This window comes from Oncorhynchus clarkii, chromosome 15, assembly GCF_045791955.1.
Source record: "Oncorhynchus clarkii lewisi isolate Uvic-CL-2024 chromosome 15, UVic_Ocla_1.0, whole genome shotgun sequence".
NCBI classification, from domain to species: Eukaryota; Metazoa; Chordata; class Actinopteri; order Salmoniformes; family Salmonidae; genus Oncorhynchus; species Oncorhynchus clarkii.
The window spans coordinates 23,746,361-23,890,539 of NC_092161.1; the positions used below are offsets into that span (position 1 = coordinate 23,746,361).

Genomic DNA, 144,179 nt, shown 5'->3' on the forward strand with positions numbered 1-144,179 from the left:
GAAATTGATCTACAGCTGGGGTAAGGTTCTTCCATCATTCACACACAGTAGACAGCGTGAACCACCATGTTGTCAACAAAATGTTGTCCTCAAGGATGAAGTTGTACTGTGTATGGCTCAATCTGTGGAAATGCTGTGATCATTCATCGTCTTTAATGTCGTGATTCACCAGAAACACGATGACCATGATTTGAATGCTGAGACGGAATGACATCAAGGGACACACACTGAGACCCAGAGTATGACTGGACATGGGCCGGATATTTATGACAACGACCTAAAATGGGTGCAGAAGCACACCAGCACCCCATTTTATATTTATTCCATGGCCATCCATCCCTCTAGCTACCTAACCCTTATTTCACACAATGATTTAATAACATTTAGACTCAGTAACAAGAGTTGTGTACTGTTTGTGCTATGTTTTTTTCAGCTGTGTAATGCTGTCCTCCTGTTTATTCTGGGGTTCGGACTGAAAGCAGTATTAAATGTGCTGCTCACAATTGACAGCAGCGACATGGACCAACAATTGACAAGGGTGTTGATATAGCTGTATTTAGGCATGTCTTCCTTGTATTGAGTCTGTATATTCATCATTCTACTGGAGATAACCTAGTATTTTATATTAAACCTACCTTACACATCCAGTTGTTTCTCTATTTGTAACTCAACCACCCAAAATGTTTTACATTTTGTGTTATTTTTGTTGGTTTAATTCCTAAAATGGAAAAGCAGAAGAATCTGTGCTCTTTCGGATAGTAACAATAGTTCACACTGTGCTCGTCGATGTCCCAGGTTTGTGGCATTGATGAATCAATCATTTAAGAAAATTATATATAGATTAAATATAGACCTCCACTGGCTGAAAGAGAAAAGGATCTGGTAAAATGTTGCTAATATCATCTAGGTAGGTAGCTTTGCAAAGAACTAACCTAGTATTCATGGCACATTGTAAAGTATTCTATTTATACTATATATTTTTGCTTTTTTATATATATATTTCCCCGTTTTCTGCCCAATTTCGTGGTATCCAAATGGTAGTTACAGTCTTGTCTCATCACTGCAACTCCTGAACGGACTCAGCAGAGGCGAAGGTCGAGAGCCGTGCGTCCTCCGAAACACAACCCAACCAAGCCGCACTGCTTCTTGACACCATGTCCACTTAACCCGGAAGCCAACCGCAGCAATGTGTGGGAGGAAACACAGTGCACTGTGCCCCGGACTGCCACAGGAGTCGCCAGTGCGTGATGGGACAAGGACATCCCTGTCGGCCAAACCCTCCCCTAACCTGGATGACTCCGGGCCAATTGTGCGCTGCCCCATGGCCGGTCACGGCCGGCTGCAACAGAGCCTGGACTCGAACCCAGAATCTCTAGTAGCACAGCGATGCAGTGCCTCCGACCACTGTGCCACTTGGGAGGCCCTTAAAGTATTCTGTACAAGACAAGACCAACTGCACAAATAAGCCAACAAATATTAGTAAGATAAAATATGGAACAGTAAATGACAATGTTCAATAGATCTTCTGTTTTGGATCAAGGTAGACAGCAAAGGTGTCAGCTAGAGATGACTTGCAGAAGCTTGTTTACTTTGATGCTAATTAGCATTTCTGAATCTGAGAGTAAATAGAGCTGATTATATTGATAAAAGTTCCCTTGTCCGAGAGAGATTTACATGGTTATCAAAACGTCATGCCAGGGTACGCCTACACGAAACACATACCTTATTTGAAGTGGTTCTAAAATCCCATATGGGAAAAATGTATGGTTAAAAAAAGATTGGAACCATTTCCGTGTAAAACCGCTAGGTTTTATGGCTATTATGACGCATCAACTGTGGGGCTCTATAGATTAGGAGCCTAGTTATCAAGGTCTCAAACATTCCTCTACCTTATCAGGCTCTTTAACCCTGAAGCTACTACGGTAACATTTGTACCACTGGCATTTTGGTTTTAGTGGCTCTGCCAATATCCATCTATTTCACTACATTGAGGTCAAACATATTCAAAGGGACTAGAGACAAAGGATTAATTACAAAGTGATTGTTTATTGACATTCGTGTACAGTGATATGAGTACATGGAGCGAAAGCACAGCCTGAGAATTTAGTGACCTGTCATCAAACCAAATTTGATCATGAAACATGTCTTTCAAAATGTCACAATTCTGAAAGACAAAGTCCTACAGGACAAGGAAAGTTAAAAAGGAGAGGACAAAGTACCAATTTCCATAAGAGGGAGCCTTTTATCAAGTCATATCAACAAGGTATAGATGCTAATGCTAATCAATATCACAACCTTTCTGCCAGTTTTTGACTGATGATTGGAAGATCTACTGTTACCTTGCTGTTCCCAAGGGGATATAACATGAAAAATAAATAGGCAAATAAAACGATTAGATTTGTAAAAAATCACAAAAATAAGGTACTCAAACTGTAGTACAGTTAGATTGAATTATCGGTGCATTATTTATTTGAATGCTCTGATCAAGCTCTGATCTTAAATATTTGAATAGTTAATGCACTTAAACAACGTACATAGATCATTTAGAATAATTTAAGGGTAATATTGAATAATTTAAGAGCAATATTAATTTAATAAATATTCTCATATTATAGGATCGATCATACCAAGTGATGACCAGGATATTCTATGGATAAAATTCTTCATAAAGCCAGTAAAAATAGACTACTGAATTACATATTTTTTAAAAATACAATGCTAGACAATTCAAACAAAATGACTTATTCTCTACATGACACATTTGTATGTCCCAAATGGCTGCCCAACCCCTATATAGTGCACTACTTTTGAGAGGGCCTAGTCAAAAGTAGTGCACTACATAGGGAAAAGGGTACCATTTGGTATGCAGATATTCTCTGTGTCTTCGACCATTAAGGATGCAATTCCTACATCAACAACTTGAATAAACAACAACAATTTTCACCAGTCAATACCAACATAGAAGATGGATAGATTGGGTTCCCACTAGTTGGCCAAACTGCAAAATTGTCTATATCATAAAAATGTATGAAACAAAACATTTTTAAGGTTAGGGTTAGGCATAAGGTTAGCAGTGTGGATAAGGTTAGAGTCACGGTTAGGTTTAAAATCAGATTTTAAGAATAGAACAGAAAATAGAGACAGGGCTCCTGACTTTGCAACTTGGCCAGATAGTGACGAAATAGAACGAGGAAGAGAAAGTGGTCAAGGTTACATTTACAGTGCAAAGGGAAGGAAGACAACACCAACATTTCCCCACAAATTCTAAATGAACAAAGCCATTTTGAAATACAATTCAAAATCATGAAAAATGTAAAAAAGGTACTAAATGAAGGCATAAGTAACAAAAAACTATGTACACATGGGGGGCGGCACATAAAAGTCCTGTTTTTGAAAGCATTTCAATTCCTATGCCATCATTATAAAAACACCTAAACAATACTGGACAATGTTTACCAAACAAAACATTCAAATTAGTTTTCCACCTTATGGTCCTAAAGAGAAACCAAAATATTACATCACCCGCTTTGACAAAAAAATAATCAAAAAAACATGATAGAAAAAAAACAACAGTACTTATGAAACAAAACTAACAAGAATCTTCTATGCTCCCTGAACATTTTTTTGTTTTTGTAGTAGCCCTGGTTCTTTCCATACAAATATTATACTATGATCATAGTACACCAGCTGTAGCTTCAATCATGGACAATCTACAGTATTTTACAGTATAACTAGGGGCCATTTAGGGCTGGTTTTCCTGAAACCGATTAATACTGGTTCAGGACTAAAAAGCACAGTCAATTGAGAATCTTCATTGAAATAGCTTTTTAGTCTAGACCGTGGTATTCAAACTTTTTCAGCGGGGACCCCTTTTTTCTTTCGTCAGAATTTCTGGCGACTCCCCCCCACCCTAAATCTAATGACGCAACCTGAAAATCTGTCAATTTCGATATTTACATAAACAAATAACCTTCAATTGATTATATTTTAATATTTTATCAAAATAATAAATTTACTTATTACTTATTACTTACTTTACTTTATTATTTTTCTAATTATGTTTCTCAAAAAAACGTTTACATGTTATTGTATGGGACAATATACAATCCTCATTTTCTTTCTTCCCCAAAAAACACGACTGCAATTCCCTCCGACTTTGAATACCACTGGTATAGGACTATGCCTAATCTGTGTTCTGGAAACTGCCATTTAGTGTACATCCTTTCAATGAAAATGTTAAAAACAAAGGACGATACCCCAAGAATAATTGTCAACACTAGACCAGGACAGAAAGGGATGTTCAACATGATGTTACACTCCATCAAAGTTGCACAGTGCCTCACAGTACAGAATTTGCCTCTATGGTTGAGATCTCCCAGTCAGCGTTTGGGCTTAAATTGCAAAGCCCATGGTCCGAATGACAAGGGTATTATTTATGGTGTGAGCTCAATGATACTGCAAGGCTGACAAGAGAACTCTCAGAGCTTAGCCTTTCACATTCTAATCTTAGCCTTGTACAAGTTACATCATCACCTGGGTCTCTACAGTTCCTCTCACTGTACAGGAACTGTGACTCTAATAAGCCTCCTACTGCCATGATGCGGCAAAAACCATTGCACCACTGCATTGGCGTCTCCAATAGTATGTGTGATTCATTAACACATAGCTGGTGTCACTGAGGCAATAACTCATGGAGGCATAGTACAGTATCTTTCTTGGGCGGGAGATTCAGACAACTGTGTGCAGTAAGTACACCCAGGCTGGGCATGGACAGTGAAGGAATTCCTAAAAAAGCACCTGTTCATCCACTCTGAGGAAAACAGTGATGCCCTTATGATGATAAAGCAATTGGTGAAACATGCATGAAACATGCTTATTAAATGTAACAATGGAAATAAAAAATGTTTTGGTCTTGTCACTGAATGGTCGTCGGGAGTCAAGGTGATTTCAGGAAATGCTCTGCGATGATTGATAGGACAAGATTAAGGTCTGGAGAGACTTACAATTTTTAGGGGGTCACCGCTGATGTCACTTCCTCTAATGCCAGAGGTGGAGGGCTGTGGGTGGCAGCCGGTGGAGCAAGCCCCTCCCCTGCATAGTGTCAGCCTCAGTCTTTGGAGCTGGAATAGTCTTATGGGGAAGATTAAACTGATGAGACCATGAAGTGGACAAAGTGTGTGTGTGTGGGGGGGGGGGGGGGTCGTAGAACGGGCTGGAGCCAGGGTCTTCACTGTTGCATACATGTTGGTTTATGTACAATGTCTCAGATGAGTGATGCAGTGCATGCAAGTTTTAATACGTTTGATCCCTCTTTTTCAAACCCACTCCTCAGGTACGTATTGTAAGAAAACAACAACTGAGGATGCCATTTGTCCAGAGTTAATATTTTTACGTAAAAATAAAACAAGTTTGTTAGTAGGGTGCCAAAGGAAGTCAGTCAGTGGTCAGTGGTTAGTCTCACTCCAGGCCAAAGGTACTGGTCTCCTCCACAGCAATCAGCAGTTTCTCATACAGCATGGTGTAGGAGGGGTAAGGTGGAAGGTCCAGGCGGTTGAAGCACGTGTGAGCCCTGAAAGAGAGGAGAGGAGCGAGTCTGAATGAGACCCCAATATGATATGATTGGTCTATTAATAACGTCCCATATGATGTGTTCATACCGTAAGTCCAGGGTTGTGGGTTTGATTCTTGCATGGGCCACATACACTATATAGGTGGTTAACTGTAAATCTGACTCGTGGACATTGTTTCTCTCTTCCACCAATCATGAGAAAGCCCTAGGTTGAAATGTTATTCGCTAGCCATGCCATTTTCTTCTCCAACCTCAGCCTTATTTAGCTTCCTTACTGCTGACACTGTGCTTCCTACACAATGATAAACACTACCACTTCCTCTCCTCCACAGCGAAATGGGAGCCCTCTCCTTTCTGCTGACTTAGTTAGCTTTAAATGAGATCTTCTCCCGTTTGCCAAATAAATGTCCAATGCAGGTATAACAAGGTGAAAGGTATAAAGCAAATACTGTACAGGCATCAAATATAGCAGTGTTTGCAATGCAACCAATTCAGAGGGATCCATGAAAATTGGAATATGAAAATAGAAGTAGGCCTAGGGGGTGTGTAAGGATTCAGTACTATAGTCGGTACTCATTTCAGCAAATTGAACTTCATATCACGTCTGGCACTAGTGAGTGACCATAATCACGTGTGTGTTCCAAACTCGGCAGCTCGCCTGGCTTTAGACATCAGCAACACATAGTGTTGTAGAAGCAATGTATGCTGTGTGACCTGGGTGGTGTTCATTATAAGGCACTAGTAGCAAAACATTTTGCAATGGAAAATATACACACGGATTTGTCATCAGATAGTAGGCTACGTCCCTGTTTCCCTCTGTCTGGTACCTACTGAACATGACCCAGCCACTTCTCCATCAACAACTCTTTTCACACAAGCAAGAAACCGCATGCTAGTGGCGGTTATACGCTAGTAGAAAACACACTAATAGAAGTGACTTTTATGAACCTTTTGCTAGACCACGTACAATTTACACATTCGTGTTGAAATGACGAATAACGTTATCTGCTTCCAAAGCAATTGTCTCATACTCTAGAAGATTGTCTAAACCAAATATCTTCACCAAGTTTGAGAACAAGGTGGGGGTGTGAGAGTGAGAAGTATTTTTTCCGCTGGTTATACCTCTCTGTAAAGCTGGCTGGCACTAAGAGCTGATTACAAGGTAGATCTCTAAATGTAATGGTTGAGTAAACACCACACTCAACCAGCTGTCCATATGAAGAATATGTATAAAAAAAGAGAGGGAGAGAGATAGATAGAGAGCTGGTTACATCCGTCCTGTGGGTGAGAATAGAATGGTTGTACTATGGAAAATGTTGGATTACATGACAATATCATGTGGTCTGAATGACAGTGCCTCAGGTAAGGGAAGTAAAATCGGGAGATAGGGACTATGCCTGAAATGGGCAAATGTTTTTGTTTGAGTGACCACCTAATTTCCAATGACAGCTGACTGAGTGCATTTCTGTGGTGTTGATTTTGCGATTTGAGAATTGTCACTGGCAGATAAAACGGTATTAGTTTCAAAATAGATAATCTCTTTGATGGAATGGTAAAAGCCAGTTTCTTTGTGACTTTTCTTTGTGTCCAGGACAAAACATTTGCTGCTGTATGGGGTCTCATGCACACACTAACAAACAAAAAACAAAAGCTGCCTTTCAGCCAGGAAAATAAATTGACAAGGCCATTAACAATACCGAATAAGAAAGAACTGTCCCAAAGTTGGGATTGCAGTCTGTTCTATGTTCTCACGGAGGTCAAATTGGCTGTATTTACACAGGCAGCCCAATGCCGATCTTTTTCTACTAATTTGTCTTTTGACCAATCAGATTAGATCTGTGTAAACGTAGCCTTACTCTCTCGACACCATTCTGTATACTTCTGGCCCTTCTTTGGACACTGTTAACAACCCTCCAGGCAAGCTTCAATGCCATACAACACTCCTTCCGTGGCCTCCAATTGCTCTTAAATACAAGGAAAACTAAATGCATGCTCTTCAACCGATCGCTGTCCGCACCCGCCCGCCCGACTATCATCAATACTCTGGACGGCTCTGACTTAGAATACGTGGACAACTACAAATACCTAGGTGTCTGGTTAGACTGTAAACTCTCCTTCCAGACCCACATCAAACATCTCCAATCCAAAGTTAAACCTAGAATTGGCTTCCTATTTCGCAACAAAGCATTCTTCACTCATGCTGCCAAAATACCCTTGTAAAACTGACCATCCTACCAATCCTCGACTTCGGCGATGTCATTTACAAAATAGCCTCCAACACTCCACTCAACAAATTGGATGCAGTCTATCACAGTGTCATCCGTTTTGTCACCAAAGCCCCATATACTACCCACCATTGCGACCCGCACGCTCTCGTTGGCTGGCCCTCGCTTCATACTCGTCGCCAAACCCACTGGCTCCATGTCATCTACAAGACCCTGCAAGGTAAAGTCCCCCCTTATCTCAGCTCGCTGATCACCATAGCATCACCCACCTGTAGCACACACTCCAGCAGGTATATCTCTCTGGTCACCCCCAAAACCAATTATTTCTTTGGCCGCCTCTCCTTCCAGTTCTCTGCTGCCAATGACTGGAACGAACTACAAAAATCTCTGAAACTGGAAACACTTATCTCCCTCACTAGCTTTAAGCACCAGCTGTCAGAGCAGCTCACAGATTACTGCACCTGTACATAGCCCACCTATAATTTAGCCCAAACAACTACCTCTTTCCCTACTGTATTTATTTATTTAGCTCCTTTGCACCCCATTATTTTTATTTCTACTTTGCACATTATTCCACTGCAAATCTACCATTCCAGTGTTTTACTTGCTATATTGTATTTACTTTGCCACCATGGCCTTTTTTTTGCCTTTACCTCCCTTATCGCACCTCATTTGCTCACATCGTATATAGACTTGTTTCTACTGTATTATTGACTGTATGTTTGTTTTACTCCATGTGTAACACTGTGTCGTTATATGTGTCAAACTGCTTTGCTTTATCTTGGCCAGGTCGTAATTGTAAATGAGAACTTGTTCTCAACTTGCCTACCTGGTTAAATAAAGGTGAAATAAAATAAATAAATAAAAATAATAGCCCAGTCAGATAAGCTGCTGATATTATTTTTTTTTAAAGCAGACAGTTTTCTTTTAATTTCCTTAAAAAATATTCTCGCTAAAGTCCTTCCTATGAGGTGAAAGACTATTTATTTTGCTCAAATGTCTTTCCCTAAATAGGGCGTGGCTACCTGCTTTAATAATTCTAAATGGCCACATTTAGCATGCGTTTCCAATTGACCTTATAAGTGTGACAAGTTACAGTACATTTGACCCTTGAACTAGGTTTACTGTACTATTTCCCAGTGTGCACAGAAGTCAATTCAACATCTATTCCAAGTTGGTTCAATGTAATTTCATTCAAATGATGTGGAAGCAATGTTGATTCAACCAGTGTGTGGTTAGTGGAATGTCTTTCTGGATATTTTCATCTCCTTGTAGTGGAATAATTACATTAGTCAATGAAATTACCTCTTTATTCCAGAATAAAACACCCAAAACAGTGCACTCTGCCTCTAAGAATCATGAGTCTGCTTATGCCGTAGTGGTCAAAAAATACTTACAATGTAGTTTGCTTTTATTAAGAGTTGATACTAGTTGATTATAAGAATAAAACTTGTCCGGGAGAGATATGATTCTTATAAGAGGATTCAATTCCAAACTATATATTTATTAATATGTTGGTATATTTTCTATCCAGTACCTGGGTAGTGAGGTGACCTTGCCCCACTTCTCGATGCAGAAGCGTCGTAGGCCGTTGCTTCCCCGTAGGGCAGCGAAGCCTTCGTATGGAACGCTGGAGGTGCCCGTCACAAACTGCAGCAGCCGCAGTCTCTGCTCGTTGTTGAAGCGTTCCACCGCGCCCCAGAACCACCGCATCACTATGTGGCCGTCATGGTAACCTGGGGAAGGAGTCATTAGGGTTCATTGGTGAGGTCAGTGTAGGTGTAACTGACTGGTACACAACCCTGGTATCCTCACTGCTTTGTGTTCTGCATCAACCGTACACACATGTAGTTGCTACACACTGAGGGTGAAATGGATTGAGTCAACCCCTTACTTAGTGTTTGAGAAATGAGCTCATTAACTGCAAGTCATTGTCATCACTATTAATACTGTGGACCGAGAAGCTAGCTCCCATTCTGAGAGCAAATGTAATGTTCACCACTTTCTGTTCCATTTTGAAAGTTTTCACTTTAAATGACAAACTGCAATCTAAACAGGGCGCTGTTTGCTTTGGAGGCTGTGGTGAGAAGGGTCACTGCAGGCTTTCCAGTCCAGCTTGTGATCCAATCCATCCACAGCAAACTGACGTCTTTGCCAAACGAAAGAGCAAACGGCTCCAATTGTGCAGATGATGAGTTTGGCCAATTAAGAGCTTAGCCATAATGAGAACCAGATGAGCAGCCTGGCAGCTGGAGCACGGCCTTCTGGGTGATTAATGAGTTATGGACGTTTATGGGCATTTCGGGGCTTGCCGGACCCTCCGCCACATCTGTCTGTTCAAAGGAGGCAGAGAGAAATTGCAACGGCGCTCATGATGTGGCCGTAATCAGTTACAGATGCACACTCTCTTATGTCAGGTGACATGGTGCGTATGCGCTAATGAGGCCGTGAGACGGATGTTCCGGCATGTTCTACTTGGCGTTGACCGCTCTGTGTCATTACTGCACTGTACCAGGTCTGTCAGTTGGAACATAGACTCTAGTACTTTGTTATGCAGAAAGGGACACATTGGTTTATGCTTCCAAAAACGTAGGCTTTTACATTAAACAGCATGACTGTCAGTGACAGCTTTTCAACCATCACTTGGTCTTTGTCAGTCTTTTTACATTACTACTTTCTTTCCTCCCCTGTGTGGTCTGCAGCACTATCAGTTTCAGTTTGAACTCTTAGGGGAAAAAAGGTGCTATCAAGGTTCCAAATGAGTTCTTCGGCTGTGCCCATAGGAGAACCCTTTTTGTTTCCAGGTAGAAACCTTTTTGGGTTCCATGTAGAACCCTCTAGGAAAAGGGTTCTACATGGAACCCAATAGGGTTCTTCAAAATGTTTATCCCATGGGGACAGCTGAAGAACACTTTTAGGTTCTTGATAGCAGCTTTTTTTCTCAGAGTCAATAGTACATGTTTTACTTTCGGGAAACAAAACATTTTCCTTGGACACTTCACAAGATGACTATCCTAGAACAGAAATAGAAGTACTCAGATATCTGCATTGATTTTTACTTTCTCACCTCCTCTGTACTCTGTGTTGGTCCTCCAGTCGTTTAGGTCGATCTCAGCCGTCCCTGCAATGACCAGCTCCAGCTCTCTGGCATCAAACACCGACACCAGACGAGAGTCTACCACCTGGGGCCAGAGGAGGGTTGGAGAGGGGATTAGGGATGTCAATAGATTGCCTGCTGTTCCACAAATGAATGGAATTCACTTGGCAATGGTGAGATGGAATAATGTCTCTGACACTTCCTCTAGAGACCATACCTTCCTTTGGCATTTACAGATCGAGAGGGACTGGATAGGTGTAAGCATCATGATAATGGGGAGGTTCCGCCATATTGCTTATACCCATCCTATTCTTTCAGATCTGCAAACACTGAGGGGTTAATAGGGGTCAAAGGCCATGTGGGGTATTCTAGGTTTGTGCTGTACCTCATAGAAGCCTCGGACTAGGGCCTCAGTCTGCTGCACCACCCCGCGCTCTACCCTCCACTTGGCCATGCGCTCAATGTACTCCTTCTTGTTCTTCTCCGTCACCTGAAGGTTGGAGCCACCCGACTTTAGCTCCCGCTCCGTCACCTGACACAGGAAATGACAAACAGGAAATTATGTCAGAGAACTGTATTTATGAAGAGTGTGTGGTGTGGGGACCATTTTGGGCTAAAATAACTTTTGCTTCTTTGACCTCCCAACAAAAGATGTACTCTGGTGTGGTGGGCAGATGTTAACTTCAAAATTAAACTTTAAAGTGAAACTTACAACACATTTCATTCTGTCCTGGGCAGAAGAATATAATAATTTATTGATAAAGTACTCCATTTCCCCAAGTTACAACATACTACAAAGTGCCAAGTCAGGCTAAGCAGAGACAGTCAAAGCCCTAGTGCCTCGTGGCCTACCTCATCCCTGAGACTGATCCCTGAGACTGACCCCTAACAGACTGACTCCTAACTGAGACTGACCTGGCCAAAGACCTCCTCATTGACAGTGAAGGTGAGGTCCAGGATGTCAGTGATGTCATTTTCCTTCATCCACTGGAGACTCTGATGGAACTCCTCATCCAGATACTCCAGATCACTCAGGTCTGTGGATCTGTGAGAACATCACACATTGACTGGTTGACTGATTGATATGATGTTACAGTAGGATTCCATTTAGTTGATGTGTAGCATGATGCAATGTTAGTACAGATACATTGTACAGGGAGAGGAGTGTGTGAGGTAATTGTACAGGGAGAGTTGTGAGTCGGGTAGATTGTGGCACAAGACGTGTGTGTGTGTGTAGGGTGAAGAGAGGTAATTGAGGTACAGAAGTAAGAATGTGTAGGCTAGATTATGGTACAGGTGTGTGCGTGTGTGTGGGGTATATGGAAGCAAAAGGGTGGTCAATGCACTCACAGTCTGAGGAGGGCCTTGTAGAAGGGTCGTGTGAAGAAGGCATCCAGCAGATACTGGTGGATCAGGGCCAGGCCTAGAATACGCCCACTGAAGCGGAACCTAGGAAGGAAAGGAGACGAGGAGAGGAATCCACTTTTAGACTATTGAGAGGCAGACCATGGTCTTGGACAGGACAAGCTGCATAAACCTGTCTTCCAAAGGTAAAAACTGTGGAAAAGCGCTATCAACTGTTCAGGAAAGGGTATATTCTCAAGGAATGAAGGATGTTGTTGGTTAATGGTATAATTGACACTAATTTACTTTCAACGTGTGACTGGTAATTAATGACTCGGCAGAGTGCCATCTGCCAAGCTATAAACTTTACCCTCATTGGTTCAAGTCCAGCGTCCAATGACAGGCTAATTGGAATGCTATGGCAACCATTTTGTGTCCATGAAGTAGTTTAATTTCCGGTGACAATGAACGGAGCTCACAAGGCTGCATTTCCACTAAGAGTAAAACAGGGAATATTACAGGGTGTTGGCTACATTTCACAGCTTAAATTAGTTTCTCCTCTATAGGTTTGGTTTTTCAGTCTATGCTATTACACTAGTCATTTGCCTGAGTACACAAGTAATTTGCGCTGTTGAAAACCAACAATCCTTGTACTATTCCCCACTGCTTCAGGGTTGACACAGATGGTAAATACATCATACTGGTACATCATACCATGTTTACTAGAGTGTCATCATTATGTTTGTGTCAAGGGGAATATTAAACGATGCTTGGTTTTACATGACTCCCCTAGTCCCACCAATAAAATGCTAACGAGCGATATTAACCCTAGACAATTTGATGACCTACACCAGTTGCACGGTGATCATAAACTCCTTAGTGCTCCTTGGCTAAAGATGCACAGAAACCAACTGTAAAACATCTGGTTTTATTTGTATTTTTATTCATTAATAGTCTCTTGGCTAAGCCTCCCTTAAAGAAGAGATTCATATCTCATTGGCTGCATTTACTCAGACTCTGATATTTTTCCCAATTATTATAGGTCTCTCTTTAAGCAGTGTTATGGTGTCTCTCTTGTCATGATGTGTGTTTTGTCCTGTATTTTTCGTTTTAATCCCCCATCCCCACAGGAGGACATTTGCCTTTTGGTAAAACAAATAAGAATTTGTTCTTAACTGACTTGCCTAGTTAAATAAAGGTTAAATTAATCTGATTGGTCAATAACCAATTAGTGGTAAAATATCAGATTTGGGCTGCCTGTGTAAACACAGACAATAGATCACCTGGTTAAATACCTGTATAAAAAAGTAAAAATTATGATAATATGCTCTCTCAGGGTATCAGTCCTCACCATTCCAGATGGTTCTCAACGAAGGCAGACATGGGGCTGATCTGGACGGTGTAAGTGTCGTTGGCTGAGTACTCAAACAGGCCGTAGTAAGGGTTGAATAGCTCTTGGGACAACAGGAAGAAGAACTCCCTGGAGGGGCCGCTGTAGTCCAGCCTAGAGACGAGGGACATGGGGGATGTAGTTTTAAAAATACGGCAATGGGATCAATCCCACATGCACATGCTTCCATGCACATACATGCACACACAAACACAAACACACACACGCTTACCCCTCCTCTCCCAGGAAGGTGATGTAGAGCTTGTTCCTCTGCAGCTCCTTGCGGGAGTAGGCCATCACCTGGTTGAAGGTGCCCTCCAACAGGTGGTCTCTTCTGATGATCAGTCTGGGACAATAATTAAATGATTAGCAAACTACAGTTCCTGTACAGACATGCTTATCTCCTCTCATCACATCATCTTACTGGGTCTTATAGAGCTATTCAGAACATTTAAGATAGAAATTCAGACATAATCCACAATGCTACATGGTAGAGAATCATCTACTGTTTCTATCTCTAGCTGTAGTTTCTGCTTGCAACATCTTGCAATTTCCTTGACATATAATTACCACAAGGGGGTGGGTATCAGCATATACACTCAAGTATGTGTCACACACACACACACACACACACACACACACACACACACACACACACACACACACACACACACACACACACACACACACACACACAAACAAACACACACACACACACACAAACACACAGACACAGAGAGACTTACTTGATCTTCCCTGGCCCCTGGCCATAGCCCTTAGCTTCCAGCTTCCTGTAAAAGTTACGCAGTTTGGCTTCAAAGTCTCTGCGGTATGGAGCCGGAGCTCGGGCCCTCTGTAAGCCTGCCAACACACACAAACACACAAGCACACACACAGAGTGAGCGATAGCCATAATTTACATCTAAGCTAATACAACTGCAATCAATACCTTATACATACATAATTCATGGACTTCAAGGCCCAGTGAAAAACACAGGCACTTATGGGCAGTTGTTAAGAGTTCAAAACCTTCCCCACTAGTGTAGCTGAGCCAATGATCATCCTTGTTGTATTTTTTTGGGGTCACGTTTTGATGCCTGAAGCACTTCCACATCCCTAAGTGACCGTATTCACCATCTAATGCACAGTATATATCCGACCAGCGGTGGAATATGCTGCCACAGTGTGGCATGCTGGGCTAACCAAGGGACAATCCGATACCATCGAGAGAGGACAGAGAAGAGCAGTTCTTATCATCATTGGCACATTTGTGATCCACCAGTCAACTCATTTTTTGACATGACTTGAAGCTAGCCTGAGTCAGGCCAGCCTCAGTTCAACAGAGCAAGGGAGGAGAAAAGTACTACTCAGATGCATGCACCAATCTGGGCCTACCATCACTTCACACGCACTCGCAGGGAAAGTCTCTTCACAAGATTACATTTTACATTTTTGACCCTTAGCGCCGTGTCCTCCCACTTCAACGATCGTCTGTGAGCCTACACCAGACCTGCTCCTCAACTAAAATGGAACTGATCCACTGCAGGACTGAGCGTTTCTGTTGCAGCGCCGTCCCAGCCATGGTCCGCCTGCTGAACAGTTGATTGTATTGCCAATTGTAATATTCAAATTTAAGTTGGGTTCACAATTAAGCATGTTGCTGACATTTGTACAATGTTCTGTTGAAAAAGCAGTCAAAAAAACTTCTCTCTCAACAAAGACCAAAGGGAGAGAAAATGCAGCATCATTCCAATCCAGGTTTGCCTCCCTCCCGCTGTGGCCCTGCTCCCATTCATCCATTAATAGCTCCTCTGCTCTCATCAAAAATAATAAGAACCCCTGACACCTCCTCATGGCCTCTTAACGACTCTATCAGCTCATTAACGCTGCATGGCCATGCTCTAATGTAGCACAGCAGGGCCTTTCATGGGGAGTGATGATCGTATTGTGAGGATGCTAGCTGTTAGCTGCTAGCCTAGCACCAAAGATATTAACAACTAACCCAAGATATACTGAACAAAAATAGAAACACAACATGCAACAATTTCAATGATTTTACTGCGTTGCAGTTCATGTAAGGAAATCAGTCCATTGAAATAAATTCATTAGGCCTTAATCTATGGATTTCACATGGGCAGGGGTGCAGCCATGGGTGCCCCTGGAAGGACATAGGACCACCTAATGGGGAGCCAGGCCCTGCCAATCAGAATGATTTTTTTCCCCCACAAAAGGGCTTTATTACAGAGAGAGATACTCCTCAGTTTCAACAGCTGTCCGGGTGGCTGGTCTCAGACAATCCTGCAGGTAAAGAAGCCGGATGTGGAGGTTCTGGGCTGGTGTGGTTACACGTGGTCTGCGGTTGTGAGACCGGTTGGATGTACTGCCAAATTCTCTAAAACAACTTTGAAGGTGACTTATGGCAGAGAACATACAATTCTATGGGAACACTTCTGGTGGACATTCCTGTAGTCACCATGCTATTTGCACTCATTCCTTAAAACTTGAGACATCTGTGGCATTATGTTGTGTGACATTTTATTGGCCTTTTATTGTCCCCAGCACAAGTGGCACCTGTGTAATGATCATGCTGTTTAATCAGCTTCTTGATATACCACACCTGTCAGTTGGCAAAGGAGAAACACTCACTAACAGGGATGTAAACAAATGTGTGCACAGACATTTCCGAGAAATAAGATTTTTATGAGGCGTATGGAACATTTCTGGGATCTTGAACATGAAACATGTGTCCAACACTTTACATGTTGCAATTATATTTTTGTTTAGTATACTGTAGTTCATCTGTGTCGTTTTCAGTGGGAGCAAATTAAGGATATTGGGCAAAGTCAAGGACGCGTAAGCGAGATCCTATTGGCGTGTTTTAGCATGTACAGTACAGTGGCAAGAAAAAGTATGTGAACCCTTTGGAATTATCTGGATTTCTGCATAAATTGGTCATCAAATTCGATCTGATCTTCATCTAAGTCACAACAATAGACAAACATAGTGTGCTTGAACTAATAACACACAAATGATAAAAAATGTCTTGTCTATATTGAATACATAATTTAAACAGGTTGGAAGGTTGGAAAAATGATGTGAATCCCTTGGCTAATTGGAGTCAGGAGTCAGCTAACCTGGAGTCCAATCAATGAGACTGGATTGGAGATGTTGGTTGGAGCTGCCTTGCCCTATAAAAAACACTCACAAAACTTGAGTTTGCTATTCACAAGAAGCATTGTCTGATGTGAACCATGCCTCGAACAAAAGAGATCTGAGAAAACCTAAGATTAGAAATGGTTGACTTGCATAAAGCTGGAAAGGGTCACAAAAGTATCTTTAATAGCCTTGATGTTCATCAGTCCACGGTAAAACAAATTGTTTATAAATGGAGAAAGTTCAGCACTGTTGCTATTCTCCTGCAAAGATGACTGCAAGAGCACAGTGCAGAATGCTTGATGAGGTTAAGAAGAATCCTAGAGTGTCAGCTAAAGACTTACTGAAATCTCTGGAAAATGCAAACATTTTTGTTGACGAGTCTACGATACGTAAAACACTAAACAAGAATGGTGTTCATGGGAGGACACCATCGAAGAAGCAGATGCTGTCCAAAACAAAATGTCTGCACGTCTGAAATTTGCAAAAGTGCACCTGGGTGCAAAATATTCTGTGGACAGATGACACTACAGTTGAGTAATTTGGAAGGAACACACAACACTATGTGTGGAGAAAAAAAGGCACAGCACACCAACATCAAAACCTCATCACAACTGTAAAGTATTGTGGAGGGAGCATCATGGTTTGGGGGCTGCTTTGCTGCTGCTATCATCAACGGAAAAATGAATTCCCAAGTTTATTAAGACATTTTGCAGGAGAATGTTAGGCTATATGTCCGCCAATTGAAGCAGAATATGGGTGATTCAACAGCACAACGACCCAAAACACAGAAGCTGTCATGTGTGCTCCCTCTCTGGCCTCTAGGTCACCAGGCTGCTCGTTATGGTGCACACCTGTCACCATCATTACGCACACCTGCGCGTCATCAGACTCACCTGAACTCCATCACTTCCCAGATGACCTTCTCTACATGTGTCACTCCCTTTGGTTCTTTCCCCAGGCATCATTGTTTCTGTTTCAGGTTCATGTCTGTGCGTTGTTCGTGTTTCGTTTATTGATTAACCCGATTGAGATGCTGTGGCATGACCTCAAGAGAACAGTTCACACCAGGCATCCCAAGAATATTGCTGAAATTAAACAGTTTTGTATAATGGAATGGTCCAAAATTCCTCCTGACCGTTGTGCAGGTCTGACTACAGAAAACTTTTGGTTGATGTCAACCAGTTACTAAACCCAAGGGTTCACATACCTTTTCTTTCCTGCACTGTGAATGTTTACACTGTGTGTTTAATAAAGACATGAAAACGTATAATTGTTTATGTGTTATTAGTTTAAGCAGACTGTGTTTGTCTATTGCTGTGACCTAGATGAAGATCAGATCAAATTTTATGACCAATTTATGCAGAAATCCAGGTATTTCCAAAGGGTTCACATATTTTTTCTGTATCCACTGTATCTGCACATTTCAAACAAGGAACACTCTCTGTGAAGCGTGTATGTGCAATAATTCAATTCGCCCTTGCACTACTTGTAATATATTTTTTTATTTAGCAAAGCTCCACGTCTACAAAACTTAGTGAACTCTGTTCGAAACAGATTCCAGCTTTGGGAACAGAGAACTGTATTGCGATCTGGCTTTTCTTCGATGAGAAAATCAGCAGAATGTCGGCCCAGTTCCACCTCGCTCCATACTCTCCCACTGCCGGCCACTGGGCTTCCTCTATTGCTCTATGGTGTGATATTTAAGCAATAAGGGCCAAGGGGTTGTGGTCAATATACCATGGCTAAGGGCTGTTCTTATGCATGATGCAAACCGGAGTGCCTAGATACCACAAACCCCCAAGGTGCCTTACTGCTATTATAAACTGGTTACCAACTTAATTAGAACAGTAAAAATACATGTTTTGTCATACCCGTGGTATACGGTCTGATATACTACGGCAGTCAGCCAATCAGCATTCATGGCTCGGATCACTCAGTTTATAATGGATTCTATTTCACAGTGTAATTATTCATTCATAACTGGCGCTAGGAGCCCACAGTATGGTCTGACTGATATTTCATAGCCAGTGTAATTATGGGTATGTTATCTTTGTAAAGGCTGAGGATAGAATGTTGACACCATCAACCCAATTGCTCATTTAAATCACTCATTGTGGTTTGCATTGAGTGGTGCTTGGGCTTCATAATAGCTACTGCTCAAGAGGTGACTGGTTGTTTCCCTTAATGGGACTAATTCATAAGTGGCACTTGTTATGACTTGATTTCATGTGGTTCTAAGGATCCTGATTGGCTTAGGTCCTTAGTGCAGTCCGAGTGGTTACCCTCACTTAAATAAATTATGCCTATTCAGACATGGTTTGGGTTATTAAGTTAGGAGGGATTGGTGGTGGCCCATGAGGCTAGAGCCCTGTACTTGGTTAGCATACATGAGAGCTGATTGGCTGGTCAGTGAAGTTAAAAGTAAGGGAAGACCCACCTGGGGAGTTTTGTGGCGAGGATCCGGGTGAGCAGCGAGGCGAGAAGCTGTACCCCGGGTGAAAGGAGTGGGGTGGAACATAGGACATGATTTCCTCCTCAAACAAGCTGCAGGGGAGAGAGATTGACAGGGAGGGAGGGAGATAGGGAGAGAGGGAAAGTGAGGAAGGGAAAGTGAGGGAGAGAGAGCGTTAAAGGGATAGTTTACAAATTCGAAATGGTCCAAATGTTATGGACACCTAGAAAGTACAAAGTATCAAGTCTTTATTCCATTCCATTTCGTGAAGGAAATTATCCCTGCATTCTATACAGAAACTGTCTGTCGATCATGTAGATTACAGGGTTTGCTCTCCTCACAAACATGGTAGACAGACTGTAACAAATACCAATTCTGTCAGGCTGGGTCTGTGAACTATAAACCAATCAAATTACGGCTGCTGGCTGGTCTGTGGACTATAAACCAATCACATTACGCCTGCTGGCTGCTGGTTTTGGGCATGGATATATAGGCCTAAAGTAATACAGTGTGCCCATGTGAAGGGTGTAATCGGATTGGCTGTGAGACAGACAGTGAATGAGCCGTGGGACAAGATGCTCTGGGTTTACTGTAATCTAGCCAGCGTCAGGCCAGCGGAGCCCCGCAGAACCAGCCAAAACAACCATCTAGTATCAACAACAACAGGGTAAACAAGACTACCTCAGTAGAATGACCAGGTCAGCATCACAAGACAGCTTCTCCACCCCCTGTGAACCTTCCGTCTTGATGTAGTGGATCTTCTCCCTGATTGGTTGACAGAGTGAGGGCAGTCAAACATCCAGCCAAATTGTGACCTTAGAATTCTAAGGTTCTATCGGCAACAAGAGGATTCTGAGACTGGCTTTAAACAAAAACTCACTGTACTGCCCTCCAATTATGAGAGCCTGCCTGTTCACACTGACTCTGTTAATACTAAGAAATTCACCCTTACACAGGAAACTGGATCCCAAGTAGTCACACTTACAAACTACAACATAAAAGCTTTGTAGGGCATTCATAAAATATTTTTAAAAAAGGAATATATATAGTTCACAAATAATTTATAAACCAAGTCATAGTACATAAAAAGTGATATAAAAGGTTATTACCGAACGTATTTGTTCACAACGTAAACACAAAAAGGTAAAAATACAAACTCATGAAACAATTCATAAAGCAACAATAAGTTTTGCAAAATATATAATATATAGAGGATCACCTTAGTACATGGTTCCTGGCCAGGCTCGGCTGGCGCTCTTGAAGCATCTCAAAGATGTTTGGCTGGCGAAGAAACGCCACTATCTTGTCATTGTAAGCTGTGTTGAGGGGGAGACAGAGGGGCATTTATTGAGATGACTCATGTATTGGAGGCAGCTCTGCAGACTGGTCACTAGCTGGTAAAGTCACAAAGTCACAAAGTCAGAAAATCTGATTTGAAACTTAACCCTGACCTTAACCCTAGCCTTAACCACACTGCTAACCCTAACCTTAAATGCTGGAAACCTGATCATATTTTTACGATATAGACCAAGGTTAACCTGGACAGAGGGCAGGAAAGTGATGCGCAACACTATCTCTATCTATGATGGTTAAAACAAAGTGACCTTTCTGTCAAATGGCACTCATCAGACAGAGAAACTGGGGAGACAGAAGACGTGATGAAGTTAGCTCTGGTCCAGGGTGTTATATGCAGCTTGCTGATGATGAGGTTCAGAATTAGCAAGCTGCATTTAAGTCCTTGGACCAGTGCAAGAGTATGAGGGATCGTGCTGAGATACTTCTTTTGGGTTATTGCTATTCACACAAATTGTGTTAGTACTCTGTGGTTCCGGATAACTTCAAAAGATAACAGTAACTTTATAGTGTGGCTAATTATTCAAAATCCACCAAACAGATGACAGAGTGCAGGCAAGACGACTGGTCGCACATCTTGTCCTCCATTCGAGAACATGTTCAGAGAAAATGTCACGCTGTCGTTGCTCAACACATATCTGGATAACTTACTGCATGTCTAAGTGAACACAACTACCCCACTGAACCCATTTCCGATGGAAGACGGCTATCCGGTTAAAACCGCCCATCACTCTGTCCTAGTCCTGACATGACTGAGGAGAGGAGAGGCATTCTGTGGCACTCTGGGCTTTGTAATCACAGCGAGCGCTGTGCAGCTCAACCGCACCAGTGGAGACGTTACAGATACGAGGAGGATGAGAGGGAACCATAGACCTACATGAGGGGAATGAGGAGGAATATAAATTCCTACGGCAAGCCAGCGTGTCTTTAAGTGCCACGCCAACTGTGGTGGCTAGGGCCGTGCCTGTGGCCTGGCTGATTCAGGAACCATTTTCAGGGTAATTTGGACAGAGAGAAAAAGGAGTGTCTCAGGGGACGTGATAGAGTCACACAATCATTGTCCTCAGCAAAGAGACTCTCCGTTGAGACAAGCTGTATGCTTCTGGTTTGGCCCTCACTAGAAACACTTGGGGTGGATCAGTTGGTAGGAGGGTTGGGCTCTTGCATAGATCACCGACACTGAATACCGGTACGCGTGTCGTCAAGACCATTTGTCAAGACCACAAGTCTGCTAAATGCCTAAACACAAACAGACAAAATATTTGTGACTATGATTGAGCACGAGGGTCCAAGTTCTGTAAAAGTTACCGCCACAGCCGAACAATATGGACTCTGCTGCAGCACTTACATGGTGCACCTAACGGTGTGGAGTCGGCGTTGTACTGGCTACGTATGGCGGCTACCAGGCTGTTCCCAGGTCTGTGAATCAGGGAAGCTACTCGACTCCGGGACACATCAGACGCCTGGGACAGACACCACAAAGATCATCATCACTGTGATCCTCGTCGTCATAATCTCAATCGTCAGCTCATAGAAGACATTAGATGAGTCTACTATTGACTCCATTGGTAATGACAAATAGACCATTCAATTCCATTCCAAGAGGATTCTCTCACCTCTCCAGCACTGTAGCTGCGCAGTCTCTGCAGGTGCTGCCTGTGGGTCAGATGGTTGGGCAGACGGCCGTTCTGTAAGGGGATCCTGGGGTCAATGAAGGTTGTCGCCCGGCTGTTGTGGTCCACGAAAAACGACTGGAAAGAAGAGGAAAACAGGTCAAGGTCAAACAGAGATTTACATGAACAGGACTTGAGACGAAGTATCCAGGGGAAACCCACAACCATGGTACCTACAGTTTCTTCACACTTCAGCATGGCTCAAGTCTCTTTCCACTGTGGCTAGACATTATGGGTGGAATCCTGACTTCAGATAACTCAAGCTTCTTATTGACATCAATTATGGAATCGGGGTACAATCAGAATCTCTGGGAATTCTTAGTTTCATCATTTATCATTTCAGGACTAAGCTCCATCGCTCCACACTAACGACAACCTAACTATAAGTGCATAGACGTATGTTGGATAAGTGAGCAGACCTTTACCTTGCCCTGTGGGTCTGTTTTGATCTCCCAGCCTCGGGGCAGCTCTAGTTGTGTGTCGGCAAACTTGTTGAGGAAAATCACCAGGTCTCTGTTGTGCTGGTAGCGCTCAAAGTTGCGGGCGTCCCGCCGTACCTTCAGGATCATGTGCTTCAGACAGGTACTGTTGGTGAATATCCGGTAGGCACCCTGGGATCGCCACACAGAGAACACATTACATTGCAGGACGTGGTGTGGTTATACTGTGACATTGGGGAAAAAGACCCAATTTACTGGCTTGCAATGCTACTGAACGCTATTGGAGTCATTGTGCACAGAAGGCGCAACCAACGCTCTCTCCACGCAAACATACCAGGCTTTGTTACATAAACACGTATGCTTTTAGACACCCCCCTGAACTGAAATAGAATGTCACAGAATCCGCAAACAAAGTTATCCGATCGAGTGTATTTAGTAGTAATACACATTATTTGACCTTTCCATCTGATCAACTATCTATAAACTCCTTTCAACCCAGGGGAAGAACTTCTCCCTCTCTGCCTCTCTCTGTCAGTTGACAGGTCACGTCCCCACCTCTGTAACGGCTTCCCTTGCTTTGGCAGGAAGTTGCAGCGAGCTCCGACTCCCAACGGTCGATGGATCAATAACCAGACTCTATTAATAGATCGGCCATCGGTATGGAACAACGCCGTGTCGACCCAACCGCAACCGCTGGGCTTAGTTTGATGAGGTCATGACCGTGAGAGGACCGTGAAGTCACTGTTGGTGGTAATAAGCACCGTTTACCAAGGCAACAGCAGGGTTGGAAATAGATCTGAAGTGCTCAGGGATATGACCTGTCCTGTCCTGTGCTGTGCTCTGAAGGAAGATGGTGAACGGGTGAACGGGGGAAACTCCACTGAACAAAACTATAAACGTAACCTGTAAAGTGTTGGTCCCATGTTTTACGAGCTGAAATAAAAGATCCCAGAAATGTTCCAAATGCACAAAAAGCTTATTTGTCTCAAATTTGCTGCACAAATTTGTTTACAACACTGTTAGTGAGCATTTCTCCTTAGCCAATGAAATCCATCCACCTGACAGGTGTGGCATATCAAGATGCTGATTAAACGTCATGATCATTACACAGCTGCACCTTGTGCTGGGGACAATAAAAGGACACTCTAAAATGTGCAGTTTTGTCACACAACACAATGCCACAGATGTCTCAATTTTTGAGTGAGCGTGCAATTGGCATGCTGACTGCTGGAATGTCCACCAGAGCTGTTGCCAGAGCATTTCATGTTACTTTCTCTACCATAAGCCGCCTCTAACATTGTTTTAGAGAATTTGGCAGTACGTCCAACCGGACTCACAACCTGTGACGTGTATGACGTTGTGTATGACGTTGTGTGGGTGAGTGGTTTGCTGATGTCAATGTTGTGAACAGAGTTCCCCATGGTGGGGTTATGGTATGGGCTGGCATAAGCTACGGACAATGAAGACAATTGCATTTTATCAATGCCAATTTGAATGCACAGAGATACCGTGAGGAGATCCTGAGGCCCATTATCGTGCCATTCACCTGCAGCCATCACCCCATGTTTCAGTATTATAATTCAGAGCCCCGTGTAAGGATCTGTACACAATTCTAAGAAGCTGAAAATGTACTAGTTCTTCTATGGCCTGCATACTCACCAGACATGTCAACCATTGAGCATGTTTGGGATGCTCTGGATCAACGTGCACGACAGTGTGTTCCAGTTCCTGCCAATATCCAGAAACTTCGCACAGCCACAGTCATCAACTCTATGCAAAAGAGATGTGTTGCACTGCATTTGGCAAATGGTGGATACGAAAACCAGATACGGACTGGTTTTCTAATCCACGTCACTTCCCTTTTTTTTAAGGGTATCTGTGACCAACAGATGCATATCTGTATTCCCAGTAGTAAAATCCATAGATTACGGCCTAATGAATGTATTTCAATTGACTGATTTACTTATATGAACTGTAACTCAGAATAGGTTCTTGTGATAGGGCAACAAGGTCCGTGTTAACATGTGCTGTGTCATCAGGTACAGTGGTAGGATCAGAGGTGAGACAGAGGTGAACTGTGTATTTCAACAGAGACCAACATACTGTAGGAATCCAGCGCCAGTTTACCAAGTGTTTACACACTGTAGCAAAGTTTGATTTATTCAGAAAGGAAATGAATCACTGGTAGGTTATCAAAGTCAAAACAGAGGGTAAATAAAAGTTCAACTGACAGTCAAACATTACATCCAAAGACCTAAACCATCAAAGGACTATTCCTATTTGAACAGCACTTACGTAGTTGGCGTGTAGGACCGTGAAGAACTCAGGGTGGGTGATGAACTTAACGGCGGGGCACTGGAGGAGCAGGGTGATCTTCTGGTTGCTGACAGGGGATGAGGGGCCCTCTCTCCTTGGCTCTGCACACAAAAGTAGGCAATGCATGTCTAAATATTGAATAATATATGTACAATATGCATGTATTACATTGATCATGTTAATACCATATTAACGCCATGGTGGTCGAGCATGAAGCTTGCAATGGGTCATGGGTCTGATTTGAATGGAGCCACTCATACGAAAAGGTATGCATACACTACTGTAAGCGTCAACTAAATGGCATATTCCATGATGGTTTAGGTAGAGGAGTGAGATACACACCAATGGCCTGTGGTGGAGAGTCTGTTTCCGTTTCCGTGCTGACACTTCTCTCCAACCTCCGTCCACCACACTCATCCTCCGTCGCCATGGTCCTCTGGATGTTCTGGTACCTGGAAAGGAACAGGGAGTGACATCACTGTACGTCAGTGCACCGACGAGGCGCCTTATTGCGTCGAGGCGCTTTCACGGTCAACTCTGTTGACTTGATCTGCTACTGTACACACTCGAGCAGTAAAAGTAGAAATTAATCTATACAGTACTGCAGCTTGGCACCTTTTTGTCACTGATAAACTAAACTGTATACTTTCAAGATGCAACCCAGGTCAAAGACGGCATCCACCATTCTTAAAGCTGTAATCCTTAGCAGTGGAACTGCCAGGTCCGTTTGCGATATAACTGGGTCATTTCTCATCTCTTATTCTTCATTTATTGGCCAGTGGGTGTCCCTTGTGGCATAAAATTAGGTCAGTGTGTGGAACCAGAAATGAGTTTATTTCTGAAGGTGTGTGTTCTGAATCTAATGTGGGCAAATCACTCTGGAGCATGAAAGACATGGGGGCCCTCAGCGACTGGGAGCCAAACGATGGCTTCATTGCATCTTTACAGATTTAAATATGTGTGTGTGTGTGTGTGTGGGGGGGGGGGGGGGTGATTGTGTTTGTGAGGTATAGAAAAACAGAGAATGAAAAAGAGCGATTGTCAAATGGGAATTTAGGATGCAAGCCCAGACATGTCCACTAGATGGAAGCACTGCACAAACATAAGAGTAAACTGACGGCTTACCACAGAGGGGATATCGCATGAAAAGTAGTTACAGAGCACATCACTGAGAATCCAACTGGTCATCACATCGTATGACTAAGGCAAGGCAGCCTAAGAGATATTCAATCATGCATGATTTTATGCACTGAAGTAGATCCCCCTCTCTGCTCTCGTCCTCTCATCCCCCCTTTTCTATCCCCCTTTCTTTATTACACTCCCTGTCTCCTCTCTCCATTCCCCTCATCCCCCCTTCTCCGGTGCTTCAGGATGCCCATGGCCAGGAAGAACGTGTACAAACACTAATCTGTTCCCTGTGCTGTGGGATTACTAAATAGAACATGAAATGTCTTGGCACTTATTTATTTACCTATTTTAACATTGCAGTTGGGGGAGCGGCCAGTTGTGAGTGAATGTATCGATGTCCTCCATGTGCTTGTGTATGCTGGACTGATGCTTTTCAATGTGCATGATGATGAATGCGCATGTGTACGGTGATGCCAAAGGGAAGGACATTAAAGTTCTATTCCGTTCTATTCTCTCAACCCCAGACAAGACCACGAACCACCCACACAACCCAGAAAGTGAGGCATCACAATATACCCTTCTCCCTCCTCCTCCTCTACCACCCTCTCTCAACCCCCTTCCCTCCTCCTCTCACCTCATCCCCTCTTTCTCCCAACCTCACCTCCTGTTGAGCTGCTCCATCTGCTGGGTGGAGCTGGAGCGCTGGATGCCGTTACACTTGGAGGCGGCGTGCGTGGGCCTCCGCCAGGTGGTGGTGCGGTTCACATGGTCCACGTAGAAGACGCGTCCGTGGCTGTCGATGCGCGCCTCCCAGTCTGCACACACACAGGAAGTACAGCGAGTGGGAGGGGGACACAGAGAGGGAGATGTGATTGTAATACGACACCCAATTAAGAATAACAGAAAAAGAAAGGAGAGGAATTGAAGGGAAAGGAAGTTGAAAGGGGTTTGATTAAGAGACTGAGTAGTAGCAAAAGGGAAAGCTGGAGACAGGAAAGAGGAGTAAGGATGGAATGGGAGGTTTGCTTTGGGAGATGATAGAAGCTGACAAGGGGTTATTGTCTGCTGTGGTCAGCTGGCTTTGGGATCAAAGTAATCTCATGGAGGTCGATATTGTATTAAGCAACTAGCTATATGCTTCACACCCCACGACATTCAGAAAGGTTGCTAACATCAGACAGGAGTTGGACGCCTAAAGGTGCACGCACAGTACATCCCCTGCATGAATGGACCCTCAGTAAATGGTAAACACATGAGCTTAAGTCATTAACTACGTCCCAAATTGCACCCTATTCCCTATATAGTGCACTACTTTTAACAAGAGTCCTATGGGCCCAGGTAAAAAGTAGTGCACTATATAGGGAATAGGGTTCCATTTGGAATGCAGACCTTGTCAGCTTTGGCAGTCCCTATAGGAATTACACATACATACTGTACATCCACAGCAACAGAGGACCCTTGCCCACAGATTTACACATTAATAGTGAAGGTGACCGAGAGCCAAAGTGACACTTCACCAGCGTGCCTGATGACACATACTGGCAACCATGAAGTGAAAATACAAGGGATCCTTCCTGACTTCTTAAAAATATGATTGAGATCCTGTGTTTAAAACTTGGAAGTGCTTCTAAATGGCATCTGTTGTTTGTGAGACAGGGCTGATGACTAGCTATGATGCCATTAATGAGGTCTACAGTTGTAGCCAAGGACCAGCACGTAAAGTAATCTCCCAAAACCACTTAAGCTTCCGTCCCAACACATCCATTTAGCTTGCTGTACATCTTTCTCCTTTCTGTCATTCCCTTTCCCTGTCTTTCCTCTCTCTCTTCTTGAAACCTTCAGGGTGTTCCGAAGCTGGGCCTCACCCCGGCCAAATCTCTTTCCCTTCTCCTCCCTCTGTTTAATCATCATCTGTCTCTCTGTAGCAGGGCACGGCAGTGGGCGGGGCACGGCAGTGGGCGGGGCACGGCAGTGGGCGGGGCACGGCAGTGGGCGGGGCACGGCAGTGGGCGGGGCACAGCAGTGGGCGGGGCACAGCAGTGGGCGGGGCACAGCAGTGGGCGGGGCACAGCAGTGTGTGGGGAATCATGGTGATGGGATTCACTCTGGGATTAGAAACCTGCTGGCTTTCACAACATATGGCACGGAGTGAGGGAGAGAGAGAGAGAGATCATCTCATCTGACACCCACCCACCCAGGAAGTGGATTATAACCCACTAAATGCACAGCAGTACAGCCTGCTAGTCGAAGCAGCAGAAAATATCCTCACCCCAAAATCAAGGCAAAGGTATTGAAATGGAACGTATCGCTCATGAGACGATGTTGCATCAGTTGTATACTACTGTATTCAGACTGGCAGAATCATGGGTAGTATAGTCAGTGGTGTGGCAAGCAGACAGGGAGACAAACAGAGAAACATGCATACAGGATATTATTACTGTGGAGGGAGTTACTTTGAGTCAGCGTGGAGAGATGTGGGTATTATCACTGCACTGCAGAGTAGAGCTGAATATTCAAGCCTATTCGGGGATGTGGATGTGTCTACTTGAGGCTGTAAGGTGCTTACGTTAGATATGAGGGCTTTGGGAGATGCACGATTGAGCGGCAGTTACTGTCAGAGATAGTCTGTAGTTTGGTACTGTTTTGAAGAATGTGTGTGTGTGTGTGTGTGTGTGTGTGTGCGCACATTCACGTGTCCTAAATACTAACACAGTATGTCTGTGAGCTGTGAGCATATAAACAATATCTCCTGATAGAAATATACCTCCTAGCAGCAGCTCCTCTCCATCCCTGCTCTGCTTATTCTAATGAGCTGGAATAGAGCCCCTCTTGGTGCAGCAGCACTATATTTGTGGCTGTCAGATCTCTCCCCGGTAACTCTCCACTGATTTGGTTTTTGGAGGCTATTTTTAGCCATTTCATAGTAAAAACCAAAGCTCAGCAGGGCTTCTGCTGGTGTGACATTGCACCAAATTCCAATATCAACACAGAGAAAGACCAACCGAAAAACAGGATGAATTCTCTGCTCACAGGGGAAGAGAAACTTGAGTAAACAAAATAAAAAATGAAAAGCAATGTAAAAAGAAAGAGTGAAATATTTCATCGTATTTTTTTCTATTGTGAATACTTTCCATTTTGCTGCAATTTAACTTACAGAAGAGTTCACAAGGAACCATCTATGTTAGACATTTTCCAGAGCCAGTCACATTCATCTCTTCTCTAGGGTTCATGGAACTTGTAGTCCAACAGACCTTAGCGTGAGGCGAACCCAACAGCCTCCACTAGTATCAGACGCCCTGCTGATATAAATATAGACTGCCTCTCCCGCTCTGCCTCTCTAGGGCCTGTCACTATAGAAACGGTGGTGGCGAGGGCTGTGGTGCCTGATGTGTGAGATGGTTAGATGTACAGCACCCCAGGATGCCACATAGTAGCATATACTGTAGTACCACCTAGAAACCCAATCTGGCAAAACCTTGGACATAAAACACGCCAGGTCTCATGACCTCAGTGGGACCAGGGCGACCAGAAATGACTGTTCTAGATAGTCAAATCACCATGGCGTGAATGGTCGTACAGAAAACATCAAGGATGGATCAATGTACTGATAGACAGAGAGATGGATAGGTACCACCAGAGTGGTGTGTCCCTCGCCATTGGAGAGATGGTAAGAGAAATGGCTACATGCACATCGATGAATGCGACACACATATCCAAGCCCCCGGGCGCGTGCACACACAGACACACGACTCCGGGGTAAGAGTAAGAGTGGTGAATGATGTTGGAAGTCTTACTTGGAGGCAACGGTTCATCAACAGTTGGGTAATGGTGGGTGTCAGGTCGCAAAGCAGGAGGATGACCGCATGGCAAGTAACTATCTCCTATATAGACATGGGAGGAGAAACACAGGGGAACCTGTGAGCTAACAGAGGTGGGAAATGGAGGTTGGTGAACGTAGACATGTATCCCATATATCAGCTCACATCGGATATATGTCAGGGGACGAGAAATTGGAGGAGAAAATGCAGTTTCAGTGTTATTGAGAGATTTTGTTGCCAGGTTGGAGACCTGCTATCGCCGGGTTGACCCCAGCTAAATAAATCAGGAGGTAGAAAAGTAAATACCCGTGCAGAATGGATGCCACTGAAACTTAATGATGGCGCATGGTATTTCTAGGGCACTCTACCCAGCCTAGAGGGACCACAAAGTAAACACCACCTTACAGTGACCAGAGAGAGTGAGCGAAAGAGAGAGAGAGTGAAGGATTGAGATAGAGAGACACATTGTGGGGGTGGTGTGGGCGTGACTTTTTTCAGTTCAGAAAGTGCAGTGTGTGTGGCTGCTACTGTATGGCCCTATAAAGTCTGTTTTATTTCTGGCCTGATTCCTGATTTATCTCCCTTTGGTTTTTCCAGGTTAAATATTTTACTCTCAAAATCATGCACATTTTTTTTTGTATTTTTATTTATTTTTATTTACCCCTTTTTTCTCCCCAATTTAGTGGGGAGAAAATTTGGTAGTAACAGTCTTGTCTCATCGCTACAACTCTCGTACGGACTCGGGAGAGGCGAAGGTCGAGAGCCGTGTGTCCTCCGAAACACGACCCAACCAAGCCACACTGCTTCTTGAAACAATGCCCGCTTAACCCGGAAGCCAGCCACACCAATGTGTCTGAGGAAACACCGTACACCTGGCAACCGTGTCACTGTGCATGCGCCCGGCCCGCCACAGGAGTCGCTAGAGACCACTGCACCACTTGGAGTCGCTAGAGACCACTGCACCACTTGGAGTCGCTAGAGACCACTGCACCACTTGGAGTCGCTAGAGACCACTGCACCACTTGGGAGGCCTCAAAATCATACGTTTTTAATAGAAAAACAACAACATTTTAGGTTCTAAGTTTACAACTATGTTTAAACCACATCAGGAGAACCTTTAACGGGTTATTCTTTAATGCAAGTGCGCACCAGGAAGAGACCGCTGTTTGGTTAAGCGGTGTTGCTGTAGTGCTCATGTGATTGCAGAGTTTGCAAAAGAAATGTCCACTGGATTGCTGCAAATAATCATGTTATCATTCGGCTAGGTAGGCATAGGATACTTTGTAGTTACTATTTAATTGAGAAGGCTTTTGGGAAAGCCTTTCCATCTTTACGAGAAGAAGGTTGTCATTAGCATCATACCGCTAACGGCTACACAAAGTGTCAAATCAAATCAAATCAAATGTATTTGTCACATACACATGGTTAGCAGATGTTAATGCGAGTGTAGCGAAATGCTTGTATTAACATCTGCTAACCATGTGTATGTGACAAATAAATGCACACAGACAGCTGCATTCCTGCGCCGTTTCAAAAAACTGCATAAAAATACGCATTTTGTTCCTGTCTTATGATTCACTTGGGCAAATGAATGCATTTTATATTACGTTGAAAAGAACTAGTTGATTTCATATTAAGTTCACAACATTTTTGAATATTCTTCAATTCCATTTTAATGTTTTGGATTCCGTGATTCTGTCCTCATTCTCTGCAACGGGGATTCTATAAGGCCCTGATACTGTTCCGTGTGTGTGTCTAGCTATTGTACTGTGTCTGTGTGTGTGTTATTGCACAGAGTGGGCGCTGCTATTTAGAATGTCAGGTAAATGGCAGCGGAAGCTCCCAGTGCTGTACACTAACAGGAGTGACTGTTAGCGTGGAGAATCAGTAGGGACTGACTTGGTTCTGCTTGGCCGGGTTAGTACAGTAGTGACTGTTAGCGTGGAGAATCAGTGGGGACTGACTTGGTTCTGCTTGGCCGGGTTAGTACAGTAGTGACTGTTAGCGTGGTGGATCAGTGGGGACTCTGCTTGGCCGGGTTAGTACAGTAGTGACTGTGAGCGTGGTGGATCAGTGGGGACTGACTTGGTTCTGCTTGGCCGGGTTAGTACAGTAGTGACTGTGAGCGTGGTGGATCAGTGGGGACTGACTTGGTTCTGCTTGGCCGGGTTAGTACAGTAGTGACTGTTAGCGTGGTGGATCAGTGGGGACTGATTTGGTTCTGCTTGGCCGGGTTAGTACAGTAGTGACTGTGAGCGTGGTGGATCAGTGGGGACTGACTTGGTTCTGCTTGGCCGGGTTAGTACAGTAGTGACTGTGAGCGTGGTGGATCAGTGGGGACTGACTTGGTTCTGCTTGGCCGGTTTAGTACAGGAGTGACTGTTAGCGTGGTGGATCAGTGGGGACTGACTTGGTTCTGCTTGGCCGGGTTAGTACAGGAGTGACTGTGAGCGTGGGGGATCAGTGGGGACTGACTTGGTTCTGCTTGGCCGGGTTTGTACTGAGTACATTGTAGCTGCAGGTACCTGCACGCCTTCCACCCACCCACCCCTTCTCTCAGTATTCAGCAGGGTGTGTGGTGAGCGTACTGTGTGTCTGTGTTTGTGTAGGATTTATCTCCCACCGTATAGTATCTCCGTCCATAAAGAGGTACTGTACTGTCAGCCCTCAGAGAGAGGGAGAGCAGAGAAAACGTCAAACAACCGCCAAGACAAATTACAGATATAAAACCGCCACATGCCCCCCCAACATTACCCATTTTCTCCAACAATGATAACAATAGCCAGTTACCTAGGTGACAGAAGTTCTGAACATTTTTCATTAGCAATTCTAATTAAGGAAGAATGACTTTGAAGTGTACGTGAGATGAAAGGAGAAAGGTATAAAACGCAGGCAGGAGTCTCGCCGTGTGCTGATCGAGCCATTAAATGGGGCCTTCATTTTTTAGCTCTGATTTGTGACCTACATTGCGTATCGTGTTTAATGAGAGTCAACGTGTAAAAAACAGGACCCTTATAGTAAAGCTTTGGAGAACACAGGAGTTCAAGTTGAAAGAAGACCATGCGTTTTCAGTGTATACCCTAAAAACAGCCAACAGACATAACGACCCCTTGAAGGTATGTTGCTCAGCAGCAGCAATGTCACCGTGAACAATGTAAATGAAGCTGAATTGTGGGCTCGCTTGAACAGAACTGTTTCAAATTCAAACGCAATCTGTAACCTGCACTTCCTTGGTCCTTATTCTATCACTATTCCCTCATTTTGTCCTTACTTCAAAACAACCCAGCCTCAAACGGTTGGGCATCCACTTTGTGTAGCAGTGTTTTCACCCAGTAACTGAACCGGTAACTGAACCGGTAACTGAACCGGTAACTTGACCGGTAACTGAACAGGTAACTGAACCAGTAGCTGAACCAGTAACTTGACCGGTAACTGAACCGGCAGCTGAACCGGTAACTTGACCGGTAACTTGACCGGTAACTGAACAGGTAACTGAACCGGTAACTGAACTGGTAACTGAACCGGTAACTTGACCGGTAGCTGAACCGGTAACTTGACCAACAACTGAACCGGTAACTGGACCGGTAACTGAACCGGTAACTTGACCGGTAACTTGACCGGTAACTGAACCGGTAACTGAACCGGTAACTTGACTGGTAGCTGAACCTGTAACTGGACCGGTAACTTGACCGGTAACTGAACCGGTAACTGAACCAGTAGCTGAATCAGTAACTTGACAAGTAACTTGACCGGTAACTGAACCGGTAGCTGAACCGGTAGCTGAACCGGTAACTTGACCGGTAACTTGACCGGTAACTGAACCGGTAACTGAACTGGTAACTTGACCGGTAACTGAACCGGTAACTGAACCAGTAACTTGACCAGTAACTTGACCAGTAACTGAACCAGTAGCTGAACCGGTAACTTGACCGGTAACTTGACCGGTAACTTGACCGGTAACTGAACCGGTAGCTGAACCAGTAACTGAACTAATAACTGAATCAGTAGCAGACCCACTAACTGAACCAGTAACTGACCCAGTAACTGAACCAGTAAATTAACCAGTAACTTAACCAGTAGCTGAACTAATAACTGAACCAGTAACTGAACCAGTAGCTGAACTAATAACTCAACCAGTAGCTGGACCACCATTTCAGTCAAAGCCATATCAAAAACAAACATAGAAACAAAGAACATAGATAACAAAACAACATGGCAGCGGCAAAGCAGCTTATGACCAAAAACAAAAGCCTGGTGCCATATGGCAGCCAGGAACCTAAACCCAATGCCAATGACCTAACCACCCCATGCTGACCCCTCTCCTCTGAGGCCACCGTCACCTTTGACCCCTGTCCAGGAGGCCTGATGTGTGTGTGTGATGTGTGATGTATGTGTGTGGGGAAGACACACACACAAGGGTCATCACAACAGACACAAAGAAATTGTTGTGAAATTGGGGGTAAAACGCACAACAGCGGGGGTATGTGTTTCCCATTGCCTCCTTTCTCGACCCACGGTGCACTGCCCTTTTAAAGGGCAAAACAATGATAATCACAATCATGGGTGATGGTTCGGTTGGCATTTACTCGATTCACGGCAGTGGGGGGTTGGGGGGAAGATTATTACAGCGACACTGACAGTGCTCATGCACCTGAATGTGGGGGAAGAAACAACAGGGCTCCCTGTGCAAGACACTAATGGGCAGCCAGGCCTGTCACAGCGGAGGCTATGGACTCGATAACAGACCTCTCCTGTGCTCTCTCTATCAATAGACTATGGTGAGGTGAGGAGGAGGCCTTGTTTCTTAAAATAAGGTTCTGTGTATAGTAAGCTATAATTATTGTGGTGGGCTGCGATGCTGTGCAGTTGTTGTACAGTGTAATCATCACAAGGCAAGAATGTAGAGTAGTCATGCAAAAATAGAAATGGCACCTTTTGAATGGAGAGGTTAAGAGGGTTGTTTTCATTTGTTATTCTGGGTATGTTTTTATCACGTTTGCTAAGGTTGACCTGGTCTCAGGTTCTGAACAGGGTAAATACACATTTACCAGGTGTATCAGTTAGCAAGTGACTATGAAGAGCATCTCACCTCCTACTGTCCTATCGCTAGGCCCGGCCACCGGCGACTCCCCGTTCTCCCCTCTCGTCCCCTCCTCCGTCTCCTGCCTCCATTCTGCTGTCGTCCCATCGCCGCCAGGCTCCCTGGTGTCGGGGCTCTGGATGGAGTCAGGCACCGACTCAAAGGCGCTGTTCTCCTCCTCTTCCTCCTCTTCGTCCTGCGAGGAGAAGACGGTGCTCTCTGAGAGGCGTGTGCTGTCCACCGACGACAGCCGTGTGTGGCTGCAGGGGCGGTTGCGCCCCTCGTAGCCAGAGTTGCTGTAGCAGGAGGTGCTGTAACAACTGGTGCTATAACAAGACGTGCTGTAGCAGGAGTTGTCGCACAACTCACACTCGCTCCCCCTCACTCCCCGGCCGCTTCCGCCCCCTTCTGCCTCTTCGTTCTCCAGGCGTGGGTGCAGCGTCCTCCCTCCCCTCTCCCCTCCATCCAGGAGCTGGTTGAGTTCTGACAGGCGCTCGATGGACAGACTGCGGGGGAGGGTCCTACTACGACAGCAGGGGGCTGTGCACTCACGCACCTGGGAGGGGGACGCCAGGGATTGGGACGCGTCTCCTTCCTCCTCCTCCTCCTCCTCCTCCCCTTCCCCTTCCTCCCCGTCCTTGGAGGTGGGTTTGATGGTCGGCTCCTCGGTAGAAGACCCTCCCTCCTCCTCCCCCTCTTCCTCCTCCCCGCTGCCCTGCCGTTGGTGTGCTGAAGGCAGGCTGTGGAGGAGGTGGTGGATGCGGATGTAGTGGGTGCGTGGTGTCTCGGGGTCGCCACACGATGAGGCGATCACTGTCTCCAGCTCCGAGACGGGCAGCGAGCAGGGCCTGTTCTTGCGCCGCAGGGCGCTCCGCATTGGAGGGGAGGCGCGGGCTGGGCAGCAACAGTCAACCCTCCTCGGTTTGGCTTCCACCACCACCTGCTGTCCCTCCTCCTCCACTACCTCCACTAACTCCTCAGCCGGCACAGGCCCCGTGGCTCCTTCCAACGGCTCCTCCATAGCAGTGGTAGGTTCCTCACTGTCCAACTCCATCTCCATACCCTCAGGTTTAGGCTGCACCTGGGCCTCCCCTTCCTCAGACAGGGCTTGAGCCTCCTGGGCTCCAGTCTCCTCCTCCTCTCTCTCCTCCACCAATTGTTCAGCTGAAACCTGCTCTTCTATCCCAGTCTGTGGCTCTGAAGAAGATACCTGCACCTCCCTAACTGTACTCTCCTCCATCTCAACCAGGGTGACCTGCTCCTCCACACCCTCCTCCTCCATGACATCGTCCCCAGGATGGGCCTCCTCTGTGAGGGAGACGTAAGCGAGAGTGGTGGAGGGCTCCGGGTCCTCCAAGTCTGGGGCTCCATCCAGGGGGAGTTCGGGTGTGTCGGGCCCCATGCTCAATGTGTCTTCGACAGGGATCTCTGCTGGGGTAACTGGGTCTACCTGGTTTACCTCCAACTGCTCAGGGTCAGGGACCACAGGGCACTCCATGACGAGGGAGATGTCCTCGTCATCTGAAATTAGAGAGAACAGTAAGTCACCTTACTGTCTTAGAATGGTGACTTGGGCACCCAATAAAATAAATAGCTGACAAAGAGAAATTGCACTGCGCATTTCCTTTATGTGTAATTGTTGAATAGTGGCATTGGCATAGTACAGGGATTGTTAACACAAATGTGTTGGACTTTTAATCAGGACAATAATAGTACATGGAATTAATCAACAGTAATATTGTTCACATTAATCTCCACTGTGATCAATGTTCTTGACTATATCATGTGGTGACTGGGTCTTATCGTGGTTATTTCAATTTGATCATTGAGTCAAAACGGACATAAATGTGATCTCAGTCCTGATGTAAAAGAAGGTAAGGGTTCAAAGAAGGAAGTACTTGTGACCTGGGTGAATTGAGGACATCATCTCAAATCTGAACTGCAACTGTCCACTAACATGATCCGTCGGCAGCCTGCGGCCAAGAGAGTAGCTCACCACACGGTCCCTATGAGTGAGTGAGTGAGTGAGAGAGTGAGTGAGTGACAGAGTGAGAGTGAGAGAGAGAGAGAGAGAGAGAGAGAGAGAGCAAAAAAAGATAAAAGGGGAGATAATACAAAAGTTAGAGAAAACGCAAGCGAAGTAGAAAGAGACATTTAAAAGGACAATACCAGTCAAGATTTGTACTATTTTAAGACCTCAAAACTATGAAATAACACATATGGAATCATGTAATAACCATAAAAGTGTTAAACAAATTCTTCTTGATGACAGCTTTGCACACTCTTGGCATTCTCTCAACCAGCTTCATGGGGTAGTCACCTGGAAGGCATTTCAATGAACAGGTGTGCCTTGTTAAAAGTTCATTTGTGGAATTTCTTTCCTTCTTAATGTGTTTGAGCCAATCAGTTGTGTTGGGACAAGGTAGGGGTGGTATACAGAAGATAGCTCTATTTGGTAAAAGACCAAGTCCATATTATAGCAAGAACAGCTTAAATAAACAAAGAGAAACGACAGTCCATCATTACTTTAAGCCATGAAGGTCAGTCAATACGAAACATTTCAAGAACTTTGACAGTTTCTTCAAGTGCTGTCGCAAAAACCATCAAGTGCTATGATGAAACTGGCTCTCATGAGGACTACCACAGAAAAGAAAGACCCAGAGTTACTTCTGCTGCAGAGTATAAGTTCATTAGAGTTAACTGTACCTCAGATTGCAGCCCAAATAAATGCTTCACAGAGTTCAAGTAACAGACATATCTCAACATCAACTGTTCAGTGGAGACTGCGTGAATCAGGCCTTCATGGTCGAATTGTTGCAAAAGAACCCAACTACTAAAGGACACCAATAATAAGAAGAAACTTGCTTGGGCCAAGAAACACGAGCAATGGACATTAGACTGGTGGAAATCTGTCCTTTGGTCTGATGAGTCTAAATTTGAGATTTTTAGTTCTAACCGCTGTGTCTTTGTGAGACACAATGTAGGTGAACAGATGATCTCCGCATGTGTGATTCCCACTGTGAAGAATGGAGGAGGAGGTGTGATGGTGTGGGGGGGCTTTGCTGGTGACACTGTCAGTGATTTATATAGAATTCAAGGCACACATTACCAGCATGGCTACCAAAGCATTCTGCAACGTTACGCCATCCCATCTGGTTTGTGCTTAGTGGGACTATCATTTTTTTTCGACAGGACAGTGACCCAAAACATACCTCCAGGCTGTGTAAGGGCTATTTGACCAAGAAGGAGAGTGATGAATAGCTGTGTCAGATGACCTGGCCTCCACAATCTTCCGACCTCAACCCAATTGAGATGGTTTGGGATGAGTCGGACCTCAGAGTGAAGGAAAAACAGCCAACAAGTGCTCAGCATATGTGGGAACTCCTTCAAGACTGTTGGAAAAGCATTCCTCATGAATCTGGTTGAGAGAATGTCAAGAGCGTGCAAAGCTGTCATCAAGGCAAAGGGTGGCTACTTTGAGGAATCAGAAATATTAAATATATTTTGATTTGTTTAACACTTTTTTTGGTTACTCCATGATTCCATACATTTTCTTTTTTTTTTTTACTCTTGAATGAGTAGGTGTGTCCAAAATTTTGACTGGTACTAATACAGTATATACATAACATTCCATACAACCAACGTGCAAACTGACATAAGGCTGTCCACACAGGGGACATGGATCCCTAGCAGGGTCTGATCGCTAAGGGCCCAGTAGGCCTGAGTGTGTGGAAGTGGCTGTGGTCAGGTCAGGTGACCTACCCGATGGCGTGTTTCTCCAGTAACCTCTGCACCGGCATGGACAGCTTGCCCAGGAAACGTTTGATGATGGGCCGGCTCTTAGCAAACTTGTCCTTCACCTCGATCTCCAGCACGTCCGTAGGCAGAGACACAAAGCTGAAGCGCTGCAGACAGAAATAGTGAGAGGAGAGGAGAGGAGAGGAGATGAGAGGAGAGGAGAGGAGAGGAGAGGAGAGGAGAGGAGAGTAGAGGAGAGGAGAAAGGTATATTATGTTAGTGCCCATGGGTTTACTGATATCATCACTTGATTGGTTACACTCTATTATACATTAATGCCATTTACTGGGTATTTATTCCAAGGAATTATATGGTAAATCAGGTACTGACATCATAACGACATGATAACTATGTGTGTTTCTGTCACGCCTGCTCCCGCACTTCCCCCCTGGTGCTCGAGGGCGCCAGGTGGTGGTGACGTCGGGTCCGTGGCCCGACACCGATGGAACCGGGGTTGCCTAAGCTGGCTCGTCGGGCTGTCATGCCCTAGCTGGCTCGAGGTTTCTTGCCCCGGTTGGCTCAGAAGGCGCCCATCCCACTTCAGGCCTCAGCCGGATCGTCAAGTTTTTACGCCCAGCCAACTCCTCAGGTTGCTATGCCTCCGCCAGCTCGCCAGGCGCTCACTGTTCGTCGGGGTTTCATGCCCAGCCGGCTTGTTCAGCGCCGTGCCTCAGCCCGCCCGTAGGGCTCGCCCACGTGGAACGCCGGGTGGTGCCCCTAGAGGGGGGGGGGGGGGGGGGGGTACTGTCACGCCTGCTCCCGCACTTCCCCCCTGGCACTCGAGGGCACCAGGCTCCCCAGCATTGCGCACTCCTGCCATCATTATAACGCACACCCTATATCTTTCTGGTTCCCAGCCCTGTTCCCTGCTTCTGCAATGATTGCCATATGTCCTTATATACCCATGTGCTGACGCTGGTCCTGTCTGGTTTTATGTCTGTTCCCAATTAAATGTTTGACTCCCCGTACCTGCTTCTCAACCCTGGCGGCGGTGCTTACAGGTCTCTTTATGATTCATTTATACACACAACTCTATGTACCATTAATATCATTCAGACTTGTTTTTCATGACCATTCATGGTGTTATTAATAGATCTATTAGGAATAGCAGGAGACAGTGCATCTTTGTTAGGCATGGCTTCTCATTGATGAAACCTTCAAAAACGCATTAGCTTTTAATTATTCTCTTGATGACAGCTATTTTACGCTGAAATAAAGAGCCTTTATCAAGGTCAAAATGGCAGCATTGCCTTCTCCGATTTAGCGAAAATCTCTATAGTTACTTAATTACACTGTTCCCTGATTACTAGACCTATTATGACCATACTCTAAATATATATATATATATATTTTTTTTTAATATTAAAGGACAATGGAACGTATAGAAATCTTCTTATGGAGTTTAGAGCTTGGATTAAGTAATCAATGTATGATAACATTGGATCTTGAAGGATAAGATCTTGAAATGGGCATTCCCTCTCTCTTTCCCTTACTGCCTTTATCTGTTTCTCTCCTTCCTTCACTCCCTTTTTCTATATTCCCCTCCTCCCTTCCTCTCCCAAACTCTCTCTCTCCCCCTCCTTCCCTCAATCCATTTCTATATCTCCTTCCTTGCCTTTCTCTCCTTCCCTCACGCTCTTTTTTCTTTGACTCTCTCTGTCGCTCAGTTCCTCTTCATGTCTGGGCTGCCTCTGCTGCTGTCCGTGGTGCTGAATGAACCAAGGCCAGCGGCAGCAGAAACTGAGCGCTGTCCAAGGTGCTTAAACGCCCTCTCCCTCAGCCAAGAATCAGAGAGAGAGAGTGCCTTGAACTCCATCCAAACGCTAGAGAGACCGGAGGAGCATCCTGCCCAGTGAACAAGCCAGATAAAAGGCACCAGCTCTGCAGCTGCAGTAACTAACTGGCGTTTCATTGTACAGCTTTGGTGGATTTTAAATGTACATAGGAGATGTAATGTGTGTGTGCAGTGTCCCAGAGCAAGGGTAACCATTGGGTATACTATAACAGGGTTTGTGATGTGTAGTCCTCTGTGAAAGTGGATTTGCTGTGGTGCGTTCAATCAGTTACAGGTCAGTAGAAGAAAAAATGGCCTTTGCGTGGAGGACGGTTGGATGGGAGCACCTTGCCTGACCGGTTCATGGTTCCAGGGCACTGTTCCACAACTAGCCTGCTATCAAATTTCAGCTGCAGCGCCAAAGTGGAATACGCTGCTTTGGTAGGTCTGCTTTCTGCCTAGCTTGAGTTGCCATTCGCACTAAAAACAACAACGAAGCCACTGATTCCTCCATGCACTGGCCTAGTTAATGTCCCTCATCCCCCCCCCTCTGCACCACCCCTTAAAATCCAATCTGTAGCAGCTGAATGTAATTTGCACCCAGCAGTGTCTCTCTCTTTCCCTCCGCCCCACGGCTTTGTCATCCTCAGCGCTCCGTTTTAATTGAATTGAAAAGTACAGCTCTTTCCTGTGTCGGAGAAGATAGAGACAGAAAGAAACATACACATAGTTCTACAAGCACACTATGCACTGAGCAAGAAGAGGCTTCAATGTTTTAGCCTGAGACTCCTTTCTCTGTGTGTTTGACCAATAACCACTACACAAACAAACAAGATAGCTGCAGGCCCACCAAAATAGATGCTGGGAGTATTACAGGAAAAACGAAGACAGACAAATTAAGGAAGGAATAGGATAGAAGCAAAACTCAACCCATGTTTGCCACAGTGTACTATCTATTTTTGTTTTCCCGATGATGGTAAATAAATCAATAAGAGAGCTATAGATTTAAATGACAGTAAAGTAGAGCGAATTGTGTGTCGTGACTCATGACGATGCCTGCATACATGCAAATCCATTTCCCATCCAGCTCTGCATTCCTCTGGCCTGCAGCCATCTGGGAGACTACTGCAGTGACTAAGCTAAGCACAGCACCTACTGTACAGTACAGTAAAGATGGTTGGCTGGCTATGTAATAGCCTCAGGCGCAAACAGTTCTGTAGTATTATCGAGCCATACTGCTGATCCAGAGATGCTAAGCTAAGCTAGCCTACCAGAAAACAAAAACATCCCTCTGTAGAGTAAGGTTCACAACATTGTTTGTTGTCACTTAAAGCCCGGCCAGGGTGGTTAACCATTAAGATGGATCCCCTCAAGTAAACCTCCCTTCCTAATTTACAAGGTGCTGTGGAGGAACTGAGGAGTAACGAAAACATGCTCCGTGCTAGCTATCATTAGCCCACAGCCTCGCACAAACACATAAAGGGTAAACAAACCAAGCCACTTGAGAGAATACAGAAGTGTTTGCTGTGTTTGAGTGCCAGGAGCGAGGGAAATGCTTTGGTGGGATGCACAGAGTGAGTCATTCTCCCAGTTCCAAGCCGTCATATCACTTCTCGACTTTAATAAAGCAAAGTGTTAGCATACTGAGTGTTCGTGTAGCTTCCCTGATTAGCCTGATTAGCGGGAGTGGCTGTCTCCCTCAGGTTCAGAGAGCAACACTGTCCCACAGTGGGGGGAAACGGAACACACTCAGTGGTCGCAGTGATAATCGTGTTAGCCAAATAGTAGCAGCACACTCCAGAAAATTCTAGGTCAGGGGCCGTTGCACTATTCTGAATGAATCCCAAATTAAAGCCAACTCCTAGAGCCAGCAGTTACATTATACATTGTATATACAAAAGTATGTGAACACCCCTTCAAATGAGTGGATTCGTCTATTTCAGCAACACCCATTGCTGACAGGTATGTAAAATCGAGCAAACAGCCATGCAATCTTCATAGACAAACATTGACAGTAGAATGGCCTTACTGAAGAGCTCAGTGACTTTCAACGTGGCACCATCATAGGATGCCACATTTCCAACAAGTGAGTTCCTCAAATTTCTGCCCTGCTAGAGCTGCTCCAGTGCAATAGATGTTCCCGAGTGGCGCAGCGGTCTAAGGCACTGCATCTCAGTGCAGGAGCTGTCACTACAGTCCCTGGTTTGAATCCAGGCTGTATCATATACGGCCATGATTGAGAGTCCCATAGGGCAGTGCACAATTGGCCCAGCGTCGTCCGGGGTAGGTCGTCATTGTAAATAACAATTTGTTCTTAACTGACTTGCCTAGTTAAATAAAGGTAACATTTTTAAAATGTAAGTCCTGTTATTGTGAAGTGGAAATGTCTAGGAGCAACAACGACTCAGGCGCAAAGTTATAGGTCACACAAGCTCACAGAACAGGACCGCTAAGTGCTGAGGGCATAGCGTGTAAACACTCACTACTGAGTTCCAAACTGCCTCTGGAAGCAAAGTCAGCACAATAACTGTTTGTCGGGGGCTTCATGAAATGGGCTTCCATAGCTGAGCAGCAGCACACAAGCCTGAGATCAACATGCGCAATGCCAAGTGTTGGCTGGAGTGTTGTAAAGCTCACCGCCATTGGACTCTGGAGCAGTGGAAATGTGTTCTCTGGTGATGCTTCACCATCTGGCAGTCCGATGGACGAATCTGAGAACGCTACCTGCCCCAATGCATAGTGCCAACTGTAAAGTTTGGTGAAGGAGGAATAATGGTCTGGGGCTGTTTTTCATGGTTCGGGCTAAGCCCCTTAGTGCCAGTGAAGAGATATATACTAACGCATTATAGATGATTCTGTGCTTCCAACTTTGTGGCAACAGTTTGGGGAAGGCCCTTTGCTATTTCAGCATGACAATGCCACCGTGCGCAAAGCCAAGCCCATACAGAAATGTTTTTTACGAGATTGGTGTGGAAGAAATTGACTGGCCTGCACAGAGCCCTGATCTCCACCCTATCGAACACCTAATGCTCGTGGCTCTGCAGCTATGTTCCAACATCTAGTGGAAATCCTTCCCAGAAGAATAGAGGCTGTTATAGCAGCAAAGGGAGGACCAACAACATATTAATGCCCGTGATTTTGGAATGAGATGTTTGACGAGCAGGTGTCCACATACTTTTGGTAACGTAGTGTACCTTACTCATAGATTAATGGAACAGAGTTAAACATGCAATACAGATACAGGTCCAAACCAGGAAGGACAACAAAAAAACAGCACACAATGGTGACATTTAGAAGTATTTCTGACCTTCTAACTTCTGTTAGCTGACAATATCACCAGACACTGACAGAACATTAGCTAAGATTCCCTTTTAAGTTCTAGTTAGGGATTTAACTAACAGTATTACGATAACATGCCAAAAACATTCAGTGAATGTTTTTGATAACCAAATCTTTATATACGTTAAAATATATATTTTTTTACTAAAATATCCTCAGAATGTTCTCCTAACATTCACTAAAATGTTGTGCACAACGTCTTTACTAACCACCACAGATAACACAATGTAGGTGATATAGAGACATGGCATTTTCATTGATTTAATAAGACTTAATTTAATTACACAAACACAACTGTATTTTTTTTTACACTTAATGTTAACAATCTGGGGTTTAAACCTGCAATGATTGGCTCCCAAGCCAGGTCTTTTATCCTCTGCGTCACCATGGAAGATCTCTTAAATCATATTTTTTCAGTATATAGCCATGGCAGTATGGTCAATCAGGAATTCCATGCTTCCTTTTTAGCCTTCTTAGACATAACCAACCCAGGGAAATACTGGTAACTGAGTTATTCACCGTCACCTCACCCATCCTCTTTACATGCTGCATACTTCTGGGTCCATAGTTACAAAGTATCTAAGACTATGAGCGCTGATCTAGGATCAAATCATGAAAAATAAGCCAAACCTTATCAAAAGTCAACACGTATGAATTATATCAGGTGTGTTTTTCAAAGTTGAACAGTCAACTTCTATACAATGTTTACTTTTTTACATTTGGTCTAAATTCTGCATTCGACTGGAATAATAAATCTGGACAAAATGAAGACATCCTCTCTTTTAGTAGAGTATACTGTTTCTAATCCTCAATTTCATTTTTTTTTAGGGGGGGGGGGGGGGGGGCGGACATGGTGAAAGAATAGTTGGGATTGAACCTGCAATCTCCAGATCTGTAGTGAGATTATTAGCCTTCTGTGCCGACAGGGGATAACTGTGGCGGGAACACCATTTTTGAGCTATTGAAATGCTCCCATTCTCTTCATATGCTGTCTACTTCTAACACTTTATGATTTTCCTTCTTCATCACGTGTTGAAAGTCTAAGAAGGTCAAAAAGGTGGCACGGATTTCCTGATTGACCATACTGGGCATGGCTACACACGGAGAGAAGAACATGTAAAGCCGAAACCACAGGTAACTGCGTAAAAATGAGAGAGTCGAGAGCTTCAATTCACAGACACTGTGCAGCATACACCTATTTAACTGTCACGAGTATCCATAGTAAACAATCGTGTTTGTTATGTTCACTATGTAGCCCTTGTGAATTATCGTTGTGTGTTCCTTTTGACTCACCTTTACGTGTCCTACGGGAGCCACCGTACCTGCCTCCTGTTATCTTGGCTCACGAAGAACGCGAGGAGAGTTTGCTCAGTACGTACTGAGCAACAATAGCAGAAATCATCAACCGAGTGCCTCCAAATGGATGAAACCTTTCTCCCGTCCAGCCATTAACATTCCTGTGGTGTTCGGTGAGTCAGTGTGTGGCAATACTCAGAAGGCATGAACGGCATGCAGGCATCAGGGGTTTGATGATGAAATGCCTTGTGCAGAGTCAGACAGGCCTGCTTAGTCAAGCGCTAAGGTAGCTACAGCTACAGTACGTGCCCAGTCCCGCCTCAGGAGGTACCAAATATGCCAGGCGGAATAGAGTGTGACAGGGGCTAAATACTCCGGCGCGGCCAGAGTGAGAAAGATTAGCCTGGGCCAGGGAGAGGTCACGGGCTTGATTCATGACTGGGCCATCAGGACTGCATCACATTTTAAGCACTTCCCAAAAGATACAAAATGGAGGGATGGTATAGGACATTGCTATAAGAGGGTGATATAGCCACACAGATTGAAATGTACTATATGTATATCCTATATGCTGTACATTAAATATACAGCACAGCAAACCAGTTTTATGGCATCATCAATGCCTACTGTTCCACTTCACAGGGCATAACATGCAACTTTTTCTCCTTCAATATGCACAAATGACTTCCTTAACACATTCACGGAAATGTGCCTGCTAAATCAATTATTCACACATTCACACACATGACCGAGAGGGAGAGAGAGGAGAATGACGGATCTCACATTACAACTGCATTGTTGGTGCATTAAACCTTGGAGGAAAGGACACCCATCTCCACCACAGCTTGTGAGAGGCTACTCTTCATAGCCTCACCAGCAACAACCCATGAAAGGGAATAGACCCTTGACTCATGTCAGGTTGCCCATTTGTGTCCTAAAATCCATTAACCTTAAAAGGGAGGTCATTGGTATGTAGCAGAGTTGGGTTTTGCTCCCTTCCACAGAAACTTGTACGACACCCTTAACCCTTCAAGTCCCTATCACCATGGAGACACCATGGAGACCACATGAGCTGCTGTAAAGCATCAGTGTTACTGCACAGTCTCTGTCTGTCTGTCTGTCTGTCTGTCTGTCTGTCTGTCTGTCTGTCTCTCTCTCTCTCTCTCTCTCTGTCTCTCTCTCTCTGTCTCTCTCTATCTCTCTCTCTCTGAGCGGGTGTGAGTTATGGCCACATGTATGACATGGCAGGCAGTATATTTCATTGGCGGCAGGGCTGTAAATCCTAAAGGACATTTATGGCTGTGGAGATGACCCCGACAGGAAGTGGGAGAGTGTGTAACAGTGATGACAGGATAGCTCCACTAGTCCAGGACAGTCTGCAGTGCAGAAAGACAAATTCGATATGAAATTGGTCCACAAAAGCAGGATCCAAATTAGTCTACTGGGGAAGGAGCTCCAAGGTATACAGATGACGATTCCAAATGAGTCCACTCACTGAGAATTTCATCTATGGTACAGAAGGAAGTGGGTCGTTGGTGTGCATATAGCCAGCATGGGAGCACTGTATTGATGTTATAGTTACAGTCTGTGGGGAGATAGCAGATGTCACTGACATGGCCCCCATGGAACCAATTCACTGAAGGGAATCAAAAAGGGATGGGGATATCTTTCCCATTCCTCTTGCACCGACCAGGGTTCCCGTATTTCCATCAGAGTTCATTTCTTCGCCTCTGCTCTCCGCCTCTTGAACACTCATTTGCTCCATCTCTCGCTCTCTCCCCCATCTCTCTCTCCCCATCCCTCTCTCCCCCATCTCTCTCTCCCCATCTCTCTCTCCATCTTTCTCCCCCCCATCTCTCTCTCCCCATCTCTCTCTCCATCTTTCTCCCCCCATCTCTCTCTCCCCATCTCTCTCTCCCCATCTCTCTCCCCCCATCTCTCTCTCCCCCATCTCTCTCTCCCCATCTCTCTCTCCCCCATCTCTCTCTCCCCATCTCTCTCTCCATCTTTCTCCCCCCATCTCTCTCTCCCCATCTCTCTCTCCCCATCTCTCTCTCCCCCATCTCTCTCTCCCCATCTCTCTCTCCCCATCTCTCTCTCCCCCATCTCTCTCTCCCCATCTCTCTCTCCCCATCTCTCTCTCCCCATCTCTCTCTCCCCCATCCCTCTCTCCCCCATCTCTCTCTCCCCATCTCTCTCTCTCCCCATCTCTCTCTCCATCTTTCTCCCCCCATCTCTCTCTCCCCCATCTCTCTCTCCCCATCTCTCTCTCCCCATCTCTCTCCCCCATCTCTCTCTCCCCATCTCTCTCTCCCCATCTCTCTCCCCCATCTCTCTCTCCCCATCTCGCTCTTCCCATCTCTCTCCCCCATCTCTCTCTCCCATCTCTCTCTCCCCATCTCTCTCTCCCCCATCTCTCTCTCCCCATCTCTCTCTCCCCATCTCTCTCTCCCCCATCTCTCTCTCCCCATCTCTCTCTCCCCATCTCTCTCTCCCCCATCCCTCTCTCCCCCATCTCTCTCTCCCCATCTCTCTCTCTCCCCATCTCTCTCTCCATCTTTCTCCCCCCATCTCTCTCTCCCCCATCTCTCTCTCCCCATCTCTCTCTCCCCATCTCACTCCCCCATCTCTCTCTCCCCATCTCTCTCTCCCCATCTCTCTCCCCCATCTCTCTCTCCCCATCTCGCTCTTCCCATCTCTCTCCCCCATCTCTCTCTCCCATCTCTCTCTCCCCATCTCTCTCCCCCATCTCTCTCTCCCCATCTCTCTCTCTCCATCTCTCTCTCCCCATCTCTCTCTCCCCATTTCTCTCTCCCCATCTCTCTCTCCCCCATCTCTCTCTCCCCATCTCTCTCTCCCCATCTCTCTCTCCCCCATCCCTCTCTCCCCCATCTCTCTCTCCCCATCTCTCTCTCCCCATCTCTCTCTCCATCTTTCTCCCCTCATCTCTCTCTCCCCCATCTCTCTCTCCCCCATCTCTCTCCCCCATCTCTCTCTCCCCCATCTCTCTCTCCCCATCTCTCTCCCCCATCTCTCTCTCCCCATCTCTCTCTCCCCATCTCTCTCTCCATCTTTCTCCCCCCATCTCTCTCTCCCCATCTCTCTCTCTCCATCTCTCTCTCCACATCTATCTCTCCCCCATCTCTATCTCCCCATCTCTCTCTCCATCTTTCTTCCCCCATCTCTCTCTCCCCATCTCTCTCCCCCATCTCTCCCTCCCCATCTCTCTCTCTCCATCTTTCTCCCCCCATCTCTCTCTCCCCATCTCTCTCTCCCCCATCTCTCTCCCCATCTCTCTCTCCCCCATCTCTCTCTCCCCATCTCTCTCTCTCCATCTTTCTCCCCCCATCTCTCTCTCCCCATCTCTCTCTCCCCATCTCTCTCTCCATATCTCTCTCCCCCATGTGTCTCTCCCCCATATCTCTCTCCCCCATCTCTCTCTCCCCATCTCTCTCTCCATCTCTCACTCCCCATCTCTCTCTCCCCCATATCTCTCTCCCCGATTTCTCTCTCCCCAATTTCTCTCTCCCCCATCTCTCTCCCCATCTCTCTCCCATTTCTCTCTCCCATATCTCTCTCTCTCCCATATCTCTCTCCCCAATCCCTCTCTCCCATCTTTCTCTCCCCATCTCTCCTTCTCCAGTCTCTCTCTCCCTCTGCTCCACCATAGATCTGTCTAACAGGGTTACATAGAGTCATATCAGGGTGCCACTCACGTTATCAATCCCTCATATCACATTCATGTGCAACAGTGACTTGATGGGACAGACACAGAATGCTAACACCATCTGTTCTGAGAGAGTCTAAAGACCCTTTCAAAACCAGTTGCAGTTGACACCAACCAAAAGGTTGCTGGTTAGAATCCCAGAGCTGATTAGGTGAAAAATCTGTCTGTGCCCTTGAGCAAGGCACTTAACCCCAATTGCTCTGTATAAGAGTGTCTGCTAAATGACAAAAACAAAAAATACTCCAGGGCCCTGAGTGTCACCCATTCGTTCTTTGTGGTACACCCATATTTCAAATCGGGTGGAGTTGGAGAATGTGGGTCGCCACCAAATGAACACCCCCGCATTTGTAATGAAGTCCAGACCAACTTAGCCAGTGGGATAAGGTGTGAATGCAATACATGTAGAAAATTAATGAAAAGGGTTGTCCTCCATAACATGAAGACGACAAGATATTACATACCAGGTCAGATTCTTTTTCATTGCAGTTCTATTTTGAAATAAATGATTTACTGAAAATGTAAAGGCATACAGTGCTTCTTCACACCGTCAAAGTCACCCAGTAAGTTCCACAGATGCTGTGTGTTCCAGCTATGTGGGGTTTGGCTCAGTGCCATGGTCCTCCCTTGCCTCAGTGCTGGGGGATACACGGGCGAACCCACAAGGACACTGTGACGTAGATACAGGAAGTCCGTTCACTCTGTCACACAAGAACCGCACTGTAGGTAGTGAGGAGACAGAGAGGAACTCCTTAGCGCACATGCGCACGCGTGTATGTGTACACACACGCACTTACACACATACACACCTACGCTGGCACACACATCTTTAGGCTCTTCTGTGAGCCGGCAAAAATCACCAGCCAGTGTAACTGTGACATAAAAGGTAACTTTGACAAATACACAATATTATAATCGATCCACCAATAAATTAGGCAATCAATGAATATCTAATGGCTTGTTTTCTGGAGTTGGCTCATTGATCACAAATTGCTAGAGTGTAAGCCTGAGACTTCTCTTGTACAGACTACAGACTTAACAAAGTGTTACGACAAAATGGAGGGAGCAGAGCGGTATGCGTTGAGAGCTGAAGTTTAACTGTTCAAAGGAAACTCAGCGGCAGCATCAAGGAACCCACAAAGACGTTGCTTCCCAGGGGCTCCCCTTTTCAAGTCTTTCTCTCTCGCTCTGCTCCGCGCGAAGAAGATAAATAATCTCAATGTCAGACACAAGTCCTCGACAAACACACAGCGACACTACAGCTTTCTCAATGAGCTGTGTTGCGTTAATAAAGCACAACAGGCCAATGAAATGTCTGACAGCAGTCCCAAACTTCTCCACCTTGATCCTGTTGTTTTCCCCTTCCGGGACTGCTGTTCAATGACAATTCCTTACTCTGGAAAAGTACCTTTGTTCTGGTGTGGACAAACATTTTGTTCCTAACCAAGTAGGTACACTGAGCATGCACAGTATACAAACTAAGGCAAAAAGATAGGTGGGGGAAATAACACTATCCCACAGGCATGCAGCTCACACCACAGTCTGAGTCTTCCCCTATCTAGAATCCTTACTTTGCACAGAGCTTTGAGGCCACTGTGTCAAATGCGTTTCCCCAGCCAGTGTCAACATTCTCAAGAACAATGTCTGCGAGATGAATTAGATGTCCTTGGCAAATACTCAGTGTAGCAGAGACAAACAGTCGAGGTTGGACACAAAATAGGGACACTTCCCAACCTGTCTGACTGCAAGCCTGTCACCAACTCTTCTCACAGTTCCTACACCTTTCATCACTTTCTTCACCCTATTCATGCCATGCATTTCTCAGATTTGGCTTTCAAAATGGCAGGTTCCCCCAAGCCCTGAGTTCAGACATGTTCACAAAAGACGTGTCAGGGTTGAATTATATCCCCAAACACACGACGCCATAGAGGATCCATCGACGCTGACCAAGATCCATTAAGGATGAACGCATTATCATTATCAAGTTTTCACATCTACCTCCATTCTGTATTGTATAGTGTGTGTATTGTTTTGTGACATACACTTATAATGCTTTTCCCTTGCTGACGTCTTGCCATACCTCCCTGGGTTCAAACCTGAAGACACTTGAATAAACTTGTGACACTGTCACAGAAACAAGGTACAGTTTCTAGAATACCCAGAGACCACTGTCAACCCTAGACCACTGTCAACCCTACCAACCCAGCAGTCAGACTCACCTCTCTCTGCCAAACAGGGTTGATGGTGTTGCAGACAATGCGGGAGCGTTTCTCCTGGCCGTGGTGGGGCAGCGCAGGGTAGAGGCTGTGCTTGCCGGGCTGGATGGCGATCTTCAGGTAGGGGTCAGGGTTGAAGAACATTCCCTTCTTCAGCCCCACCGCTTGGACATCTGAGAGAGGGAGAGAGAGAGAGAGAGCGAGAGGGAGCGAGAGAGTCATATAGACTGTATTCTGTAGTTTGAAGGGGTGTAACTATATTCTCTCTAAATATTCCCTCTCCAGGATGGCAGGTAGCCTAGCATTTAAGAGTGTTGGGCCAGTAACGGAAAGGTTGCTGATTCGAATCCCCGAGCTGACTAGGTGAAATATCTGTCTATGTTCCCTTGAGCAAGGCACTTAACTCTAATCGCCCCTGTAAGTCAGACACAGTAAGAGTGTCTGCTACATTACTCAAATGTAAAGAAAAAGTACGACAAAATGGGTGACGTACGGTAAAAGCTGGTGGTTGGGCGAGAGAAACAGGAAGATAAAAAAATGTGGAAACAAGAGCCTGATAACCTGTTCAAATATTCATCCCCTAACAGAGGGAGACTGAGCGATCAAACGCAGTGTGTGGATCTGGCTGTTAATGGTTCTGGGCCTTGTTTACAACTCGGCCTCTAGTCGTACCCCATTGATCAAAGCTTGTGGCGGTGTAGTTCTCTTTCTCCCTCTGCGTGTCCGCTGCCTATAGCTGCTCTGGGCCGCTCGATAAATCACAAACAATAGCCTGGGCCAGGAGATCCCCCCCTTTCAGACTGTAAGGGCTAGTTCCCTCTCCTCCACTCCAATCTGTCCGTCTGTCTGTCCGTCCCTCCCTCCCTCCCTCCCTCCCTCTAGGGGGTGACTGTGGTAGCAGACAAGGGGAAGGAGGGTTTGTGGATAACGGGAGACGGCGTACAGACAGCAGTCAACACTGGCCTGCTTGGTAGCTAAGTCGCTAATGCTCATATTTGTACCAGCATTTCTAAAGCAGTAGCAAGAGAGAAGTGGTTATGAATGAAATATATATGAGAAAACAACACTGTCAATGGCTAAAACCACACAGAGTGGCGGGGTTGAACGACGTATGTGCGTTAAAAGAGAGTGTGTGTAGCTTAACTGCGTGTGGTGAAATGTTAGTGCTCGTTTGGGGTATAGTTTCATTGTTTAAGGAAAGCTTGGATAGAGTGGCAACAGCTTTTCAGCTTTTACTCCAGGTAAGAGAGTAGTGGGCGGGAAAAAGGAAGGATACTTGAAAATACAGAATATGTTTCATCTTGTGGCGCCTCCCATTTCTCATAGTAACATCTATTAGCTGAACATTTACAGAAATAACAGTTCTGGACTACTCTTCACATTATGTTGCCTTCGCACCATATAGTTACTCTATAGGTCCTTCAAAAACCAGAATGTACATGGTGCAGAAAAATGGGTGAATTAAAACTGTGTTCAAATGAGTAGTTACTATGTAGATGTTTGTACTGTAACTACACCTTAATGCAAATTCCATGTAATAATATGCCGAAAGTGTGACCCCTTTATGTGCACATGAAAGAATAGCCTTGGTTTCAGCTCATCTTTAGAGAGCGACAAAAGGAAGGTCAATGTGGACCTGCAGCAGTCAAAGCCTTGAAAGAGGACTCCTGAAGGGTTCCTGAAGATGACAGCCTATATTGACCGAAGTCAGCGAATCAAATGGAACATTCCAACAGGCATCTGAAAAACAGCTACATTTGGAAGGTAGCTCCAGAGGCCCTAACCATAGCAATGTGAAAAATAGCTACAGTACAGATTGCCAGGGCATCAGTGACACTTGTGGGGGATGTTGAGCTGTGGAGGCATGGGCACAGTACAGTAGGGCCAGATACAACAAGCCCCAGGCACTGCATGGGCGATTGGCTCTTAACAGAGCAACAAACACTTCCAAAATATAGCTACACGTTTGCTTTTAAAGTGTATGTATAGCTAAGGACAAAGATGCAGTTTATCCACCTACCATGGAGAGAGAAAGAGAGAGAGAAACTGCATTGAAAGTTTTCGCCAATGCTCTTGCTCAAATAGATATAGACAAATTCCAAAGTTATAGATGCCTCCAAAATGTCAGTAGTGGTACCTTAACACTAGAACCGCCATAGGCCAAAGGTCACTAACGGTTGATTTTGTAAAGAAAAAATGAAAAAATGCACAAAAAATAAGCCATGTCCTGCTCCTTCCCTGACTTTTCCTAAATGTTTGTATTTTACACTGCTCATTTGTCAGAATTTTGAAATCGCAAAAAAAGCATTTAGAGCCTTTTTAACTGTTTTTTTCCACACCTATTCCCAACTTAACCTGCTAAGAAATGTGCTGTGGAACGTTGGTACCCAGCCAGGTGCTAAAGCTTCTCTCTCTCTCTCTCTACTCACTGAATGAATGACAAATGGATGAATGGGCGATAATTGTGCACCTTACTTCACAATTGAATTTAAATGAGGCCTAACTTAATGATAAGGAGGGTGAAGAGGTTGATTTAATTTAGTTTAGTGAAATGATGCGTTTGTTATGCCTATTTATCATACCACTGTCTTTTACATTTTTCTTTGTAAAAATAAGTTGTTATGGAACCGTTTTATTTACTATAACTCTGATACAAATCAAATCTATTGTATGGGTAACAAAAGCATGCTACGTGTTGCAGTAGGCCTTTAGAATAATGCAAAACATATCCTTGACTCTGTCCAACTTGATGAGCGGGAAACAAACGATGGCAGTCAGCCTGCACAGCCGGCCCATCAAATCTACACCTAAACTACACCTAAACTATGTGTGAAACTAATTTCACACCTAATAAAAGTTAGCCTGTAGACAAGTATCAGATAGAGAATATTCTGCAGTTTCTATTACACTTACCTTTGCCAAATAACTCTCATAGATCAAGAGGTGCAGCTCTGCTCCCCCTTTTTTTTTTAAAGAATATCCGTGCATTCAGCACATGCCCATTTGGCACATGCCCACATGCCCATTGCTCTGGCTACTAAGCAAAAACTAGTAACATAATACAATTACAATTACAATATATTTATTTATGCAATTCATCCTTTACAATTGTTCATGCACTGGTGCTTTGGTTCAGGAATGCAGCAAATCATTTCACCTGAGCACCTGGTTCTACTATTATCTTCTCAGTTTCTATTTGGCCAAAAGAAGCTGTAACTGGACGTTATTAATTACTATAACTATATTACTAATCAAATCTACAAATACATTTGATCAAATGGATTACACTGTCATTGTTTTTATTGTAAGGGTAACGAAAATAGTCTATAGGCCTATGTGTTTCCTAGGACTTGGTAGAATTATACAAAACATGTCCTTGACATGATCTAAACAAATAACCATTGACATAATTGTTTTAAAAGGCTATATTTATTCATGCAATTAATCCTTTATGATAGTTTATGCACTATTTATCAAGTGGTGGTGCTTATGTTTGCGCACCTTGCGGGTTGATATGCATCTGATGCATATGCTAAACGTGCGCCCGGCGGCGTTGTCTAGCGGGTACTTATAGGCTGAAAGGCCAGGAGGTTCTGGTGTTAAAAAGCAGAGCTTTATGCATGGTTGACCCTCTCCTGCTAAAATGAAACATTGACAATATCGACACAAAGCCTGATATAGAACCAAAAAAAGGGAGAGTCTCTCCTTGAAGTCTAAAATAGACCACATTTATAAATCAATTGACTGACATTGAGCCTGACCTTCTGAACTAAAATAGACCTGAAGAGAAAGAAAGAGGTATCAGTGGTGCCAAACAGAGCTCCTCCTGTCCCATGTGACACCCTGTGTTAAAAGAGGGACGGAGGGATGGAGGAAGAGTGACTCACCTGAGAGAGAGAAACTGATGAGCCTTCTGTTGCCAAGACTCTGTGTGACCTCCTGGCTAACCACTGGCTTCAGCACCTGTGAGGAAAGAAACAGAGAGAAAGAGAGAAAATGAGAAAGAACAATGAGAGATAGACAGGAACAGGGAGGAAGGAAGCAACATTACAGTAGGGAGTGAGTTACATGCACTACCTCCCCTTACCTTCCCTCCCCCTCTCTCCTCCTCCTCCTCCTTATCTGTCCTGTCCTGTCTGGGAAGTGAGATCCAGTATTTCAGGGCCATTACAATGGGCCTGGCTGAGGGCTGGGGGATCAATAGCCTTGCATTCATTAGGGCTCAATTGATCCGGTCTCCAGGAAGGAAGAGCAGGGAGAGGCCCCCAGGGAGAGGCCCCCAGGGAGAGGCCTTCTCAGAACATGGAAAACTGTAGCTGCATCAGCCCTCCCATCCAGGGCTCTCTGATGGAGGAAACACCAACACCCAGAACCCATCAGCTGTCTCTGACATAGTGGAGAAAATTGTGTGTGTGTGTGTCAACACTGTATTTGCTACACTAGAGATTCACAAATCTGTACCGTGCCCTCAAAACTCTTTTGATATCTCGGTGGGAAGTGACTTTGCCCACCATTTTCTAAATGTTTATTACAAAACAAAAGCCTTAAATGCCAGTAACAGAAACAATTGGCAAGTGAACAAAATAACCTTAAGAGCAGGTGTTTGGACCAGTTTTAGACAAAGAAATGCAAATCCTTTGGTCCTGAACATAAAACAGAGGCCAACAACAAGGTCTATTCATAGATTATACCGTAACACAGAGAGATTAACATAATCTGACTGCCAGATTAATCAAATTACAGCTGAACCATAGATTCAGTCACAAAATGAATTGGCACTAGTTTCACAATAACAAGATTATAAAAATGTGAAGAAAAAAAAATCCTGAATTAAAAGATGTCAAAGAGAACTGGATGAATCAAAGTTATTTCAACCCCCAAAATAAATGTGATGATGTTGAATCAACGTAGAAAGCTGATTGGATTAGCAAAAAGCAATCAACGTAAAGGCATTTCATATTTTTTTCACTTTTAACCTAAATCCAATGACATTTGTTGTTGAATTCACGTTAGTTGACAACTCAACCAAATGTAAATCAAAACTAAATCTTGATCTGAGCCCAGTTGGAGGGTGAGACATGATTGATGAGGAAACGCAGTAATCGATCGTCCTACTTCCTGCAAATAACGCATTCAGGTTGAGGAGGGGCCAAGTGGAGAAAACAAACACAAATACTTTGATAACTATCTGACCTGTAGGGGTTTTCATTTCTGCTCTTGAAAGATCCAATATTGTTTCTACCAAATGATGCACATATTTACAGGAATGTCTCAATATGGACTGTACCCATCAGTCTTCAACGGTGAGTTAAAAAAAGACATGTTTAAGCACTCTGTCCCCACTATTTGACTTAGCAGGCGATGCTCTTACTCAAGATCAAGCCGTACTACATCTGCAGAGTGGATATGAATTCAATTAAAGGGCAAAAGCCATAAATAGACACCGAGCGGATCTGTCGGACAGCTCCCCCATATCACCTTCCTTGTTCTATCATCTTCCGAGACAAAAGAGGAAGTGAGACATCCCACTCCCTCTGTTTTTTTCTGGTTCTTATACAGTTAATGAACTAAGCAGACCAGACCCAGCTGCTAATGCATGGGTGCCTATGGGAGAGCCACCCCGTTAAGCAGACCGGAACTGACCATTTTTTTTTCAATGGTAAATGGCCTGAGTGGGACATCTTCATTTGTCTACCATCTTTGTCATCTTCCAGTTCAGAGAACACAACCTCTAATTGAATCCAATGGTGGAGGAGTCATCACAATGAAAGAGAGAGAGAGAGAGAGAGAGAGAGAGAGAGAGAGAGAGAGAGAGAGAGAGAGAGAGAGAGAGAGAGAGAGAGAGAGAGAGAGAGAGAGAGAGAGAGAGAGAGAGAGAGAGAGAGAGAGAGAGAGAGAGATGCTAGATTAGTCATCACTTAGTGTATACAGACAGTGGGACAGAGAGTTTTGCTGACAAAAGGAGATTGCTATGGGAAGAAGTGTGTCTATAAAAGCCATGGGATGTGGTGGGATAGGACCTAGTACACATGTGCATTAATATTAAAGATGGCACCGATAGAGATGGCAGCTTCGCTTCTAGTCCTTAGGAAACTGTGCAGTATTTTGTTTTTTTTATGTATTATTTCTTACATTGTTAGCCCAGAAAACCTTAAGTGTTATTACATACAGCCGGGAAGAACTATTGGATATCAGAGAGATGCCAACTTACCAGCACAACCAGCATTACGACCAGGAATACGACTTTCTCAAAGTGGATCCTTTGTCTGCACCTCCCAGGGCATTTAAATTGATTCCAGAGGCCCAAAACAACGCCACCGGAGGAGAGGGTGCGGGAGCGGTCTTCTTCTGAGGCTTCGGATGCGCACACACCACCCACCGCTTCCGAGTATATCACTTGCTAATGTCCAGTCCCTAGTTATCAAAGTCAACGGAATCAGGGCAAGAGTTGCTTTCCAAAGAGATATCCGGGAATGTAACATAGTCTGTTTCACGGAAACATGGCTAGCTTGGGACATGCTGTCTGAGTCAGTAGCCAACAGGATTTTCAGTGCATCGCGCCGACAGGATTAAACATCTCTCCGGTAAGAAGAAGGGAGGGGTGTGTGTTTCATGATTAACAACTCATGGTGTAATTGTAACAACATACAGGAACTCAAGTCCTTTTGTTCACCTGACCTAGAATTCTTCACAATCAAATGCCAACCGTATTATCTCCCAAGTGAACACTCCTCGGTTATTGTCACAGCCGTGTATATCCCTCCGCAAGCAGATACCAAGACGCAATCAAGGAACTTCACTGCACTTCATGCAAACTGGAAACCATATATCCTGAGGCTGCATTTATTGTAGCTGGGGATTTTAACAAAGCTAATTTGAGAACAAGGCAACCTAAATTCTATCAACATATCGATTGCAGTACACGAGCGAGTAACACGCTCGACCATTGCTACTCTAACTTCCACAATGCACACAAGGCCCCCGCCCTCCTTTTGGCAAATCTGACCATGACTCCATCTTGTTGCTCTCCTCCTATAGGCAGAAACTAAAACAAGAAGCACCCGTGCTTAGGTCTATCCAACGCTGGTCTGACCAATCGGATTCCTCGCTTCGATTAGGTGGACTGGGATATGTTCCGGGTAGCCTCAGAGAACAACATTGGCGTATACGCTGACTCGGTGAGCGAGTTTATAAGAAAGTGTATAGGAGGTGCTGTACCCACTGTGCCTATTAAAACCTTCCCTAACCAGAAACCGTGGATTGATGGCAGAATTTGCGCAAAACTGAAAGCACGTACCACCGCATTTAATCATGGCAAGGCAACTGGGAATACGGCCGAATACAAACAGTGTAGTAACAAGCAAAGTGTCAGTTTAGAGACAAAGTGGAGTCGCAATTCAACGGCTCAAACACGAGACGCATGAGGCAGGATCTACAGAAAACCAGCCCCGTCGCAGATATCGACATCTTGCTTCCAGACATATTAAACACCTTCTTTGCGGGCTTTGAGGACAATACAGTGCCACCGACGCGGCCCACTACCAAAGACTGTAGGCCATCCTTCTCCGTGGCCGACGTGAGTAAACCATTTAAATGTGTTAACCCTCGCAAGGCTGCCGTCCCAGATGGCATCCCTAGTCGCGTCCTCAGAGCATGCGCAGACCAGCTGGCTGGTGTGTTTACGGACATATTCAATCAATCCCTATCCCAGTCTGCTCTCCCCACATTCTTGAAGATGGCCACCATTGTTCCTGTTCCCAAGAAAACCAAGGTAAATTAATTAAATGACTACTTCTGTCATCATGAAGTACTTTGTGAGACTAGTCAAGGATCATATCACCTCCACCCTACCTGTCATCCTAGACACACTTCAATTTTCTTACTTCCCCAATAGGTCCACAGATAATGCAATCGCCATCACACTGCACACTGCCCCATCCTATCTGGACAAGAGGAATACCTATGTAAGAATGCTGTTAATTTACTACAGCTCAGCATTCAACACCATAGCACCCTCCAAACTCATCATTAAGCTTGAGTCCCTGGGTCTTGACCCAGCCCTGTGCAACTGGGTCCTGAACTTCCTGACAGGCCGCCCCCAGGTGGTGAAGGTAGGAAACAACATCTCCACTCCGCTGATCTCAGCCCCCTCCTGTACTTCCTGTTCACCCACGACTGTGTGGCCATGCACACCTCCAACTCAATCATCAAGTTTGCAGACCACACAACAGTGTGGAAACAATGACGAGACAGCCTACAGGAGGTGAGGGCCCTCGGAGTGTGGTGTCAGGAAAATAACCTCTCACTCAATGTCAGCAAAACAAAAGACTTCAGGAAACAGCAAAGAGAGCACCCCCCTATCTATATTGAAGGGACAGCAGTGGAAAGTTTTAAGTTCCTCGGTGTACATATCACCGACAAACTGAAATGGTCCACACACACAGATATTGTGGTGTAGAAGGCGCAACAGCTCCTCTTCAAACCCTCACTAACTTTTACAGTTGCACAATCGAGAGCATCCTGTTGGGCTGTATCACTGCCTGGTACGGTAACTGCACCGCCCACAACCGCAGGACTCTCCAGTGGGTGGTGTGGTCTGCACAACATCACCGGGGGCAAACTACCTGCCCTCCAGGACACCTACAACACCCGATGTCACAGGAAGGTGAATTGAAAAATCAATAAAGACAATAACCACCCGAGCCAATGCCTGTTCACCCCGCTTCCATCCAGAAGGCGAGGTCAGGTGCTTCAAAGCTGGGACCGAGAGACTGAAAAACAACTTCTATCTCAAAGCCATCAGATTGTTAAACAGCCATCACTAGCACAGAGAGGCGGCTGCCTACAGACTTGATATCACTTTAATAAATGGAACACTAGTCACTTGAATAATGTCACTTTAAGAATGTTTACATATCTTGCATTACTTATCTCATATGTATATACTGTATACTGTATCCTACACTATTTATTCTATACTATCTATTGCATCTTAGCCGCTCTGTCACTGCTCATCCATATATTTTACATGTATATATTCTTATCCCACTCCTTTACTAGATTGTGTGTATTAGGTTTTGTTGTGGAATTTGTTAGATATTACGTTTTGTTGTGGAGTTGATAGATATTACCTGTTAGATACTGCTGCACTGTCGGCTCTAGAAGCATAAGCATTTCGCTACGCTCGCAATAACATCTACTAACCATGTGTATGTGACCAATACAATTTGATTTGATATGATATGTCCCTTTTCCACTGCAGGATTTTACACCGGTGCTTTGTCTTTCCACCCCTGAGGCCCCCCAAAAAGCCTTTGGCCATGGCCCAGGTGAACCTACTCTGACTTGAGGCCAGACTAGGGCCAGTGGGGTATTGATGGGAGTAACTGGTCGAGTCAGATTCAGAGAGGCAGCGTCAGATTCAAAGGCAGAGGGAGAGAGAGTGAGAAGAGGAGAGGGGGATTCTCCTCTGCAGTGCGGCTGCTCTGCTGACTGCTAAGGCTGGCGCCCCACTGAGTGAAAAGCTTACACAGCGGTCCTGTCAGCTCAGCGCACGGCAAGGCTTAGACTAAAGAGTCAGGACACAGTGAGGACAGAGACGCATACATACATATACTTTACGCCAACATAGATGCACTGCCCTGCACGCGCACACACACACACACACACACACACACACACACACACACACACACACACACACACACACACACACACACACACACACACACACACACACACACACACACACACACACACACTGTGTTATCTGTGTCCTGTGTTACTGGCTTGGCGATTCCTCTCTAGGGACTCTCCTTCCAAGAATGTGTACTAGATTACAAATGGCTTGACTGAGAAACCCACAGCCATAATAGTAAACAACACAATGTATGCTGACATCCACAGAGCTGGGATGTAAACCTGTGCCATCATGTGCTATCACACACACACACACACACACACACACACACACACACACACACACACACACACACACACACACACACACACACACACACACACACACACACACACACACACACACACACACAGAGCATAGAGACACAATCTCAGTTTCAAAGACACAAAGACACATCAAAATGGACAGAGCAGGCAACCACACACACTCCCACCGCCGATCACACGACAGAGGGAGAACCAAGCTTCTCAGCCTGCCTCTCCTGAATGAAGAGCTATACATACTACTGTACAGTAACTATTCAATGGAGGTAGACCTGAGCCAAACACTGTCATTTTTGTAAATAACTTTACCTCCTTTCTAATGTAATAGAGGGCTTTGAGAGTGATGAAAGAGTGGGAGCAAAGAGGTCCCAGTTCATCTGGAGAAGCGAGGCAAAGAGAGTCACACAGACGGCGATGGGCAGATAACACTGATGATAAATAAAGCTCTACCCCCCCCCCCCCCCCCCAAATTCACTGCAACAAATCTCCTCCCTGCAGATGCAGATGCCCACAACGGCGACCCAATATGTCTGGGACCTCCTGTGGGCTCTGGCATTATACCAGTATGGTTACACTGATGGATGGGGAGAACTGGTTATCAGGTTTACTACCCCGCTCTGTGGATGTCTGCATACTATTATGGCTGTGGGTTTCTCAGTCAAGCCATTTGTAATCTAGTACACATTCTTGGAAGGAGAGTCCCTAGAGAGGAATCGCCAAGCCAGTAACACAGGACACAGATAACACAGCGTGTGTGTGTGTGTGTGTGTGTGTGTGTGTGTGTGTGTGTGTCTGTGTGTGTGATCTGAGATGAAACACAAAAGAGGATAGGGACAGTTCCACACTGATTCTCTGATTTGACAGGCTCCTTATCTCAGTACACAGCCACCTCTCCTACAGCCTTAGGTTAGTATGCAAGCGACAACACATGACAGTTAAAGTGAAAACCACTTTGTACATTTTTGATACAGAAATACTATAATTTAACTACTAGATTGACACCTGCTACTTAGACGACGCCTACGCTGAATATAAATTATTTAATACACTAAGTGACAAGCGTCTTCAAACTTCAAGCGTTATGCCCTTTGGCAGAATAGAGCAGAACACACCCAGGAGTTAACAAAACAGATACTGTCACACATAGGAAGAGAGAGAGTGGGGGGAGAGAGTGAGAGAGAGAGAGAGAGAGAGAGAGAGAGAGAGAGAGAGAGAGAGAGAGAAAGTAAGAGGTCGAGAGTGAGAGTGAGAGGCAGAGAAAGTGAGAGGTAAAGGGTGAGAGTGAGCGGTAGAGAAAGAGAGGACAAGATAGTACAAGAAGCAGAGAGAAATGAACTGGCCATCTATTACCCAGGCCAGCCAGGTGAGTAGAGTCCTCCTCCTCCTCTCAGTGCGTCTCGGAGACACCATCAGTCACGGCTGTTGGCTGTCTCTCCATGAATCACACACCACACACACAGACACACACAAACACACTTCGCCTCATCGGTCCAAAGCGGCCGAGCATGTCCACTCCATCATCTATCTTCCTGACAGGCTTCAGTACTGTAGTGAAGCACTGAAGCTAGGGCCCCCTTCCTCTGCCCATGTCCGTTTGATGTGTACTCCAGCTCAACCACTCAAGCCTTCTCTCTCCCTCTGACAAGGTGAGGTTATTTTAAACCAGGAATACAGTAGTCAGATCAGGTTTAGAGGTGATCAGCATTTCTGGTGGCCACGCCAGCACAACGGCAGGCAGCCGCGGTAACACTATAGCTAGTCTAGCTTAGGTCAAACACTGCACTACCAGCCAGGACCAACGTTCAATGTTGAATTAAGAAGTATGCAACAACAGGCCTACGGGTTTATGTAATCAAAGCAAAAGGACAGGAGATGGTAGAAGCCAACGCAGTCAAAGTGACTCACACAATGACTGGCCAAAACACACAACACAACACTGTGTTGACATTAATGCAGGAAAACTTAAATCAGTTTTAACGAATTTGTATCAGGATGTTAAATGTGCAACCAGAGGGAAAAAAATAAATCTAGACCACCTTTACTCCACACACAGAGACGTATAGGGGCATACCGCCCCATAGGGGCATACCGCCCCAAGAGATCCACAGATGATGCGATCTCTATTGCACTTCACACTGCCCTTTCCCACCTGGACAAAAGGAACACCTATGTGAGAATGTACAAAGCTCTCCCTCGCCCTCCATTTGGCAAATCTGACCGTAACTCTATTCTCCTGATTCCTGCTTACAAGCAAAAATTAAAGCAGGAAGCACCAGTGACTCTGTCTATAAAAAAGTGGTCAGATGAAGCAGATACTAAACTACAGGACTGCTTTGCTAGCACAGACTGGAACATGTTCCAGAATTCTTCAGATGGCATTGAGGAGTACACCACATCAGTCACTGGCTTTATCAATAAGTGCATCGAGGACGTCGTCCCCACAGTGACTGTACGTACATACCCCAACCAGAAGCCATGGATTACAGACAACATTCGCACCGAGCTAAAGGGCACGAGCAGGACTCTAACCCAGAAGCTTATAATAAATCACGCTATGCCCTCCGACGAACCAACAAACAGGCAAAGCGTCAATACAGGACTAAGGTCGAGTCATACTACACCGGCTCCAACGCTCGTCGGATGTGGCAGGGCTTGCTAACTATTACAGACTACAAAGGGAAGCACAACCAAGAGCTGCCCAGTGACACGAGCCTACCAGACGAGCTAAATAACTTCTATGCTCGCTTCGAGGCAAGTAACACTGAAACATGCATGAGAGCATCAGCTGGTCCGGAAGACTGTGTGATCACGCTCTCCGCAGCCGATGTGAGTAAGACCTTTAAACAGGTCAACATTCACAAGGCCGCTGGGCCAGACGGATTACCAGGACGCGTACTCCTAGCATGCACTGACCAACTGGCAAGTGTCTTCACTGACATTTTCAACCTCTCCCTGTCTGAGTCTGTAATACCAACATGTTTCAAGCAGACAACCATAGTCACTGTGCCCAAGAACACTAAGGTAACCTGCCTAAATGACTACCGACCCGTAGCACTCACGTCTGTAGACATGACGTGCTTTGAAAGGCTGGTTATGGCCAACATCAACACCATTATCCCAGAAAACCTAGACCCACTCCAATTTGCATACCACCCCAAGTGATCCACAGATGATGCGATCTCTATTGCACTTCACACTGCCCTTTCCCACCTGGACAAAAGGAACACCTATGTGAGAATGCTATTCATTGACTACAGCTCAGCGTTCAACACCATAGTGCCCTCACAGCTCATCAATTAGCTAAGGACTCTGGGACTAAACACCTCCCTCTGCAACTGGATCCTAGACTTCCTGACGGGCCCTCCCTGATGGTAAGGGTAGGTAACAACACATCCGCCACGCTGATCCTCAACACGGGGGCCCCTCAGGGGTAAGTGCTCAGTCCCCTATTGTACTCCCTGTTCACTCATGACTGCACGGCCAGGCACAACTCCAACACCATCATTAAGTTTGCTGATGACACACCAGTGGTAGGCCTGATCACCGACAACAATTAGACAGCCTATAGGGAGGAGGTCAGAGACCTGACCGTGTGGTGCAATTACAACAACATCTCCCTCAACATGTTCAAGACAAAGGAGATGATTGTGGTCTACAGGAAAAGGAGGACCGAGCACGCCCCCATTCACATCGATGGGGCTGTAGTGGAGCAGGTTGAGAGCTTCAAGTTCCTTGGTGTCCACATCACCAACAAACTAACATGGTCTATGCACACCAAGACAGTCCTGAAGAGGGCATGAAAAAACCTATTCCCACTCAGGAGACTGAAAAGATTTGGCATGGGTCCTCAGATCCTCAAAAGGTTTTACAGCTGCACCATCGATAGCATCCTGACTTGTTGCATCACTGCCTGGTATGGCAACTCCTCGGCCTCTGACAGCAAGGCACTACAGGACTACAACAAGGCCCAATATATCACTGGGGCCAAGCTTCCTGCCATCCAGGACCTCTATACCAGGCAGTGTCAAAGGAAGGCCCTAAAAATTGTCAAAGACTCCAGCCACCCTAGTCATAGACTTTTCTCTCTGCTACCACACGGCAAGCAGTACTGGAGTGCCAAGTCTAGGTCCAAGAAGCTTCTAAACAGCTTCTACCCCCAAATCATAAGACTCCTGAACAGCTAATCAAATGGCTACCCAGACCTTTTGCACCACCCCCCCCTGCTGTTGCTACTCTCCGTTATTATCTATGCATAGCCACATTAATAACCCTACCTGCATGTATATAATTTCCTCAATTACCTCGACACTGGTGCCCCTGCACATTGACACATTGACTCTGAACCGGTACCCCCTGTATATAGCCCCGCTATTGTTATTTACTGCTGCTCCTTAATTATTTGCTTTTGTTATCTCTTACTTTTTTTTTTTGTATTTTCTTAAAACTGTATTATTGGTTAAGTAAGTAAGTAAGCATTTGACTGTCAGGTCTACACCTTTTGTATTCGGCGCATGTGACAAATACAATCTGATTTGATTTGATTATTTGATTAGATATTTGTATAAAAAAACACACAAACAGAGACATATCTCTTTACAGATTTGACCAGAAGCAGTGCACTTTATAGGGAATAGGGTGTGATTTGGGATTCGCCCCCATTGTTGTCATTATATTAATAAATAGGGAGTGCCTTTGCACTCAAAGCCCATCTTCAACACACTTCAACAGGGCACAATGCTGTAAGTGGTAGTTAACTGTGCTTCACAAACTCTCCACAGCCCAATAAAGGATAAAGGTGCCATGTAGTGAAAAGCTAATTAAGGTAACTCTCGCTCCAGCATTTAGGAAATGAGAAACTCCACCAATAAGAGCCAGGTCAATCTGGATCTGTCCATGATCATCTAATCCACAGACAGAAGGTAGAAAGAGCTCAACTCTCAAAAGACGACACAGTAAGACAGTCATTGCAATACTGTAGAATGACATAGAATCTATTAATGATATATCCTATGAATTATGGGACCTCTATGGTCATTACACTTTACAATTCCACTATGCATTCAATCGAAAAGTGGGTGGGGGCATCACAGCACGCAAAAGAATAGGGATGAATACAGCAAGGACAATCTTACAGTATGAAGTCCTCTAACCAAAACAACAGAAGGAGAGGATGAAAGAGGCTGGCCACCCACAGAGCTCTTGAACTTCCCATTCAGCCAAGGATAGGAGGATGAGAGATAGGGAGGTCTGCACGCAACCTCTCGCTCATTAAAGAGGACTTCTGCTCACTCTCTTCCCCCTGTTATTTCTAATCCCTCTGTTTGTGTGCAGTAATTCTCCTTTGTATGTCTGTGGCTGCATTCCGTGCCTCGATGAGGACATGACTACTGTAGAGTTAGCTACTGTGTAAACCAACTGCCATTATAGAAATTCAGTCTTATGTTGGGATGCTACATTGTTGGAATGTGCTCCCACAGACATTGATAGTAAATCAAATCAAATCCAAATGTATTTGTCACATGCGCCGAATACAACACCTTACAGTGAAATGATTACTTACGAGCCCCTAACCAACAATGCAGTAAAAAAAAATAAAACAAATACGGAGAATAATAAGAAATAAAAGTAATTAAAGAGCAGCACTAAAATAACAATAGTGAAACTATATACAGGGGGGTACCGGTACAGAGTCAATGTGCGGAGGCAACGGTTAGTTGAGGTAATATGTACATGTAGGTAGAGTTATTAAAGTGACGATGCATAGATGATAACAACAGAGAGTAGCAGTGGTGTAAAAGGGGGGGGGTCAATGAAAAAAGTCTGGGTAGCCATTTGATTAGGTGTTCATTAGTCTTATGGCTTGGGGGTAGAAGCTGGCAGTGATGCAACCCGTCAGGATGCTCTCGATGGTGCAGCTGTAAAACCTTTTGAGGATCTGAGGATCCATGCCAAATCTTTTCAGTCTCCTGTGGGGGAATAGGTTTTGTCGTGCCCTCTTCACAACTGTCTTGGTGTGTTTGGAACATGTTAGTTTGTTGGTGATGTGGACACCAAGGAACTTGAAGCTCTCAACCTGCTCCACTACAGCTCCGTCGATGAGAATGGGGGTGTGCTCTGTCATCTTTTTCCTGTAGTCCACAATCATCTCCTTTGTCTTGATCAGGTTGAGGGAGAGGTTGTTGTCCTGGCACCACACGGTCAGGTCTCTGACCTCCTCCCTATAGGCTGTCTCGTCGTTGTTGGTGATCAGGCCTACCACTGTTGTGTCATCTGCAAACTTAAAGATGGTGTTGGAGTACTGCCTGGCCGTGCAGTCATGAGTGAACAGGAAGTACAGGAGGGGACTGAGCACGCACCCCTGAGGGGCCCCTGTGTTGAGGTTCAGCATGGTGGATGTGTTGTTACCTACCCTTACCACCTGGGGGTGGCCCGTCAGGAAGTCCAGGATCCAGTTGCAGAGGTGTTTAGTCCCAGGGTCCTTAGCTTATCGATGAGCTGTGAGGGCACTAATGGTGTTGAACGCTGAGCTGTAGTCAATGAATAGCATTCTCACATAGGTGTTCCTTTTGTCCAGGTGGGAAAGGGCAGTGTTCACTGCAATAGAGATTGCATCATCTGTGGATCTGTTGGAGCGGTATGCAAATTGGAGTGGGTCTAGGGTTTCTGGGATAATGGTGTTGATGTGAGCCATGACCAGCCTTTCGAAGCACTTAATGGCTACAGACGTGAGTGCTACTGGTCGGTAGCAGCTACAGTAGGGTCTGTATAGGTTTGTCTCTTTTTTTTTAAACGCCAGCATAAGCTGATCCTAGATCTGTGCTAGACCTGTGCCTATAGGTTACAAAATATGTGGCTTTAGGTTACTCGATCTGTGCCTATTGGTTAACTTCTACACGGAGCATTAGGGAGGAGGACAGAGGGGAGGGGTTAAGACGAGGGTGTGACACTCACAGGGGCAGATGCATTCTTCACTGTCACACTGGGTGTGGTGGCTCGCAGGGCTCCGCTCACACCGTGGTAATACTTGAAGCATATCTTAGTCTCCGCTGCAGGAGAGAGGGAAAGAAACAGAGAGAGAAAGAGAGAGAGAGATTTTAACTTTAATTGCCCTTTTCTTGACACGTTTCAATGAATGGCAACCAATTGTACCGTCAGACGACACTTTTTACTGAAATAGTCACATCCAGTGAGCGTGTCAAAATCAAGAGAGAGAGACATACTGAGAGAGAGAGAAAGAAGGAGGGAGAATAAGGGATAACAAGACAGAGAGAGAGAGAGAGAGAGAGAGAGAGAGAGAGAGAGAGAGAGAGAGAGAGAGAGAGAGAGAGAAAGGAGGTGAGATTAAGGTCACGTCACCACAAAGTCGTTTTTTCCCCTTCCCGTGACCCACTGGATTAGATGGAGGGATGGATTGGACAGAGGGATGGGTGGATGGAGGGAATAGAGAATAGTAGTGACAGAGACAATGGCAGGCTTCCTGACAGGATGATCCAACCCTAATCCCTTTGTTGACATCATCATCAGGTTGGTGGAGGAGGAAGGCAGAGATGGAGCACTATAGTTCATCATTGTTGTGCGACAGACTATAATCCACTGTGTCCAATGAGGGAAGTCAATCACTTCAACATCATTGCATTTTTTTTAACTGTTCATTTTCCTCTAAATTGTACTGCTATCATTGCGATACAGCCAGTGTAGGTTAAAGAGGCGTCGGCTGACATGATAGGAGAATAAATAAATTTAGGATAGGCATGTGCATTCTTGTCTATTGTGTGTGTGAGAGAGAGAGAGAGAGAGAGAGAGAGAGAGAGAGCGACAGAGAGAGAGAGAGAGAGAAGAGGGAGAGACAGAGAGAGAGAGAGACAGACAGAGAGATAGAAACATGCTCTAGGGAGCACGCATTGTGATGACAAAGAGGTGTTCACGAGAGGAGAGTCCCAGGTGAATTTGTGCTGCCAAATCCATCTCCTTATGCAGTTATTACACATGTTCTAAAAACAGAAAATCAGAGCTGAGCAAAAAAAGATAGCCACCAGAAAATACCCACTTTCGGAACGCTCCACTTGACTTCCCCTGTGTGTGTGTGTGTGTGTGTGTGTGTGTGTCTCAGTCTGAAAACAGCTCACACCTGCTCCTCTGTCACCTAACTAATAGGGTACCATTTCACTCTGTAACACATTCCATTTGTATCCAAGGGAGGCTCTAACGAAAAATCACTATCTGCTTGTCACACAAAAATGAGCTCCCCTTATTTTAGCATTCCTTGCACAGTCATTGGGCTCTGCCACCACAGGGGAGTGCCAGGCTTTTCCACAGGGAACCTGAGGATATCTCTCTCTAGGCTTGGGCTTTCTGCAGCCTCGGCAGTAGATAAGGCGGTTTGTTTGGACTGATCCTGAGTCCCAGCCACAGATCAGGCAGGCTACCATGTGAGCAGTAGACATTAGTCCTGCTAGTTGTCATATCCCTGTCGGAGATGAATAGCAAGGGAGAGAGAAATCAATACATCCGTCCTGGTCGGCGGTGGCAGGTTTGAGAATGAGATATGGACAGAAATGTGGATAATGGGACATATTTTGCATAATCACATTTTTTTTATTTTTTTTTTTTTAACTCTACCTGGCTGAAAAATTGGTGGTGAAATTGTCAGAAAGTTCCAGACATCTGGAGGAGAGAGTGGGTTTTCGAGTCTGACTCACTGTGATTTCTGCAGCCCTCGGAAACATCAGTGCCTGCCTGTAGCCTGATGCACCATTTTAATTAGTATAAATAAAGTATCACCTCATGGTATAATTCTAACAGCTTGCGACATCCAAGAGATACATACTGACATTTTGCTTAGGCCAGTAAACATCCAATGTAGTCTAAATACTTATGACAAAACAACATAGAGGGGTTGAAATTCGCTATCAACTCTCTCTACAGATAAACAACATGCTCCACACACAGGACGTGCTACAATGCTGAACTTCAAATCTCCCACATAGTGATAAAACAACAGGAACAGTCTCAGAATATTTGCTACCAGTTGACCTGTCGACATTTAAAATGTGATTTTAAAGGAGATAGGTATACTTACAATCTGCAAAGTAGGAGCTGGTATCGATCTTCCACACTATCTGGCCTTTGTGGGAGCCGTTCACTCCCCGGTTCTTATAGTCCAGAAAGTTCTCCGACAGTCCCTCATCTAAATGAACAGGAACATCATACACAATGTAACAGTATATATTGTAGCTTCTATATTATTTTGCATGCTCACTGTAATCAAAGCCCACTGTGAACTTGACACATGTCAGTTGGGAAAAGGTATAAACCTCCCACTGGACACACACTGGTTGAATCAACGTTGTTTCCATGTCACTTCAACGAAATTACGTTGAACCAACGTGTACTAGACGTTGAACTGACGTCTGTGCCCACTGGGATTAGTCTAATGGGCAAAGTTTGGACAATCATTCTGATGTTTGGAACTGGTGTAGACTTGACTCTTGCCATTGACTCATCAGAAGCTCCACCCACCTATGAGGTACATGCCGATCCAGTCCCCGGCATCCACCTCCTCCTTGATGTCCCAGCAGATGAGCATGTCCTGGGACTGGCTGATGGCGTAGTGGGAGGTGCTGACGGTCAGCGTTGAGCGGCTGTCCGAGGTGACCAGGTCAGCATCGCTAGTAGAGCGGGGCTGCAGGGCCAGGGCGGTGGCGTGGTCGTGCCGGGGCCCACCGTTGGGGTACTGCTCGGGGCTGTAGCTGTAACGCGTCCCAGTGTCCTTGCAGCGCCGCCGACTCTGGGCGCTGCGCGACGGCGACGCCATGGCGGACAGGCCCAGGAACCTGTTCTGGTACAAGTTCTGGAGGGAGGTACAACACACACACTACAGGGTAATGTAATTACCGGAAGATGTGTTGGATGTTTCATGTACGAGATAATACAGCTACCCTGTCTGATGTAAGTCCAGCAACTTTAAATAGTGAAGTAAATTAGGGACATTGTTGCTGGACTACTTAGATTGCATTCTGACTGAGGTAAATTTTATGTTAGAAAAAAAGGAAGTAAAATGATCCATCATATTGGACCGATATACAGCGTCACTAATACCATCCCTTCACATCGTGACTACATAGAGTATACACAGTGAGAATATTTCTGCCAGTACCAGCTTTGAGATGGGTGTGTTGAGATTGTAGGGCACTTTGCACCACCCATTGCCAATCTGCTTAGACATCGAAGCTCTTTCGCGTGGCATTAAAATACAGATAAGAGCAAATGTAAACACAAGTGAATGCTCATTCGCTCAATCAGAGGATTCCGAGCCGTTCCACCCAGCGGCAGTTGCAGTCATTTGGCACTCCGTTCCACATCACCATAAACATGGAGGTTGTTAACTGTTAGCAGCAGGACAATCACAGTAATTCATAGGCGCTGGCAGAAACATTTGGGGAAACACACTCATTTGTAATGGACGCTAACGATGTGTGGGAAGAGTGTGGGGGAATGGGTTCCACTGATGGAAATGTTAATCTGATGGTAGAGCCATGAGGTGCAATCTGGGTCTTGTTCAGTAGGGAGTGAACATTATGAAATGTTTTTAAACTGGGAGGTGTTAGTAAAACTTGTCCCATGACAACACAGATGTTTTCCGTTACTGTTGCAAAACGTTTTGGTGCAGTTTGCCCCACTGAACACTGCCCTGGTGTTGTAGGTTGTTAGGGGTTGGTGGACACATTAGTAAGTGAACGGTCGGTTATCCAGCCCACCAAGGTCAAGGTGGGGAGGTGTACACACTGTATACTTTCCATTCTAACGAGCAACCATTACAACATTTCTTTTGCTGAAGGTTGTGACTGATTGCATGATGAATATGGATCCTAAAATGATGACCTTGGTTTGGTTAAGGTTTAGTTTAAATGGGTCTTTTCCCCATTGGATGTGGGTTTGGTGCATTATAGTGGTGAAGGCCTAAAATTGGAAGAAGATAGGGAAAACAATATAATCCAGTCTGATGTGTCTTCGCATCGTCAAAGCCAGCTCCTCCTAAGGAAGTGTTCACATCCTTGCACAGTGAGTGCAATGATGAACTAGGCTACGTTTGCTTGTGTGTGTTTTAATCACACAAACCCCCCACACTCCCCAGAGATCCTTATCTTTTACATACAGAACATCAATATAGGTTTCTGGCCTAAGGGTACCCACAGACACAATCCTCATCGTAAACAGCCTGGAGTGAACAATCCATGGTGTAGCCTACATGCAGTGACAAAATAAAAAGTCCTATATGTGTGTTGGAAAGCAGCCCTCCCACAGTAGAAGAGGTATTGACAGACAGCTCTGCCTCTAGAGACACCTGGCAGTCTAACTCCCACTGCGAAAGAACACCCTAACTTCTCAGTGAGATTACCATCACCTTATTCAGCTTTAGGCTGGTTTACTCCAACACATCTTCAGAGAAAAGGCCTGATCCTTGCTAACACTGAACAGCGTACCTGGTAGTCTAGTTTAATGTTTATTGTAGAGTCATTCAGAATGCAAGCAATGTGTAGGGCCAGTTAGGGCCAACTGTAGGCCAATTAGTCTATTTAATAGTGATACCAAAACATCACTGCACATCTCGTACTGTATGCTGTCATTCTTACATTTAGTGGGGGGATGTTTGTAGGTTAGTTAGTTGGTTTAGGTAATTGTCTGTCTATTTCAATTCTTGGAGTTGAGCACCTTTCCCATCTAAGCACAACCAAGGGTAAGGGCTAGACCCCAAGAAGAGGCATCAATTGGCATTGGACACTGGACCTGGGTACTTTAGTTGTAACACCATATGAGACACAGCTAGAAACACAAACACATTGAGTGAAGACACCACAGACGGACCACGATGCTGTTATGGAGCACAGCATGGTAGGTGTGATGGTTGATGGGTAATGGTGACGGCACAGAGCGAGGAGGACACTGACCTTAACACTACACAGGTTCAGCAGCATTATGTGTCGTCAACTCAAAGCACATCAAATCCTGAGGAAAAGGTCATGGGATTATTTAGCATGGAAAGCAACACAGCGCAATCACAGTTTATATGATTGACTATACTATTGATTACGTGATCATGTGGTATTTTCTGTAGCGTATCCCTAAATAACTGTGTTTCTATCACTGTAGGGTTACATAGTACATAGTAGCTGTGAACTGGTGGGTAGGGTCGCCACTTCTCTTTCAAAACATAAACATACAGTAAGTAGCCATTTAAAACTGGATTATACAGATCAGATGTGTGAAAACATGAACACTAATATACTGTATAACAGAGATTCAGGGGGAAATCGCTACAATATTGGGATATTATTTTTGACGATATAGGCTATCGTATCCTTTTTACAATATCGCAATATCATTTTTGTGCTAGTTGGATGTACCTGCACCGAAACTCCAGTATTTTTTCTTCATAGCCTGTTCTCCATCTTCTTTTTAAATAGGGGGCCAATTCGTTTTAAGCTGTTTTATTTCCATGACTGATCAAAACTCATTCTCATGGCTCTCTCTTGTCCCTCTGATAGCAGACTTATGGTGAGCAATACAGTCTGTTCGGAACATCGACTCGCAATAAAATCACAATATAGATATATAGAATCGTGAGAATTGCAAGACATATCGTATCGCCTCCTAAGTACCGTGATCATTTCGTATCATGAGGTCCCTGGCAATTCCCAGACCTATCATTAATGCGTAAAATACTGGAAATAGCATAAACTGGAGATGCTAGTGGCATGAGAAAGCAAATAGGAGCTCAGGAGTTTTCATACTTCATCTTCGTCAGACAAAATATGAATCATTGAGACACAGAGCATTACGACAGAGACAAAGACAAACACACACAGATCAAGGACATACTGACCATGTTAAAACAGACAGACAGAAAAGGACAGGAAGAACCAGAGACAGAAGCAGAGACGTAGACACAGATGGAAAGAAACAGATGCAATAAGAAACAGGACAACAAAAGAATAGATCCCTTTGCATAGAGCCTAGAATCTATACACACGGCAGCAAATGCATTGCTTAAAATACATCAAACAACAGACAACCCCATATGCATTTGCTGATGACCACACGACAGTTAAGTAGAAACTAAACCTGCAGAAGAAAGTTCGACAAAACAACCAGGGCTGTCGTTCTCTTTGTATCTCTTCCTTCTATCTCTCTGCCTCTTCCTACAGCGCTTAAGTGAATTAAACAGCATATGAGATGCACGGCTCATCGGGTTTCAAATGTTATTTGTGCTAAGTGGGAGCTAAGCACGCTTCTATTCTCTTCTGGAGGAGCCGGTGCGCTCTCGTCAGCATTGATCGTTCAGTAACAAGGCTAATGGAGTCGGACAACAGCCGAGAGAGAGAGGTAGAGAGAAATCCTTCCACCGTTGCTAGTGTGGGTCTACTGGTGGTGGATTCCCCTGATCTCCAGGAAACCACCTGATAGGCAGACAGAAACACTTCACTTAGCCTACATACAAGCATAAAACATGGTATTCTAGCTTCACCTACACATCAATGACATGCAGAAATCTCTTTTTATTTGTCACATGCTTCGTAAACAACAGGTGTAGACTAACAGTGAAATGCTTACTTACAGTTCCTTCCCAACAATGCAGAGAGAAAAATAGCACAAGGAATAAATACACAATGAGTACCAATAACTTGGCTATATACAACTGAGTCCATATACAGAGGTAATTGAGGTAGATATGTACATATAGGTAGAGGTAAAGTGACTAGGCAACAGGATAGATGATAAACAATATCAGCAGCGTACGCGGTGAGTTAAAAGTGTTAATGCAAAAGGGGTCAATGCAGATAGTCCGGGTACCTATTTGGTTAACTAATTAGCAGTCTTATGGCTTGGGGGTAGATGCTGTTCAGGGTCCTGTTGGTTCCATCGGTAATGCTTGCCATGCGGTGGCAGAGAAAACAGTCTATGACTCGGGTGGCTGGAGTCTTCGGTTCGAAACCCTGAGCCGACTAGGTGAAAAACTGTCCATGTGTCCTTGAGCAAGGCACTTCACCTTAATTGCTCCTTTAAGTCGCTCTGTATAAGAGCATCGGCTAAATGGCTTAAATGTAAAAAATACTGAATATAGGGTCTTGTCTTAGGACGTATACGGATAATGAGTGTGTAGAGGCTTTTCTGTATAGTGCAACAGTGCAGCAAGAACGTGATAGGCTGTAACCGGGCCAGAAGTCACAGATGAATTGTACTGTCGAAGGAGACACGGATCACATGAGCGCACCAGGGAACAGGGTTCCCCACTCACAGGCTGACACTTTAGGCGGGAATCCAATGAGACACTGCTGGGTGAATCTCAATAGTATTTCCTCTCTCCTTGACTCTTTCTCAAAATTGTCATAAGCAAGCGAGGAGAGCAATGGAGGTTCCTCTCCTCAGATGTTCTCCTCTAACGTTTTCCTCGCCTCCCTATGACAATTTTGAGGAGGTTGAGAGAGAGAAGGAAGAGAGGACTGCTGAAGAGGACTAGAGGAGCGACTCCACTCACTGCCTCCATCCTTTGAGACAGCACACAGAATCACAACAGTAGGTCGACACTTTCACATTCACACCCAGCACTGTGTGAGTATTAATCCCACTCTGACAATTCATTGGAGGCGGTTAATGCTAAACTCCATTACAGATTACACAACACACTGCCTGTGCATTCTCATCATGGGAGATCCATGCACACAGTGTTATTCCCATGCCGTGTCAGGTCTAAAGCCCTATGGACCTCATTAGATAGATAACACATCCAGCAGCGTGCTGTGTCTCGGTGGGTTTAACAGGGTACCACATCTCCAGAGGGAAGACATGGCTTTCATTTCTACCAGGGCTGCTTCCTGCCTGACACTGGCATAATTAGTCCATATAATTACATTTAAGAGAGAGCCATTTTGAATTCCGTTCACATACAGAAGGAATAGCTGTTGTTTTATGGGGCTGACACTTACTCTTTATCTATCTAGGTTCATCCTCGACAACACCTCGGTTAGCCTCGTGGTTAATTGCCCCCGACTTATCCACACAGATAATGATAATCTTCCCACGCTCTTCTTCAAATGTTAATAGAATGAAATGGGAAGCTACTGTAAGAGGCTTCGGTCTTTTTCCTGCTCAGCCATGAAAGTATAGTCTAGAACAGGGATGGGCAACTATGATGGGGGTTTGGCTCGTTGGTCTCTTCGTTTTGATTCAAATAAAGCGCTATGTTCATCTGTACAAGTACTTGTATTTGCACACATAGACAGTACAAGGCCTTATATGTGGATTTATGGACTTGAAGCATGCTACTATTTTATTGGACACCAGACATTGAATATCAATATCTGTCGGAGAAGGCATGCAACACTATCAGAGCAGGGAAACAGAGTAAATCTACTATTTCTGCTCTACCTCTTTTCACATAAGAGACAACTGGAAGTGTTCCTACGATAGCCATTTTTGTACGATATCTATTGCTAGACGGTTCTAACACACAATCCCAACCTGTATTAAATGCTACTGAGAAGTGACTCTCTCTATGCATGTCAGGTTGACTGTTCACATTCACCGTCCTCCTAACATTGTGATGACTCAAGGCAGCTCTACAAGTTGCTGCTGTCTTCCTGCCATGGTGTTAATAATCCCCAATATGGCTGCCCCATGCGGAGTCTCTTCCTCATTGAGGTAGGTACTGTAGGTCTGTGTGCTTTCATTGACTCATTGTCAAGGGTTTACGTCATTCTAACCTCACAGCAAAAAGATTGCAGTGTGATATTGTGCTATAGCCTATATTTTCCAATAAAGAGCTGACGAAATCTCATGTGAAAATGGTTTCACTCGAACCAACTTCCCTCTGACGTCAATCCAACATATTCCCATCTGCATGAAATACATCTGTTCTCAATTGAAGTGAAAAGTGTTTCCCCTGGGCTAATAAAGGATGGCATACTGTAGGTTGACTCTGACAGTTCTTCCCCAGTCATTTTCTGCGTTAAACATATTGAAGGCCCAGTGGGCAGCGGACCAAAAAACAAAAGTTCCTCGTCTGAATAGGCTTTTCAAGTCTCTGAAGGGTAGCATTGAAACTCGTTTCTATATGGGTCAGCTTTTGTCTAAGAGAGTATTTTATATATGGCCTCTGGCTTGTTCTATATTTCAACATCGTACACAAACAAGCAGATTTATTTTCATCTACACAGTATTTACATCTCAGACTGATGGCTCGACCAAACAACAACTGGATACAGCCTGTACACAGGCCCCATTGATTTACAGATGTCGGATTTGGATAAACAATTATACATTGGGCAGCAGCTTGATATAAACCAAATCAATGCCTCTAAATCATTGTACTAGCTAGAAAGAGTATGTTTTGTGACCTCAACAGGAATCACTCGGCGTTATTGGAAAGCCCAAAGATTATGGCCAGATTTCCAATGAAGTAGAGTCTGTTCTTTGGTTCTCTCTGGACAGAATTCAATCAGCAACCTACGCACCAATAAGACTGTTCTGAAACATTCATAAAGTGTCAAATCCATCCAAATGTGTTGGTCCCAGGCCTGTTCCTAACTAAACCAATCAGATTTGAAGTCAGGGTACAAGTTAGAGAAGGACAGGTCCTGTGGGTGATTATTAGATGTACTGTCTTTTCCTCAAAGCCACCTTCAGACATTTACTGACAGCCTTCTCCACACCAACAACCTCAAAACCTCATTTAGAAACCAAAGCCCCTTCACCACTTATTAGCTCATCATGTGGTCTATGTATTCAGAGCATTTATTGGCCACCACTGTATGTATGGACTAGTGGTTTGGCCTAGGCCATAAAAAGACTGAACACTCCTTGATGCTCTACACAGGCAGAACCGACCAGTGTCAAAATGTTCCCGTTCACTGCATTTCACATATTTTAGCACTAGCACTGTAACATGTACACTGAGCATACCAAACATTAAGAACACCTTCCTAATATTGAGTTGCAACCCCCCCTCCTTTTGCCCTCAGAACAGCCTCAATTCGTCGGGGCATGGACTCTACAAGGTGTCGAAAGCGTTCCACAGGGATGCTGGCCCATGTTGACTCCAATGCTTCCCACAGTTGTGTTAAGTTGGCTGGCTATTCTCTGGGTGGTGGACCATTCTTGATACACACGGGAAACTGCTGAGCATTAAAAACCCAGCAGTGTTGCAGTTCTTGACACAAACTGGTGCGCCTGGCACCCACTACCATACCCCGTTCAAAGGCACTTAAAGGACCTAGGTGTTAAATCTTTTGTCTTGCCCATTCACCCTCTGAATGGCACACATAAACACAATCCATGTCTCAATTGTCTCAAAGCTTAAAAATCCTTCTTTAACCAGTCTCCTCTCCTTCATCTACACTGATTGAATTGGATTTAACAAGTGACATCAATAAGGGATCATAGCTTTCCCCTAGATTGACCTGGTCAGTCTATGTCATGGAAAGAGCTGGTGTCCTTAATCTTTGTCTCATATTAGAAGGGTAATCCCTTCCCAGACTCTACCCTCAGAGAGACTTCTGAAGTAGTTAATGGTGAGTCAATACCAATTTGAACTCTCAGCTTGACTCAGGCTTCCTATGATATGAGGTTATGTGAAAGGGGGATAGTAAGTCAGTTGTACAACTGAATGCATTCAACTGAAATGTGTCTTCCGCATTTAACCCAACCCCTCTGAATCAGAGAGGTGAGGGGGGCTGCCTTAATCGACGTTCACGTCTTCAGCGCCCGGGGAACAGTGGGTTAACTGCCTTCCTCAGTCCCTGGTTCGAATCCAGGCTGTATCACATCCGGCCGTGAATGGGAGTCCCATAGGGCGGCGCACAATTGGCCCAGCGTCGTTTGGGTTTAGCCAGGATAGGCCATCATTGTAAATAAGAATTTGTTCTTAACTGACTTGCCTAGTTATAAAAAAGGTTTCTTTTCTTTTTAAGAAAAAATAATAATATTGTCACCGCATATTGGTTTTGCTTGAATTGCCCTGTCAATGCATTGTTGTTCAGATTATTTAAGAATGTATATATTTCACATTTTGAGGTAGGCTATATAATCACACCGGTAATAGATCAGTTGTATTACTTGCGAGACACAGCTGAGTGAGCAAACATTTACATAGTTTTACTTGTGTTTTACTGGGCTGATGGTGCCTGCATCTGATGGACAGTCTCAGCGGAAGGAGAGAGCAGCAGACTGAGGGTCTGCCTCTCAGGGTCTTCCAGCTGATAGCGAAACTCGAGTCGCACCGCATTCTTTCTTCCTTAATGCACAAATTCTTGTTGTTACTCCTATGAACAGAGAAAATGAAATATTTCTTGATATTAAAAAAGATCCTAGTCGCTAATAATAATGCAAGCCTTTGAAATCTCACAGTATCAACTTTTCTGTAGCTTTCTTTGAGGCCTGCTACATTACTGCAGACACGATCATCTGAGCCATCCCATTGGCCAGCAGGAGGCCTATAGTACACTTGATTTCCTCTCCGGGCCTGCAAGGGAAGGTAGAGTTTGTACCTTTAGACACATGAAATGGTTCAAAATCGGAACACTTCTCCTACCCGGCAAGCAGGTGTAGCTGAATTGAGTGCATCTATCACCAACAGTGCGAGACTAATAAAAAAAAAGGTGTTTTTTACAGATATATTTGGCGATTGACTAGAAATGCCTTTGAGATCGACCAGTCATGATCGACCGGTTGGTGACCACTGCTGTATAGTGTAGTGTCAGCTCAGCACATGAAGAGAAGGGTAAAAAAAAACTGTTTTGATTTATGCTGCTAATAATGTACTGTAACTGTAGGGTTTCTTGCTATTTTTTTAGCTTGGCAATGACTTTTGCTTGAGAGGGGCAACACCTAGGTCCTAGGGTCTGGTATGCTACAAGAATAAGTGAAAATCTATGTACACTTGACAGATTACTGATGTAACCCTAATAGAACCACGTATCCATCATTAAGTAATGCCTGATGAGAGAGGGCACTTCAAACAAGACCAAGCCCTAGTTGCCTGTCAAGGGAGCTTCACAGGTAGGCTAAACCTCTAATATGAGTTCCATTTCTGCGTGTCTGTCCGCATTACACTCAACCTGCTCTAGTCTATGAGCCAGGTCAGTTACAGCTGAGTCATCATTAGCCACATTAAAACCAGTTCAGCCACTATCTCTTGACAGGTCACATTTCATCAGTGTTAAGGTGCATCTAGTCCAGTCAGTGGAGTGAAGGAGGGAGGCTGGGGTTGGCGTGACATTGACAGTCACGTCTGACTGGTTCGGATCAACGGGAAGAGAAGGGACACTGGGAGAGTGGCACATCCCTATTGGGTCAGACACTGTCAGGTTGATTACACTGGGCTGTTCAGTCTGTGTATCCAAGTAAGCCAGAGAGCAAACCACCTTCCGGTGTGCTGTTGTCTAGTATTTACGATCTCTCTGTCTGTGAAAAGGAAGATGGAATCGAAGACAACACAGAAATTAGACATTTAGTGTTCCATCAGCTGTTGGCTCAAATTAATAACTCATGGGGGCTTAATTTACTGAAAAGTGAGCTTTTGTTTGTCAACACTTCTATCAACTAGAGCTACTGTATCTACTTTAGACTGCTCAATCAAATGCTAAGTGACTGACAGCTTTGATGAGTTTGGGATAAGGTTGTAACATGGTTACAGCAACAACAAGAGCAACAGTAAACAACATCTGCAGAGTATGTGTCAGCTACACAGACTCTAAATAGCCAATCCAGTAAATGAACACTGTGTAGTAACAGTGCCAATGTCAACTGGGCACTTCTGGCTAAATCCCACTTTCAGTAGCCTACAATGAATTCAGTAGCCTACAGTGAATGAATAATACAATATTTCAGAGCATGTTCCATCAAATTATATTTACCTTCAGTACTGTCGTGAAAGTGAGATCACAACTAGGCTCGGTTTGATTATTTCGTGGGGGCATATTATCCCCATTTGGTACAGGGGACAATAAACATGTTGTTGTTTGTCAACAAACTATACCTGTGAGTGTGGCCCAGTAAACGTGAATGACTGGGGTCTTTTTCAAAGAGAGGATTATGAGGGGAGTCCCACACAAAGGAATAGGGACCGCCTTGCGTGCTGCCAGAATAACACTCCGGCGGATGCTGTGACATCGAATGAGAAAGTGACATTGACTAAATCCAGATATGCACTGTTTTTGTCACACTGTCAGTAGACTGCCGCAACACATATTCTATCAGTATTATGAGCGAAGTACATCCCCATAAATTCGCCTGCTATGCAATGTATCCAGTCAGAGCGATGCATCAAAAAAAGAGCGACAACGCGACATACCTGGGATAAAATAACTTGTCGGTGAATCATACTCCAATTGCGAGCAATAAATCCCAAACGTGACTATCAAGTCGAGCGGGGGATTTCACAGAAATCCATGTTTAAAACGTAGAAATTGAAGCCCAAACGTCCCGGCTGATGTCGACGCATGAGTAGAGCATATTCCCATCCGATAGATTGTCTCTGGGTACCAAGCAGCAGTACCAATCACAAGCTGTCTCCCCACATGCGCTACTTTGCCTCCGCCTCTCTGCTGCCCCCCACCACTTCCACTTTACTACAGGACCAAACCGAAAGTGTCAGATGAGCTGATGCCATGCACAAATGTCGGGGATATTCGGAGGAAATGCCTGCTAAATCGAGGCACCAGCCTTTCCGAACCATCACACGTAATGCAATACTATTCCCTGGTAAGGTTGGCAACAGACATCAAATGTAGGCCTATAATATCACATCAACTACCCTAAATGCAAGGTTCAAATTCCACGTGAGTTTCATCTTATTGATCCTGGGTGACTACCTTTTCCTTGCATTAGATGTAATTGATGTGTAGCGTACATTTTATCAGGATAATACAGATTTGTTGTCTGCGTATATGCTAGTAAACAGTAGCTTATACAATGACGCCTAAAATCGGGAAATACTATTATAGCCATACTCATAACGTTACAAGGATGGACTATTTACAACACATGACATGGTGTTACAATGTTTCAAATATATATTATACTGAACAAAAATCTGGATTTGATGTTACTCTAGTTACAGTACATATAAGGAAATACGTCAATTGAAATAAATTCATTAGGCCCTAATCTATGGATTTCACATGACTGGGCCGAGGCTGTCACGCCCTGGCCATAGAGAGGCTTTTTATTCTCTATTTTGGTTAGGCCAGGGTGTGACTAGGGTGGGCATTCTATGTTCTTTTTTCTATGTTTTGTATTTCTTTGTTTTTGGCCGGGTATGGTTCTCAATCAGGGACAGCTGTCTGTCGTTGTCTCTGATTGAGGACCATACTTAGGTAGCCTTTTCCCACCTGTGTTTTGTGGGTAATTATTTTTTCTTTGTGTGTTTGTGCGCACCTCGGTTGCGTCACGTTCTTTGCTGTTTAACTGTTTGTTTTTTGGTTGTTTCGGTTTCACTTTCATTAAAAGATGTGGAACTACATGCACGGTGGCCTTGGTCGATTTATGACAGGGAGTTTGAGGATAGCGAGCGTGACAGAGGCACAGCCATGGGTGGGCCTGGGAGGGCATAGGCCCACCCACTGGGGAGCCAGGCCCAGCCAATTAGAATGAGTTTTTCCCCACAAACCCCTTTATTACAGACATAAATACTCCTCAGTTTCATCAGCTGTCTGGGTGGGTGGTCTTAGATGATCCCGCAGGTGAAGAAGCCAGATGTGGAGGTCCTCAGCTGCCGTGGTTACATGTGGTCAGCGGTTGTGAGGACGGTTGGACACATTGCCAAATTCTCTGAAACTACGTTGGAGGCGGCCTTTGGTAGAGAAATTAACATTCAGTTCTCTAGCAACAGCTCTGGTGGACATTTCTGCAGTCAACATGCCAATTGCACGCTCAATAAAATATGTAGACATCTGTGGCATTGTGTTGTGTGACAAAACTGCACATTTTAGAGTGGCCTTTTATTGTCCCCAGCACAAGATGCACCTGTATAATGATCATGCTGTTTAATCATCTTATTGATATGCCACACCTGTCAGATGGATGGATTATCTTGGCAAAGGAGAAATGCTTACTAACAGGGTTGTAAACAACTTTGTACTAAACATTTGAGACAAATAAGCTTTTTGTGTATATGGAACATTTCTTGGATCTTTTATTTCAGCTTGAAACATGGGACCAACACTTTACATGTTGCGTTTGTATTTTTGATGTTACTAGCGTTCAAAAGTTTGGGGTCACTTAGAAATTTCCTTGTTTTTGAAAGAAATAAAATAACATCAAATTGATCAAATTGATCAGAAATACAGTGTAGACATTGTTAATATTGTAAATGACTATTGTAGCTGGAAACAGCAGATTTTTTATGGAATATTTACATAGGTGTATATTGGCCCGTTATCAGCAACCATCACTCCTGTGTTCCAATGGCACATTGTGTTAGCTAATCTAAGTTTATCATTTTAAAAGGCTAATTGATCTATAGAAAACCCTTTTGGAATTATGTTAGCACAGCTGAAAACTGTTGTTCTGATTTAATAAGCAATAAAACTGGCCTTCTTTAGAGTAGCATCAGCATTTCTGGATTCGATTACAGGCTCAAAATGGCCAGAAACAAATACCTTTTTTTTTTAAGGCAGCAGTACAGCGCCCTTAACCACTGCGCCACCCGGGAGGCCGAGAAACAAAGACCTTTCTTCTGAAACTCGTCAGTCTATTCTTGTTCTGAGAAATGAAGGCTATTCCATGGTAGAAATTGCCAAGAAACTGAAGATCTCGTACAACGCTGTGTACTACTCCCTTCACAAAACAGCGCAAACTGTCTAACCAGAATAGAAAGAGGAGTGGGAGGCCCCAGTGCACAACTGAGCCAGAGGACAAGTACATTAGAGGGTCTAGTTTGAGAAACAGACACCTCACAAGTCCTCAACTGGCAGCTTCATTAAATAGAACCCGCAAAACACCAGTCTCAATATCAACAGTGAAGAGGTGACTCCGGGATGCTGGCCTTCTAGGCAGAGTTCCTCTGTCCGGTGTCTGTGTTATTTTGCCCATCTTAATCTTTTCTTTTGATTAGCTAGTCTGAGATATGGCTTTTTCTTTGCAACTTTGCCTAGAAAGCGAGCATCCCGGAGTCGCCTCTTCACCGTTGATGTTGAGATTGGTGTTTTGCAGGAGTGATGGTTGCTGATAATGGGCCTCTGCACGCCTATGTATATATTCCATACAAAATCTGCCGTTTCCAGCTACAATAGTCATTTACAACATTAACAATGTCTACACTGTATTTCCGATCAATTTGATGTAATTTTAATGGACAAAAAATGTGATTTTCTTTCAAAAACAAGGACATTTCTAAGTGACCCCAAACTTTTGAACGCTAGTATATTTATATATATATATATATATATATAATGTGAAGCACTTTGCACTGCATCCTTTTTGTACGAAATATGCTATCTAAATATTTGATATGGCAGCCAATTGGTTACTAGCAGCCCAGTCGGTTTAGACTACTCATTAGATAGTGTGCCTCATCCCTCTCCATTTATATGTTTCAGCTTCTGTGATGATATCGGTGAAACAAGGACATTTTACATAACATCTGTGCCTACATATTCCTCATGAATGATTAAATATGGGGGAAAACGAGAGCATGCTTTGCATATCCTTGACACTCAGTTCACCGCCAAGGACGTTGTTGTTGTTTTTTGCCCCGTTTTGTTTTGCTTAGTTGTTTGTTTCTCTCCCTGTACTAAGCTAATATAAACCCAGTGAGGAATCTTGACTATTTTGTCTCTACAATATTTTCGGTCCGTCCTTTATGCCAGTAGCAAATTAAATCACATCGTTATTTCCACACTAGGCTACTAAAAACTACCACAAAACACCACACACTGCTTCACATTAAAACACTACCACTAACTACGACACACAAAAACAAATTACCATGAACTACCACACACAAGTCTACTACACACACTGAAACAAATTACTGAAACCTACTACACACCAAAACCATATAGGCCACTACAAATGCAAAAAAAAATACCACTCACAAAATAAACTTTTCCCACATGGTCCAAATTACCGCACACTAGTCTACTACACACACTACACATTCATCAATAAGTGCATCGATGACGTCGTCCCCACAGTGACTGTACGTACAAATCCCAAACAGAACAACATTCACAAAGCCGCTGGGCCAGACGGATTACCAGGACTTTTACTCAAAGCATGTGCGGACCAACTGTCAAGTGTTTTCACTGACAGTTTCAACCTCTCCCTGACCGAGTCTGTAATACCTACATGTTTCAAGCAGACCACCATAGTCCCTGTGCCCAAGGAAGCGAAGGTAACCTTCCTAAATTATTTTAGTCCCGTTTCACTCGTCGGTAACCATGAAGTGCTTTGAAACGCTGGTCATGGCCCACATCAACAGCATCCTCCCGGACACCCTAGACCTACTCCAATTCTCATACCGCCCCAACAGATCCACATATGACGCAATCTCAATTGCACTCCACACTGCCCTTTCTCACCTGGACAAAAGGAACACCTATGTTAGAATGCTGTTCATTTCCTACAGCTCAGCGTTCAACAGCATAGTGCCCAGGAATCTCATCACTAAGCTAAGGACTCTGGGACTAAACTCTCCCCAGGTGGTAAGAGTAGGCAACAACACGTCTGCCACGCTGATCCTCAACACTGGGGCCCCTCAGGGGTGTGTACTTAGTCCTCTCCTGTATTCCCTGTTCACCCATGACTGCGTGACTCCAACACCATCATTAAGTTTGCTGACGACACAACAGTGGTAGGCCTGATCACCGATAACAATGAGACGGCCTAAAGGGAGGAGGTCAGAGAACTGGCAGTATAGTGCCAGGACAACAACCTCTCCCTCAATGTGAGCAAGACAAAGGAGCTGATCGGGGACTACAGGAAAAGGCGGACCGAACAGGCCGCCATTAACATCGATGGGGCTGTAGTGGAGTGGGTCGAGAGTTCCAAGTTCCTTGGTGTCCACATCATCAACAAACTATCATGGTCCAAACATACCAAGACACGATACTGAAAATATTTGGAATGGGTCCCCAGATCCTCAAAAGGTTCTACAGCTGCACCATCGAGAGCATCCTGACCGGTTGCATCACCGCCTGGTATGGCAACTGCTCGACATCTGACCGCAAGGCGCTACAGAGGGTAGTGCGAACGGCCCAGTACATCACTGGAGCCAAGCTTCCTGCCATCCTGGACCTATATAATAGGCAGTGTCAGAGGAAAGCCCATAAAATTGTCAGAGACTCCAGTCTATAGACTGATTTATCTGCTAACGCACGGCAAGCAGTACCGGAGGGCCAAGTCTAGAACCAAAAGACTCCTCAACAGCTCCTACCCCCAAGCCATTCGACTGCTGAACAATTCATAAAAATCGCCACTGGACATGACGACCCCCCTCCCTTTTGTACACTGCTGCTACTCGCTGTTTGTTTGTTACCTATGCATAGTCACTTCACCCCCATCTACATGTACAAATTACTTCAATGCTTGGAGGTGAAGATGACAGCAGTGGTTTAGTCTACGGCGATACAGATATCACTTGTTATTGATATCTACATAGCGCATTGATGTGAATTACACTGCTGCTCCCTCATTTAACTATTTGCACCTTACATCCGGCCCAACCCGGAGGCGTCGCGTGTGCAAGCACTGAAAAATAAATGTACACATAATTGTTATTCAATAATTGCACCCACACTGCTCGCGCGTTCCAACGAGTGACTGCGTTGCCAGGCGCTAAAACAGAAGTTGCTTCTATTTGTGACACAGAATGCGATGCAAGTCCTGCCTCTCCCATCTCCTCATTGGCTTTTAGAAGCATATACCCACGTGCCAAGCCTATGGAATACCAGTGGGGCTTTTGTTTCTTCCGTAGTGCTCAAAGCATGCCATTCCATGAGCGCAGCATTTATTTGTCAACTCGAATCAATGAGCCCAATCAGTCCTCCATGACAACAAAATCATAAACAACAGAGTAGGGCTGGCTAATAAGTCCTTAGTTTTGGGGTCATGCTCAGGTAAAACAATTTGGCTAATCTATACTTCCATATTCCCAAATCCTATTCTCGAAGATCAAGGGGTATAACATTTATTGTAATGACTGGAATTCTGAAAGACTTTGGTTTTTAATGTAAATATATAATTTTATCGTATTGTTATATGTAGTAGAAAGCGCTGAGTTAGAATAAACCTACATAACCAACCCATAAAGGAACATTTAACATCCATCTATGGCCAGCTATGTAAACTTTAACATTGATTTATCTTGCAATAGATGTCGTTCAATTGGTAAAATACGTTCTTCTTCTAATGCCTCTTAATGGTAAAATTATCCAAAAGTAACAGAATGTAATCAGATTACGTTACTGACTATGGTTAATGTAAAAGTTACGTTACCGATTACAATTTTGGACAGGTAACTAGTAACTGTAATAGATTACATTTAGAAAGTAACCTACATTTTTACTGGGCCAAAATAGAATTATCCTACCCCATTTGTGCAAAAAAGGCAAAACGCCTGGCAGATGTATTAACTAAATGTTGCCTCACCAACAACTGGCCAATGTGGACATGCCTGGGGAATAGGGGTATCCTAAAAGGACCTGCCCTACCTGGCACAAACAATTAGTAGATTCTCAACAAACAGTGAAAATTCACTTCAAAGGCAATAGGCCTACAACACTAGCTGACCAAAAGTATCTGGACAGCTGCTAGTCATTACAAAATCATTACAAAGTCATGGGCATTCATTACAAAATCATGGGCATTCATTTGGAGTTGGTCCCGTCTTTGTTGCTATAACGGCCTCCACTCTTTTGGGAAGGCTTTTCCCTGGAACATTGCTGCGGGGACTTGCTTCCATTCAGCCACAAGAGCATTAATGAGGTTGGGCACTGATGTTGGGTGATAATGCCTGGCTTGCAGTCGGCGTTCCAATTCCTTCCAAAGGTGTTTGATGGAGTTGAGGTCAGGGCTCTGTATAGGCCAGTCAAATTCTTCCACACCGATCTCGACAAACGATATCTATGTGGACCTCACTTTGTGCACGGGGGCATTGTCATGCTGAAACTGGAAAGGGCCTTCCCCAAACTGTTGCCACAAAGTTGGAAGCACAGAATTGTCTAGAATGTCATTGTATGCTGTAGCGTTAAGATTTCCCATCTCTGGAACTAAGGAGCCTGAACCATGCAAATCAGCCCCAGACAATTGTTCCTCCTCTACCGAACATTATATTTGGCACTATGCATTGGGGCAGGTAGGTGAAGTGGGATTCATCACTCCAGAGAACGCGTTTCCACTGCTCCAGAGTTCAATGGCAGCGAGTTTTACACCACTCCAGCCGACGGTTGGCATTGCGCATGGTGATCTTAGGCTTGTATGCGGCTGCTCGGCCATGGAAACCCATTTCATGAAGTTCTAAATATTAAGTTCCTTACAATAAACAATGGAAATACCCGGCGACCAGTGTGCCTGGCCGGCACAGGAGTCACTAAAGTTCAATGGGACAAGAACATCCTTGCCAGCCAAACCCTCCCCCCACATGGACAAGTTGTGCACTGCCCCATGGGTCTCCCAATCACAACAGAACTTGAACTAGGATCTCTAGTGGCACAGTTCCTTTGACCACTGTGCTACTTGAGAGGCCCAGACTCAACATTTCTAAACAAAGTAAAAGCTTACCGGTTCATGTGCTTTTGCGTAATTTATATTTCCTTTCATCTCGGCAAGGCCAATCAAGAGAAAATGTATATATTTTTTTATTTTACAAGTTTAAAACCGAAACAGGAACAATTGATTTCCCACTTTTCCACTTATTTAAACTTTTGATAACAGTAGGAGACAAAATATTAAAACAAATGGATTATTCTAAGTACGAACTCGTTTATTTTCCTATCATGTCTTCCAATCCGAAATACCCCAAAATATATTGTTTTCTTTTTAAGTTGCCGGAAAAGTAAAGCACTCATTATACTGGTAATGTGGGTGGGGCTAAATCTGTAGTATTGTATGATTGGTCAAACGCATATCCTGTCCTAACCTAGACTTCAAAATAAGAGTTTAGTGTATGTTGTGTGACAAAGCTAGGTATTATATATAAGCCGTTAGAGAGACTGAGTGGTTTCATTGCTTCTAGGGATATGTACTGTAATGGACTCTCTTGGTTTCTACTTATGGTCTTATGGCAAAGTTTTTTTTGTTTGTTTTAGTTTTTTGCAGTGGCTGTTGACTTTGCATTGCCTCCTGCTGCAGCCACAGCTTAGCTTTATGGCCTATCTTTAAATATATTATGCTAAGGATTCTAAGCTGCAGGGCTTTCTCCTTCCAGAATGTTATGCCAATTTCTTTCATTTTAGGCTCAAAATAAGCACCCCCCTCTTATATCCCCTAGGCCATGTTATATTTCACTGTGTTCTGTATTTTTTATGTATTCTCCCTGTTTATGTGTTTTGAAAAGGCACTGTAGTTATTGCATCATCATTTATCCCTACTATGACTTCACACCCCCCCCCCCCACTACCCCTTATCGGACCCCCGGCCAGTCTCAAAGTCATTCATAGTCTTACCTATCCTATCAATCACAACGGCCAGAAGACGCGGACCCAGTCCGCAAGCACCGCTGTCCCAGGGTGTCCGGTCCAGGCATCGCAGGAGAGGAGGCTGCCCGAGGCATTAGACAGCCCGGGTAACCTTGCTCTAACCACCCCCTTGCCAGTTCCCCTCCCGACCCCTAGTGTAGCGTTAAAGTCTGCTTAAATAGAAGATGGGCTTTTAACTAATACTATTACGACTTTTACCTTTTATTGTTAGATGGTTTATAAGTTTGTTTTAGGCAGTATAAATATACAAGGGTTAATAATGCAGGCCTGATTTCATGAACCATTATCGAGGTAAATCATTTCTAACTTAGAACATTTTAAACAGCCAAGAAGTATTTATTTTTTAGAGGACAGACACAATTATTACATTGACACAGGCCTAGACTTCAAAGGAAAAGTTTTGAAAGAGAGCTGAGGTCATGACCAGCCTTATTCAGCCAGCAGTCTCCACTCATTGTCACAGGTACGCATATAGCGGAGATCCGTGGTGATGGAATGGACAGCTCTGTTCAGTTTTGACAGGTTATAGGCACAGTTCAATTCACCGATATTGTCCTTTTTGCCTCAGTGGATTGACGTTAACTTTTTTCCATGGAATAGCATGCTTAAACCTTGGTATTATATCTATGGCTTAAAACAGGTAACCAACCACCTACGCTTGCCAAATGTATATCCTGATCCTTTGCTTTCACTGCTTGGTGGCACAACACAAACTCAACAAACACTAAATTCTTATTTTGGATAGGATATGCATATGGGCAATGAGACAGGACTACAGTTTTAGCTCCACCCACATCACCAGTAAGGAGAAACATGAACAATTCTTTATTTTCTCTCATCTTTGTTGTTTTTGGCTATATGTAGGCTGGTTCCAACTAAAAACTAAACAACTTGTTTCTTTGGTATTATGGGTTTTAGGAAACAAAAAGTTAAAGAAATTCATTATATTTTGTCTGCTACGTAAAAAAAAAAAAGTGGAAACGTGGGAAGCATTTGACAATTGTTGGCTTTGAAATTGGTAGACTCATTTGTTCTTTCATAATACAAACCATGTTTGATAGGACAGCGATAGAACAGTTAGATGGCAATGTTAGCAAACCATGTTTGTAGCAAACAGTTAATCTGTGGTTTGTGTGTGAAAGGAGAGAACTCCGACGATCGCTAAGCTCACAGGCACGTCGTCCCATGAAGGCCATTTGGCAATGCAAGTCTGCATTTACGCTGCGTTTACACAGGCAGCCAAATTCTGATGTTTGTTCATTTTTTCATCTCTGAAAAAGATCTGTGATTGGTTAAAAGACCAATTAGTGGAACAAATATCAAAATATGTCTGCTGTCTAAACGCAGCACGTGTGTTTCATGAAGTAATTTACAACTCTTGAAGTTTAGTCTAGTTGCTGTTCACCATGCCCAACCACTTCAGTTTGTGTTAGTAAATTCTCTGTCTTCAGCTAGCTTGGTGGATAACTGACACGGCTGATGGTATTGAGGTAATTATCTCACCTATCATTTTAAAATAGGTGTTCCCAAATGTTTGCCTTCTCTTCTATCCAAATCATGGCTTTAGACTTTCTCTACAACTGCCGTTTCAAAACAGATCCGTGCATCTCTTCCAGAGTCATTTTTGAATAGCACATGGAACTTGACTGAGTCAACCATTTAGCCTGTGAATAATGAATCTGTCTTGTTAATGTGTTTTATGTAAGGGGTGGACCACTGATGATGTTCCTGATGATTAATTCATATTACTCTGACAGAGCAGAGAGAGAGAGAGGAGGCTCTGGTGGTAACGGACTCTATTTTTGAACATGGGCATGATGAAAAGGAAGTCACTCATGCTTCTCTTCTGATCTTTGAAGCTGTGGCTACCTGGCACATATTTTTGTTGCTGTAATAATTCATAGGCTTGTACGCTATTGATCATATTGACTTCAGTTTAAGTCACAGGTTGTGTGAAAGTCCGATTTTTATGAGGACCAAACTCAATATTTTAGTGGATGACTTGAAGGCAACAAAAGTTTCTAAATGGATTCTAGGTTCTCAGACATGATATTTCCTCAGTACAACTCTTAATATTCCACAGGGGAGAATTGATTGCTTTATAATGACCTGCCTAGGTTTTAATATCTTTATAAATAAGCCAGGATACTGGATATTAAAATGCATATTATATGCCTTTGTAGGGGTGATATTCCCATGGCAGTATATTTTGGGATGCTTACTGCCCTGTGACAAACAGAGCTGGTTTATACTGACACCTGGTGGTAAGCAATCATTAGCCATATTAGGAGCTGTGTATTCACATCAAATACAGTGCCTTCAAGACGTGTTCAGACCCATTGACTTTTTCCACATTTTGTTACATTGCAGCCTTATTCTAAAATGTATTCAATTGTTTTGACCCCCCCCCCCCCCATAAATCTACACACAATACCCCATGACAAAGCAAAAACCGTTTTTTTGACATTTTTGCTAATTTAAACAAATTGAAAAATTAATTTTACATAAGTATTCAGATCCTTTACTCAGTACTTTGTTGAAGCACCTTTGGCAGTGATTACAGCGTCAAGTATTCTTGGGTATGACGCTACAAGCTTAGCACACCTGTATTTGGGGAGTTTCTCCCATTCTTCTCTGCAGGTCCTCTCAAACTCTGTCAGGTTGGATGGGGAGCGTTGCTGCACAGCTATTGTCAGGTCCGCCACAGATGATTGAGCGGGTTCAAGTCCGGACTCTGGCTGGGCCACTCAACGACATTCAGCGACTTGTCCCGAAGCCACTCCTGCATTGTCTTGGCTGTGTGCTTAGGGTCATTGTCCATTTGGAAGGTGAAACTTCGCTCCAGCCTGAGCACTCTGGCGAAGGTTTTCATCAAGGAGCTCTGTACTTTGCTCCATTCATCTTTGCCTCGATCCTGACTCGTCTCCCATTCCCTGCTGCTAAAAAAAACATCCCCACAGCATGATAATGCCACCACCATGCTTCACCGTAGGGATGATGCCAGGTTTTCTACAGACACTTGGCTTTCAGGCCAAAGAGTTCAATCTTGGTTTCAGCAGACCAGAGAATCATGTTTCTCATGGTCTGAGAGTCTTTAGGTGCCTTTTGTCAAACTCCAAGCAGGCTGGCATGTGCCGTTTACTGAAGAGTGGCTTCTGTCTGGCCACTCCACCATAAAGGCTTGATTGGTAGAGTGCTGCAGGGATGGTTGTCCTTCTGGAAGGTTCTCCCATCTCCATGTAGGAACTCTAGAGCTCTGTCAGAGTGACCATCGGATTCTTGGTCATCTCCCTGACCAAGGCCCTTCTCCCCCAATTGCTTAGTTTGGCCGAACGGCCAGCTCTAGGAATAGTCTTGGGGGTTCCAAACTTCTTCCAATTAAGAATGATGGAGGCCACTGTGTTCTTGGGGACCTTCAATGCTGCAGAAATGTTTTGGTACCCTTCCCCAGATCTGTGCATCGACACAATCCTGTCTCTGCGCTCTCTGGACAATTCCTTCAACCTCATGGCTTGGTTTTTGCTCTGACATGCACTGTCAACTGTGGGACCTTATATAGACAGGTGAGTGCCTTTCCAAATCATGTCCAATCAATTAAATTTGCCACAGGTGGAGTCCAATCAAGTTGTAGAAACGCCTCAAAGATGATCAATGGAAACAGGATGCACCTGAGCTCAAATTTGAGTCTCATCGCAAAGAGTGTGAATACTTTCTTTGTTTTTGGGTATTGTGTGTAGATTTCTGAGAAAAAATACATATTTAATCAATTTTAGAATAAGGCTGTAACTCAACAAAATGCAGAAAAAGTCAAGGGTTCTGAATACTTTCCAATGCCACTGTACATGACTTGTTGACTTAGGCATATGTGATCTATCTGTAGTGATTAAGGTGAGCGAAAAAGGTAGCAGGGCTTGCACCAGCAATGTTGTGGCTACAGGGGAGCACACTACCACCTGTTCAATAGCAGTCCAGATTTCTTGGCAGAGTCCGTAGCACACTTGCATGCAGGAAGGCTACACTATAGCCAATGTCTCTCAACCTGTAAACAATCCCAATGTGAACAGAGGAACACCTCCAACACAGGACAGGAAGACATGCAGGGATCCCACTGCTGCCACCAATATAGCGATCGAAGGGGAACATTTGGCATTCAGTTGGTTTATAAAGCACAGTATGTTCTGACCTTCCATTGTCCATCTATTTTGGATGAGAGAACAAAAGGGGACACATTTCCCTGCCCTCTAAAGGGAATTAGTTTGCTTTTGTTCTCACACTTTCATTCCTTAACTAAACTGAACAGAAATGACAACATCCTTCTGACATAATTTAAGATATATCGTGGCTCCCTAAAATGATAGCTTGTGTTTCTGCCCAAACTGTGATATATACTTTAACAAAGACTAAAGTGTTGTAGTTACACATCAAGTGGCCCAATCGCAAGGGCCACTTATACTGAAGTGGGGCCAATGAAAGCTAAAGCCGAGGAGATGGTTCTTATTTGTTCTTCATTGATCCATCCGGAGCATAAAATATCCCCCTCACGCTAGTGTCTGTATCCGCAGCAGTGAACACTGAGATGAGACACAGTTTCATCTGCACCGCTGGCATGCAAGCAAATGGACTTGATCCGATGGTGACTTCATGTTGTGTGACTCGAAGTCTGATGCGCTGTATGATGGTAGGGTATGATGTTAGATGGTGGTAGGGTATGATGTTAGATGGTGGTAGGGTATGATGTTAGATGGTGGTAGGGTATGATGTTAGATGGTGGTAGGGTATGATGTTAGATGGTGGTAGGGTATGATGTTAGATGATGGTAGGGTATGATGATTAGATGGCGGTAGGGTATGATGTTAGATGGTGGTAGGGTATGATGATTAGATGGTGGTAGGGTATGATGTTAGATGGTGGTAGGGTATGATGTTAGATGGTGGTAGGGTATGATGTTAGATGGTGGTAGGGTATGATGATTAGATGGCGGTAGGGTATGATGTTAGATGGTGGTAGGGTATGATGTTAGATGGCGGTAGGGTATGATGTTAGATGGTGGTAGGGTATGATGATTAGATGGTGGTAGGGTATGATGTTAGATGGTGGTAGGGTATGATGTTAGATGGTGGTAGGGTATGATGTTAGATGGTGGTAGGGTATGATGATTAGATGGCGGTAGGGTATGATGTTAGATGGTGGTAGGGTATGATGTTAGATGGCGGTAGGGTATGATGTTAGATGGCGGTAGGGTATGATGTTAGATGGCGGTAGGGTATGATGTTAGATGGTGGTAGGGTATGATGTTAGATGTGGTAGGGTATGATGGTTAGATGGTGGTAGGGTATGATGATTAGATGGTGGTAGGGTATGATGTTAGATGGTGGAAGGGTATGATGATTAGATGGTGGTAGGGCATGATGTTAGATGGTGGTAGGGTATGATGTTAGATGTGGTAGGGTATGATGTTAGATGGTAGGGTATGATGTTAGATTGTGGTAGGGTATGAAGTTAGATGGTGGTAGGGTATGATGGTTAGATGGTGGTAGGGTATGATGATTAGATGGTGGTAGGGTATGATGTTAGATGGTGGAAGGGTATGATGATTAGATGGTGGTAGGGTATGATGTTAGATGGTGGAAGGGTATGATGATTAGATGGTGGTAGGGCATGATGTTAGATGGTGGTAGGGTATGATGTTAGATGGTGGTAGGGTATGATGTTAGATGTGGTAGGGTATGATGTTAGATGGTAGGGTATGATGTTAGAAGGTGGTAGGGTATAAAGTTAGATGGTGGTAGGGTATGATGATTAGATGGTGGTAGGGTATGATGTTAGATGGTGGAAGGGTATGATGATTAGATGGTGGTAGGGTATGATGTTAGATGGTAGAAGGGTATGATGATTAGATGGTGGTAGGGTATGATGTTAGATGGTGGTAGGGTATGATGTTAGATGGTGGTAGGGTATGATGTTAGATGGTGGTAGGGTATGATGTTAGATGGTGGTAGGGTATGATGTTAGATGGTGGTAGGGTATGATGATTAGATGGTGGTAGGGTATGATGTTAGATGGTGGTAGGGTATGATGATTAGATGTAGGTAGGGTATGATGTTAGATGGTGGTAGGGTATGATGATTAGATGGTGGTAGGGTATGATGTTAGATGGTGGTAGGGTATGATGATTAGATGGTGGTAGGGTATGATGTTAGATGGTGGTAGGGTATGATGTTAGATGGTGGTAGGGTATGAAGTTAGATGGTGGTTGGGTATGATGTTAGATGGTGGTAGGGTATGATGTTAGATGGTGGTAGGGTATGATGTTAGATGGTGGTAGGGTATGATGTTAGATGGTGGTAGGGTATGATGTTAGATGGCGGTAGGGTATGATGTTAGATGGTGGTAGGGTATGATGATTAAATGGTGGTAGGGTATGATGTTAGATGGTGGAAGGGTATGATGATTAGATGGTGGTAGGGTGTGATGTTAGATGGTGGTAGGGTATGATGATTAGATGGTGGTAGAGTGTGATGTTAGATGGTGGTAGGGTATGATGATTAGATGGTGGTAGGGTATGATGTTAGATGGGGGTAGGGTTTGATGATTAGATGGTGGTAGGGTATGAGGATCAAATCTCACTTGACTTTTTCTTGTTTTGTTTTCAAGAAGGACATAAGAGAAATGACATCCCTGGACACACAGCTCATGAGCAGCAAATAGACTGTGAAACAAGACAAGAGCCCTTGCTGAAAATGGATGAATCAGAATTATTCTGATCTTCTGTTGTTGCCTGCGGTCATTTTCCCCAGATAGAGAGCCTATTGAGAAGCTATGTCCCCCTTCATCTCCTCTTACTTTCTCTCTCTCTCTATCTTCCCATCTGTCAAACCCCGGCCGTTAAACTTGTCTAATTGGCGGCGAAAAAGAAGAAACTCTTCCCCGCAATCTATTTATCCTTTAACTGCACATGACATCAAAGTGGGGGAGATTAAGGGGGAGGAACAGATTTGGGAGGCAAGAGTGGCGATGTTTGAAACGAAGAGGGAGGAGTGGGGGCCACCACATGGGGGAAGAGAAGAGGACGGTGGCACCGTGGACACCCACGCCAAGATGGCCTGGGTCCAGTGGAGACTGACTGGCTGCTCCCCTGGGCCAAGACACTTCCCCATTCACTGGTTTAACTATTGCAGCTGTCTCCTACCCTGCTCCGGGCCTGGCCACTGTCCCAGGGCTCTACCACTAGCGACCACCAGGGGGCAGTATGGCCATTTCTGTGATGACATTTGTTTTTTTGTTTTTTAAGTATTCAGACTTTTGGCTACAGACTCTCTTGCATTCTCTCTTGCTCTCTTTCTCCTCTCTCCTCATGAAAATCTCTCTCGCTCTCTTTCTCGTGGCTTTCTCATTGTATGTAATGACGAATGTTTTGTAATAAAACCTGCGGGCTATTTCAACCACTCCTGCTGGACCAGAACAAAGGTCCATGTTTACCTAGAGGGGGGGCTGGGGCTGGCACCAGTAGTAGTGGCTTCATCTCTATCCAACTCCATTGCATCATCCTCCCTGCATAAATTGAACATCACATATCACCAACCTACTCCTCTAAAGAAGACAAATCAAACTGAATATGGAGGAAGTGAATTTTCCCTGACAAAGTACTTCCGCTGCTGATCAAAGGATGAAACATTTCACCCTCTATTCATCTCAATGACTTTAGATTTAAATTCCTGCTGCCTGATCTTGAGTGTTTCCACTCAGTGATATAGCAACACTGCACATAATAACAGAGAGGTGAATTATCCTCTTCATATCTCTCTCTGTCTTTGTTGTCTGACAACCAGGAGGTACAATAGAATATGGTACATTCACAAAAATCTTAGGGACAAAGTTCAGGTTGAAATTTGAATATAAATCTAAATGCCCTTCCCTTTGCTAGCTGTTGCCCTTCCCTTTGCTAGCTGTTGCCCTTCCCTTTGCTAGCTGTTGCCCTTCCCTTTGCTAGCGGTTGCCCTTCCCTAATGTACGGTACATGTAGTAGGAAGACTTCCTGGAAATGGAGTAGCTAAATGTAAAGCACGTCTTCTCTCGTCCTCAATGTCATCCCATACAGTACTCACAGGGCCCTGGCCTGCGTTTCCACATATTCTTTGGTGGCCCTAGCCTGCGTTTTCAATTTTTCTTTTGTGTGTGGACTTCTTTAATTTCCTCACCTACACGGAGGCAAAAATGGAATGTATTTTCTTTCCCATCAGCCTTCTGTGTGAAGTTTCTCACAGAGCTGCCAGGATTTTTCCTATAGCGTGTCCCCAAGAAGGCCACAACACTGAGGACTAAGGACACCCACCATCCCAGCTAATGAAGGGCCCAAGCCCCCAAAGTGCCCGAGAACCGGGGTACAACTCTTTCTGTGACAACGGACAAGAGCTGACGCCTTTTGTGTGTCTGCTACTACAAAGCTTGTGTTATGCTCCTCCTCGGCAGCCATTCTGCATTCTTTTTGCCCACATTGCTATGACACGTTCTCGCGCTCCTCCACACCTGCTACTTCCACCGTCATCAGAGCACTCGCTCCTCCACGAGTCAGACAGTTACATTTGAATTACCATACAGGGCCTCTGGAGAGAGGCACACAGCCTTTCCGGCAGCCATGTTTCTTTATTTATTTAATTGGTGCAGGAAACGTAATTTATGAAAAGTCAAGTAGTGCCTCTCTAGGCTTTTTTGTCGACCGATATTGTGCCCATGTCTGTTTTGGGAGATGGTGCATAGTGCCGGTTGGATGGCGCTGGCGCTGGCGCTGGTGATGTCATTAGAGATAATTGCGACTCCAGAAACAGGATGACACTTGCGTCGGGGGGTATTATTTTTAGCCACGTGCTATCATTTTGCTCTTGAATATCCTCAACTTGTAAACATCCCAATTAGTTAGACAAATGAGAATGGGGGCTGTTTGAGGGGGAAAATGAAAGCTCAAGCACTTTTGATGGATGAAAAACAATCTATTCATTGCCTGCTCAGGCTTCTTAGATGAGAGGTTGGTTCAACCCTCTGTGGTGTTATTCTGTCTCACTTTTGCAATGACTCACTCATGGTCGATAGAACAGGTGTTGTGACCTTCCTCACCTCTTCAATGACATGCGTACTCTACTCCACGACTAAAAGTTTGAACAAATGAGTGACTGGTTCATTCGTTACAGTTCATGCAGTTCGCTCACTTAATGAATGCAAGGTAAATCTTGGCTGTCGCTCATGTTTGAATGAATATAATAGCTTAGAGCGTTGGAGTGAGGGAAAAAAACACTAGAATGCCCGGTTGCGACAATTGGTTCATACTTATGATAATATAACAGTAGATGACTGTTAGTGCTCATTGGTAGTTATTTCGCAACGTCTCCTTGGATGTATAATTGAGTCCAGGGCACCAAAGCCTCATAAAATTGTCATTACGTCTCGAGGGTTGCAGTAAGAGATGAGAAATTGTCATAATATCATCTAATTTCTTCTGATGTGTCCCTATGGCATCACCAGCCGAGAGTCTCAGCGTGTACTCGGCCTCCTCTACTGTACCTCTTCTCTTAGCTTGTAATGAACCATAATAATTAAGTCCAAAAAGACTGTGTGCGCTAAGTTCTTGCAGTCATATGTCAGTGTGATTCCATTAGGCCTGGGCAGACCGTGCGGTGTGAATGGCTAATGGACACATTGTGTGGAGCTGAGTAAATGAGCAATGGGGGCCAAACGCGGCAGCTGGAGCCAGCAGCTGGGCTTTGTGTGTTCAGTCAAAGTCAAAGTCACCCACATCAAGAGCTCCAGTGTCATCCACACCCATTCATCTCAGCTCTCAACCCCAGTCACTATTACTCACAATGGGAAATACAGCCGTTGGCTGTAAAATAAGGGAATGCTAGAAATCTGGTTTTAAACCTAGCTTTAACCTTAACCACACTGCTAACCCTACTGCCTAACCCTGATGTTAAATGAAGACCAAAAAGCTCATTTTGTTTTCATAAATGTTTACAATATAGCCAATTTTTACTTTGCAGCTGGCCCATCTAGTGGAAATCGCTCAGTTCTGCCTTAAGAACAAGACTCATCCCAAATAACATCATGTGGATGTTGACCCTACAGAATACTGCTGGTTCAAGCGACTTTTGGTTCATGTCCACTTACTGAGAGGCCAGACACCTTGGCACAGTGAGTGAGAGGAAGTGTAGTCCAACCATATTGCTCATCTCACACATCAGTGGAGGAGAGCAATGAAAGGTTGTCTGTCGACGTGACATTAGTAGCATATAAAAGAGCTGCGCTTTGGACACACAAGTCACACATGCACTCAACCACATCATGAAGGAAAGCAGATTTTATGCGCGCGCACACACACACACACACCCATCACTCATGTGCCATCTCTATCACACACACACACACACACACACACACAATGGAAACATTGCCCCCCTTCTTATCCCCTCCCTCCACTCTCAGCTCAGGGTGAGTGAGCACGTCCCTCCCTGAAGGAATAATTTTACGCTCCTGCATTAGAATAATTTGTTTGGCATGGAAATCACATGGGCAGGGGGCATGTACCCATTGGCAAAACCTGTTTGATCATCATTAGAGATACTGGAGGGGGCGTCGGCTGGTGGGGCGGCAACTCTGTCTTCAGACTGCACCGGAGACTACTGTGGCGAGAGCTGGCCGTACATCATTTCAGTTGCAAACACTGAAGTGTGCAGATTCTTCAGCAAGGACCTGCTGGCGTGCGGGCCGGGCCGGGCCGGGAGACCACCACAGGAGGTTTATGATGCAGACAGATGCTCCTACAAAAGTGTGGGGAAGTTCTTCAAAAGCTCAGTCCAGAGACTCCACATGATAAATGACTAGCCCTCTCTCTCTACCTCAACTTGCTCATCTGCTGGGCATGTGCCTTTAATATTGATCCCTGTGGTGTAATTCCTACCCCGTTGTGTCCTGTTAGACTCAAATCAGCTGCTCTGCTTTTTTACTTTCTCTGCTGCTGAAAAGAAAGTCTTCTATTTCTCAAAAAGTCCCAAACAGTGACAATGTTATTCATCAAATTGGAGGATATTTGGATGAAACCAGTTGAAACCAGTGGGTTGACACCAGTATGAAAAAATGACTGTAGCTGCTACTGTAAATTGACAAAGTTGATCATAGAGTTACTGGTCCACCCCCCCCCCCCCCCCCTCCATGCTAAACACTTGGATTTAAGAGGCTGGTGTTATGCAAAGTAACGTAATGGTTGCGTCTTATAATCTGAACTCATTTATAAACTGTGTGCAACACCTTAAAACTGTCATCACATGAGCTCATCCATAAGCCTTTGTTTACAAACCGTAAGATAGTTCAACCAGAACGTGGCAGAATGACACTGGTAACCAACCACTTTTCATTAGCTCGCAGACTACCTACCAGCATGCTGGAAAAAAGCACACTGTGTTGTGACTGGATGCCATATTGTCAATTTAAATGTACACTATTTTCCAAAGAATAAAGACATCTGACAGCAGTGACTGCTTTTCACTTTGGGTGGATAAGCTGCACCGAAAATGATGATAAGGTTACACGTGCGCAGGGCTAATTTCCAGCTAAATTGCTTTATCAATTGGGGAGAGCTTTCAATGGGTCTTGTCAGGAAGCTAATCCCGAAGACGGATGCTGTACCATCACTAACAATGCATCAGTCGATCTTGCAAGCGCTGACCACAATGTAAGTATCAGAGATGGCTGAGTCGGACACGATGGCTGTGGCTGTAACTTGTGGCTGTAACTTGTGGCTAACTTGTGGCTGCTTTGACTTGTGAAAGGTATATTTTCAGTAACACACCTGATATGTCAATACAAGTTTTTTGTTCTTCCCTCCCTAAGCCCCTTACGAGTTTGAGAACTGCCAGAACACAGCTGACACGAAGGAATGTTGCGGTGTGTATAGGATTTGTAATTTACCCCTGAAAATCCTATTTTGCCATTCCATTGTGTGGGTTGGTGTCTTAGAGTTGATGTAGCTTGTGTCATTGGGGCTAATCATGTTGATTAAGGTGTGTGATATACTTTTTTTAATCAAATTAAACATCTACATCTGCACAGCTTCCCAGGCAACCACCGCCTTAGGAATGCTGTGATCCAAAATCAGCTTTCCCAAGGAAAAGAAGTGGGAGTATGCTGTGAAGTCTGTGATGACAGACCCAACATACTGTAAGTCATAGTTATTCATTTCAAATCAATTTAGCATTTCAGGCACACACATTCCAAATACAAAGTTTCACCAAAAAGTGCACGACCAAATATAGCATATTTCAAATTGAGTACTTAATACCAGAAAACCCATTGTAGATTGAGTAGATCACAACATAAATTACTTGATAGCATCATAACTCAGAACAGTAAATAAAAGGAAATAAAATTCACTACCTATTTAACAGACATTTCCCTTTTCAAATACATTACAGGCTACGTAGATCGGCTCCTGGATCACCTCTTCAACGAGGTCACCCTTGATCCGGAAACGTATGTGGGGAAGCTGCGCGAGCTGTCCATCCCAGGACCCCTGTCTGCCCAGTGTGAGAGGCCTGACAAGGAGGAGACCATAGCTGGATTTGTCTCCCGCTTCAATCTTGGGGGTGAAGCTTGCTTGATTGAAGCGGGGTACATGGGTTCCCTTCCTCTCCCGATCAATCTCTGTAGTTGGTTGCATTTCCTAAAGCCTAAGTAATTCACTTTTATGTGATATATTACATTTAGTTACTTTCTATTGTATTTTTCAAGCATTCGGACGGGAGATGAGTGTTATACAAATCAATGGGGTCCACAACACTCTTTGGTGGCCGGGTTCCTATATTAGGTTTATGGCTCTAATACATTTATTTCTGTCAAAAGATGTCTCACCATTATTTCCCACCTTTATTTCTCATCAGTGTTCATGTGGATCAATATTTTGGCTATGTGATCAATACATATCATTCTGAACACATTGTCATTTATAATGCCAATGCAGAGACACCAATACATTGTCCAGTACATTTATTGTTTATGATGTTTTCATGTACATTTCCTTATGTCTAAGCTTCTAAGGTGACTCAGGCTTTACTAATTCTTGTGAAGAAGTGTATCAGTGAATTGTATTCTGAATTATACTGAACAAAAATATAAACGCTCTGTTGCATTATCCCTCAATTTGAGACATTGGCATTGAAGAGACGACTCCGTGATGCTGGCCTTCTAGACAGAGGTCCTCTGTCCAGCATCTGTGTTCTTTTCCCCATCTTAATCTTTTCTTTTTATTGGCCAGTCTGAGATATGGCTTTTTCTTTGCAACTCTGCCTAGAAGGCCAGCATCCCGGAGTCACCTCTTCACTGCTGACGTTGAGACTGGTGTTTTGCTGCTACTATTTAATGAAGCTGCCAGTTGAGGACTTGTGAGGCGTCTGTCCTCAAACTAGACCCTCTAATGTACTTGTCCGCTTGCTCAGTTGTGCACTGGGGCCTCCCACTCCTCTTTCTATTCTGGTTAGGGCCAGTTTGGGCTGTTCTGTGAAGGGAGTAGTACACAGCGTTGTACGAGATCTTCAGTTTCTTGGAAATTTCTCCCATGGAATAGCCTTCATTTCTCAGAACAAGAATAGACTGCAGAGTTTCAGAAAGTTCTTTGTTTCTGGCCATTTGTAGCCTGTAATCAAACCCACAAATGTTGATGCTCCAGATACTCAACTAGTCTAAAGAAGGCCAGTTTTATTGCTTCTTTAATCGGGACAACAGTTTTCAGCTGTGCTAACATAATTGCAAAAGGGTTTTCTAATGATCAATTAGCCTTTTAAAATGATAAACTTGGATTAGCTAACACAACGTGCCATTGGAACACAGGAGTGATGGTTGCTGAAAATGGGCCTCTGTACGCCTATGTAGATATTCCATAAAAATCTGCCATTTCCAGCTACAATAGTCATTTACAACATTAACCATGTCTACACTGTATTTCTGATCAATTTGATGCTATTTTCAAGGACAAAGAATGTGCTTTTCCTTCAAAAACAAAGACATTTCTAAGTGACCCCAAACTTTTGAACGGTAGTATATGTTTGGCAGTTCCTAATATTGTCACAATTTCGTGTCCTATAACACCGGATTGTAATTGAAAAGGTGCGTTGGCTCTGTTCGAATTGAATGCGCTGCCTGTAATGTTAACTGCTAATGTACCTGTATATCAATTTGCAGTCCAGGTGTCATATAAACATTTTAAGACCATGTTGAACTACTTGAGAGTTAAATTTACAAACCTAATCAGCAAATGAGCAAATGCACAGTACCCAGGTTTTGTGATCTGCATTTTTCTTTGTGAAGATGGAAGCGAGATTGGTGATTAAAAATCCCTGAGTGTAGCCAGAGTTGATCCAGTGGTAATGAAGTGCTGGCCGACTCAATGTGCCATGTAGGCAGCAAGGCAGCGGAATCGAACATCTTGTCAGTGGGAACGCTGAGACGATCATCTGCCAGGCTAATAGGCCTCGTCCCATCAGACATGATGGGAGTGACCGATGGTGGGAGTCTGTCTCTGCGTTATGCCGTCAGCCCTCTGGTTAATGGGGGAAAGGGCTGTCAGTAGGGCAAAGCCCGTCAGTCAGGCCCGCCTACCTGCCCACAGAACGAATTAACGTTATCTAGTCACCTACCCGCCCGTCTCACCGGCCCCCCTCACCTATGTCCCGGCCAATCACGGTATCCATCATTCACACCCGACGAAGAGGGGTGTCCTCATTAGTTAATTACGCTCCGCCTGTGAATACCTCCCAACAGACCCTCATGCACCGCCGTCGCCACCGCCTTGGTCTCTGGCCTTCCCACTTGAGTTAAATTAAAGAGAGACCTCAAAATCCTGTTTTCATCCAAGATTAAAATGACTATCTATGCATAGTCACTTTACAAATGACCTCGACTAACCTGTACCCCTGTACATTGACTCGGTACTGGTATCCCCTGTATATAACCTCGTTATTGTTATGTAATTGTCTTGGGTTACTTTTTAATTTTTCTTAATTTTTTTCTCCCCACTTTAGTTTATTTAGTAAATATTTCCTTAACGGCATTGTCGGTTAAGGGCTTGTAAGTAAGCATTTCACGGTAAGGTGAAACACCTGTTGTGTTCGGCACATGTGACAAATAAAATGTGATTTGATCCTAGAAGAAGAGAAGAGGTAGAAGAGGAATGAATATGAACTTGTTTTCAGTCAAGTCTTCCGACTATGTAATGCCTTAGCTGATGTTTTTCGTAACAAGAGCCCTGGAGGCATCCATGCAGATTATTACGGTGCTCCTAGTGATTTCTTAACTTCTGCTATTATGATGTATGCAGTTTACAGGGTCCGTTTATCCCTCCCTGGAAAACAATTGCATCCAAGCAATAATCAATCTTTATGACACAACATTATGAATATGTACAACTCATTGGCAAATGAGTTGCAAACGCCAATTATCTACCTGTAGTACAACTATGCATCAAAGTGTATAATTGATCCCATTGGTGCATCTCACAGCTAGTAGAATATTGATTGTATTCCACTACAGTATGAGGAGGCGTGGATGTTATATAAATAATTGGAGCATGACCCTGGCGGGGCAGAGAGGTCAACCGACAGCTCTGTTTAAAATGAATTATCATTGCAAGTAGAGTAAAAACATATACAGCAACCATCAGAGACCCCACAACATGGGCCCATGACGAGACAGGGGGCAAAGGTCAGGGATACCCTCAGCTATGCTCCGCTATTGTATATTAATAGTGTGAAACACAAGATACATCATAAATGGTCAAAAAAACAAAACACATTTTTACTGGCTTGCAACTGACAAGGATGCAACCTCACATGGAGCTCATGTGTTTTGTGGTTAAGGAGATTAAGGTTCATCATTGTACAGATGAGATCGATCAGTTGGAAGTTTTACATCAATGTGCCTTTACAGGATATACCTCATTTGAGGCAAATGTATGCGTAAAATGCTTTATTCCGTGATTAGTATGCGACAGTAGTCCCTCATGGGGGTCAATGCAACTAGCACAGTATATAGACTGTTTTTATTACTTGAAAACAAATGGATAGGAAAGGTGCTGGTTGGCAGAAAGCTTGACACTTTCTCAACCTCTATTTTACTTACAAAATTGCTGACTTTGACCCGTAGGCTGGAGTGTAGTTTTATGAGTCTGTGTGGGACTTGCCTTGTAAACAACAGATGAGATGATAAATTGTACTCTGAAACCTTCAAGTGATACAGTTGCATGCCTGGTGATGTTCCTGAAAATATAACACCTAAAATATGTCCTGTTGGTAGGAAAGGCAGAGGAACAAGAACCCTATAAAACATTGAACTTCTCTTCAACTTAAATTGGAAGTAACCTTTTGTGAAGTTCTGCCTCGGGCAGAAGTTATTATCTAGGGATCTGTCTCCTGTCGGCCTACTTACTGAATTGACAGATCCTGACGTTAGTTCACAGGTAATGTTGAAAATGTTGGTGGGGGTGCAGTGCATCTTAACACAGCAATTAGAATGTTGTTATTTTAGCTGAACTTACTATTGATTTAATACACAGCCGGGGAACAGCAAGGTTCAGTGGTGAGTCAGAGTGGCACCGCAAGTGGACCCGCCACTTTCAAGGCTCCTTATTGCATTATCACTGCGGCTGCAGTGTCTGCAGATGGCGAACACTCTTTAGCATCTGCCACAAGAGCAAGAGGCTTTCTCTGAGAACCCATCGTGAGACGGGAGGATATTATTCAGGTACTGGAAGCAAACTACTTTCAGGCTTCAACAAGTTGGTTGGTCTTTCTTTCGTTTCCGATGAACTCGCGCCACATGTGATTGCATTACAAATGATATACAGTCTCAAGCAGGATGTGGATCTTGTAAGGTGTGGACATCAAAGACCAGGAGAATCCTGTGCATATGGTTCATTTCTCGGTGGAGGACTGGTCTGATATTCTGTCAGAGGGGAGCCAATTACGTATCCTTGGGAGGCACATATGGAGAGAGGGCTATATTTAGGGGAAACACTGCTGTGAGGAAAGGATTATTAGGGAGAGATAGACAGACAGAGGAGCAGAGACAGAGAGGAGGCAATGTTGCTTATATGAGGTATTGTGACTCCCCGTTGAGAGATCGAGAGAGATGGAGCCATCAGCCATGTGAAAATACGATGATGGCCTATTGGAGAAATCAGAGCTAAGAAGAGAAACTCTGCTTTAGTACTTAGTACAAATCCAGTCCAGTGTACTAATTACATTTTCCCGAGTGGCGCAGCGGTCCAAGGCACTGCATCTCAGTGCAAGAGGTGTCACTACAGTCCTTCGTTCGATTCCAAGCTGTATCACATCCAGGCGGGATTGGGAGTCCCATAGGGCGGAGCACAAAAGCGTTGTCCGGGTTTGGCTGGGGTAGGCCATCATTGTAAATACGAATTTGTTCTTAACTGACTTGCCTACATAGTTAAATAAAGGTTAAATACAAATAAATAAATGGTTTAACAATTCCATTAGAGACCAGCAAGATCAGTTTTGCATAGCTACTACACTAGGCTACTCATTGCCTTGATAATGACTGTCAAAACAAATGTTTTTCAAATATCAAAAATTATTCATGGCATGCAGGAAATGTACTCCTAATTACTCCAGTCATTAAATATCTGTAAATATTTTGGGGAAACATAAAACCACATACTTACTGGGTAGTTAGAGCAGAGAAATTGTGCACAACATACACAATTGCAGCCAGTGAGGAAATAGGTTTAGGGAATCTAGAGTGATATTTAAATGTATTTTAATTGATTGATGTCGTGTACATCATGCACCTAAACATGAATAGAATTATGGCCATTTCTTTTTAGTGAATTTTCAATTTTACTTTGCTGTTGTCCATTAAATAAACCCATATCCTAAAGAGATCAAATCTTACACTATTACCTCCCCAAAGTCTATCTATCTGGGATATTCCTCATGATTAATTTGGCCCCACAAAACCCAAACTCAAATATCAGGTATGAGAATGTGGTGGCTGTGAAAAGTTACAGTACAACAGTGGATAAAGAGTGAGATCCAGACCACCGTCTGACATTTAAAGGGCCTTGTCCATCACGTGAGATCACAACGTGGACAACAAGCGTTGGAAATGAGCTGCGTCTAATGGACTTTAGACACTTACTCTTTGATTCCATCCATCATTGTAATTGCACATCTATCTAGCTAATTCTTCAGTATCATTAACCTTGGCAGTGTCCCTCTAAGAGCATTGCCATCTGTTAATTCCTTCCTTCAGACTTGCGTTTGTGGAAGAATAACCCACCGAGGTGGCGGCGTGCTTGGTGGTTGCTGAAGCGCTACTGAGGAGTGATGACGCTCTCTGGGGAGGCTTGGGGGGAGATGGAAGTTCTGGCCACAGGTCTCTGGGTGGGTTAATAAAGTATCACTGTAGAATCCCTGTAAGTGGATGACTCCATGATCTCCTGCTCGCAACTTTGCCATTTGCGTGCATCAACAAGCACTCCTCATTATTACCATTAGTCAATATTGGACGTGCTTGTTATTCATTAGTTGGAGAGGGATTGATGAATCCAAAAACATCTTCCTTTCACCGGGCAATTAGAATAGTATGTCTTGTTTTATAGGAGCTTGAATTAGTATGATCAACAGGTGGTTTTAGTTAGGGCTGTGACGATACCAGTATCGCAATATTTATTCCGTGTCAAAAATGAAAAACAGGAAGCAGGCCAAAAGCTTTTTTTGTGTTGGATTGGGCCGTGCTGATTCCTCCTAAACTGATTCCTGGTTCGGTAGGACAGGTTCTAAAAGTATGGCATGGGTCTCATAAGTGCTGACTAGCTTGCGTCACAACCGCAGTAAAAGGAGAAAGAACCTAAACTATTAATAGCTACAGTAGAGTAATTAAACCCACATTTACCCTACTCGTGAAAGTAGTGGATGAATTGTAGACCCTCCCTGTTTTATATATCACTCCAATTCCGAGCAGGTACTAGATAAAGTTAAAGTAGATAATGTTGTCCGTGGGTACGTTGCCCTCCTAAATGTCACAACAAGACAAACAACCTGGTTCTGCCCCATTACTCCCATAACTTCATTTAGGGCCGGACAGGCAGCCTTTATTTATATTTATGCCCCAGAGTCTAGGGTTTGCTTGGATGTACGTGCCTGTTAATAATTCATTAGACAGCGATTGATGAATCTCAAAACATCTTCCTTTCATCCGGTAATTATTACATGATGTCTTGTTTTAAAAGGTGCTTGAATTGGTATGATCAACAGGTGGTATTGGTAGCCTGTACACTCTCTGAAATAACACGAAATTAGGAATCCAAATGTAATGGAATTGAAGTGCTTAGAAGCAGCTCAAAAGCTTTTTTTGTGTTGAGTTAGGCAGTGCTGATGTCTCATAAAAGGGTTCGGTAGGACAGGTCAGAAAAGCATGACATTAGCATCAAAGGTGTTGATCAGCTTCCATCACAACCACAGTAAAAGGAGAATGGATCCTTCCTATTTTTATATATCACTCCAATTCCGAGCAGGTAATAGATAAAGTTAAAGTAGATAAAGTTGTCCATGTGTACGTTGCCCTCCTAAATGTCACAACGTGACAAACAACCTGGTTCTGCCCCATTACTCCCATAACTTCATTTAGGGCCGGACAGGCAGCCTTTATTCATATTTATGCACCAGAGTCTAGTGTTTGCTTCGACGTTAACATACACAGGGCTGCAAGGATTTACATCCCCACACAGACCAGAGTGTCAACATCTGATGGATGATCTGGTATGCTTGGCCATTACTCACCTGGTTCAGAACAGCATAGCCAGCTTCATTTATCTACGAACCAGAAAGGAGCCCCACCCACAGGCTTATGGGGGTAGACATTCGTATGCAAAATAACGAGGCGGCTCGTATGCAAAACATCGAGGCGGCTCGTGGTAGAAAAGTAAATATGGGGTGTTATTATTAGGTTTGGCTTTGACAAAGGATGTCTCCAGAATCTCCAGACCTAGAATTTCCCAATGGATACAGTAAGATAGAATATAAACTCAAAGGCTGGTAGAGAGAGAACATAGGATTCAATAAACACATTAGTTGTCTGGTAACAAACAGACTATATTAAACAGGTTATTATGTAGTAATAAGCTAGTGGATACGCCAGATAGAGATTAATCACTATATGTTCGCTGCTGATCCTCCAACAAAATTGAATGTGAGGCATTGATTGTCTGTCTAAAACATTGAGGAAAACACACATATTTTTTTCCCTCACTTTTACTTAGTCTTAATTCATTAACTTGAATTGATGACAGTACTTAACGTCACAGTAAATTGAGACACAGATGAATTGGATTTGGCAGATGCACACACCTGTGCCTTATAAAAAAACCTGAACCTGTCATACAGAATTGTCTTTGGAAAACAAGTGAGCTAACTTTATCAAATTTGATATAGAGAAAAGTTCATAGGGACTGGTTGAAAACAGAACCAGTTGCGATTGGAGGGTTGGCTTTGTTCTAATGTGAACCCAGAAAATCACAAATAAGCCACATTTACACATTTCTGCCAAATGAGAAAAGAACTTCAAAAAGTCCATATCAAAAGATGCTTCATATCATTTTATTTCTGCCTCAATTGGTTGCTTTTTTCTCACTCCAAAGTGCACGGTTGGGATTTATACGCATTAGCTAGTCCAAATGTTTCCGTATTGAGTGGATTGTTCTCCTCACATAGGAAGGGCATACTATTCCTTCAGCTAATTGATCATGCTGAAGTCAAACAAAAAATATAATGTGAAATGCTTATATTCAACCGTGAACTGAAATGACAAAATGACTGAAATATCTAGAAATATATTTCACAAAGCCCATGCCTACTGCTCTGATAGACGTACAAATTCAAGTTAAAGTTCTAAGCCGAGCAAATGATCTGTAGCTATTATCTGGTTTCATCTAAGTCATTGTTATGTGCTCAATGTATGGGAATCGATTACAAGGCTTGCCCGCATTTTGTGGACGTGCATAGATCTTAAAAAGCCTGCTCAAAGGGGACCTGTCATAGCCAATCATTAGAGGTCCGTGTTTACTTTAACTCGTGACTGAGGCTTTACAAGAGACTGTGGGCCGCGGTCATTGTCTCTGTGAAAGGTGAGCATTGTGGTGGATCCGCTGAGTAAGCTGCATTGGGTAAAGAAGGGACCATGAAAGGCAACCAGCGGAGGAGAGGGCTCCGTGAGCCTTATGCAAATTGGCACCTCTTTTTGTTTGATCCACTTGACTCTTCGATAAACAAACACTGCCGAGTGTAATGGAGTGTTTTAGGGAGACTCCATCTTCCAGTCAGAGCGGGGGGATTTTCAATTAGTTTCGTCATCAGGACGACATGTCCGGCTCCCTGTCCGACTTGACGTGATGCAAATGTTGCTACACCTTGAAACATCTTATTTTACCCATGTTCCCCAGATGGTATCTTATGATATTTCCCCATGTTCGTTCCAAAGGACAGTGCACTTCAGAATGGAAATTTGAGAACTAATGAATAGAGAGTGGTTGGTGTATCAGCACCCAATGCACTGCAGTGCAGAGGAAAGGAAGGCAAATGCATCAGTCCAGTGGGAACTCAGGCCTCTGTAATGGTAGTGTAATTATATTTGGCTTGAGTGCCAGTTGAGGGCTGCTGTTAATGTTGCGTTGGGAAATCTCATCAGGGTCTCAGTGCCCTTGACAGTTTCATTAAAACTGTCCCTCCCACTCTGCCAAGATTTATAAAGTATTTATAAATAAATGTTTAAGGCCCATCCTCGTTTGTCTATAATGAATATGGACCGGCCTATTTGTTACATCAAATCAATGTGGCCCAAACAACCTCTGTCTCTGCTTATCTGGCTCGCTAATGTCTAGGTCTCTTTTAATTTCAGGTACATAGAGTACTGTTCAAAGGTTTGGGGTCACTTAGAAATGTCTTTTTTTTTTAAAGAAAAGCAATTTTTTGTCCATTAAAATAACATCAAATTGATCAGAAATACAGTATAGACATTGTTAATGTTGTAAATGACTATTATAGCTCAAAACGGCTGATTTTTAAAATGTAATATCTACATATTTGTACAGAGGCCCATTATCAGCAACCATCACTCCTGTGTTCCAACAACACTTTGTGTTAGCTAATCCAAGTTTAACATTTTAAAAGGATAATTGATCATTAGAAAACCCTTTTGCAATTATGTTAGCACAGCTGAAAACTGTTGTATTGCTTCTTTAATCAGAACAACTGTCCTTCTTTAGACGAGTTGCGTATCTGGAGCATCAGCATTTGTAGGTTCGATTACAGGCTCAAAATGGCCAGAAACAAAGAACTTTCTTCTGAAACTCGGCAGTCTATTCTTGTTCTGAGAAATGAAGGCTATTCCTTGCGAGAAATTGCCAAGAAACTGAAGATCTCGTACAACGCTGTGTACTACTCCCTTCACAAAACAGAGCAAACTGGCTCTAACCAGAATATAAAGAAGAGTGGGAGGCCCCGGTGCACAACTGAGAAAGAGGACAAGTACATTAGAGTGTCTAGTTTGAGAACAGATGCCTCACAAGTCCTCAACTGGCAGCTTCATTAAATAGTACCCTCAAAACAACAATCTCAACATCAACAGTGAAGAGGCGACTCCGTGATGCTGGCCTTCTAGGCAGAGTTCCTCTGTCCAGTGTCTGTGTTCTTTTGCCGATCTTAATCTTTTATTTTGGTCTGAGATATGACATTTTCTTTGCAACTCTGCCTAGAAGGCCATCCTGGAGTTGTCTCTTCACTCTTGACGTTGAGACTGGCCTAAAGAAGGCTCGTTGTATTGCTTCTTTAAGCAGAACAACAGTTTTCAGTTGTGCTAACATAATTGCAAAAGGGTTTAGGTATTCCACAACAAAATATGCCGTTTCCAGCTACAATAGTCATGTACAACATTAACAATGTCTACACTGTATATCTGATCAATTTGATGTGATTTTAATGGACAAAAAATGACCCCAAACTTTTGAACGGTAGTGTATCATTGTTATGGTTAAAGGAGCAATTCGGAATTGGTGGTACATCCATTTTGGGACTTTTCATTCAAATCAGTAATATATTAGTATAGCCATTGAAGAATATACCTTCCTCCTTATTAGATTAGTTTAACTGTCGTACCCAGTAAGAATCCAAAATATAGGCTTGTTTTACTATATTGTCTAAACAATGTAATTGCAAATTAACTCTGTATAGCTTCAAAACATGGTTAAAAGTATATGTAATTGTGGGTAGCCATTGCACCCTTTAGCTCTGTCAATGAATTTGACAGTGGTTTAATTTCTCCAGCCCAATCCCGTAGCTATTTAACAAGCCGAGTGGCGGGGTGCGTGCTTTATTGTTTTTTTTGTATCCCAGATTGTCCCTTTAAGAGTAATGTTGATGGGCTTTTGTGTGTAATACCAGCTGAAACTGGGAAGTCAATAATAAGCACAGAGAACAATGAAATGTACTTCTTGTAATAGGGCATGCCTTTTCTTTTGGAAAACACATTGTGGTGAATTGAGTAGGTCAATGGTCATACCGTGTTTTAAAGCATGCCAGGATGGGTGAAATGTAAGGTCAAGTCTGTGAACGCAATTGGCGTCAACATCCACAACCTCATTTCAGAAAGTTGGTGTGTATGTGACTCGCCCTGCTATTCAAGCGCCCTGCTGCCGATGTCTCATTTTCAACTCAATACAACAATCAGCGGAGGCTCCAAACTTGATTCTGGCTCTCACAGCCACATCAATAACATTTCTGCTGATGTTCCCTGCTCATCACTTTGGATAAGTTAGACAGAGTTATTTTATCTGGTAAAAATCGACGGCAACATATTCCTTGATATCTAAGTGCATACAGTAATGTCTGTTTCCCCACAGACCACACCCTTTTAACCAGATCCATAGCATATAGGTCAGGGCAACTCTGACTGACAGTCATGGGCAAACTGATCAGAAATAGCATTGACTTGTCTCATGAGATCATGTCACTGATCCCTCATCAATAGCCCATGATGCTCTCTCTCTGAGTGGAGAGATCTGGTTGGGACAGCGAGTGAAGCTTCCCATCCCCTCTGCTTCGATACGGAGGCGTTGAGACATCATGGAGACGTCTTTTCCCTAATTAGTCTGATTATCTCGTGTTGTTAATTGTTCCCCATTGTAGTATTCAGTATGCACGTACCCAGGCTGCTGGGTTGTAAATCAGAGATGGTGATGAGCAGGTATCCTGAGGAGATGGTTCCCTCTGTTGTTTCCCAATCAGCTCTGTTTGTAGTTCAAATAGCAATAATCAAAATGTCTCCCTCGGAATTTCCGTGCGTCTTTTGACTTCAGGCGCTGGCAGTCTTCACATTGATGGAAAGTTTGCACCTGTGTTGATGTGTCTTTACAGTACCACAGACATAACTATGTCGCTGGGCTCTCTGTGGATTGTGGATTCTGGCTAGCATAACATATCATGTCCTCTCTTGCATTATTACTCTATACTGTGCTGATCTACTGGAAATTATTCATGATTCAATGAAGATGCTTATCACACCTTTGAAAATGACCAAAAATGTTTTATTCAATTTGTTATTTTATAGAACTTCAACCCAAAAATGTTCAACAACCCCAAAGATATCATATATAGATACCAAAAAGGAAATTAAATACAACATCCACTTTAACCACATGGCACTGTGTTGAAATGGACACGTATCTCCCTGAGACAGGTCAGCTTGGGGCAGTATGATGTTAAGTCTGCCTGTGTAATGTGTCGGTGCGAGAACTTCGGCAGATCAACCCCAGTCAACAGGGGTGCCTGTAAAGTTTGCCTTTAATTTGAATGTGAAACCGTCTGACGTTTTTCAGAGCAACACTCGCTGTGCCGCCGACTTGCACTACACAGTTTAAAGGTCCAGTCACCTACTGTACAGCTTTGACATTCCCCTTTACTACCCTTGGATTTGAATTGCGAATGAGGGACTGTGTAATCGGACTCGGCAGAGAACTCAGCACTTCACTTTGGGTGGGCATTATAATGAGCCTCATATAATTATAATGAGCCGTATATGTTGATTACACCAGAGACTATTGTGGGAGTGCACAATACATGACATATCCTACTATTCATTTTGACTTGATCGATATGCCGCAAAAGGGTGGCATGTCAACTATAGCTACAATTAGAAACTGGGTGGTTCGAGCCCTGAATGCAGATTGGCTGAAAGTCATGGTATATCAGACCGTATACCACCGGTATGACAAATCCTTTATTTTTACTGCTCTAATTACATTGGTAGACAGTTTACAATAGCAGTAAGGCACCTCTGAGGCTTGTGGTATATGGCCAATTGTGTCGGTCATAAGAACAGCCCTTAGCCGTGGTATATTAACCATATACAGTACCACTCCCCCTCGTGCCTTATTGCTTAATTGTACTATATGATATGATGGGTATGGTTTATTAATGTAAATACAGTGAGGAAGTTTGCTGGCAAAGTTGAACCATTATTCTCCAAAGTTTGAGTCAAGCTAAGTATGGACAAGGCAAGCTTATCACCTCCATGGCTTTGAGTGATGCTTTGCACAAGTTTCCCACTTGTATCGGAAAGTCATTGTGGGTCGGCTACCTTTTTGTCTCTTTGAAATTGTCTTTCAGAGTCATGAATCAAAGTGTGCTATGGATTTGTTCTGTTTTAAGAGTAATTGCTGCCTAGGTCTGGGCCTTTTCCCTCTAATCTCCTTGACTTCAGACAGGAAATCTGAGAACACATAGATCCATATCTCAGGGCCACCTTGATGTGCAGTAACGATACATTCCCTACATGATAATTATAGATCTCCCCAGCTGCCAAAACCTTCCCCAAGACCTTGTTTTGCATGCAGGAAAATGCTGGCCTGGCTAAGAGGCTGTAGGACCTCTTAGGACCTCTGTCAAGGAGCAGGGATATTTGTCCATCCAATGTAGTGGGGCAGTATACTGTACTTGGGCTCAGTTTTCACCTAAAATAGATCCCTAATGAGAGCAACTATGCCAAGTACACCAAGAACTAGATGCCATAGAGTTGTCATAGATCAGACCTCTGCTTAGCAACCGAGTAACGCCTTTGTATAAAGTGACAGCTTGACCTTGGATTGTTGTTTTGGATCGTCTTTTGTTGGCCTCAAGAGTCGCAATAGTGCTTTGATAAAAGAGCTTGCCCCAGAACTTGTCAGCAATAAATCATATTGTAGGGAATTAAGTTACCGCCCTGAAACTTTGATTCCAGTCGTTATTGTTCAGTTGTAAGACTTTGGAGATAGGCCTCGAATATCAATGTGCCATATTAAAGACATAAAAGCGACACAAGGCTATACATGAACGTACACTGAGTGTACAAAACATTAAGAGCACCTTCCTAATTTTGAGTTGAACCCCTCCCTTTTGGCCTCAGAACAGCCTGAATTCATTGGTGCATGGAGTCCTACAAGGTGTCAAAAGTGTTCCCCAGGGATGCTGGCCAATGTTGACTCCAATACTTCCCACGTTTATGTCAAGTTGACGAGATAAGTGGTGGATAACTCTTGATACACACGGGAAACTGTTGAGCGTGAAAACCCCAGCAGCGTTGCAGTTCTTGACACAAATCGGTGCGCCTGGCACCTATCACCATACCCCGTTCAAAGGCACGTAAATGTTTTGTCTTGCTTAAAAATCCTTCTTTAACCGGTCTCCCCCCCTTCATCTACAATGATTGAAGTGGATTTAACAAGTGACATCAATAAGGTATCATAGTGGATTCACCTGACATCGATGTCATGGAAAGAGCAGGCGTTCATAATGTTTTGTACACTCCGTGTGTACCTCTGAAGGCAAGCATACAGCATCTCTTGTGCGAGAACATTGCAGAGGACATTTTTCCCTTTTAAGTCCCACTTAACATATTCCTTTGGTGGTTCTCTCTGCAAAGAGCTAATAGAGCCCATCAGTCATAACCAATGAACCATCATTTGCATCTGATCATTCAAATGCAGCAAAAGGCAATTCTCTTCCTTTGCAGACATTTAAAATGTGGGGATTTGACATATAGAGCCCTCACCAGCTTTCATTTGAGCAGAGGGCTGAGTTGTTTTGGTGGAAAATATGCAGACTATAACGGAAATGAAACAATGTTTCTTCGAATGTTAAGCGAACCATGAAGGAAGAACCGTGTGTGGGTTTATGTTATGATATTATTATTATGGAGCATGTTAGTTTGAACTTTAGAGTTAATCATTGACTGGATAACAATAGTTGTCACCAGAGGTGTACAAATTGTGCGGTTTGATAGGGAAACAATTGGTAAACAATTTGGACAAATAATGTTTTCAGTGTCAATTTGTTTCTGTGTCTTTTTTTCTGAAGAAACAGTACATTTGACAGTGGCTATGTAAAGTTTGGAACCCTGTAACTTTACCAGATGTTATTGCAGACGTGCACCCACAGTCTCTAGCTATCTAGCAGTCTCTGACTGTCCCTGAATAATCTATTCTCACGAGGGACCATTCCCCTTTTTTTATATTCAGCAAAACATCTGCACCATATGCTTCTTCCAGGGAGGGCTGAGAAGTGGTCATAATGACTGCAGGAGAGATGGAGAGGAGAGAAGGAGACTGAGATGAAGAGGCGAGAGAGGCTGAGAAGGAGAGGCAGGGGAGAGAGAGACTGAGAAGGAGAGGCAGGAGAGAAGGAGACTGAGAAGGAGAGGCAGGAGAGAGGGAGACTGAGAAGGAGAGGCGAGAGAGGTTGAGAAGGAGAGGCAGGAGAGGGAGACTGAGAAGGAGAGGCGAGAGAGACTGAGAAGGAGAGGCGAGAGAGACTGAGAAGGAGAGACAGGAGAGAGGGAGATTGAGTAGGAGATGAGGGAGAGAGGGCGACTGAGAAGGAGAGGCGAGAGAGATTGAGATGGAGAGGGAGAGAGAAAAGGAGGGAGACTGAGATGGCGAGAGAGACCGATATGGAGAGGCAGGAGAGATGGAGACTGAGATGGAGATGAGGGAGAGAGGGCGACTGAGATGGAGAGGCGAGAGAGACCGAGATGGAGAGGCAGCAGAGAGGGAGACTGAGATGGAGGCAGGAGAGAGGGAGGCTGAGATGGAGAGGCAGCAGAGAGGGAGACTGAGATGGAGAGGCAGGAGAGAGGGAGGCTGAGATGGAGAGGCAGCAGAGAGGGAGACTGAGATGGAGAGGCGAGAGAGACCGAGATGGAGAGGCAGGAGAGATGGAGACTGAGATGGAGAGGCGAGAGAGGGCGACTGAGATGGAGAGGCAGGAGAGAGGGAGACTGAGATGGAGGAGAGGCAGGAGAGGCAGGAGAGACTGAGATGGAGAGGCAAGAGAGATTGAGATGGAGAGGCGAGAGATTGAGACTGAGATGGAGAGGCAGGAGAGAGGGAGACTGATATGAAAAGGAGAGAGAGAGAGACTGAGAAGAGAGGCAGAAGAGATGGAGACTGAGAAGGAGAGGCAGGAGAGAGGGAAACTGAGCAGGAGAGGGAGAGAGGGAGACTGAGATGGAGAGGCAGGAGAGACTGAGATGGAGAGGCAGGAAGAGGGAGACTGAGTGGAGATGCAGGAGAAAGGGAGACAGATGGAGAGACAGGAGAGAGGTTACTGAGATGGAGAGGCGAGAGAGAGACTGAGATGGAGAGGCAGGAGAGAGGGAGACTGAGATGGAGAGACAGGAGAGAGGGAGACTGAGATGGAGAGGCAAGAGAGACTGAGATGGAGAGGCAGGAGAGAGGGAGACTGAGAAGGGGAGACAGGAGAGAGGGAGACTGAGAGAAATGGAAGAGAGATTGAGATGGAGAGGCAGAACAGAGGGAGACGGAGATGGAGAGGCAGGAGAGAGGTAGCCTGATGTGGAGAGGCCGGAGAGAGGTCGACTGAGGAGAGGCGAGAGAGACTGAGATGGAGAGAGGAAGACGGAGAAGGAGAGGCAAGAGAGAGGGAGACTGATATGAAAAGGAGAGAGAGAGACTGAGAAGGAGAGGCAGAAGAGAGGGAGACTGAGAAGGAGAGGCAGAAGAGAGGGAAACTGAGAAGGAGAGGGAGTAGCGAGGGAGACTGAGATGGAGAGGCAAGAGAGACTGAGATGGATATACAGGAGAGAGGGAGACTGAGAAGGGGATGCAGGAGAGAGGGAGACTGAGAAGAAATGGAGAGAGAGGGAAACTGAGAAGGGGATGCAGAACAGAGGAGGACTAAGATGGAGAGGCAGGAGAGAGGTAGCCTGATGTGGAGATGCAGGAGAGAGGGAGACAGATGGAGAGGCCGGAGAGAGGTCGACTGAGAAGGAGAGGCGAGAGAGACTGAGATGTAGAGGCAGGAGAGAGGGCGACTGAGAAGGAGAGGCGAGAGAGACAGATGGAGAGGCAGGAGAGAGGGAGACTGAGAAGGAGAGGCAGGAGAGAGGGAGAAGGAGAGGCGAGAGAGACTGAGACAGAGAGGCAGGAGAGAGGGCGACTGAGAAGGAGAGGCGAGAGAGATTGAGACGGAGAGGCAGGAGAGAGGGAGACTGAGAAGGAGAGGAGAGAGAGACAGATGGAGATGCAGGAGAGAGGGAGACGGAGAAGGAGAGGCAAGAGAGATTGAGATGGAGAGGCAAGAGAGAGGGAGACGGAGAAGGAGAGGCAGAAGAGATGGAGACTAAGATGGAGAGGCAGGAAGAGAGGGAGACCGAGAAGGAGAGGCAGGAGAGATGGAGACTAAGATGGAGAGGCAGGAGAGAGGGAGACTGAGAAGGAGAGGCAAGAGAGACAGATGGAGAGGCAGGAGAGAGGGAGACCGAGAAGGAGAGGCAGGAGAGAGGGAGAACGAGATGGAGAGGCAGGAGAGAGGGAGACTGAGAAGAAAAGGAGAGAGAAGGAGACTGAGAAGAAGAGGCAGAAGAGAGGGAGACTGAGAAGGAGAGGCAGGAGAGAGGGAAACTGAGAAGAGGGAGTAGCGAGGGAGACTGAGAAGGAGAGGCAGGAGAGAGGGAGACTGAGAAGGAGAGGCAAGAGAGATTGAGATGGAGAGAGGAAGACGGAGAAGGAGAGGCAAGAGAGAGGGAGACTGATATGAAAAGGAGAGAGAGAGACTGAGGAGGCAGAAGAGAGGGAGACTGAGAAGGAGAGGCAGGAGAGAGGGAAACTGAGAAGGAGAGGCGAGAGAGACTGAGATGGAGAGGCAGGAGAGATTGAGATGGAGAGAGGAAGACGGAGAAGGAGAGGCAAGAGAGAGGGAGACTGATATGAAAAGGAAAGAGAGAGACTGAGAAGGAGAGGCAGAAGAGAGGGAGACTGAGAAGGAGAGGCAGGAGAGAGGGAAACTGAGAAGGAGAGGGAGTAGCGAGGGAGACTGAGATGGAGAGGCAAGAGAGACTGAGATGGAGATACAGGAGAGAGGGAGACTGAGAAGAAATGGAGAGGGAGGGAAACTGAGAAGGGGATGCAGAACAGAGGAGGACTAAGATGGAGAGGCAGGAGAGAGGTAGCCTGATGTGGAGATGCAGGAGAGAGGGAGACAGATGGAGAGGCCGGAGAGAGGTCGACTGAGAAGGAGAGGCGAGAGAGACTGAGATGGAGAGACAGGAGAGAGGGAGATGGAGAAGGAGAGGCAGCAGAGATTGAGATGGAGAGAGGACGACGGAGAAGGAGAGGCGAGAGAGACTGAGATGGAGAGGCAGGAGAGAGGGAGACTGAGAAGGAGAGGCAGGAGAGAGGGAGACTGAGAAGGAGAGGCAAGAGAGACAGATGGAGAGGCAGGAGAGAGGGAGACTCAGATGGAGAGGCAGGAGAGAGGGAGAAGGAGAAGGAGAGAGAGACTGAGATGGAGATGCAGGAGAGAGGGAGACGGAGAAGGAGAGGCAAGAGAGATTGAGACGGAGAGGCAGGAGAGAGGGAGACTGAGAAGGAGAGGAGAGAGAGACTGAGATGGAGATGCAGGAGAGAGGGAGACGGAGAAGGAGAGGCAAGAGAGATTGAGATGGAGAGAGGAAGACGGAGAAGGAGAGGCGAGAGAGACTGAGAAGGAGAGGCAGAAGAGATGGAGACTGAGAAGGAGAAGCAGGAAGAGAGGGAGACCGAGAAGGAGAGGCAGGAGAGATGGAGACTAAGATGGAGAGGCAGGAGAGAGGGAGACTGAGAAGGAGAGGCAAGAGAGACAGATGGAGAGGCAGGAGAGAGGGAGACCGAGAAGGAGAGGCAGGAGAGAGGGAGAACGAGATGGAGAGGCAGGAGAGAGGGAGACTGAGAAGAAAAGGAGAGAGAAGGAGACTGAGAAGAAGAGGCAGAAGAGAGGGAGACTGAGAAGGAGAGGCAGGAGAGAGGGAAACTGAGAAGAGGGAGTAGCGAGGGAGACTGAGAAGAAAAGTAGAGAGAAGGAGACTGAGAAGAGGCAGAAGAGAGGGAGACTGAGAAGGAGAGGCAGGAGAGAGGGAGACTGAGAAGGAGAGGCAAGAGAGACAGATGGAGAGGCAGGAGAGAGGGAGACTGAGAAGGAAAGGCAAGAGAGATTGAGATGGAGAGAAGAAGACGGAGAAGGAGAGGCGAGAGAGACTGAGATGGAGAGGCATGAGAGAGGGAGACTGAAAAGAAAAGGAGAGAGAGAGACTGAGAAGGAGAGGCAGAAGAGATGGAGACTGAGAAGGAGAAGCAGGAGAGAGGGAGACCGAGAAGGAGAGGCAGGAGAGAGGGAGAACGAGATGGAGAGGCAGGAGAGAGGGAGACTAAGATGGAGAGGCAGGAGAGAGGGAGACTGAGAAGAAAAGGATAGAGAAGGAGACTGAGAAGAAGAGGCAGAAGAGAGGGAGACTGAGAAGGAGAGGCAGGAGAGAGGGAAACTGAGAAGAAGAGGGAGTAGCGAGGGAGACTGAGATGGAGAGGCAAGAGAGACTGAGATGGAGACACAGGAGAGAGGGAGACTGAGATGGAGAGGCAGGAGAGATGGAGACTGAGAAGAAATGGAGAGAGAGGGAGACTGAGAAGGGGATGCAGAACAGAGGAAGACTGAGATGGAGAGGCAGGAGAGAGGTAGCCTGATGTGGAGATGCAGGAGAGAGGGAGACAGATGGAGGCCGGAGAGAGGTCGACTGAGAAGGAGAGGCGTGAGAGACTGAGATGGAGAGGCAGGAGAGAGGGAGACTCAGATGGAGAGGCAGGAGAGAGGGAGAAGGAGAGGCAGGAGAGAGTGAGACTGAGAAGGAGAGGCAGGAGAGAGTGAGACTGAGAAGGAGAGGCAGGAGAGAGGGAGAATGAGAAGGAGAGGCAAGAGAGAAAGATGGAGAGGCGTGAGAGAGGGAGACTGAGAAGGAGAGGCGAGAGAGACTGAGATGGAGAGATGGAGACTGAGAAGAAAAGGAGGAAAGGGAGACTGAGGTGGAGTGGCAGGAGAGAGGGGGATTGAGATGGAGAGGCAAGAGAGAGGCAGACTGAGATGGAGAGGCAGGAGACAGGGAGACGGAAAAGGAGAGGCGAGAGAGACTGAGATGGAGAGGCAGGAGAGAGGGAGACTGAGAAGGAGAGGCAGGAGAGAGGGAGACTGAGAAGGAGAGGCAAGAGAGACAGATGGAGAGGCAGGAGAGAGGTTGACTGAGAAGGAGAGGCGAGAGAGACTGAGATGGAGAGGCAGGAGAGAGGGAGACGGAGAAGGAGAGGCAAGAGAGATTGAGATGGAGAGAGTTAGACGGAGAAGGAGACGCGAGAGAGACTGAGATGGAGAGGCAGGAGAGAGGGCGACTGAGAAGGAGAGACGAGAGAGACTGAGATGGAGAGGCAGGAGAGAGGGAGACTGAGAAGGAGAGGCAAGAGAGACAGATGGAGAGGCAGGAGAGAGGGAGACTCAGATGGAGAGGCAGGAGAGAGGGAGAAGGAGAGGCGAGAGAGACTGAGATGGGGAGAGGGAGACGGAGAAGGATAGGCGAGAGAGACTGAGATGGAGAGGCAGGAGAGAGGGAGCCTGATGTGGAGATGCAGGAGAGAGGGAGACGGATGGAAAGGCAGGAGAGAGGTCAACTGAGAAGGAGAGGCGAGAGAGACTGAGATGGAGAGGCAGGAGAGAGGGAGACGGAGATGGAAAGGCAAGAGAGACTGAGATGGAGACACAGGAGAGAGGGAGACTGAAATGGAGAGGCAGGAGAGAGGGCGACTGAGAAGGAGAGGCGAGAGAGACAGATGGAGAGGCAGGAGAGAGGTCGACTGAGAAGGAGAGGCGTGAGAGACTGAGATGGAGAGGCATGAGAGAGGACGACGGAGAAGGAGAGGCGAGAGAGACTGAGATGCAGAGGCAGGAGAGAGGGCGACTGAGAAGGAGAGGCGAGAGAGACTGAGATGGAGAGGCAGGAGAGAGGGAGACTGAGAAGGAGAGGGAGGAGAGAGGGAGACTAAGATGGAGAGGCAGGAGAGAGGGAGAAGGAGAGGCGAGAGAGACTGAGATGGAGAGGCAGGAGAGAGGGAGACTGAGAAGGAGAGGCAGGAGAGAGGGAGACTGAGATGGAGAGGCAAGAGAGACAGATGGAGAGAGGGAGACTCAGATGGAGAGGCAGGAGAGAGGGAGAAGGAGAGGCAAGAGAGACTGAGATGGAGAGGCAGGAGAGAGGGAGACGGAGAGGCAAGAGAGATTGAGATGAGAGAGTTAGACGGAGAAGGAGACGCGAGAGAGACTGAGATGGAGAGGCAGGAGAGAGGGCGACTGAGAAGGAGAGACGAGAGAGACAGATGGAGAGGCAGGAGAGAGGGAGACTGAGAAGGAGAGGCAGGAGAGAGGGAGACTGAGATGGAGAGGCAAGAGAGACAGATGGAGAGGCAGGAGAGAGGGAGACTCAGATGGAGAGGCAGGAGAGAGGGAGAAGGAGAGGCGAGAGAGACTGAGATGGAGAGGCAGGAGAGAGGGCGACTGAGAAGGAGAGGCGAGAGAGATTGAGATGGAGAGGCAGGAGAGAGGGAGACTGAGAAGGAGAGGCAGGAGAGAGGGAGACTGAGAAGGAGAGGCAAGAGAGACAGATGGAGAGGCAGGAGAGAGGGAGACTCAGATGGAGAGGCAGGAGAGAGGGAGAAGGAGAGGCGAGAGAGACTGAGATGGAGAGGCAGGAGAGAGGGCGACTGAGAAGGAGAGGCGAGAGAGACTGAGATGCAGAGGCAGGAGAGAGGGAGACTGAGAAGGAGAGGCAGGAGAGAGGGAGACTCAGAAGGAGAGGCAGGAGAGAGGGAGAAGGAGAGGCGAGAGAGACTGAGATGGAGAGGCAGGAGAGAGGGAGACTGAGAAGGAGAGGCAGGAGAGAGGGAGACTGAGATGGAGAGGCAAGAGAGACAGATGGAGAGAGGGAGACTCAGATGGAGAGGCAGGAGAGAGGGAGAAGGAGAGGCAAGAGAGACTGAGATGGAGAGGCAGGAGAGAGTGAGACTGAGAAGGAGAGGCAGGAGAGAGGGAGAATGAGAAGGAGAGGCAAGAGAGACAGATGGAGAGGCGTGAGAGAGGGAGACTGAGATGGAGAGGCAGGAGAGATGGAGACTGAGAAGAAAAGGAGGAAAGGGAGACTGAGGTGGAGTGGCAGGAGAGAGGGGGATTGAGATGGAGAGGCAAGAGAGAGGCAGACTGAGATGGAGAGGCAGGAGAGAGGGAGACGGAAAAGGAGAGGCGAGAGAGACTGAGATGGAGAGGCAGGAGAGAGGGAGACTGAGAAGGAGAGGCAAGAGAGACAGTTGGAGAGGCAGGAGAGAGGGAGACTCAGATGGAGTGCTAGGAGAGAGGGAGAAGGAGAGGCGAGAGAGACTGAGATGGAGAGGCAGGAGACAGGGAGAAGGAGAAGGAGAGGCAGGAGAGATGGAGCCTGATTTGGAGAGTTGAGAGAGGGAGACTGAGATGGAGAGGCGAGAGAGACAGAGATGGAGAGGCAGGAGAGAGGGAGACTGAGAAGGAGAGGCAGGAGAGAGGGAGAAGGAGAGGCAGGAGAGAGGGAGACTGAGAAGGAGAGGCAGCAGAGAGGGAGAAGGAGAGGCAAGAGAGACTGAGATGAGAGGCAGGAGAGAGGGAGACGGAGAAGGAGAGGCGAGAGAGACTGAGATGGAGAGGCAGGAGAGAAGGCGACTGAGAAGGAGAGGCGAGAGAGACTGAGATGGAGAGGCAGGAGAGAGGGAGACTGAGAAGGAGAGGCAGCAGAGAGGGAGACTGAGGTGGAGAGACAGGAGAAAAGGAGGGAGACTGAGGTGGAGAGACAGGAGAAAAGGAGGGAGACTGAGATGGACAGGGAGAGAGATTAAGATGGAGAGGCAGGATAGAGGGAGACTGAGATGGAGAGGCGAGAGAGACAGAGATGGAGAGGCAGGAGAGAGGGAGACGGAGACGGAGAGGCGAGAGAGAGATTGGAGAGGCAGGAGAGGGAGACTGAGATGGAGATGAGGCGAGAGGGACTGAGACGGAGAGGGAGAGGCAGGAGAGAGGGGCGAGGCGGTAGAGGCTGAGAGAGAGGCAGGAGAGAGACTGAGATGGAGAGGCAGGAGAGATGGGAGACGGAGAAGGAGAGGCAGAGAGATTGAGATGGAGAGAGGAAGACGGAGAAGGAGAGGCGAGAGATGACTGAGATGGAGAGGCAGGAGAGAGGGAGACTGAGATGGACAGGAGATAGAGAGACTGAGAAGGAGAGGCAGGAGAGAGGGAGCCTGATGTGGAGATGCAGGAGAGAGGGAGACGGATGGAGAGGCAGGAGAGAGGTTACTGAGAAGGAGAGGCGAGAGAGACTGAGACTGGAGAGGCAGAGAGAGAGGGAGACGGAGATGGGGAGGCAGAACAGAGAGGACTGAGATGGAGACACAGGAGAGAGGGAGACTGAGAAGGAGAGGCAGGAGAGATGGAGACTGAGAAGAAATGGAGAGAGAGGGAGACTGAGGGGGATGCAGGACAGAGGAGGATTGAGATGGAGAGGCAGGAGAGAGGTAGCCTGATGTGAAGATGCAGGAGAGAGGGAGACAGATGGAGAGGCCGGAGAGAGGTCGACTGAGAAGGAGAGGCGATAGAGACTGAGATGGAGAGACAGGAGAGAGGGAGATGGAGAAGGAGAGGCAGCAGAGATTGAGATGGAGAGAGGACGACGGAGAAGGAGAGGCGAGAGAGACTGAGATGGAGAGGCAGGAGAGAGGGAGACTGAGAAGGAGAGGCGAGAGAGATTGAGATGGAGAGGCAGGAGAGAGGGAGACTGAGAAGGAGAGGCAGGAGAGAGGGAGACTGAGAAGGAGAGGCAAGAGAGACAGATGGAGAGGCATGGGGAGAGGGAGACAGAGAAGGAGAGGCAGGAGAGAGGGAGACTGAGAAGGAGAGGCAAGAGAGACTGAGATGCAGAGGCAGGAGAGAGGGCGACTGAGAAGGAGAGGCGAGCGAGACTGAGATGGAGAGGCAGGAGAGAGGGAGTCTGAGAAGGAGAGTCAGGAGAGAGGGAGACTGAGAAGGAGAGGCAAGAGAGACAGATGGAGAGGCAGGAGAGAGGGAGACTCAGATGGAGAGGCAGGAGAGAGGGAGAAGGAGAGGCGAGAGAGACTGAGATGGAGAGGCAGGAGAGAGGGAGACTGAGAAGGAGAGGCAGGAGAGAGGGAGACTGAGATGGAGAGGCAAGAGAGACAGGTGGAGAGAGGGAGACTCAGATGGAGAGGCAGGAGAGAGGGAGAAGTAGAGGCAAGAGAGACAGATGGAGAAGCAGGAGAGAGGGAGACTGAGGAGAGGCAAGAGAGACTGAGATGGAGAGGCAGGAGAGAGGGAGAAGGAGAGGCGAGAGAGACTGAGATGGAGAGGCAGGAGAGAGGGAGACTGAGAAGGAGAGGCAGGAGAGAGGGAGAATGAGACGGAGAGGCAAGAGAGACAGATGGAGAGGCAGGAGAGAGGGAGACTGAGATGGAGAGGCAGGAGAGAGGGAGACTGAGAAGAAAATGAGAGAGAAGGAGACTGAGAAGAAGAGGCAGAAGAGAGGGAGACTGAGAAGGAGAGGGAGTAGCGAGGGAGACTGAGAAGGGAGAGAGAAGGAGACTGAGAAGAAAAGCAGAAGAGAGGGAGACTGAGAAGGAGAGGCAGGAGAGAGGGAGACTGAGAAGGAGAGGCAAGAGAGACAGATGGAGAGGCAGGAGAGAGGGAGACTCAGATGGAGAGGCAGGAGAGAGGGAGACTGAGAAGGAGAGGCAGGAGAGAGGGAGAATGAGACGGAGAGGCAAGAGAGACAGATGGAGAGGCAGGAGAGAGGGAGACTGAGATGGAGAGGCAGGAGAGAGGGAGACTGAGAAGAAAATGAGAGAGAAGGAGACTGAGAAGAAGAGGCAGAAGAGAGGGAGACTGAGAAGGAGAGGGAGTAGCGAGGGAGACTGAGAAGAAAAGGAGAGAGAAGGAGACTGAGAAGAAAAGCAGAAGAGAGGGAGACTGAGAAGGAGAGGCAGGAGAGAGGGAGACTGAGAAGGAGAGGCAAGAGAGACAGATGGAGAGGCAGGAGAGAGGGAGACTCAGATGGAGAGGCAGGAGAGAGGGAGAAGGAGAAGGAAAGGCAAGAGAGATTGAGATGGAGAGAGGAAGAGCGAGGGAGACTGAGAAGAAAAGGAGAGAGAGAGACTGAGAAGGAGAGGCAGAAGAGATGGAGACTGAGAAGGAGAAGCAGGAGAGAGGGAGAACGAGATGGAGAGGCAGGAGAGATGGAGACTGAGAAGGAGAGGGAGGAGAGAGGGAGAACGAGATGGAGAGGCAGGAGAGATGGAGACTAAGATGGAGAGGCAGGAGAGAGGGAGACTGAGATGGAGAGGGAGTAGCGAGGGAGACTGAGATGGAGAGGCAAGAGAGACTGAGATGAGGACACAGGAGAGAGGGAGACTGAGATGGAGAGGCAGGAGAGAGGGAGAAGGAGAAGGAGAGGCAAGAGAGATTGAGATGGAGAGAGGAAGACGGAGAGGCGAGAGGCGAGAGAGACTGAGATGGAGAGGCAGGAGAGAGGGAGACTGAGAAGAAAATGATAGAGAAGGAGACTGAGAAGAAGAGGCAGAAGAGATGGAGACTGAGAAGGAGAGGCAGGAGAGATGGAAACTGAGAAGGAGAGGGAGTAGCGAGGGAGACTGAGATGGAAAGGCAAGAGAGACTGAGATGGAGACACAGGAGAGAGGGAGACTGAGATGGAGAGGCAGGAGAGATGGAGACAGAAGAAATGGAGAGAGAGGGAGACTAGAAGGGGATGCAGAACAGAGGAGGACTGAGATGGAGAGGCAGGAGAGAGGTAGCCTGATGTGGAGATGCAGGAGAGAGGGAGACGGAGGTGGAGAGGCAGGAGAGAGGGAGACAGATGGAGAGGCCGGAGAGAGGGAGACTGAGATGGAGAGGCGAGAGAGACCGATATGGAGAGGCAGGAGAGATGGAGACTGAGATGGAGATGAGGGAGAGAGGGCGACTGAGAAGGAGAGGCGAGAGAGATGGAGAGGCAGGAGAGAGGGAGACAGAAGGCGAGGCGGTAGAGGCTGAGAATGAGAGGCAGGAGAGATGGAAACTGAGATGGAGAGGCAGGAGAGATGGAGACTAAGATGGAGAGGCAGGAGAGATGGAGACTGAGAAGAAAAGGAGAGAGAAGGAGACTGAGAAGGAGAGGCAGAAGAGAGGGAAACTGAGAAGGAGAGGGAGTAGCGAGGGAGACTGAGATGGACAGGCAAGAGAGACTGAGATGGAGAGGCAGGAGAGAGGGAGACTGATGTGGAGATGCAGGAGAAAGGGAGACAGATGGAGAGACAGGAGAGAGGTTACTGAGAAGGAGAGGCGAGAGAGAGGGAGACTGAGAAGAAATGGAGAGAGAGGGAGACTGAGAAGGGGATGCAGAACAGAGGAGGACTGAGATGGAGAGGCAAGAGAGAGGGAGACGGAGAAGGAGAGGCAGGAGAGAGGGAGACTGAGAAGAAATGGAGAGAGAGGGAGACTGAGAAGGGGATGCAGAACAGAGGAGGACTGAGATGAAGATACAGGAGAGAGGGAGACTGAGATGGAGAGGCAGGAGAGAGGGAGATTGAGAAGAAATGGAGAGAGAGGGAGACTGAGAAGGGGATGCAGAACAGAGGAGGACTAAGATGGAGAGGCAGGAGAGAGGTAGCCTGATGTGAAGATGCAGGAGAGAGGGAGACAGATGGAGAGGCCGGAGAGAGGTCGACTGAGAAGGAGAGGCGATAGAGACTGAGATGGAGAGACAGGAGAGAGGGAGATGGAGAAGGAGAGGCAGCAGAGATTGAGATGGAGAGAGGACGACGGAGAAGGAGAGGCGAGAGAGAGGGAGACTGATATGAAAAGGATAGAGAGAGAGACTGAGAAGGAGAGGCAGAAGAGATGGAGACTGAGAAGGAGAAGCAGGAGAGAGGGAGACCGAGAAGGAGAGGCAGGAGAGATGGAGACTAAGATGGAGAGGCAGGAGAGAGGGCGACTGAGAAGGAGAGGCGAGATAGATTGAGATGGAGAGAGGAAGACGGAGTAGGAGAGGCGAGAGAGAGGGAGACTGATATGAAAAGGATAGAGAGAGAGACTGAGAAGGAGAGGCAGAAGAGATGGAGACTGAGAAGGAGAAGCAGGAGAGAGGGAGACCGAGAAGGAGAGGCAGGAGAGATGGAGACTAAGATGGAGAAGCAGGAGAGAGGGAGACTGAGTAGAAAAGGAGATAGAGAGACTGAGAAGGAGAAGTGGGAGAGAGAGAGACTGAGAAGGAGAGGCAGAAGAGATGGAGACTGAGAAGGAGAGGCAGGAGAGAGGGAAACTGAGAAGGAGAGGCAGGAGAGAGGGAAACTGAGAAGGAGAGGGAGTAGCGAGGGAGACTTAGATGGAGAGGCAAGAGAGACGGGGATGGAGATACAGGAGAGAGGGAGACTGAGAGGGAGAGGCAGGAGAGAGGGAGCCTGATGTGGAGATGCAGGAGAAAGGGAGACGGAGGTGGAGAGGCAGGAGAGAGGGAGACAGATGGAGAGGCAGGAGAGAGGGAGACTGAGAAGGAGAGGCGAGAGAGACTGAGATGGAGAGGCAGGAGAGAGGGAGACAGATGGAAAGGCAGGAGAGAGGTCAACTGAGAAGGAGAGGCGAGAGAGACTGAAATGGAGAGGCAGGAGAGAGGGAGACGGAGAAGGAGAGGCAAGAGAGACTGAGATGGAGAGAGGAAGACGGAGTAGGAGAGGCGAGAGAGACTGAGATGGAGAGGCAGGAGAGAGGGCAACTGAGAAGGAGAGGCGAGAGAGACTGAGATGGAGAGGCAGGAGAGAGGGAGACTGAGAAGGAGAGGCAAGAGAGACAGATGGAGAGGCAGGAGAGAAGGAGACTCAGATGGAGAGGCAGGAGAGAGGTAGAAGGAGAGGCGAGAGAGACTGAGATGGAGAGGCAGGAGAAAGGGCGACTGAGAAGGAGAGGCGAGAGAGATTGAGACGGAGAGGCAGGAGAGAGGGAGACTGAGAATAAAAGGAGAGAGAGAAACTGAGAAGGAGAGGCAGGAGAGAGGGAGACCGAGAAAGAGAGGCAAGAGAGACAGATGGAGAGGCAGGAGAGAGGGAGACCGAGAAAGAGAGGCAAGAGAGACAGATGGAGAGGCAGGAGAGAGGGAGACTCAGATGGAGAGGCAGGAGAGAGGGAGAAGGAGAGTCGAGAGAGACTGAGATGGAGAGGCAGGAGAGAGGGAGACGGAGAAGGAGGGGCAAGAGAGATTGAGATGGGGAGAGGGAGACTGAGAAGAAGAGGCGAGAGAGACTGAGATGGAGAGGCAGGAGAGAGGGAGACTGAGAAGAAAAGGAGAGAGAGAGAGACTGAGAAGGAGAGGCAGAAGAGATGGAGACTGAGAAGGAGAAGCAGGAGAGAGGGAGACTGAGAAGGAGATGCAGGAGAGAGGGAGACTGAGAAGGAGAGGCGAGAGAAACTGAGATGGAGAGGCAGGAGAGACGGAGAAGGAGAGGCAAGAGAGATTGAGATGGAGAGAGGAAGACGGAGAAGGAGAGGCGAGAGAGACTGAGATGGAGAGGCAGGAGAGAGGGAGACGGAGAAGGAGAGGCAAGAGAGATTGAGTTGGAGAGATGAAGACGGAGAAGGAAAGGCGAGAGAGACTGAGATGGAGAGGCAAGAGAGAGGGAGACTGATATGAAAAGGATAGAGAGAGACTGAGAAGGAGAGGCAGAAGAGATGGAGACTGAGAAGGAGAAGCAGGAGAGAGGGAGACCGAGAAGGAGAGGCAGGAGAGAGGGAGACTGATATGAAAAGGATAGAGAGAGACTGAGAAGGAGAGGCAGAAGAGATGGAGACCGAGAAGGAGAGGCAGGAGAGAGGGAGACCGAGATGGAGAGGCAGGAGAGAGGGAGACTGAGAAGGAGAGGCAAGAGAGACAGATGGAGAGGCAGGATAGAGGGAGAAGGAGAAGGAAAGGCAAGAGAGATTGAGATGGAGAGAGGAAGACGGAGAAGGAGAGGCGAGAGAGACTGAGATGGAGAGGCAGGAGAGAGGGAGACGGAGAAGGAGAGGCAAGAGAGACTGAGATGGAGATGGAGAGGCAGGAGAGATGGAGACTAAGATGGAGAGGCAGGAGAGAGGGAGACTGAGAAGAAAAGGAGAGAGAAGGTTACTGAGAGGAAGAGGCAGAAGAGAGGGAGACTGAGGAGGCAGGAGAGAGGGAAACTGAGAAGGAGAGGGAGTAGCGAGGGAGACTGAGATGGAGAGGCAAAAGAGACTGAGATGGAGATACAGGAGAGAGGGAGACTGAGATGGAGAGGCAGGAGAGAGGGAGACTGAGAAGAAATGGAGAGAGAGGGAGACTGAAAAGGGGATGCAGAACAGAGGAGGACTGAGCTGGAGAGGCAGGAGAGAGGGAGCCTGATGGAGAGGCAGGAGAGAGGGAGACTGAGAAGGAGAGGCGAGAGAGACTGAGATGGAGAGGCAGGAGAGAGGGAGACAGATGGAAAGGCAGGAGAGAGGTCAACTGAGAAGGAGAGGCAAGAGAGACTGAGATGGAGAGGCAGGAGAGAGGGAGACGGAGAAGGAGAGGCAAGAGAGATTGAGATGGAGAGAGGAAGACGGAGAAGGAGAGGCGAGAGAGACTGAGATGGAGAAGCAGGAGAGAGGGAGACTGAGTAGATTAGGAGATAGAGAGACTGAGAAGGAGAGGCAGAAGAGATGAAGACTGAGAAGGAGAAGCAGGAAGAGAGGGAGACCGAGCAGGAGAGGCAGGAGAGATGGAGACTAAGATGAAGAGGCAGGAGAGAGGGAGACTGAGAAGGAGAGGCAAGAGAGACAGATGGAGAGGCAGGAGAGAGGGAGAAGGAGAAGGAAAGGCAAGAGAGATTGAGATGGAGAGAGGAAGACGGAGAAGGAGAGGCGAGAGAGACTGAGATGGAGAGGCAGAAGAGATGGAGACTGAGAAGGAGAAGCAGCAGAGAGGGAGACCGAGAAGGAGAGGCAGGAGAGAGGGAGAACGAGATGCAGAGAGAGATGGAGAGAGGCAGGAGAGATGGAGCCTGAGTTGGAGAGGTGAGAGAGGGAGACTGAGAAGTAGAGGCGAGAGAGACAGATGGAGAGGCAGGAGAGAGGGAGACTGAGAGAGGCAGGAGAGAGGGAGAAGGAGAAGGAAAGGCAAGAGAGATGGAGAGGCAGGAGAGATGGAGACTGAGAAGAAAAGGAGGAGAGGGAGACTGAGGTGGAGTGGCAGGAGAGAGGGGGATTGAGATGGAGAGGCAAGAGAGAGGCAGACTGAGATGGAGAGGCAGGAGAGAGGGAGACGGAAAAGGAGAGGCGAGAGAGACTGAGATGGAGACGCAGGAGAGAGGGAGACTGAGAAGGAGAGGCAAGAGAGACAGTTGGAGAGGCAGGAGAGAGGGAGACTCAGATGGAGTGCTAGGAGAGAGGGAGAAGGAGAGGCGAGAGAGACTGCGATGGAGAGGCAGGAGACAGGGAGAACGAGAGGCAAGAGAGACAGATGGAGAGGCAGGAGAGAGGGAGACTCAGATGGAGAGGCAGGAGAGAGGGAGAAGGAGAGGCAAGAGAGACTGAGATGGAGAGGCAGGAGAGAGGGAGACGGAGAAGGAGGGGCAAGAGAGATTGAAATGGGGAGAGGGAGACAGAGAAGGAGAGGCAGGAGAGATGGAGACTGAGATGGAGAGGCAGGAGAGATGGAGAAAGATATGCGAGAGAGACTGAGATGGAGAGGCAGGAGACAGGGAGAAGGAGAGGCGAGATAGACTGAGAGATTGCATCACGGCCCAATAAATTACATGGTACAAAACAGGCCTATAGATTGAGTGCAAACAGTACAGGATGGAGCAAAATTATTCAGCCCCCTTAAGTTAATACTTTGTAGCGCCACCTTTTGCTGCGATTACAGCTGTAAGTCGCTTGGGGTATGTCTCTATCAGTTTTGCACATCGAGAGACTGAAATTTTTTCCCATTCCTCCTTGCAAAACAGCTCGAGCTCAGTGAGGTTGGATGAGAGCATTTGTGAACAGCAGTTTTCAGTTCTTTCCACAGATTCTCGATTGGATTCAGGTCTGGACTTTGACTTGGCCATTCTAACACCTGGATATGTTTATTTTTGAACCATTCCATTGTAGATTTTGCTTTATGTTTTGGATCATTGTCTTGTTGGAAGACAAATCTCCGTCCCAGTCTCAGGTCTTTTGCAGACTCCATCAGGTTCTTCCAGAATGGTCCTGTATTTGGCTCCATCCATCTTCCCCTCAATTTTAACCATCTTCCCTGTCCCTGCTGAAGAAAAGCAGGCCCAAACCATGATGCTGCCACCACCATGTTTGACAGTGGGGATGGTGTGTTCAGCTGTGTTGCTTTTACGCCAAACATAACGTTTTGCATTGTTGCCAAAAAGTTCCATTTTGGTTTCATCTGACCAGAGCACCTTCTTCCACATGTTTGGTGTGTCTCCCAGGTGGCTTGTGGCAAACTTTAAATAACACTTTTTATGGATATCTTTAAGAAATGGCTTTCTTGCCACTCTTCCATAAAGGCCAGATTTGTGCAATATACAACTGATTGTTGTCCTATGGACAGAGTCTCCCACCTCAGCTGTAGATCTCTGCAGTTCATCCAGAGTGATCATGGGCCTCTTGGCTGCATCTCTGATCAGTCTTCTCCTTGTATGAGCTGAAAGTTTAGAGGGACGGCCAGGTCTTGGTAGATTTGTAGTGGTCTGATACTCCTTCAATTTCAATATTATCGCTTGCACAGTGCTCCTTGGGATGTTTAAAGCTTGGGAAATCTTTTTGTATCCAAATCCGGCTTTAAACTTCTTCACAACAGTATCTCGGACCTGCCTGGTGTGTTCCTTGTTCTTCATGATGCTCTCTGCGCTTTTAACGGACCTCTGAGACTATCACAGTGCAGGTGCATTTATACGGAGACTTGATTACACACAGGTGGATTGTATTTATCATCATTAGTCATTTAGGTCAACATTGGATCATTCAGAGATCCTCACTGAACTTCTGGAAAGAGTTTGCTGCACTGAAAGTAAAGGGGCTGAATAATTTTGCACGCCCAATTTTTCAGTTTTTGATTTGTTAAAAAAGTTTGAAATATCCAATAAATGTCGTTCCACTTCATGATTGTGTCCCACTTGTTGTTGATTCTTCACAAAAAAATACAGTTTTATATCTTTATGTTTGAAGCCTGAAATTTGGCAAAAGGTCGCAAAGTTCAAGGGGGCCGAATACTTTCGCAAGGCACTGTACATTAATGATTTGGCAAAAACATTAGAAGAATCGGCAGCACCTGGTATTACCCTACACAAGACTGAAATCAAGTGTCTGCTGTACGCAGATGACCTGGTGCTGCTATCTCCCATTAAAGAAGGGTTACAGCAGCACCTAGATCATCTTCACAGGTTCTGTCAGACCTGGGCTCTGACCGTTAACCCCAAAAAAACAAATATAATGATATTCCAAAAAATGTTTGGAAATAAGGATGACAAATCTAAATTCTATTTGGACACAGTTCTATTAGAACACACCAAAAACTACACATATCTAGGACTAAATATCAGCAACACAGGTAGCTCTCACATGGCTGTGAATGAGCTGAGAGACAAAGCAAGAAGTGCATTCTATGCCATTAAAAGGAACATCAAAATCGAATTTCCAATTAGAATCTGGATAGAAAATGTTCAATCAGTAGAACCAATTGCTCTATATGGCAGTGAAGTATGGGGTCCAATCTCTAATAATGAATTTACCAAATGGGACAAACATCCAATCGAAATACTGCATGCAGAGTTTTGCAAGACTGTATTGCAAGTGCAAAGAAAAACTCCAAATAACGAATGTAGAGCAGAATTGGGCCAATACACCCTCCTCATTCAAATAGAAAAAAAGAGCCATCAAATTTTGCAACCATCTAAAAACAAGTGACCCCAAAACATTCCATCACACAGCTCTACAATGTCAAGAGATGAAAAAAGAGAAGAGTCCCCTCAGCCAGCTGGTTCTGAGGCTCAGTTCACCAACTCAAACCAACCCCATAGAGCCTCAGCACATCACTCAGAAAATCTGGCCCAACCAAATCATCACAAAACAAAAATAAAAATATATCACCTATTGGAAAGACACCACAAAAAAAATTAAAGTAAACTTCAATGCTATTTGGCTCTAAACAGATAGTACATGGTGGCAGACTATCTGACCACTGTGACTGATCGAAAACTGAGGAAAACATTGACTAGGTACAGACTCAGTGAGCAGTCTGGATAGAGACCGGTCGTCACAGACAAACCTGGCTGCCCAGAGTGGACAGGCTGTGCTCACTCTGCTCTAGGGGAGAGGTAGAGACAGAGCTGCATTTCCTATTACACTGTGACAAATACTCAGACCTAAGAGAATATTTATTTCCCAAAATTCTAATTCAGTACAAAGAATTTGAAACTATAAAAGATGAAGAAAAAAATCTAATATTTATTGGGTGAAAAGCCAAATGTGCAGTTTTGGCAGCCAAATATGTGTCCTCCTGCCAAAACCTGAGGGACAGCCAGTGAAAAGTGCAAAGTAATGTCGATAATATTACCCATCTTGTTTTGTTTTGTCTTTCATACCATGTCATGTGTCTTCTCAGTCATGTTGACACTAGTCTACTACCATTGTTCTCATTAATATTGTTGTTGTAGTTGTTGTTAATGGTAATCCCATGTCCACTACGACTATTATTATTGCTGTTGATCCCACCATTTATTTATATATAAATATATATATATTTTATATATAAATATATATTTTAAATGTATTTACATTTTTCAATATGTATACTTTGACAATGTAAGTAATAATGAACTTGCCATGTCAATAAAGTCAATTGAATTTGATTGAGTGAGATGGAGAGGCATAAGAGAGGGAGAGGGAGAGGCGAGTGAGACTGAGATAGAGAGGCAGGAGAGAGGGAGAGGCGAGAGAGACTGAGATGGAGAGGCAGGAGAGAGGGAGCCTGAGATGGAGAGGTGAGAGAGACAGATGGAGAGGGAGGCTGAGATGGAGAGACGAGAGAGAGGGAGACTGAGAAGGAGAAGCGAGAGAGACTGAGAAGGAGAGGCGAGTGAAACTGAGATGGAGATGCAGGAGAGAGGGCGACTGAGAAGAGGAGGCAGGAGAGAGGGCGACTGAGGTGGAGATGCAGGAGAGAGGGAGACTGAGGTGGAGATGCAGGAGAGAGGGAGACTGAGGTGGAGAGGCAGGAGAGAGGGAGACTGAGAAGGAGAGGCGAGAGAGAGGGAGACAGAGAAGGAGAGGAGAGAGACTGAGATTGAGAGGCAGGAGAGACGGAGACGGAGTTGGAGAGTTGAGAGAGGGAGACTGAGAAGGAGAGGCAGGAGAGAGGGAGACCGAGTTGGATAGTTGAGAGAGGGGGACTGAGATGGAGAGGCGAGAGAGGGAGACGGAGAGGAGAGAGACTGAGATGGAGAGGCAGGAGAGAGGGAGACTGAGGGAGAAGCACCAAGAGTGGAAGAGGGCGAGAGAGGAATGACTTTCACAGCAGAAAAAAACACCGAATTGCTCTCGCTCAACTGACGAGAATAGTTTTTTTAACACCGCCTGCGCCGCATTCTCTATTTACACTCCTACCATTAGCACAAGCCAATGAGCTGAGATGAACTGTATGCCCGGGTACTCATGAGAGTTTACTTCGCAAATGCCCCCTTCACCCCTCCCTCCCTCTCCGTCGTACACTATCCCTGATGACAGACTGAGTCAAGTTAATTTGAGAGGAATCGAAACAGCAGAGGCGGACAAATTCAAATGAGTCCACTACTGAGGGATCACCATAGACTCTCATTCCCTCCTGATGAGTCCGTTGAGTATAATAGTATAATCTCTCACTGTTTTTTTTACACGCACACCCCTCAAGCCATCATGTTATGCCGGGCCTATTTATACTCTCGGCTCTTCCCATGTTGTTGTTACTCTGAAGCTAATTGTGTATAAGGTTGGGATACAGTCATGATTCATACCACATAAGATACTGCACATGCACAGTATCTTGTCTTTCTATGGACAATAACAGTCATAGCCATTTTTCCATCCTGCATTGTAGTTGCCATTCATATCTATTGTTATAATGGCCGACGGATGTTATTTTGTGCCAACCTTCTGCCTATAGGCTACTATGACCTTCTCTTTGATCAAATAAAACATTAGGTGTTCAGTTGGGAGGTAGTTAGCAGAGGCTCACACTAGGCTTGGGCGGTATGCTGTATATAGAGTGTAACGGGGGTATTTGGAAATAGCCGCGGGATGGTTTTTCAACACCATCAATACCGTAAAAATTATTTATTTTAAGTTTTTAAATAACTTGTCAGATTTGTAGCTACTTTTTTAAGTAAATACGTTTGAAGATACAGCAGATCACGTTCTAGAGTGATCAGGGACATGCAAGCATAGTTTTCCTTCACAGTAGGCAGAAAATAGCTTCACTGTCATCAGATGGCAACAGAAGTGCAACGCCGTTTGCCTGGCAGCCACACAAGTAAGAGCTTACAATGGAAAAGAAAGGAATTCCCTTTCGCAAAAACGATGCATGGCCATCATATTTCTACTGTTTATCATCGAAAAAATGTAGCCAACTACATTTCCTCATGTTTTGCTTAAAGTTAATCTTGCAATTTCCCTGAGAAAAGTAGGCTGGCTATACTGAGAAAATTACCAGAGAAAATGAGCTAGCTACACATTAGTCAGAGAGCTGTCTAGTGATAGAATGCTTGTTCGTGAATTCTCATCTGAGTGTAGAAGTGCAACTGAAGCACAAAGCGAATCTGATGGCGCAAGATGTTTCTTATGCGTTTAAAAAAAAAATCCTGTGTGAAAAACACAACATTATGCGTTAACGCGACCCCTAAGTTTAAGTTTCTAGTTATCTAAGTAAGTGCCTGAATTAATAAGGTGACGGGGCATCATATCGCGTTTTCGTCAATGTTTAAGAAGTCAAAGCCATTTAGATGAGTTATTTGTACAGCTGCCACTATCTTGAACTCCTTGCGTATTTTTGCTGTTCTCGGCCAGTCTTCTCCTTCTTCTCTGAGCAGAGCAAGCAGGCCTGTTGCCCTAGCAACTCCAGACTCCACAGAGACACAGTGTGTACACATGCTACTCCAGACCCAGTACTGTTCTTCCTTCAGATAAGCATGGGTCAAAACTTTGTTCATTTGCACAATGTCTCTCGTTCACATGTCCAAACTCAGCAAAAATGTAATTCAGTAGCTCCTTTAACTTTATGAGCTGGATTGCCTGTCTTTGCAATTTGTTTTATTTTCGTTTGCGCTTGTTAGCATATTTAGCTAACAGCCTCCATGGAAATTTGCGATGACTTGTGCTAAACCGGTAGTACCGTATATCTCATGATGAAAGAAGGACAGTATGACGAGATGAAAATCTGGATACCGCCCAACTCTAGCTCACACATCTCCCCTCACTCGAGCCACTGGCGTTCTCCCTCTCCAGAGTCTTGCCGCGCTCCACCATTAGTCTTATTTACTTTTAATGTGACAGAGACAGAGAACGCCACACACCAGCCCTTTATTAGAAACCTGTGGCCTTGAGAAATTTAGGGCCATGAATCATTCTCAACACCTCAACAGTGGGGGGGGGGGGACGCAGCGCTTTTCGTTGCCGCAGAGCCCCGCCCCCCCCTCCCTCCCTAGTCCTCATCCAGCACATAATTCACTTTAATGTGTCACCTCAGAGTCAACAAATGTAAGAGTTTAATTGGAAAGCGTTAACGGGAGAGGCGGGATACTTTATTGTCAGAGACTGCCTTGGAGAGAGGGCCCATAATGGAATGTCAGGAAGCCAGAGCCCTGAGCCACATATGAAGAAACCTCGCTGATGTACTGCTAATGCTAATGCTCTCCACTAGCCCAGGCAGGAAGGCAGGCACCTCTCCAAGCCTTGATGGATGCTAATATTTGGCTTGAATAATTTTGCCAACCTCATCCCGCACAACTCCATTATTTATTGCGACAGTCCAGGAGGAATGGAGAAAAGCAGTGGTCCAAACAATAACCCTTGGATTATGGGCCAGGTTGGCTGTGGAGAATAGACTTGGGGATGCAGGTAGAGGACCAACTTTACTACCATAGCAGCTTCGTAGCGGTAGACGAGATAATGAGCGAATGATAGAAAACATGTTGGTTATTGATTAAGTGCCACTTTACAACTCTGACATCTATGTTGAATGTTACTCTCTACACTAATGACATTCTGTTTTTTAACTCCTTTATGTAAAGTACTAGCTACACTGGTATGTTCTGATTATTCACTAGGAAATAATGAATTGCATATTTGAACATACAAATTCAAATCAGTTATTTTTGTATAATCATTGTGTAGTTGAATATGATTCTCCACTGTGGAATGTGGAGACAATGTTTGCTTTGCCTCGATGAACTCAGATGACAAAGTCTCAGCTCCAAGGAAAAGGTCACAGTTCAGAAGATCCTCACATTTGGAACGGAACACTGGCAACTGGTTTGGATGTTTCACACTTCAACTGAAAATAATTTGTTGGATTGAACAATATTCCAAGATAGAATTGAAACAATACATGCTTTGCTGACCAAATGTAGGCCTGATGAGTACTGAAGGCATCCTTGAAAATCTATCAGCAAGAAATGCTTGTCACGTTCGTGAAAACGGTGAACTCCGTCTTCCAGTCTGGGTGTTGCACCCTGTGGTGCCCCGAATGTTTGTTATCATGCCAACGTACACATCCACCGGGCACAGACGTCAGTTAAGCATCTAGTTTAGATTTTTGGTTGAAATTATGTGGAAAAAATATGGATTCAACCAGTTTTTGCCCTGTGGGACATAAACAGATACCATTCTCCATTAAAATGGCTTGTTATGGGACAAATGTACAGCAGTTGCCATCCCTAAAGACATTTTCCACAGATTTCCTCAGAACCAGTTGTCTGATCAGGGGTCTTGACAGCCCATTGTCCAAGGTATCGCTTGAGCAGAGAGCTCTCTCAACCAGCTAAGAAAAGCTGTCTGATTGCACACCAGTGGTCATCTTTGGCAGACCTGACACTTGTAAAATGGAATGCTTAAAAAGACCAAGCTTGATGCACCCCATTGCGGAAGGACACTGAGGGGCCATCTTTGATGGACAAGTAAACGAGTGATCCGAGACTGTGGCTACATTGCAAGCAGATTGAACCGGTAGGATTTCGGGATTCAAACAGTTTTGAACTCCTTATTACATGAGGCGGTTTTCCAGAGCTGAGGGTGAGTTATATCAGCCAGTAAACTATTTTACATTTACATATCCCTGGGCTCATTAAGCCACTGTCTCCCATCACTAGTTCTCATGCCCTCTTATGTGTCCTTCCTTCGCTATGAAGCAGGCAACGTCTACGGTTAAAGGAACAGTCGAGACAGCTACTCCAGTCAGTTATGTGATAGTAGTCTCATCCATCTGCCACTGTCAGAAGGAGAAAGAGGGAGAGCTCCTTAGTCCTATATTAGCGTCAACAAACTCTCCAGCGTCTCAGCTGCAGGAACCGGGCTCAAAAAAGTTGGACAGTAACTTAATTAGTGAGTTATCAAATTATAGTCTAAGGCGATTGATATTCTGCCCTGCAGCTAATGCAATTATATTTTGCATTTCATTTATTATTTTCCCTTCCCCCAGTGAATTTCACTCGGCCCTAGTTTAAATTATTTTCACCAAGTGACCATCTCATCTCTTCTCAGATGATAATGTGGCTTTATAGATTTTTTTTCACCAAACTTTTTTTTCACTGATCTCACGCTGTAATCCTAGTCCAATTATTTCCCATCAATCTACAGCAAGGCACCCTCAGCCCAAGCCTACAGGGTTTCATTATTGTGGATTCGCTCACGGGAGGATTTCTAATGCATCTGTGGTGAACACACACACAAACAGGAAATAGTCTGGGTGAGACTTGTCAGTCTTAATGATTTCTGATGCGTTGTTGTACACGATTCATGAAGCCTGTCATTGTGCTCAGGCGTGCTGCAAAGATCTGACTTTACTTTGAGTAATGTAGAAGTCGATAGATGTTTTCAAAGTTGCATGGTAATCTCCTACAACTGACAACAAAAGTGAACATTTGCTCAAGTTGCTTGCCAAACATCACATCAACTGGAATAATGCATTGATTAAAATAACTAAATTCCCGTGATCTATTGTTATTACAATCAACAGTTTAAACAGGATGTACTATCTTAATTTGAACAGTTTCTCACAGCAGGACAATAATCCTGCAGCAACAGATCTTGATCAATCCAGGTCTGCACATGGCCCTCATCGGGGTCGGTAGAATCCGTAAACATCTGTTTTTCAGGGATACAGTATCTGCAACCTAGCTTCCTTTTCCCTTTGAAACCAGATGTGGGGACCACACAGGCCTTTATTTTACTCTTGCTACGTTAGGTTAGCACATGGCTGTCCTCACTGACTTTGTTCTTTATCATTGAGATTTCATATCTCTTCAAGTAATGCTTCATACATGTATGCAACCCTTTCACCCCACACAAACTTGTAGTTTTCGCCAAGTTTATTTAGCAGTGCTATAAGGCTATGAGCATGTCGACACAGGTCCTTTCCATCTTAATATCTCACTGTGGGCAGAGATTGGACTTTCTGAAGCGACCTGCAGAACATGTTTATCCAGATCTCTATATATCACATTGATGGGAATTAAATGTCACTCCTCCGATCGCCTGTCTCTCCTTTAATTGGTGCGTGATATTCCTCAGTTGTCATTTCTCCAGAATGAGGATGCCATTTTGCGATGTTCCTGTAGGGGGAGGGTAGCGCGTCACTCAGGTTGACGGGTCTGTAATGTATTTCTCGCCAAAGGCTGCCTGTCATTTAGGGGTATGGGTTTTTGGAGGGTATGGGGGGGAGGTGTGGGACAATTCATTTACCCAAGCCATCCATCAAGAGAAATATGTCTTGAACTCTTGGTTTGGGGGCAGCTGGTTGCCTGGACGGACCTAAATGGATTGTCTGCTGTAGCATGAGGAGTCCAAACTTCAAAGTACTACACTATGCATCTTTCTTTCCTAAACATACCGATTCCTAAACATTCGTATTGATGTGGAGAAATAAATGGATGTTTGTCCAAAAAGAAGCCAACACACATTGTTTTTATGTCTATGCGGTTGCTGCCACAATCATTTAACAATTGCATTATGTGGATATGGAGTGTGAATCCAATTTAAACAGAACTAAATGTGTCCTCCCTCCAGCGAACCCTTTCCTGATGCCCCCTCTTTGACGAGCAGACTGTTAAATAGTCATTTAAGCTCTGCTTAAATTATCAAGCAATTTTATGCGGTGAAAATGGACTCAGAGACCTTTTTTCCAGCATGCCTTGTCCATATTTGTATTATTTGTTCCAACATGATCAAAATGCATCCCGAATTAAAGAGCATTCTTGGCAAGTTCATCTACATAATGTTATTTATTAGAAACCCACTCTGGCTTCAAGGACTAGGCTCGGATATCATTTGTGCTCATTGTACATCATATACTAATCAATCTCACAGCAAGAAAAGTGGAAATGCCAAGGACGGCTCTAAATAAAAGGTGGGAGACAACACATGCATATCGATTAAGGACGCTTGTTTTGCCATTCAACTTCCTGCTATGGGCACAGCCAGGCAGAAACCTTCCCGACAGCTGGGAATGTACTCTGGTGCTATCAGTCATAGTTCTGACCGCCAGTCCAGAAAGAGAACACAGTCATTGCCTGTCAAATCTCCTCTCCTCCCTTTCCCCTGAGTGACTTCCCAGGTGGCCATCCACTTTTCTTTGGCAAATCAAAAGGTGCAACCGTCCCGCTGCTTCCTCAAACAATCACCTGTACCACAGTGAAGTGTCCTTTTACTCACCCTGCTTACAGGGGGCAACCTATTTTATACTTGGCAGTAAATCTTGAAGTGCCACCATTTCCGGTAGTTTTTGAAAAGCAAGGTAGGCTAGAGCACGAATGGGTAACTGGCGGCTGGCCTGCCCCCCTTTATTAAAGAACTCAGTCGGGGTCGCAACTTCCTGTTGAGAGTTAGAATAGTATAATACACAAGGTGCCATTTTGAAATTTGGTTGGGTATCAGCAGCTTTTCTCTTGTTATATCAGTCACTGACAGTCACTCATTTAGCCTTTGTCAGCAAAAAAAAAGTGATTGGTAAGTTAGTCTAGCCAACTATCTAAACTTGTCGTTATCGAATTACCGACTGGGGGTCCCCCATTGATTTTGTTTGTCAATTTCACTCAGATACCATATTAAAAACTTCATTTTGAAAACTCTCTCCACCCTATGGCAAAATGTGAAGAATTACAGGAAGTTAGTTTTAAAATTGATAAATCTTCTCTCTGGCCTCATGGCAAAATGTGTAGAATTGCAGCAAACTTGTTTTGAAACTGTTACATTTTCTCTACACCACATGGCAAAATGTGAAGAATTACAGGAAACATTTTTTGTTCACTAAGGGCCCTCAACAAAATTTCACTAGGGGCCCTCAACAAAATTTCACTTAGGGCCGGGCTCTGACTGCATGTGTGGGTACGCAGACACCGAGCCACCGCGGACCTTCATGATGAGTTCAGATTTTTTTGTGGCTCCCACCCCAATCAAAGTTACCTATCCCTAGAGTAATCCATGTTCCTTTTATAGTCTTTTATAGTACATCCTCTCTATGTAGCAATCTCAAATGTATCCGGATATGGCTTATTAATGACAGATTATTGAATTTAACCCTTATAATATCACTAACTTTGGTCATCGATCAAAATACACCTGAAAATATAATGAGC

The 144,179-nt window shown here is 45.2% G+C and overlaps 1 protein-coding gene across 1 annotated transcript; it reads right to left on the reverse strand.

The window, feature by feature from the left end:
• Nucleotides 1–5,438: 5,438 nt before the first annotated feature.
• On the reverse strand, nt 5,439–73,179 carry LOC139366745 (E3 ubiquitin-protein ligase HECW1). Its single transcript, XM_071104442.1, has 28 exons — nt 73,100–73,179; nt 70,671–71,001; nt 70,231–70,338; nt 68,103–68,197; nt 55,076–55,151; nt 51,192–51,361; nt 38,804–38,946; nt 36,947–37,047; nt 35,051–36,562; nt 29,938–30,024; nt 26,805–26,958; nt 25,358–25,467; nt 24,995–25,116; nt 22,685–22,870; nt 22,203–22,337; nt 21,935–22,049; nt 20,453–20,549; nt 19,915–19,998; nt 19,219–19,325; nt 14,372–14,486; nt 13,858–13,971; nt 13,587–13,739; nt 12,242–12,340; nt 11,807–11,936; nt 11,277–11,423; nt 10,862–10,976; nt 9,332–9,530; nt 5,439–5,569 (listed from the first exon to the last, which is right to left on the reverse strand). The coding sequence occupies exons 1-28, from the start codon at nt 73,124–73,126 to the stop codon at nt 5,458–5,460; spliced, it is 4,944 nt and encodes a 1,647-aa protein (XP_070960543.1). The 5' UTR covers nt 73,127–73,179; the 3' UTR covers nt 5,439–5,457.
• Between the last annotated feature and the right edge of the window lie 71,000 nt (nt 73,180–144,179).

What these genes read in the sequence shown, in the direction of transcription:
- LOC139366745 (XM_071104442.1), bottom strand. Translation starts at nt 73,126, where the DNA reads ATGCTGCTGAACCTGTGTAGTGTTAAG. An exon ending in ATGGAGCAGCTCAACAGGAG is followed by an intron (nt 25,468 to 26,804) that starts GTGAGGTTGGGA and finishes GTTCCTTTCCAG; the next exon opens with GTACCAGAACATCCAGAGGA. An exon ending in CTCTCCACCACAGGCCATTG is followed by an intron (nt 25,117 to 25,357) that starts GTGTGTATCTCA and finishes TTTTGTGTGCAG; the next exon opens with AGCCAAGGAGAGAGGGCCCC.